Genomic DNA, 120,998 nt, shown 5'->3' with positions numbered 1-120,998 from the left:
GGAGACATGAACTGAAAATGTCTTCAGGAGGTAGAAAACACAGGAGAGTTGAACAACTAGAGGCTTTGTGTGAGGAACAGGTAAACATAGTCATGAATTTAAGGATTCTGGTTTGGAAAACAAGAAGGTTTATGTCACATGGTTTCATATGTTATTAAAGACTCAGTTTGATTCGCTCTTTTTCAGAATATGCAATTTATAGAGAATCAGATATAGGGTCAATATATGGCAATAATAGGCAAGGGTGTCTGTGAATAATGGTCTCAAATCTATAAATGATGTTAATAGACATCCAGGAGAGAATAGCAGTCACTAATGAGTCATGTGTATAATTGGAAGAGTCAAGGAATGAAAAACCTGAACATTTAAGGAATAAGTAGAAGAACCTAAAACCTACCTGATAGGGTGAGGAAGTCTCTCACTCATATACCCATTTATTATCACAACACATTCAATTATTGTCACAACACATTTATTGCTCCTTCTGCTTTAGCATCCTGATTAAGAAGTAGGAACATGGTTGAAGACAATAACACACAAATGTATGCTCTGAGGCTGTTATCCTGGGTATGTAATAATAATCAGTCTCCTTCTCAAGAAGCAGCCCAAGATACAGCAATTGTCACATTCATAGGACTACAGGATGGGAACTGTGGGTGCCAGACTCATCAAAACAGCTCAAATTCTTGAAGCTTCTGGAATTGCAGAAGGTGGTGACCTTCCGACCTAGTGACAAATACACTGAGACAGAGGGTTGTGAGTCTGGTATCACAGCATGCCCGCTCCTTGCAAACCAAACAAGAAAGGCAGATTTTGTGTGATCCCAGAGAATTGTTCTCCTAAATCCCTTTTAAATGCCCCCCTTTATAAAGGACCAAAGGAGAAAGTCTCCAGTATAGTATATACAGTATTTTTATTAGCTCATCTGTTTTAATTCCAACAATAAGGATTATTTTATTTGTCAGTTTTTCATAGAACCAGTGTGCACAGAATTTAATCACACTTATTTTCTTAGCATTTCCATCATCAGACACGGAAAGACCTTACTTTTGTTTTATTGTATCTTTCTTTTTTGCTTTTATAACGATTACAAATCATGTGCCCATCTGCTCTGGAGAGCACCATTGCAGTGTAAATAATGTAGTTCCAGACTGCTTTCCAAGTAGTCCCTTATATATTAATGAAGAATTCATAATGCTTTTCTTTTTAAGCTAAATAACCGCTTTTTTTCTTTAGGTTTCATTCTGCTTTATTTTCGTTTGGCTTTTAGGAGGTTTTTGTTTGTTTGCTTGCTTTACTTTTTAACTCACACATTTATTTTATCCATATTGCTATATACTATATGAAAGCATTACTTCCAACTGGTAGCACTACACCTACAGCGCTTAAGTTATAAATTCCCCTGTACTGGGCACCTAGGTTGCGGCCAATATTTTCCTACCAGGATGGACTTCCTCATACATATTTCCTTGTGCCTTTGTATAAGAGTGAACCTCCTGGGCAAACATAGTATTCTCTGAGTGCTGAGGGACTTCCTTTCAGACTGACTGAACTTATTTTTACGTGCCCAGCTGTGAGTAAGAATTTGTGATTCTTCACATCCTCACTGGCACTTCATTTTCATTTTTTCCATACAACATCACTCTTCTACTCTACTCCTCAATAGCTTTGTGCCTCCCTCATAAGTAAGTCCCTAATTCTCAAAGAGTCCACAAGAACCCACATTTTTCTACCACTTCTGCCTGTGCCAACTCTCGCACCCCATACCTCACCCTCTAAATGACCTGTGACCCTCTCAACACTCTCTCTTGGCTCCAGGCACATGGGCTTCCTGCTGTTCCTCAGCCCCTCACATCTTGCTTCCACCCCAAGCCCTTTTCTTTGCTGTCGGCTCTGCTGAAAGCTCCTTGCACACAGATGTGCTGGGCTCACTCCACAGCTTCCACTGGTCCCTCCTATTCCCTTTTCTTTGCCTCTAGTAAAATTGAGCCTATGTTCAAACAACTTTTATCCACTGATATTTTACCTTCAGTGAATGTCTTGTTTGTATTCTTTGCCCATTTTTAATGTGCTCCCTGGTTATTTGTCTTCTGTGTTTGAACATTTCGATTCTGACTTCCATATAGTAGTACTTTGTCCTTTAGCTGTGGAGAGAGAAGCTGAGGGAAGATTGGTGTAAAACAGGTTTTGCAGTTTGAATCCACAGCATTAGTAAGCAACCAGATGGGTGGTGACATAAAGGAAGAGTCCTGATTGCACAAAGCTTCTCTCTGCACAGAGGCAATGAAGCCACCGGTCTGTCTGGTTGGCACAGATGCTGCATCTTTGAGCCAGGAAGCAGGCAATGGGGTGGGGGTGAGCACTGCCTTCCTCCTTGTCTGACCAGCAGCCTTTCTTTCATAGCTGCTTGTTTGTCGGGGCTTTAATTTTCAGACATATATGTCTTTAAACAGTGATGTCTTGTGGTACCCAGATGTACATAAATTGTGAGCCTTCATTTTCAGAGTTAAATTCAGTTTGTACATTATTCTGTGTCTTGTGGATTTGAGCAATTCATTGAAAGAAGCTTCATGATAAAATGCTAGCGTGCTTCAAGATGAAACCCCCTAGGTCCACCTCAATGATAATAAGGATAGAGCTGCTTTTTAATAGAGCATCAATATGCCACAACCTGTAGACTTTGGTTTGGCTCCACTTCCCAACCTGCCTCAACCACACTGAGCCACACACTGAACCCCAGCTGGAGCTAAAAGCAGCCTCACAGAGACATTATCAAGGTGGCAGAATAGACAGTCCCCAACATCACTCTCCCCACAATAGACCAATTTACAACTATTCAAAAGCAAATACTGCCAACCTGGGACCGCTGAAGCTCAGGGAAGAAGAGGAGAGACCCGTGGAGTTTGTGAAGGCAGCAGAAGCTGCAGAGAGAGAAAGAAGAAACCGCTATCACCCTTCAAGCCCCTGATGCATCAGGGCCAACCCTCTGAGAGGCAGGAAGAAGCTGCAACACACACAGAGCGTGAGCCAGCAAAAGCCACAGCTGAGACCTTTGTGTGAAATTGCCTGGAGTCTGCAGGGAAGGAGTGGACCTTGGAGCACACCCTAACAGCCTCCAGACAAGCGAGACCACTGACAGGGTTCCCGTGGACCCACACAGGAGCAAGGGTCATAGCTGACCAAAGGAAACACCCAGAGGCCCAGAGACTCACCCCGAGGGACCCCCACAAGGCCCACTCCATGTGAAGCATTTGGAGTGTGGGAGAGAGGCTGGCCTGCTGAGAGAACACTGGAGTATGGAGTGGGAAGCTGATCTGCCTTCTGATCCACACAGGTCCGCTCAGTGGAGACTAGTCAGGATGACAGAACTGCAGGGGGCACAGTTTGCTGTCAAGACTCGGTGCCAGGCCAGTATTTCCACACAGCCCAGGTGTATCTGACCTCACAAGACCCAGAAGTATTAAAAAACCACCAATTAAAATCTGGTTCACACAAAAAGCCTTCCCCAGAGAATTAGCAGCAAAGCAGCAATTTAGCACAACCACAAAGCTCATGTGCTGATCTCCATGGGAAGTTTCCCTGATTTTAGAATAAAGCAAAACCACATACTAGAGACAAAGCTTTGATATTAACTGGTAAAGGTCTAACACCAAAGAACACCTATAAAGTCCAGAAGAGGTGCAAGTCTCCTCAAATGCCCAGGCATTGATGTAAAGACAGGAAGGTCAAGAAAGAACAGGAAAATATGGCACCAACAAATAAAGCACCAGCAGTGAACACAGAGGAACAGAGGATTTATAAAATGTCTGACAGAGAATTCAGAATAATCCTCATAAGGATGGTCAGGATGTCACAAGAAAATATAGGTAGATAATTAGGTGACATCTGGGAAACAATCCAAGAGCACAATGAGACACATGACAGAAAAATGAAATCAATAAAAAAAATAGAAATTCTAGAAGTAATACATTATCTGAACTGAAAAACTCAATAGAAAGATCCAACAGCAGACTTTAATCAAACAGAGGAAAATATCAGGGAGCTTGAAATAGAGCATATAAAATTATCCAATCAGAGGAGCAAAAAGAAAAAAGAACAGGAAAAAATGAAACAGAAATACAGCAAATATGGGACTCCCTCAAGCGAAATAACCTCCATGTAAAAGTCATATCTAAAGGAGAGAAAAAGGAAGAGATGTAGAAAGCACAGTCAAGAAAATAATGGCTGAAAATGTCCCAAGTATGGAGAAAGATAACAGCAACCAGGTACAGAAAGCTCAGAGATTTCCAATCAATTTCCATCCAAGGAGGAACATCCCCAAGGGACATCATCATCAAATTATCAAAAACCAAAGACAGAGAAAGAATTCTGAGAGCAGCAAGAGAAAAGAAACAGGTAATATTCAATGCAGCTCCAATACTTTCTCGGAGGATTTCTCAGTAGAAACCCTACAGGTCAGAAGACAATGGAATGATATATTCAGGGCGCTGAAGGGAAAAACCTGTCAGCCAAGAATTCTCTATCTAGTGGAACTAAACTTCAGTTATGAAGGAGAAATAAAATCTTCCCCAGACAAACAAAAGATAAGGGAATTCATCAACACTAGACCTGCACTACAATAAATGCTAAAGAGAGTTCTTCAATCTGAAAGAATATGCTAAGGAGCAGCAAGAAAACATTTAAAGGCACATAACTCATTAGAAAAGTGAGTTCACAGACAAACTTAGAATACTCCAGCATCATTAGGGTAATGAATAAACCACTTATATCCTTAGCATGGAGACTAAAGGACAACCCTAACAAGACACTAATATGCAATAACCATATAAGAGATAGGCGATATTAAAAGATACAATTGGAAAACAAACAAAAAAAAAATGTCAAAAAGAGGACCAGGATGCCAAAGCATAGAGTTGGCTTTGTTTTTTTTTTCTCTTTTCTTAGATATCAAAGTCAAGTTGTTATCATTCTAAAATAATCTGTTATAATTCTAACTTTTTTTTAAGCCTCATGGTTACCATAATACAAAAAAAAAAAACACAAAATCATGTGACACATATAAAAATGAATAGCAAGAAATGAAAATACACTGCTAGAAAAAAACACTCAATCATAAAGGAAGACAATAAGATTAGAAAAAAGAGAAAAAGGGAAAACAAAACAACCACACAAAAAGAATAAAATGGCAGTAACAAATCCCCATATATCAATAATAACTCTAAATGTAAATGGATAAATGCCCCAAATAAGTGGCTCAATCAATTATAAAACAAGAACCAACAATATGCTGCATATAATAAGCATATGAAGACGTACACCATCTAAGAGAGAAGGGATGGAAAAAGGTATTTCATGAAATGGAAACCGAAAAAGAACAGGAGTAGCTATAATTATATCAGATAAAATAGATATCAAGACAAGGAAGGTAAAAAAAGATAAGGAACATCATTATACATTGATAAAGGAATCAATTCAACAAGAAGATATGACAATTCTAAATATCTACACACCCAACTCTGGAGCACTTAGTTATAAAAGCAGTTACTATTAGTCCTAACCAGAGAAATAGATCCCAACACAAAAGTATTGGGATTTAACACCCCACTATCAGCAATAGACAGAAAATGTAAATAGAAAGTTAACCAGGAAACATCAGAATTAATCTTTACTCTAGACCAATTGGACCTAACAGACATATATAGAACATTTTATCCAACAGCTGCAGAATACACATTCTTCTCAGCATCCAATGGAACATTCTCTAGAACAGACCATAGGTTTGGTCACAAAACAAGTCTCAACAAATTTTTTAAAAGTGCATCATGTCAATAACCTTGTTCAACTACAATGGAATAAAACTAGAAATCAACAACAAAAGGGATGCTAGAAACCATACAAGTACTTGGATATTAAACAGCATGTTCCTAAACAACAAGTGTGTCAATGAAGAAATCAAAAAGGAAATTTAAAAATTCCTGGAGACAAATGAAAATTAAAGCACATCATACCAGAACCTATGGGATACAGGGAAAGCAGTTTTAAGAGGGAAGTTTATATTAATAAATGCCTACATCAAAAAAGAAGAGACATCAAATAAACAAACTAACATTATACCTCGAGAAGCTGGAAAACAAGAACAAACCAAACCAAAACTCAGTAGAAGGACAGAAATAACAAAAATCAGAGTAGAAATGAATGAATTACAGATTTAAAAAAACAACACAAAAAATCAATGAAACTAATAGTTGGTTTTTCAAAAAGATAAAATTGATAAACATTTAGCTAGAATAATGAAGAAAAGAAAGAAAGGACTCAATAAAATCAGAAATGAAAAAGGAGACATTACAAATGATACCACAGAAATACAAAGGATCATAAGAGACTACTCAAACAACTATATGTGAAAAAATTGGAAAACCTAGAAGAAATGGATAAATTCCTGGATACATACAACTTAACAAGGTTGAATCATGAAGAACTAGAAAACCTCAGCATACCAATAATGACTAATGAGATTGAAGCAGTAATAAAAATTCTCCAAACAAAGAAAACCCCAGCACCAGATGGCTTCACTTCTGAATTCTACCAAATATTTAAAGAACTAGTACCAATCTTCTCAAACTCTTCCGAAAAACTGAAGAGGAGGAAATACTTCCAAACTCGTTCTAGAAGTCTGGCATTAATCTCATACCAAAACTGGAAAAATACAACAGCAACAACACAAACCCCACAGACCAATATCCCTAATCAACACAGATGCAAATATCCTCAATAAAATACTAGCAAACAGAATCCAACAACACATTAAGAGGATCATTCACCACAATAAAGTAGGATTAATTCCAGGGATGCAAGGATGGTTCGACATACGCAAATCAATAAGCATGATACATTGCATTGACAGAATGAAGGGAAAAAAACTGTCATCATTTCAATAGATGCAGGAGAAGCAATTCATAAACTCCAACACCACTCATGATAAAAAAAATTCATCAAATTAGGTATAGAAAAAATGTGCCTCAATACAATAAAAGCCATAAGTGACAGACCCACAGCTAATATGATACCAAATGGACAAATGTTGGAGGCTTTCACTCTATGATCTGGAACATGACAAGGATGACCACTTTCCCCATTCTTGTTCAAAACAGTACTGGAAGTTCTAGTCAGAGCAATAAGGCAAGAAAAAGTAATAAAGGACATCCAAATTGGAAAGGAGGAAGTCAAACTATCCCTACTTGCAAATGACAGGATCCTATATGTAGAAAATCCTAAAGACTCCACCAAAAAATTACTAGAGGCAAGATACAAAATCAACACACTAAAGTCAATAGCCTTCCTATACACCAATATATTAGTCTCCTTCTGTTGCTTATAATAGAATATCTGGAACTGGATAACATATAAAGAAATAGACTTTATTTTGTGCAGTTTGGGGAAGTCCAAAATCCAGGGAACATATCTGGTGAGAGCCTTGTCAATGGATAGTGACTCTTCACAGCAAAGCATGGTATCACATGGCAAGAATAGCAGAGCAGAGAGAGAGAGAGACTCTCACATGTCTCCTTTTAAAGCCTTGAGAACCAAGCCCATGTCCATCATTGAACTACCAAATTAGTAATCCATTTACTAGGGCACAGTCCTCAAAATCTAATCACCTATTCAAGTCCCCACATCTCAATTACCATAACAGGATTTCCCAGCCTCAAACTGTTACAGTGGGGATTAAGTGTCAATGAGTTTGAGGGAACATTCAGTCTACAGCAGCCAGTAATGAAATAGCTGAAAAAGAAATCAAGAAAGTAATCCCATTCACAATCGCTACCAAAAAAAAAATGAAGTACCTAAAAGTAAGTTTAACCAAGTAGGTGAAAAACCTCTGCAATGAGAACTATAACACATTGGTGAAATAAATTGAGAATGACACAAATATATGGAAAGATATGCCATGTTCTTGGGCTGGAGGAATTAACATCATCAAAATGTCTGTATTACCCAAAACGATCTATGCATTCAATGCAGTCCCTTTCAAAATACCAATGACATCCTTCACAGAAATAGAAATAGAAAAAAAAAAAGATCATGACATTTGTAGGGAACCACAAATAACCCCGTATTGCTGAAGAAATCTTGAACAAAAAGAACAAAGTTGGTGGCCTCACACTTCCTGACTTCAAAACATACCATAAAGGTATAGTAATCAAAACAGCATGGTTCTGGTATGAAAATAGACAGACCAATGGAGCAGAATTGAATGCCCAGAAATAAACCCATGCACTTACAGCCAACTGATTTGCAACCAAGGTGCCAAGAATGACAGTCTCTTCAATAAATGGTGATGGGAAAACTAGATATCCACATGCAGAAGATTGAAACTAAAACCCTGTCTCTCACCAGACACAAAAATCAACTCAAAATGGATTAAAGATCAAAATTAAGACCTGAAACTATGAAACTGCTGCAAGATAAAATAGGGTAAATGCTACACAAAATGGCAGTGGCAGCACTTTTTTGAAAAAGACTACAAAGGTACAGGTAACTAAAGCAAAAATACATGAAATGGACTAGACCGAACTGAAAAGCTTCTGCACAGCAAGGTACACTATTAACAAAGTGAAGAGACATCCTACAGAAGAGGAGGAAGTGTTTGCAAACCACACATCAGATAAGGGGCTAATATCCAGAATATATAAGGAACTCCAACAATTCAACAGCAAAAAAAAAAAAAATTTTTAAATTGGCAAAGGATCTGAACAGACATTTCTCAAAAAAGACATACAAATGACCAGCAATCACATGAAACAGTGCTCAAAATCACTAATTATCAGAGAAATGCCAATTAAAACCACAATGAGATATCACCTCACCCCAGTTGCAATGGCTAATACCAATGTGACAGAAAATAACAAATGCTGACGAGGATGGGGAGAAAAGGGAACTCTCCTACATCGTTGGTGAAATGTAAATTAGCACTGCCATTGTGGAAAACGGTATGGAGGCTCCTCAGAGAATAAACGTAGATCTACCCTGTGACCCAGCTATCCCACTACTGGATATATACCCACAGGAAATGAAATCAATATACCAAAAAGATACCTGTACTCCCGTGTTCATCACAGCACTATTTACAATAGCCAAGAGATGAAATCAACCTAACTGTCCATCAATGGATGAATGGATTTTAAAAATCTGTGGTACATATGCACAATGGAATACTGTTAAGCTATACAAAGAAATGATATCCTATCATTTGCAGAAACATCTATGGAACTGGAAACCATCATGTTAAGTGAAGTAAGTCAGGCACAGAAAGACAAATGCCAAATCAAATAACCTCATTCATATGTGGAATCTTTAAAAAAAAAAAAAATTGGTTCCTATAGAAGTAGAGCATATAATAATGCTTACCAGAGGCCGGGAGGGGAGGGGAAGTGGTGGTAATCAGAAGTGTTGGATTAACAGGAACAATACTTTGCTGTCTACCCTAAGTGAATCACTGTACAATATGTGAATTATTGAAACGACACACTGTACCTCACAAATATGTGCAAGGAAATGTTAAAATAAAATTAAAAAACAAAATGAAAATAACAAAATTGGCCCCATTCTAAGTAAAATGATTAAACAGACCAATATCCTTCAGGAATAAAAAAAAAAAAAACCCAGAGAATGTCATAATGGAACCAATCCACACAAAGGCACGAGGTCAAGATAGATTCACAGGAACCTTCTAACAAACCTTCAGAGATCAGATGGTTCCAATTGATTTGCTTCTTAATTTTTCCCAAAGCATTAAAAAAGATGGAAGAAAGAAGAAAATAATTGGGCAAGAGGAGCAGAAGGGAAGTCCTAGCCCACTTCCCCTGGAGCCAGCAGCACAAAGTAAGCTCTGAGGCTGTTATTCAGGTCCATAATAATAACCATCTCCTGCTCAAGTTGCAGCCCATGATACAGCAATCATCACATTCACAGGACTTCAGGATGGGAACTGTGGGTGCCAGACTGCTTCAAAATTACCCACATCTCTGAAGCTTCCATTACACCAGGTGGTGACCTTCTGACCTAGTGACAAATACACTGAGACAGAGGGTTAGAAGACTAGTATCACAGCACACCTGCTCCTTGCAAACCAAAGAAGAACGGCTGTTCTTTTGTGATTTCAGGGGCTTCTTCCACCAAAGCCCTGACAAATCCCTGCTTTATAAAAGACCAAAGGAGGAAAGACTCCATGACATGGTAGAGATGCCTCAGAGCTGTCTCCAGAAACTCCACAATGGGGATTATTCCCACAAGCAGGGTCTCATTCCCTGGCCAGGCTCTTCTAGGAGAAGAATTGCTCCTTCCACATACATTCTGGGTCCTCACTGTCTATTAGCCTTTCCTGGTCCAGATTTGGGGAAATCTCTGTAGAGAAAAAGGAGGATATGACCTACATCTGAAGAAATGGGATGGGAGAGTCAGACCCAGGAGCTCATGGGATGATGTGGGGGTGGGCATCACAGATGGAGGAAAGTCACACATCAGTGAGGACACCATTTTTCCAACTCCCCTAGAGTCAGCTCAGTGGTTTACCAGCTGTCTGGCACATATCTGTTCTCTTAGGACATCACAGAGTGCCACCTGCTGGCAACAGAGCCCACCTCCTCCAATCACTGTGATGACTCTAGGCATATGGAGCAGAGTCCATTCTGTACAGTAGTATTTCCTGGTGTCACTCTCTAAGACAATAGAGTGACAAGTGTCCTTTATAGGTCCACCACTGGAATAGTGATGCTCCCACAGTTGGAGTTTTATCTCAATGGAAAACTATCATTTTTTTAAAATGTCAGCGTCTGTCAACTGTATCCCAGAAGCTCCGACTTTGCCTGCTGTTTCCAGACGCTGGATGTGGCATGTAAAAGGACAGATACAAGGTGCAAAAAAACACACAAATGGGGAAATTGTCCTGTCTGCACTTGGGGATTCACAGGGCAGTTGGGTAAAGGAAACCTCAACAAATATGATGTATAAATTTGGATCTATAGAATGAGTCATGTGATCTCTGTGAAAGAGAGGGGAAAAGGCTATTCTGATCAGAGGACAAGGCATGTGCCAGGGCCAAAATGAAGGGAGGTTGGTTTCTGGAGACCTTAGTAAATGGCCACTCAGGTCCAAGAAGTGGACCATCTGAGCATGTGAATCCAGTCTTTCCAAATGGAATAGAAAAGAAAAGTATGGAAAAATGTATACTCCCTTAGTTAAACCATGCATTCCTTTTAAGTAACATTAATGCATGTGTATGTACGTATCTAAGTTGCTGCGAATATATTCACAATGATTTGCCTATATACTCATACACTTGTTAAAATTGCACAGGTCCAGCCATTTTAACTTATTTTATTATTTTAATATTCCTAAAATGTACACGTGTCACTTGGAACTCAGCACTTGTCTTTTTGTGGGTCCAGTTTAAACAGGGGTCCATGAGGTCCCCATGTGCTGGGTGAGGCTGAGGAGCTCATGGGTTTCTGTCTCACTTCCCCACTGGCCTGAAGCACTGTGCAAGCATTTAGGCTGCTGTCCCATGCTACGCAGTAATAGTCAGCCTCGTCCTCAGGCTGCAGCCCAGAGATAGTCAGGGAGGCCGTGCTCTCTGACCTGGAGCCAGAGAATCTGAGATCCCAGAGGGCCAGTTGTTATTTCTGTGTATCAGGAGTTTGGAAACATTGCCCGGGTGCTGCTGAGGCCAAGCTGCTCCCTGGTAGCCAACATTGTTGCTGTTCCCAGTGCCAGTGAGTGTGACCTTCTGTCCCAAGGCCTTGGACACTGAGGGCAGTTGAGTCAGCCCTGCCTGGGCCACAGACACTGTGAGGGGGCAGAGAGGACTGTGAGTGCAGGACCAGAACACACTGGACTGAAGTGGGGGGGACATAGAACAGAGCTGGGTATGGGTCTCCCAACCCACAGGTAAATTCCACACTCACCTGTGTAGTGAGCAGGAAGGGTGAGGAGGAGAGGAGCACAGGTCATGGTGCAGACTCTGACTCCCCTTTCTAAAGCTGTGATTTGACAGTGCATTGTTCTCAAAAGGTCCACAATAACCTACATTTTTCTGCCTCTTCCCCTGCCTGTGCCAGCTCCTTGATCCGTATCTCACCCTCTAAATGCTCTCTGACCTTCTCAACACTCTCTCATTGTTCCAGCCATGGGGCCTGTTGCTGCCCCTCACCTCCTCCCATCAGCAGGACAAGTAACAGAGAGAAGGCCATTCTAGCTGTAGTAGAGAGATAGGGACACAAGAGGTGGATGAATCTGTCCACCACAGACCCATATATATGTGAAAACAGTTTTAAAACTGACTCTTCTATGCGGGTCTCCCAGAGAAGGTAGGAGAGCTTTTTCTTCTTTTGGAGGGCACAAAAGTTACTACATCGCTTTGTCCCAGACTGGTCAGTGTCCAGGAACTGTCAGGTCTCTGGGGCCTCCTCATGCCCAGATTCCCTCCTCCTTCCCCTTCTCTCTGTCCCTGGGCCTGGGATGAGAGTCTCTGGGTGAACAACTGCAGGAGCTAGAGAGGCTTTGGCACCAGAACCCAGAGGACCAAAGGCTTCAGGAGGTAGAGATGCTGGGCCTTGAACCTCCACCCTACCCACATATGAGGTGGAAGCTCAGAGTATCAAAATTCCAGGCCTAGAGGTGGAAGACAATGTGATGCCCAACAGTAACTTCTTTTTTTAATTATTTTTATTTTTATAGCAGTTTTAGTTTTACAGAGAAATTGGGCAGAAAGTACAGATATTCCCATACCCTCCCCCTATCTATAGTTTCTCCCATTATTGACATGTTATATTATTGTGCCACATTTGTTACAATTATGAATCAATATTGATATATTATTATTAACTTAGTTTTACACTAGGTTTCCCTCTTTGTGTTGTATAGTTCTGTGGGTTTTGTCAAATGCATAAAGAGATCATCCATCAGGACATGAAAGGAGAAATTCATATTTTGGGGAGAAAATAGAGGGACTATTGAACAGAAAATTCCAATTCTTGCATTTAAGCAGGAGGCAGAAAAGAGCAACCATTCCTGCTAGGGACAGGTTGAGGACAAACCCAGCACAGAGACTCTCTGAGGAGTTTTTATCTCACTTCCCCATGAGTCTGGAGCATTGTGTGATCAATGCTGCTATCATAAGACTGACAGGAGTGGTCGGCCTTGTCCTCGGGCTGCAGCCTAGAGATGTTCAGGGAGGTGGCATTGGAGGAGCTGTGGATGGAGCCAGAAAAATGAATGGAAACCTCAGAGGACATTGGGTTATCCTCATAGATACTGTGGGGGGGCAGTGCCCAGATGCTGCTGGTACCAGTGCATATATTTGCTCCCAATAGACCCTGACACAGAGCCAGCTGTTTCTCAAGCACTGGGAGAAACATATTTTTAAAGTGTTTCGGGCGGGACCGAGTGAGAAGCCCGAGGCGATGGTGGCCGAGGATGGGGACGGCGACAATGCAGAGGCGGAGAGGTAGCCACCCGGCCTGGCCCAGCCCTGTGAGTGACCCCCAGCACGGCCCTGCTCACGGGGCAGACACCCACCCAGCTTCCGCCTGCCCCACCAGGCCAGTCACCGGCCCCGGGGCTGCCTCCATTTTCTCGGGTGGTGGCGGCTCCGGCCTGGCTCAGCCGGGCCTGTCCTCCTCGCCCGGCTCAGCTCCTCATTGAGCCTTCCCACTTGCTTGCCCCAGTGCAGGGCTTCCCGGGGCCTGCGGGCTGGCCTCCCCTCCCACTCCCTCCACGGTTCTCCGGCAGGGCTGGTGGCATGGGGCATCCCCGGCCAGCGTCGGGAGGGCAGGGAAGTGTGGGCCGGGCTGACGGTCACTCCACCACACCCAGGGCTCCCGCCCCCGATAAACTTCCTGTTACAGGGAAGCAGATACCATCTCTGCGGCCACCAGTTCCGAAAATCTCCTAACCGATTTCTGGTTAGGAATAGTGTGGTTGGAGAGTTCCCTAGTTCACTTGAACCTGCTGGAGAGCTGACTGCGGGTGGGCGCCAGAGTCAGTCTGTGCCGGGGAGATTCAAAGGTGAACTGTGTGCTATGGGCTCCTCCCCCGAGGAGCTCACACTCTGGTGTGGGTGATAAGACAAGTACACAAATAACCGCAATACCAGGAGGAAGGTGATAAGTCCCGAGAAAGATCTACACAGTGCTACAAAGGCACCCAGAGCAACCAGTCGTTTGCACCTAGCAGAAACCTGGAAGACTTCCTGGGTGAGGCGGTGCCGGGCAGGGTCTTGAAGGTCCAGCTGATAGACGAGGGTTGCAGAAGACACATCCCAGCCCAGCCCAGTGCACACAGAGTGGGGAGACGACCGGCTAGGGAGGCGGAGACTCGGCAGAAAACACACACCCTGTGGGACCGCCACTGCGAGATCCAGCAGCCCAGCCTAGTGTGCACATAGTGGGGAGTGGTCCGGCTAGAGAGGCAGAGACTTGGCAGAAACCACACACCTTGTGGGGCTGCCACTGCGTAATCCTGCAGCCCGGGCCAGTGCACACGGAACGGGGAGAAGTCCTGCACGGGAAGTGGAAGCTCAGAAGAGACCACACACCCTGCGGTACCGCCCCGTGATCCAGCAGCCCAGCAGAGTCCAAGCTGACCAGAGAGGTGGCTCCCCGGAGAGGCCTAAGACCCGAGGCAACCACACACACAAGACACTAGAGGCCAACTGAGCAGTCATGGAGGTAGCCATACCAAATTGGCAAACACAGCAACACCTTAGTTAGTCAATAGGGTCAAACCTATGGACTGTGAAACCCCCTGCCAGAATGAATAAACATCAAAAAAAACATACCAGACACACAAAAAATCAAGAAAGTACACCACAAAAACTTAATAAATCTGAAACTCTAGATCCTATAGAACAAGAAGCCCTTGAAATGACTGACAAGGAATTTCGAGTGATAATTCTAAGGAAACTGAATGAGATACAAGAAAACTCAGCTAGACATCATGATGAAATGAGGAAAAGTATACAGGACCTGAAAGAGGAAATGTACAAGGAAATCGATGTCCTGAAAAAAAATGTAGCAGAGCTTGCTGAACTGAAGAAGTTATTCAGAGAAATAAAAAACACAACAGAGAGTTTAACCAGCAGGCTTGTGGAAGTTGAACAGAGAACCTCTGAACTTGAAGATGGGCTGTTTGAAATAGCACAAGCAGGCAAAAGAAAAAGAAAAAAGAATCAAAAGCATTGATGAAAATCTGAGAGAGATATCAGACAACCTTAAGCACTCAAATATCCGAGTCATGGGTATTCCAGAATGGAGGAAAAAGGAGATTGCATTGGAAACATATTCGACAAAATAGTGGCAGAAACTTCCCAGGTATAGGAAAAATCACAGACCTTCAGATTCAGAAAGCTCAACAATCTGCAAACGTGTTCAACCCAAAAAGGTCTTCTCCAAGACATGTTATAGTCAATTGGCAAAACTCAAAAACAAAGAAAGAATCTTAAAAGCTGCAAGAGAGAAGCGTCAAATCACCGATAAGGGAGCCCCAAACAGGCTAACATCAGACTTTTCATCACAAACCCTAAAAGATAGAAAGGAATGGGATGATATATTCAAAATACTAAAAGACAAAGATTGCCAGCCAAGAATACTCTACCCTGCAAGGCTATCCTTCTGAAATGAAGGGCAAATAGTATATTTCTCAGACAAACAAAAACTCCAGGAGTTCACCACCACACAACCACCCTTACAAGAAATTCTCAAGGGAGGACTAGGTTTGGTTCCTGAAAAGTAACTATCACTGCCATAAAAACCCAAGAAAAATCAAAACCCACTAGTATAATAAAAATGGCAATTATGCAGAGAAAACAAACAAACAAAAACACTATCTACAACCTAAGGAACCAACAAACACAGAAAACAAACAGCAAATCAGAAAGCAAGGAACAAAAGACACCTAAGACAACCAAAAACCCAATAAAATGCTAGGAATAAATCAACACCTTTTAATAACAACTCTTAATGTAAAAGGCTTAAATTCCGCAATCAAAAGACACAGACTGGATGACTGGATTAAAAGGGAGGACCCAACTATATGCTGCCTACAAGGGACCCACCTCACCCATAAAGATTCACATAGACTAAGAGTGAAAGGATGGAAAAGATTTACCATGCAAACAGAAAAGAAAAACGAGCTGGAGTAGCTATTCTTATATCTGACAAAGTAGACTTTAAACTAAAAACCATAAAAAGAGACAATGAGGGACACTACTTAATGGTAAAATGACTGATGCATCAAGAAGACATAACAATCATAAATATGTACACACCCAGTGTTGGAGCAGCCAGATTTATAAAACAAACTCTATTAGACCTAAAGAAGGAAATAGACACTAATACCATAATAGCAGGGGACCTGAACACCCCACTGTCAATATTAGACAGATCATCTAGGCAAAGAATCAGTAGAGAAACACAAGATCTAAACAATACTCTAGACCAATTGGAATTGGCAGATATCTACAGAACATTCCACCCAACAACCTCAGAATATTCATTCTTCTCATCAGCACATGGATCATTCTCCAGGATAGATCACATATTAGGTCACAAATCAAGTCTCAATAAATACAAAAAAATTGGAATTATCCCATGTATTTTCTCAGACCACAATGGATTAAAACTAGAAATTAATAACAAACGAAACTCTGGAAACTATACAAACACATGGAAATTAAACAGCATTCTACTTAATGACATATGGGTCCAAGAAGATATCAAGCAGGAAATCAAAAAATTTCTTGAAACTAATGAAAATAATGATACATCATACCAAAACATGTGGAATACTGCAAAAGCAGTATTAAGGGGAAAATTTATTGCATTAAATGCTCACCTCAGAAGAATGGAAAGATGGAAAGTGAACAACCTAACACTTCACCTTAAAGAACTAGAAAAACAAGAACAATCCAAACCTAAAGTTAGCAGACAGAAAGAAATCATTAAGATCAGAGCAGAACTTAATGAAATTGAAACCCAAAAAAGAATACAAAAGATCAATGAATCAAAAAGTTGGTTTTTAGAAAGATAAATAAAATTGACAAACCATTAGCATGGCTAACAAAAAAAAGAAGAGAGAAGATTCAAATAACAAAAATTAGAAATGAAGAAGGCGATATTACAAGTGATTCATCTGAAATACAAGGAATCATTCGAGACTACTATAAACAACGCTACGCCAACAAATTTGCAAATCTGGAGGAAATGGATAAATTCCTGGACACACACAAGCTCCCAAAACTGAACCATGAAGACGTAGAAAATTTGAACAGACCAATAACAATAAAGGAGAATGAAGCTTTTATCAGAAGGCTCCCAACAAAGAAAAGCCCAGGACCAGATGGATTCACAGCAGAATTTTACCAAACGTTCAAAGAGGAATTGACAGCAATGCTTTACAAACTATTCCAAAAGATTGAAACGGACGCAAATCTCCCAAACTCATTCTATGAAGCAAACATCACGCTGATACCAAAACCAGGTAAAGATATAACCAAAAAAAGAAAACTACAGGCCAATATCCTTGACGAATATAGATGCAAAAGTCCTCAATAAAATACTAGCAAACAGAATACAGCAACACATACAAAAAATTACTCACCACGATCAAGTGGAATTCATCCCAGGGATGCAAGGTTGGTTCAACATACACAAATCAATAAATGTGATACACCATATTAATAAAGTCAAACACAAGGACCATATGATCATCTCTATAGATGCCGAAAAAGCATTTGATAAAGTTCAGCACTCATTCATGACAAAGACCCTCTATAAGTTAGGTATAGAGGGAAAGTATCTCAACATAATTAAAGCCATATATGCCAAACCCACTGCCAATATCATCCTAAATGGGCAAAAGCTGGAAGCTTTTCCTTTAAGAACAGGAACTAGACAAGGATGCCCACTCTCACCACTCCTATTCAACATAGTGTTGGAAGTACTAGCCAGAGCAATCAGAGAGAGAAGGAAATAAAGAGCATCCAGATTGGAAATGATGAAGTCAAGCTGTCCCTGTTTGCAGATGACATGATCCTATATATCGAACAGCCTAAAGCCTCTACAAAAAAACTCTTGCAGTTGATAAATGATTTCAGTACAGTAGCAGTATACAAAATCAACACAGAAAAATCAGTAGCATTTCTTTTCTCCAATAGTGAACATGCAGAACGAGAAATCAAGAAAGCCTGCCCATTTACAATAGCCACCAAAAAAATAAAAGACTTAGGAATTGAGTTAACCAAGGATGTAAAAAATCTCTATAATGAGAACTACAAACCACTGCTGAGAGAAATTAGAGAGGATACAAGAAGATGGAAAGATATCCCATGCTCTTAGATTGGAAGAATCAACATAGTGAAAATGTCCATACTACCCAAAGTGATATACAAATTCAATGCAATCCCCATCAAAATTTCAAAGACATTTTTCTCAGAAATGGAAAGAACTATCCAGACATTTATATGGAATAATAAAAGACCACGCATAGCCAAAGCAATACTGAGCAAAAAAATAAAGCTGGAGGCATAACACTACCTGACTGTAAGCTATACTACAAAGCTATAATAACCAAAACAGTGTGGTACTGGCAAAAAAACAGACACACTGATGAGTGGAATAGAATAGAGAATCCAGAAATCAACCCACACACCTACTGCCATCTGATCTTTGACAAAGGCACCAAGCCTATTCACTGGGGAAGAGACTTCCTCTTTAGCAAATGGTGCTGGGATAACTGGATATCCATATGCAGGAGAATGAAACTAGACCCATACCACTCACCATATACTAAAATCAACTCAAAATGGATTAAGGATTTAAATATACACCCTGAAACAATAAAACTTCTTAAAGAAAACATAGGAGAAACACTTCAGGAAATAGGACTGGACACAGACTTCATGAATACGACCCCAAAAGCATGGGCAACAAAGGAAAAATAAACAAATTGGATTATATCAAACTAAAAAGCTTCTGCACAGCAAAAGAAACAATTAACAGAGTTAAAAGACAACCAACAGAGTGGGAGAAAATATTTGCAAAATATACATCTGACAAAGGATTAATATCCAGAATATACAAGGAACTCAAACAACTTTACCAGAAAAAAACAAGCAACCCAATTAAAAAATGGGCAAATGAGCTAAGTAGGCATTTCTCTAATGAAGATATGCAAATGGCCAACAGACATATGAAAAAATGCTCAACATCACTCAGCATCCGGGAAATGCAAATCAAAACCACACTGAGATACCATCTAACCCCAGTTAGGATGGCTAAAATCCAAAAGACTCTGAGCGATAAATGCTGGCGAGGTTGCGGAGAAAAAGGAACTCTCTCATCCATTGTTGGTGGGACTGCAAAATGGTGCAGCCTCTATGGAAAACGGTATGGAGGTTCCTCAAACAATTGCAGATAGATCTACCATATGACCCAGCTATCCCACTGCTGGGAATATACCCAAAGGAATGGAAATCATCAAGTTGAAGGTATACCTGTTCCCCAATGTTCATCGCAGCACTCTTTACAATAGCCAAGAGTTGGAACCAGCCCAAATGTCCATCATCAGATGAGTGGATACGGAAAATGTGGTATATCTACACAATGGAATACTACTCAGCTATAAAAACGAATGAAATACTGCCATTTGCAACAACATGGATGGACCTTGAGAGAATTAGATTAAGTGAAACGAGTCAGGCACAGGAAGAGAAATACCACATGTTCTCACTTATTGGTGGGAGCTAAAAATAAATAAATAAATTCACACAGATACACACCAAAAAAAACCGGCGGGGGTGGAGAATATATAACAACTACATTTCCTTGAAGTTGATACGACAAGCAAACAGAAAGGACATTGTTGGGTGGGAGGGAGGAGAGGGAGGAGGAAGGGAGGTTTTGGTAATGGGCCACAATAATCAACCACATTGTACATCGGCCAAATATAAATTAAATTAAAAAAAAAAAAAACCCTGACACAGATCAGAACTCAGTGAACACAGCCACAGCCTAAGACCCTGCAAGGAGGGAGAGACACAGAGATCAGTGAAAACAAGCCAGACCTCATTCCCAGGGAGGTTGGAGTGGTCATCATCTCAGGTAACGTCCAGGTACCCTCCCCGTCCCTGCAGCAGCCACCTGTACAGAGAGTAAGGATGGTGAGGAGCAACAGAGCCCAGGCCACGGTGAAGGCACCCCAGACTCTGCTTCCTGACCCCTGAGCCAGGCTGGAGCCCATAAATCCTTCTTATCCTTAGGGTGGGAGGTCTCCCATGCAAAACTTTATTTTTTTTAGAGGCTGTACAAGCCTCTCGTTCATCCTTAGCCTGGGCTCCACCTGAGAAAAAGAGCATGGGGAGGTTGTGTTTTTTACTCCTATGAGGGCATAGCAACACCTGCCGGAGATGTGGAAACAGCGAAATTGGGCAGCACCAAGCATGTGCTTAGGCCACAGCGCCCTCTGGTGGATAGACGAGACATGTCGCTCGCGGGCAAGTACTGCTGTTCAGGACTCCTGCCCTCCCCAACACTCATCCCCTCACAATTCCAGCCATATGTCGCGGGGGGTGGGGGGGTCTCTGCTCAGCATTCTATGCTCACTGTACATTTAAACTGCCATATATATCCAAATGGGCCACGTGCTACTACTCTGGTCTAGACATTTTAATTCACTTTGTGTTTGGAGGTGATGAATATCAGGGCGAGAATAGGCTCTGTTTAAAGCAAAGGGAGGTGAGAGCTCTGTCTTCTCCAGGAGGAACCGCATGTGGTGAATTTTTGATCCTTCCCTGAAAGGAGGTCCAGCCCTTCCGGCAGGAATAGGGAAGAACCCAGGGATCAGGACAGATTTTACCATCAAATTACACCTGGAGAGAAGAAAGACTCTGTGGAGGCAGGAAGGGGTGGGCCTGGGTGTGAATCAGGGGAAATTTAATCAGAACCCATAATCAGTAAGTGCCATAAAGGTTTGAAATAAGACAACAAAGTGGAAAGTCAATAGGGCCAAATGAATTTGAAAGATGTTTGGAGAGAGAATCTACATGGCTGGTAACCAATTAGATCTTTGGGTATGGTAAAGTCAGCATAAATTTGAGGTTTCTCATTTTACAGACCAGTTGGGTTTTAAATACTTTTATTTTTATGTTGAATAGTCTTAAGCCAAATTTGCACTTTTTTATTCGTGCAATAGAGCTACAGTTAGTGATTCAGAAGAAGGAAAAGAATAAATGGTATTTGGAGATTCTGTGACCACCATGATAGACACTGTGACTTCCACTGATGGCACAGTCACAGCCACTGCCAGTGGTGCCACTACCGCTATGGCTGTAGTTTGTGGCCAACATTCCAAGGGGATGAACATGCTACTGTTCAGCAGGAGATGAGAGAAAATGCGGATGGTATTTTCTCCTACTCGCTTTCATACACCCAGACTGTCATCTATGCACCTCATGTTGAGAGCCTATGCTTCACTAGCTCCCATCATATCCAGCATACCTTCTTTTATAAAAAATTTTAGTAAACAATGCATAACATAAAATTTGCCATCTTAACCATTTTAAGTGTACTCTTCAGTGGTGTTAAGTATATTCACATCAATGGGCACTACATCCCCAAAAATTCTTTTTCTTGCAACTCTGATACTCCATGCCCATTAAATAACAACTTTCCATTTCCCTCTCTCCCCAGCCACTGACAACCATCATTCTATTTTATGTTTCTATGAACTTCATGATTTTAGATAACTCATATACAAGTAAATGGAATTATACAGATTTGTCTATCTGTAACTAGCCTACTTCACTTAGCTTAATGTTTCCAAGATTCATCCATATAGCAGGATGTGATAGGATTGCCTTCTTTTGTAAGACTGAATAATGTTCCATTGTATGTACATACCACATTTTGTTTATCCATTCATCTGTGAATGAACATTAAGTTTGATTCCGAGCCGAGTGCACACTGACCACAGAGGCGCCCCGCCAGAGAGGCCCATGTGCCCCACGGCACCAGCATGTGAACTAGCAGGTAGGCCTTACTGCCACCAGACTCCATCCCCACCCCGATCGAGTGTGCACCAACCAGAGAGGCACCCCGCTGGAGAGGCCTGAGTCCTGCGGAGACCATGCACCCTGTAGCGCCAATGCGCAACCAACCAGGTATGCCTCAGCACCGTCAGACCCCATCCCCAGCTCAGCCGAGTGTGTGCTGACCAGAGAGGTACCTTCTCAGAGAGGCCGAAGACCTGATGAGACCATGCACCTGAGGTGCCAGGGGACAACCAAGCAGACGGTGAGGTAGCCATGCCAAATTGGCAGCACCAGCAGGATCCTAGCCGGACAATAGTGTCAAACTAGTGGACTGTGAAACCCACTGCCACAATGACTAAACACCAAAGGAAAGATACCAGGAATATGAAAAATCAAGAAAGTACACCACCAAAGGGTAATAACTTTCAAGCTCTAGATCCTATAGAACAAGAAGCCCTTGAAATGTCTGACAAGGAATTTTGAGCAATAATTCCAGGGAAACTAAATGAGATACAAGAAAACTCACCTAGACAACATGATGAAACGAGGAAAAGTATACAGGACCTGTAAGAAGAAATGTACAAGGAAATCAATGCCCTGAAAAAGAATGTAGCAGAGCTTGCTGAGCTGAAGAATTCATTCGATGAAATAAGAAACACAACAGAGAGTTTAACCAGCAGGCTTGCAGAAGTAGAAGAGAAAACTTCTAACCTTGAAGATGGGTTGTTTGAAATAACACAGGCAGACAAAAAGAAAAAGAAAAAAGAATTAAAAACATTGAAGAAAATCTAAGAGAGATATCAGACAACCTTAAGCGCTCAAATATCTGAGTCATGGGTATTCAAGAAAGAGAGGAAAAAGGACATTGATTGAAAACATATTGAACAAAATAGTGTCAGGAAACTTCCCAGTTATTAGAAAATACACAGATCTTCAGATTCAGGAAGCTCAAAGATCCCCAAATGTATTCAACCCAAAAATGTCTTCTCCAAGACATGTTATATTCAAATTGGCAAAACTCAAAGAGAAAGAGAGAATCTTAAAAGCTGCAAGAGGGAAGCGTCAAATCACCTATAAAGGAGCCCCAATCAGGCTAACATCACAGTTTTCATCACAAACCCTAAAAGTCAGAAAGGAATGGGATGATATATTCAAAATACTAAAACACAGAGATGGCCAGCCGACAATACTCTACCCTGCAAAGCTATCCTTCCGAAATGAAGGGCAAATACAGTATTTCTCAGACAAACAAAAACTGTGGGAGTTCACTACCACACAACCACCATTACAAGAAATTCTCAAGGGAGTACTGGGTTTGGTTCCTGAAAAATAGCTACCACTGCCATAAAAACCCAAGAAAAATCAAAACCCATGAGTATAATAAAAATGGCATCCATGAAGAGAAAATAAACAAACAAAAAGGCTATCTACAACCCAAGGAACCAACAAATAGTGAAAACAAACAGTAAATCAGAAAGAAAGGAACAAAAGACACTTAAGACATCCAAACAAAAATCAATAAAATGCTAGGAGTAAATCAACACTTTTCAATAACAATTCTTAATGTAAAAGGCTTAAATTCCCCAATCAAAAGACACAGACTGGCTGACTGGATTAAAAAGGAGAACCCAACTATATACTGCCTTCAAGAGACCCGCCTCACCCATAAAGACTCACATAGACTAAGAGTGAAAGGATGGAAAATGATTTACCATGCAAACAGAAATGAAAAACCAGCTGGAGTAGCTATTCTTATATCTGACAAAATAGACTTTAAACTAAAAGCCATAAAAAGAGATAATGAGGGACACTACATAATGATAAAAGGATTGATCCATCAAGAAGACATAACAATCATAAATATATGCACACACAATGTCGGAGCAGCCAGATTTGTAAAACAAACTCTGTGAGACCTAAAGAAGGAAATAGACACTAATACCATAATAGCAGGGGACCTTAACACCCACTATCAATATTGGACAGATCATCTAGGCAAAGAATCAATAGAGAAACACAAGAGCTAAATAACATACTAGACCAGTTGGACTTGACAGATACCTACAGAACATTCCATCCAACAACCTCAGAATATTCATTCTTCTCATCAGCACATAGAACATTCTCCAGGATAGACCACAGTTAGGTAACAGAGTAAGTCTCAAGAAATTCAGAACAATTGGAATAATTCCATGTATTTTTTCGGACCACAGTGGATTAAAATTAGAAATCAATAACAAATGAAATTCTGGAAACTATACAAACACATGGAAATTAAACAGCATTCTACTTAATGACATATGGGTCCAAGAAGAAATCAAGCAGGAAATCAAAAAATTTATTGAAACTAATGAAAATAATGATACATCATACCAAAACCTGTGGGATACTGCAAAAGCAGTACTAAGGAGATAATTTATCACATTAAATGCTCACTTCAGAAGAATGGGAAGATGGCAAGTGAACAACCTAACACTTCACTTTAAAGAACTAGAAAAGCAAGAACAATCCAAACCCAAAGTTAGCAGATGGAAAGAAATCATTAAGATCAGAACAGAACTTAATGAAATTGAAACCCAAAAAATGATACAAAAGATCAATCAATCAAAAAGTTGGTTCTTTGAAAAGATAAACAAAATTGACAAACCATTAGCATGGCTAACTAAAAAAATAAGAGAGAAGATTCAAATAACAAAAATTAGAAATGAAAAAGGTGATATTACAACTGATATGTCTGAAATACAACAAATCATCCAAGACTACGATAAACAACTATATGCCAAAAAGTTTGAAAATCTGGAGGAAATGGATGAATTTCTGGACACACTCAAGCTACCAAAACTAAGCCAAGAAGATGTAGAAAATCTGAACAGACCAATAACAATAAAGGAGATTGAAGCTGTTATCAGAAGGCTCCCAACAAAGAAAAGCCCAGGACCAGATGGATTCACACCAGAATTTTACCAAACATTCAAAGAGGAATTGACACAAATTCTTTACAAACTATTCCAAAAGATTGAAACAGCAGCAATTCTCCCAAACTCATTCTATGAAGCAAACGTCACCCTGATACCAAAAAATTAAAATACTTAGGAATTGAGTTAACCAAGGAGGTGAAAAATCTCTATAATGAGAACTACAAACCACTGCTGAGAGAAATTAGAGAGGATACAAGAAGATGGAAAGATATCCCATGCTCTTGGATTGGAAGAATCAACATAGTGAAAATGTCCATACTACGCAAAGTGATATACAAATTCAATGCAATCCCCATCAAAATTCCAATGACATTTTTCTCAGAAATGAAAAAAACTATCCAGACATTTATATGGAATAACAAAAGACCACATACAGCCAAAGCAATGCTGAGCAAAAAAAATAAAGCTGGAGGCATAACACTACCTGACTTTAAACTATGCTACAAAGCTATAATAACCAAAACAGTATGGTACTGGCATAAAAACAGACACACTGATCAATGGAATAGAATAGAGAATCCAGAAATCAACCCACACAACTACAGCCATCTGATCTTTGACAAAGGCACCAAGCCTATTCACTGGGTAAGAGACTGCCTCTTTAGCAAATGGTGCTGGGATAACTGGATATCCATATGCAGGAGAATGAAACTAGACCCATACCCCTCACCATATACTAAAATCAACTCAAAATGGATTAAGGATTTAAATATACACCCTGAAACAATAAAACTTCTTAAAGAAAACATAGGAGAAACACTTCAGGAAGTAGGTCTGGACACAGACTTCATGAATACAACCTCAAAAGTATGGGCAACCAAAGGAAAAATAAACAAATTGGATTATATCAAACTAAAAAGCTTTTGCACGCAAAAGAAACAATTAACAGAGTTAAAAGACAACCAACAGAGTGGGAGAAAATATTTGCAAAATATACATCTGACAAAGGATTAATATCCAGAATATACAAAGAACTGAAACAACTTTACAACAAAAAAACAAGTAACCCAATTAAAAAATGGGCAAAAGAGCTAAATTGACATTTCTCAAAGGAAGATATACAAATGGTCAACAGACACATGTAAAAATGCTCAACATCAATCAGCATCCGGGAAATGCAAATCAAAGCCACACTGAGATACCATCTCACCCCAGTTAGGATGGCTAATATCCAAAAGACTGCAAATGATAAATGCTGATGAGGTTGTGGAAAAAAAGGAACTCTCATACATTGTTGGTGGGACTGCAAAATGGTGCAGCCTCTATGGAAGATGGTATGGAGGTTCCTCAAACAATTGCAGATAGATCTACCATATGACCCAGCTATCCCACTGCTGGGAATATACCCAGAGGAATGGAAATCATCAAGTCGAAGGTATACCTGTTCCCCAATGTTCATTGCAGCACTATTTACAATAGCTAAGAGTTGGAACCAGCCCAAATGTCCATCATCAGATGAGTGGATAAGGAAACTGTGGTATATGTACACAATGGAATACTACTCCACTATAAAAAAGAATGAAATACTGCCATTTGCAACAATGTGGATGGACGTACAGAGAATTATGTTAAGTGAAACAAGTCAGGCAGAGAAAGAGAAACATCACATGTTCTCACTTATTTGTGGGAGCTAAAAATAAATAAATAAATACACCAAAAACCTGGGGGGTAGGAGGAGGGAAGAAGACAGAGCAACTACAATTCCTTGAAGTTGATACAACAAGCAAACAGAAAGGAGGTTGTTGGGAGGGAGGGGGGAGAGGGTGGAGGGAGGGAGGTTTTGGTAATGGGCCACAATAATCAACCACATTGTATATTGACAAAATAAAATACTATTTGGAAGGAAAAAAAACATACTGTAGGATCATGTCTTTTTACCCATTCTGCTGATCTCTGCCTTTTAATTAGAAAGTTTAATTCATTTACATTCAAAATAACCACTGATAAGAAAGGACTTATTTCTGCCATTTTGCTATTTGTTTTATGTATATCTTGTACATTTTTTGCCTCTTATTTCCTCCATTACTGACTTCTTTTGTGTTTAGTAGTAGAATTTTTGTAGTAACTATTTTGATTCTCTTCTCATTTCTTTTTGTGTATATTTTCTACATATACTCTTTGTGATTACCATGGGGACCACATTTAATATCCTAATGTTACCATAATCTATTTTGAATGGATGCCAACTTCAAAAGCATACAAAACTTCTCTTTTTAAAAATGTAGGCTTTATTATTATTCAGGTATGATGAGGTAAGCAAATCAGGAGACATTGCCACTGAAAAGATAATTTGTTACTCACAGTTCCCAGTAGAAGGGGGCATGCCACACCACACAGGGCCACAGAAGAAGCACTTGGGTTGCTCAGAAGGCAGAGGGACTGGAAGGAAATGTAGGCAAGAGCATTTATTGTTGGTTTTATGGGGAGTAATGGGCAGGGCAAGGTAAGCAGACTAAGCAGGATTGGCTAGTCTAAACAATTTCAGTGGGCTCCAGGGTGTAGGGGATACCCCTAGTTGTCTGATACCTGGCCCTGGAGTAACTAGGACAGAATAATAGTGGCCCAGAGTGTATGAGCCTGATCAAGGAGGTTGCTGATGTGTGTGGGCTCTGAGTTGGTTAGTTTGCATATAAAAGGTATGTTCAAATGTGAGTCATTTACTATCCCTAGGTATTGGCCTACCCTAGGAGAGTCAGTCTGTCCAAGGACAGCAAGACACTAGACAGTAAAACTATCAGAAACGTGATTAATACAAGAGTACTTCAGAAAGTTCATGGAAACGCAGAATTAAAAGATAATGTGAATCCTTCCATTAACTTTTTGAAGTACCCTCATGCACTACTGTACAGTCCCATCCTCCCCAATTTATGTGGTTGTTGTCACAAATTATATCTCTATACATGTTACAATTATACAAATTGTAATTATTTTATTGTTAACAATTATACAATTGATCATTTTACAATTATACAAATTACACAAAGTATAACATATAAGTATAATGCAAACTCTGTGCATTGTGTAATATAAATCTACATACATAGATTGAAATTTTTTCCATTTTATCTTTAAATCTTATAGGAAATAAAAACTGGAGTTACAAACCAAAAATACAATAATACAGGCTTTTATATTTGCCCATATACTGTCTTTACTGGTGCTATGGTCTGAATGTTTGTGTTCCCAAAAAAATCGTGTTAAAATTCTAACCCACAAAGTAGAGATATTAGGAGGTGATTAGGTCATGAGAGGAGAGGCTTCATAAATAGGATTAGTGCCTTATAAAATTTGGCCCTTCCACCATGTAAGGACACAGTGAAAATGTGCCATCTATTGAGAAAGGAAGCCCTCATCAGATACTGAGTCTGCCAGCTCCTTGGTTTTGAACTTCTCACACTCTACAACTATGAGAAACAAACTTATAAGCTACCCAGTTTGTGGTATTTTGTTACAGCAGCCCAAACAGACTAAGATAACCAGAGATCTTTATTTCTTCACATGGCTTTGAGTTACTGCCTAGGGTTCTTTCATTTCAACCTGAAGGACTCCCTTAAGCATTGCTTGCAGGGTAAGTCTAGTTAAGCTTTGTTCATTCTGCTACTTAGCCCATTATCCAAGTGTCCTATTTCAACAAGTTAGATTTCCCTTTGAATAACTTTGAGTAGAAAGTATAATACAATATTAAGAAATAAAACTCAGATACCTACGAGTCAGATACCTAGGTTAGAATTTCAGCTCTACTCCTTAATAACTGAGTAACTTTGAAAAAATGAGTTAACCCCCTGAGCTTCAACTCTACCTCATAGGAATGTTGTAATGATGAAATAAGATAATATATGTCAAACTCTTAGAACATTGTCTAGCATATAAGTAAACTCTCAAATGTGAATTGATGCTATTAATATTTTTATTTTTATCATCATCATCTTGTTTTCTGACTGTCTTTACTGTCTTTTTTTTCTAACTGCTTGTTCAAACTATAGTATCTCTTCTCTCTTTCATTGGCTAGAGCCTCACAAGGTCTCATTTAAACCCTGGAGAGGGGCTGGACGGTGGCTCTCTTAGGAGAGTGTAGTGCTGATAACACCAAGGTCAAGGGTCCAGATCCCCATACCAGCCAGCCAGGAAAAAATAAATCAATACATAAACTTCCTGGTCGTTCTATTACAAGTAGATCCCTCACTTGAGTCTATTTTTCTCTCAGCCAACAGAACAGGGCTTCCTAATCTTTGAATCTAAAATTGTCATTTGTGGCCTATAGGCCTCCCAGCTTCCAGTTTCTAAGCAGATAAAGGACAAATATTCTAGGCTTGGGATAAAACATAAGATTTTCACAGTCTGGCACCAACCTGTACATTAGCTGCAGCTTAGATTCATTTCCCACCACTCTTCCCCTCGTGAATCCTCTATTTTAACTATATTTGTTTGCTAAAACACATGAAGCCGGGTTTGTTTGTTTTTTTCCTGACTTTATATACCATTTCCTCTGCCTAACTATGACCCAATTCTGTATCCAGATAAGTGTCACTTATCCTTCAAGACTCAAGTCAGACGTTCCCTCTGTGAAGGTTTTCTGGAAGTTCAGAAGCAGCTTCAAATTCCTGCCACAGTTTGACCTCCCTCTATCTTGATGCTCATCACACAGGGACACAGAATCATTACTCATCTGCTCACCTGGGTAAAGCCACATCCTCCACTGTGAACCACTCAAGGAAAGGAATGGGATCTCACGCATCTATATATGTCAGAACCAGGCCAGGTAATGACTGTATATGGGTGTTACTATTGAGCCACATGTATGGAGTATACCTGACAGATGGGCACAGAGCACCCAACTTTAGATATTTATTCCCACCTTGATGTCATAGGAACAAACAGCCACCCTAGAACCAACCATAGAAAAAAGAGCAAAAAAAAAATATGAAAAGAATATTAAGTTAAAGAGGATTTGTTAGAGGGTCTTACCATTTCATTGCCCCTGATTTGAGGGGGTGGGAGGTAGGGATCCTGACTGAAATCCTACCACACATGACCCATTTATATCTCTCAGACTACCCCAGGCTCTCTTTCTGCTGGGTACCATAAACCAGAGCCTACCTCGTGCTGAGGTTTAATATATGACCTGCAATGCGTAGTAAGAAGAGACAGAAGCTAAGGGGTCCAAGCCCAACATTGCTTCTGAAAGACAACATAATCCCTATGAAAAGGAACTATTAATGAATGGTGGGTGCTGTGTCCCCCATATTTTCATATACTGGAAATTTAGTTCCCACTATGACAGTGTTAAGAAGGTAGAGAATCTTATTATGGTAATTGAAAGGTGGAGCCTTGAAGAGATGATTAGATTTTGAATACTGCACCCTCTTGAATAGATTGATCCACTCATGGAGTAATGGTCATGGTTCTGATGGCTTTAAAAGGAGAGTAAGTGAGGAGGTTACTCTCTCTTGCTCAGCCATTTTGCCAGGTGATACCCTCCATTGCTATAGAGTCATTACTGGGAAAAAGCTCTCACCAGATGTGTTCCCTAAACTTCAGACTTCCCAGACTCTGGAACTATAATAAATAAATTCTATTTCCTTATGAACTACCCAGTTTCAAGTATTTCTGTTATAAGCAACAGAAATGTACTAATACAGTGGGAATTATAGGCAAGATGTCAAAGCAATGAGAGAAATATTCGGGGACAGAAGAATATTCTCAGTGGCCCTCAAGTCTTGCCATATAATTATGGTAATGATAATAATAAAATCTTGCATTAATATGTTATGTTTACAAAGAGCTTTCGCATATGTTACTCATGTTGCTTTCACAACAACCAGATGAAGCAAATACAATTAGCATATTTATTCCTGTCTTTTGGATAGGGAACCCAAGGCTTACAGAGACTGAAGAAACCCAACGTCACACAGCTGTAAGAGGAGCTACTGGGCTCTTTGCAGCCTGATAATATCACTTGCTCAAGTCAGAGGGCATGTCTGTCTATGCATCTGGAGGTTGGCTGCATTCCTGAGAACCCAGAGTCTGTGAAGGCAATTCTAGTGGCATAGTCCTCAACCAAGGAGGGGCTGAGGCATTTTCAATGACTTAAAGTCATGTCTTGAGTCTGTTTTGGACTGGCATGATTATCATTACCCAACTTTATCATTACCCAACTTTTTCTACTCTTTACAGAAGTACATAAGTGCATATACACACAGTAGAAAAAGTTAAGGTGCAGGAGAATACTCAGTTCACTCAAGAAATATTTATGTGTCTCACATTGTGCTCAGTGATGGGGGGACTGTCAAAAAAGAAGACATGGTGTCTGCACTTATGGAACTTTTAATCCATTTAAGAGACAAAAATTCTGCTAAAGAAATAATTTGAAGAAAACTAGAACTACAAGGACTTATAGATTCTACTTAAAATCTCCTAAATCATCTAGTTATTAACGGCCTGTTGATGACCTGTTCAGACCCCCTCTGATTTTTTTGCACTCATTCCTAGGTATCATCTAGATATTATTCCTGGGAGGCTCTCCTGAAACTCTCTCTTCATCCCCAGTCTGTATCAGATGTCCTCCTAGAGAGCCATCATCGTTCTTGCCACAATACCTAGAATTCACATCTGTCTCCCCCACTAGAATGGACCTTGCCAAAGCACTAGACTCTGCGTTTTGCATCTTTGTGTTTCTAGGGCCTATTAGAGTTACTGCACACATAGGAGGAATGTCACATGTTGACAGGAATTCAACGTGTAATAATTCAAGCAAAAGAGATATGAGAACTACAATGGTCAAGATTTTCCAGACTAAAGTTCATTACAGACTAAAGATGAGGCTTGAATAGGACAAAAGGGATATTCATGATGAGAGTAACTAGTTGATCAAATGCTTGGACAAGGGTAATAAAAAAAGGGTGGGAATGGCCCAGGGACACTGATGGCACATGGGGATGGTCTTGAATGTCAGGCTAGTTTGGTCCCTGTGGGATGAACCATAAGAAGTCAAAAATCGAAACCAAAAGCAAAGAAGGTACATCCTCAGACCAATATGTTTGGATATAAAACTGATTTAAAAGTGGAAGTCTGTGGTGTCACTTACACTCCATTCAAGTGTTGCACAAGTAATGCCTTGAAGCCACTCCCATTCCAGCCAGCCCCACAAAGTCTGTTAATGATGTCACTGGCAAAAAGAGATATGCCCTTCTGGAATCCAAGAGAAGAGACCCGAGATACACTTCTTAAAAACTTTTGCAACCTAATACCAATCCCCTATGCCTTAGTGCAGATTAAGTCAGATTGTTACCCCTCCTGGAACTATTTGCCTCTTTGAGTTTCAGACACTTCAAAGAAAAATATAACCTCATCTTAGTTACAATCTTGGTCATTTGGCCAGCTGAAAGGTTACAGAACCTAGAGCTCACATCGCATAAGTATGAACTTAAAATCATGTCCTGAATGTCCTGAACCTCCATCCAATTGTATGACCTTAGACTTATTACTTAATCACTCAGAACCTCAGTTTTTTCATCTATAAATTGGAGATAAATCTTCCTGCAGAATTTGTATACTGAGAGAGAATATGGGCACATTGGCTTAGACTTAGCTTCCCATCAGTAATCAATGTCATTGTATAATATATGCATGTATTGAAACAACACTTTATACCCCACAAATATGTACAATTAGATTTATAAATAAAAAAATTTTTTAATAATCAATGTTAGTCCCATGCTTAAAGTGTGTCTTGGTCTCTCTAGACTTGTTTTCTCTTCTGGAAAAGGTCTGCTTTTACAGGCTCAAGGTGACAGTTAAATGCAATATGCAAAAGCACTTCGCATAATATATGTGAGGCTAAGTTATTATTTTATTCATTATTCCTAAAAGTCACATTAAATAGCTTTCTACTATCGTTACACACAAGGGACTTGCTCTCCTAGTCTCTGATTCATAATATAGCAGCTGATGTTAGATGAGAAAATGGTGAATAGTTATTTTAAAAAGAGATAATCATCATTTGGGAAATATAATGTGTCAAGCCCTATGCAAAGCACTGTCACACTAACGCCTCAAAATAATTCTGTGGGGCAGGTCCTGTTATTCACATTCTCCAGATAAGAAAACTTCCGTTAAAAAAACATAGGTACACTGCCCAAGGCCACACAGCCAATAAGACAAGGAGCCAAGATTTCAACCTGTTTTGTCAGGTTGAAAATTCCATGCTCTTAACCATTACACAGGCCATTTATAACCTTATGATCTTAATAACAGTGGAAAAGGGTAGAGGGAAGGATTGATATTGGGCAAAGACATAAGGCGCAATGAGTTGAAACACACCAACATTCTACCATTCAACCAGAGAATCTCAATGGAATTTTTCATAAGCAACAGGCAGATGGAGAATTGTTTCTGGGCTGATAGACTTTCTTCTCTCAACTTGAACCATGTGGGATAGGCAGCCTCCTACTTTCTTGGTGTGGCCTTAGCCCAAAAGATAGCTTTGAAGGAGACCCAGCCCTAAACAGGGCTTTTTATTCAGGGAGAGAGAGAGAAAAACCCTCACTCACAGGCAATCAGCTCATTTCTCAATCTTCTAGGAAGAAGCTCTGACTCCGGGGGCCTCATCATGGGGCCGGGGCTTCAAGTGCTGGCCATGGTTGAAGGCTGTGCTTCTCTGTCCCAGTGTGATATTGTGAAATATATATTTGGTCTTCGTTCCATTTCCTGGCACACAACTCTTGAAAGCTTGGAATCTCCAAAGTAATAAATGTCTTTTTGTATGCTAATTAGTTGACTAATGGCTGGCAGCCCCTAGGTAGCTCCAGGATTGGAGCTGGTCACCAGAAAGACCAAGGCAGGATTAGAAGGTTGGAACATTTATTCCAACCCCCAACCTCCAGGAAAGAGAGGGGCTGAAGTTTAAGTTGACTACCAATGGCCAATGATTTAATCACTCATGCCTATGTAACAAAGCCTTCATAAAAACCCAAAAGGACAGGGTTGGAAGAGCTTCCGGATAGCCGAACACCTGGCGGTTTCTGGAGGGTGGCATGCCCAGAGAGGGTGTGGAAGTTCCATCCACCTTTCCCCATACCTTGCCCTATACATCTCTTCATCTTATCCTTTGTAATATTCTTTATAATAAACCAATAAACACAAGTAAGTATTTCCCTGAGTTCTGTGAGCCACTCTAGCAAATTAATTGAACCCAAGAAGGGGTTTGTGGGAACCCCAATTTATAGCCAGGCAGTCAGAAGCACTATTGAAACAAAATGGAGCTTGCAATTGGCATCTGAAGGGGAAGGGACAGTCTTGTGGAACTGTGGGATCTGATATATCTCTGGGCAGATAGTGTCAGAACTGAATTGAATCTGGAGAACTGATTGGTTGTTGGTGGGGAGAAATCTCCACATACTCCTCTGTAACCAGAGGTCATAGAGGTCTCCTGTGTTGATTGTTGTCGTATAAGAGCAGAGGAAAAACATTTGGTTTTACTTACACCCAGACATGACCCCTTCTTTACATAAATTCTGAGTAATTTATAAGTTCAGGGAGGGGGAGCTTGATATCAAAGCTGGAGCCTGAGCATAAAATTAACCAAGGCTGGGCCTCTTTTCCAGCACCAGGCTCTGGAAACCTGGCCCTAAAGGGTCCAGAATTGAGTTGTGAGAATGAGAAGCAAGAAGTGTGAACCTGTAAGAACAGCTTGTGTTGATTAACATCAAGGATGTGGTGCTGAAAACATGTTCTCTGAAAGCATAAACTGAAACTCTTTGCTATTTGAAATTATATAAGTGAGAATGAAATATCTCACTGGTGCCTGAAGGTTCCAAATCATGTGCATCACTGAAAAAGAAGCAGCCTCAATTTCCAACCATAGTGCACAGCTTCAGATAAGGGGTTTTCAATATAACATTCTCATATTTATCTCAACTTTGAATTTCCAAAATAAACAGGAACACTGAGTTTTCTTCTCAGACCAAGTTTCATGTTAACCCCTTAGTCATACTCTCTGCTTTATTTTGAGCCTAACAAAACATGGCTTCATGTAAATTCTTCCTAAACTCTACCCTTCTTCAAAGTCCCATAACTCCATCTCTTCTGTTTTGTGAGAAGCTAAAGTTCTGTTTTAATTTCTCCCTTGCTGCAGCAAGTTGAATCAGCATAGCTTTGGGCGACATAGGTGTGCCCTTGTGGGCTCCAGTTGATGGTGAGTTTCAAGAGACTGGTGATGTAGGTTCACTGAGGTCCATAATGTAGTGGGACCAAGGAAATGAGTACTGAGGAGAGAAGAATGGGGAAAAAGATAGAAGAAGAAGAGAGGGTAAAGGGGCCAGAAGAAAGGATAAGAAAGAGACAGAGAGCCTTTTAAAGAAATGATAGTGCAGTTACTGATCAACAGGCTATCGGAAGATGTCCTGCAGATGTTTGAGCTAGCTATTAAAAGTGGAAGGGATTTGTGAAGTTTATTATCTCAGGTCCCCAAGAGGGGGGTCACTGCAAGTCACACAGGGTAATGGGGGAAGCATCAGGGTCAGTGAAGAGAGAGAAGTGAGGGAAAGGAATAGGCCACAACCTTTATTTGAGTTTCCGTGGAAAAAGCAAGGTAGGACAGAGTAAATAGCTTAGGATTGGCTAGTTTGAACAATTCCAGCAGGCTTTGGGCCATCAGAGCGGTCTGTAGTTGTCTGGTACCTGGCCCTGGGATGATTTAGGGCAGGGGAAATATTGGCTTGGTGTGTGGAAGTTAGATAAGAAGGAGACTGTGGATATAGACGTGGGATTGGTTGGTTTATATATGCAACACATGCTTCCAGCCAAGCCTTTTCCTGTCTCTAAGAAAGGGCTAGCCCTGAGAGAGGCAGTCTTTCCCCAAGTCTGTAAGTCCCTCCAAATACCAGAGCATCAAGAATACAGGAAATAAGAAATAAATAGATAATATAATTGGCCTGTTATAAATGGATGCCAAGTAGACAAATACAGAATCTAAGAAAACGCAGAGCAGGATCTTACTTCCTTACAGATAGTATCCATTTGCTAGGTCTGCCATAACAAAGTCCCATAGACTGGGTGGCTTAAATATTAGAATTTATTTTCTTATAGTTCTGGAGTCTAGAAGTTCAAGATCACGCTGTCCACGGGGTTGGTTTCTTCTGAGGCCTCTTTCCTTGGCTTGTAGGTAGTTGTCTCTCTTTGTGTTTTCACATGGTCTTCCTTCTGTCTGTGTCCTGAATCTCCTCTTTTTATGAGACCAGTCATATTGGATTAAGGGCCACCCTAAAGACCTCATTTTAACTTAATCACCTCATTAAAGACCCTGTCTCCCAATGTAGTAACATTCTGAGAAACTGAGGATTAGGAATTCAACGTAAGAGGTTTGGTTTGGTTTTGCTTTGTTGTTTTTTTTGTTTGTTTGTTTGTTTGTTTGTTTAACAAACGAAATGTCAGTTTATTCAAAAACGTACACATTATCATAAAAATCATTATGCAAAAGTTAAGCTCTATTTCAAATTAGTAAGATGATATAAAAAGGCATTATTCTGAGATAGCACATCAATTAATGATGAAAAAGTATGTCCACATACATTTTCATATTGATGACTACAACCATTGAAAGTGTCTTTTCCTTTAGTCACTTAGAGAATTAAATATATTTAGAATAATAAGCAACTTTGTCTGTTTATCAGTTTTGTAGAGGGAGGCCCAGGTCCACAACACATTTCAGACTACATTGTATAGAAGTATAGGGTTTTATTAAACTTCCTGTTTCTGCTGGCTGCTTGCTTGAGTAATTGTTTGGAGGCAACATGATTAAGCCCACAACACAGATAGAATTAAGTACGCATCTTTTGGATTTCCAAGTCAGAGTTTCCCATGGAACACATAATTTGAAGTAGATGTTATGCAGCAAAAGGAGATAGAATTACAAGCTGAACATACCCATATAGAGCCTGTGGGTGAGGCAAGGCATGGGTGGACAGGGCCTTTGGGTGAAAAATCATGATTTTTCAGTTCTATAAACTGAGCATTAATAAGCAGTCACTGCCCCCTGTATAACACCATCTTCTATTTGAGGGAAAGTATAGCTCTTCCGTGTACCCCTGAGATTATTCTAGTATAATTTATCTTTTACTGGTCCCTGGTTACCCAGTGGTCCAGTCTATTCTAACAGTAAGGTAGAGTTACTCACCTCATGTTTACTAGAGGTTTTGTAGAGAAAATCATCTCCAAACTTAGCTATATATTTTTGAATTGTTCAAGTAGCTAGATTCTATTCTCAATTTTCTTGGCCTCCTGCTTCCTAATTCATATCTTGTGCTAACTAATGCTCACCACAGATACATTTAATATTTGTCTAGAATCTCTAGAGAACAGGGAATCAAGATGTCAGGGGTTCTTAATGTTTTTATTTGTATCAAAGTAATATATTTTAATTTATGGGCTTAATATAACATCTGTATGGTATCTTTCATGTCCATATCTCCCATCTCCTTTTGAAAGTGTCCTCACCACAACCACAGGAGGTAGGTAGATGCTATAAGCACCAAGGTCCCATTTTTCAAAGAGAAAAATACACAGTTGAGACAAAATCATTTCTGACAATATACACAGTAGATCATTGGTAAAGCCAGAAACTGAATTCAGGACAATTTAGATATTTTACACTGTCCACTCCATTCACCAGTTTTTGATCCTCTCCCTTTATCCTCTCAAAGCTCAAAACACACCACAAACTCCACAGAAAACTGAGTGCTCTGAGCAATACTATTCATGAGAAGTTCTCCACTTTTCCCTCTTCTCTAGCTTAATGGGAATGAGAAGGCACTTCAAATAGTGCTCTCTGTGTTTTCTTCTTTCCATAAGAAAAAGCCATGCCTTTACCTGTTGAATCATTGTTATACCCAGGAACTTCCCCCAGCTCTTTTCTAAACTAGCCTAAAATCAGTTAATACTAACATCATGACTTTTTCTTAACTTCAATGGGATTATGTTACAATATGATTGAGATTTCACAGGTGGAATTTTAAAATTGACTTAATTCATTAAATGTAAATTAAATTAAAATAATTTCCCCCTAGGAAACCAGTTCAACAAGAGATATACTCCTTTCAGTGAGAAATGTTGAGCACTAGCACCTGGAATTGAGACCACCTGCCCTTACCCTTGTCAACTGATGACCACCAGATGATCACCGATCGAAACTCCTGAAAAAAGAAGTGCTGTAGTCACCCGAACTCACAGGGAGGGAGAGCTCTGGCTAATTATTTCAATGTTTTGGGAGGACACAGCTGCTTTGAGATGGCAGATGCCCCCAGCAGGGGCATTTGCTCTAACATATGACACAGTGTCAACTTCTAAGCCCATATGTCAACATCAGCACTGTAAGACAAAGTGGCCTCTGGCAAACGCATTCCAATTCATTATAGTCACCAGAGGGTCTACTTTGTGCGGCCACAGGAAAAGATTAACTAAGGGCCAGCCTTACATAGAAAATAAAGCAATAATTTATAAATAAACGTCCATATGATTCACTGAGTTAACAAACATTGCCGAGTGGCTCAAATATTCTAGTCACAGTAAATGCCCAAATGAGTGAAATCCCGAACACGGGGAACTCACAATGGACATTTTTAAGAAGGTCAGAAAATCCCCGGGACTCAAGATTATCTGCTTCCCCAGATAATGAGGTTGGTGCCTGGGTCCCTCCCTTTTGGGTAAGTCCTGCCATCCTTAGGATCCCACTTCAAAGAGCAAATGCCCAGGACAAGGACCCCGTCAATCTCCCATCCTTAGCTTTCATGTGTGCATCAGTTTATCAGATTGATTTTTCTTGTGCCAGGAAAAACTTGACAAGGATATGATGAGGGAAAGTTTTCTTTTTCAAAAATATGAGGAAGAAGTCAGGCAGGGAAAGTAGCAGGAACCAGGGAGGCCAAAATTCTTAAAATTGTATTCAAGGATGACAAACAACCTTGACATGCTGAATCTGTCTGAGACAGACTTGCATCAGACATCACGGGGCTTCTGTTTCCTGGTCCGCCTTTGAGTGTGACTGAGCGGACTTTCCTTCCACAGCTCTGCTACGTACAGATGACTATGTCATGGTGGCTTCAAATACATAAGTTAAGAGCAAAGTAATGAGTTTTCCTCCAGCTAGCCTACAATTACACATGTACACATTTATCCGACCGGGCAAAATTTACAACTGACTGGTTTTCCCTCAACACCACAGAATGGGATTAAAGGAAGTAAAGATTCCAGCCTCAGCGAGTCTGCAGCAGGAGGCAGGACTCAGGCAAAATATGCATGGCAGAAGACAGCCACAGCCAGCAGGATGATGCCATTAATGTTTACTACTGTCCTCCACAGAGGCTTCTCAGAGGTGTCCGTCAGCTTCAGCTTCATGGCTGCCTCCTCTTCCTTAGTCATCTTGGGTCCCTTCTGCTGGTCCAGCCCACAAAATAGGTCACAGGCCCTCCTGAAGCACCCTTTTTCCTCCTCGGGAACTTCTGTGTCAGGGGAAAGGCATAAAAGGATTATTGGATACAGAAGTAGGATGGCATAGAAAAAGTTTCTCCAGGGGAGATTCCATACAATGCAGCATCCGCCATTCTGCAGAAATTTCCCAACTTTCTTGTTTTCAGGAATAGAAATGGTACAGATGTTCAAATGAACTTAATTAATTACAAGCCAACGTTACTAGATGGATTCTACATCCTTATGATCAGCTAGCCTAAGTTTTATCTCTCTTAGTCCCAATACAAATGCATTTTGATTTAGAACAGTCAGATCAAATATTGTTTTATGAGAGAGAAATGTTAACAGTGGGCTGGGGAATATTGTGACATATGAAGAACATGGAAAACCCACCTCTGAAACACATATACTCATATCTGTTTGCTACATCACTGGAAAGCAATGAGGCTGGCATGACTTAGGAGTGCATTGACTACATCTGTCAATTCTAAGGCTTCACCACAGACCCAGAAAGGTGGTAGGGACTGGTCTGAAAAGCTCCTGATGAAGGGCAGCGGTGATCAACATTTCCAGGGCTTAAGATCTGATTTTGCATACAAACACTGCTGAATCAAATCATCCAACTGGTCCTGACACTCAAAGCGGATGCTTTTCAAGGAAACTGATTCCCTCCTCTGAGCCCAGGTGTGGCACTGGAGGTAGACAGACCTAGTTTCAAATTCCAGCTCTGCCACTCACGAGACGTGAGCCCACTGTGTTTTCAACACCATGGAACCATGGCCAGAGACCACTGCTCTGCACTTTCTCATTTTTGTGAGTCACAGAATTTTTTCTTTAAAAAGACACAGAATTTTAGAACTGGAATGAACCTTAGTGATCAAGTTGCATACATGAGTCAGAACTAAGACCAAGACCTAGCTTTATGGCCTTGTTAATTCACCCCTCTGATCTTCAGGCATCTGTAAAATTGGATAAATAATACCTTCTTCATTTTATTAATGAAGATTTAATGAGAGATTAATGATTCATTGAGAGAGTACTTAGCACATAGCAGATATCAGGAAGTGCTAGTCTCCTTCCATTCTCTCTCTTTTTTCTCTCACACACATAATAGAGACCCCCCCCTTCTGATTCACTCCACCAAAAGAGTAGAATGGATAAAAAGGAGCAAGGAGTTGGGCTCACTGACCAGCTCAAGAGAGAAATGCATGATTATCGGGGTCAATAAAAAATTGATTAGCCTTGTGGAACTCTCTATGTCTCATTTTCCTTGTCTGTAAAGTTGGAAGAATTATATTTGCATTATCTTCCTTAAAAGGATGATGTAGTGCTAAAATAAAACACCAAACTAGAATAACGTATTTATAATTAAAACATATTATTATCATATCATTATCAATCATGATGGTGCTGATGATGGTGATGGTTATGATGCAGCTACAAGGCTTGCTTGTGCTGCTGTTTCTCAGGGAATAGTGTGACACCCATGGTCTGTAGAAGCCCTCAAGAGAGCTTAGTTTATTTAATAAGTTTTAACAAAATAGGGTGTTCAGTCTGATTTTACTATGAGTTCATCAAGAAACAACAGAATACTAGTGCTGCCATGAACCTCGGTGGTCACCAAGCCAATTCTCTAGCCAGTGTGGGAGTCCTCTCTGTAGCATCCCTGATAGATGCACACTTGCTGCCCATCCCTTTCCAGAACAACTCAGCTAGAAAACTCTTCCTTCAAAGCAATCATAATGGTGATAATTATAGCCAATTCTGATAGTGGAACATTATCTCATTCTATGTTTCCAACTGTGCCATGAGGTGTGGGCTATCATTTAGAATACTTTTACACGAGAAACCTGAACTTTAGAAAATTGGAATTATTTGCCCAGGGTACTAAGTAGAGAAGTCAGGATTCAATGCCAGATTTTTCTGATTCCAAATCCCACAATCTATCTCTGCACTGTCCTGACTTCTTACTCTGAGTTAAAATTGCATGACTTCTTCCCACCCATCAGTCTTGTCTGCCCTCTGGTGCAAAAATAATCTCTTCTTCCACATTAAAACCACTCAACTCAATACTTCTCACCCATGTTCCTTTAAAGTTTATGATATTCTCACTCAACGTGGAGACATTTTGGGAGGTAGTAGAAGTACGGGGTATGTTCATGCCTATCTGCTCCGGGGAAGCAAGAAAACATGCCTGTTTTCAGCACCATGGTCAGCTGCCTGTGGCTCCATGCTCCCTCTGACACGGTACTTGCAAAAAGTCACAGGTTTCAGGACTGAAAGGTCCTTAGAGATCAAGAGCAGATTATACCAGAGCTGGGATCACAGGCAATGCTTCTCAACGCTTCTCCCTCTCGTGTCTGTAAAATCACGTGATAATACCAAATAATCTCTAGGGCCCTTTCCAGAGCTAGGATTCTATGATGTTCCTGATGGCCAGATTCCAGATTTGTTCTGCTGCATCTGTGCTCTCCTTTATTTTTTTTTTTTTAATTTATTTATTTTTTTTTAACTTCCTTTTTTTTTTTTTTTAATTTTATTTTGTCGATATACATTGTAGCTGATTAATGCTCCCCATCACCAAAACCTCCCTCCCTTCTCCCTCCCCCCTCCCCCCAACCATGTCCTTTCTGTTTGTTTGTTGTATCAAGTGTGCTCTCCTTTAGATGGAGTGATGAGACCTCAGCCCAGAGCCAAGTAAAACACACATGACCTTGAGTTCCCCACCTCTGCATGCCGCACACCTCCACAATCATCCTACATGTATGTGCCTCTCCCATGTAGGAAGGAAAAGTTGCAAAATTGAAACTGAAGAAAGCATTGACTTAAAGGATAAGTCTCTGGGTACTCAGTAAGAATCATCTCACCAGGATTCCAGAGAAATTTGATTTTCTAAATTTGAAATAGTAAGCCAGTAAGACATAGGACCCCACAACCCTGTATCCCATCCTCCCTGATGTCCCTAGAACTGACCATAGCCTTATTTCCATCTGCTCCCAGTTCACAGGCTGTGTCATAAGAGCTCTGACTCTTCTCTTGTCCCTGACCATGCCTCAAATCAAGGCAGAGTGGCAAATTTCTCACTGAGATTTACTCACTGAGCACAGTAAAATCTGAGGGATGAAGGAGCTGGGATGATTCTGCACCTCCCTCCTCTCCTTGAGCAGGCCTCAGAGTGAACTTCTCAAAACCCATTCATCCATCTCATCTCCACTCCTCTGTAGAGGAGAGAGCTGAGCTTTGACAAAGGCATTTAGTAAAGGCTTCAGGAGAGTTGTCTTGCTGTTGTAGGAGTAATTTTTATGGTTTGGGAATAGGTTCTGAGTTATACATCACCTATTTCAATGGTTTCCTTTGGCGCTTCTTGGATATACTCCTGTTCTGCATCCAGGTCAATACGCTCCTCTTTGCTGTTACGCAGGCTCCAGCACAGACGGTAGAGCTGTGGAGGAAGCAGACAGGTGATCAGAAAGATCCAAATAGAGTCTTAGGCCAAGAAGTTGGGAGAACAAAGAACTATGCATCAAGAAATGTGTCCTCTCAGTACCAACAAAAACATAGCATTTTCTTTAAGTACGTTGGGAACTTAGATGTAAATCGTACACACTTATACACTAGCCCTTATGATGTATGTACAGTCGTGCTCCCCAACATTGGGTAACAATGTTTCAATTGGGTAAAAATGTTTCAGTCAATGACAGACCACGTATACACTGGTGGTCCCATAAGATTATAATAGAATTGGAGGTATGTAGTAGGCTATACCATCTAGGTTTGTGTAAGTACAATCTATGATGTTCACACAACAATGAAATTGCCTAACAACGAATTTCTCAGAATGTATTCCTGTCATTAAGTGATGCATGACTGTACATTCAGATGCTAAGAGACTCCTCAAATATAGAAACATTTGTTGAATGAATAAACTCTTTTTACATGTGCCAAATGAATTTGTTGCCTTTAGCACTGGTACTAACAAGACTAGACAGCCATTTGCCCAGAAGAGCAATGCAAGATCAGATTTCTGTACTATGTCATATTACAGGGACAAGAATCCATAAACTTAATAGACTAGGATAGAGTTGGAAACAGAGTTTCTATTGACATAGTCTAGAATGTGAAACAGAAACTTGAAGTCTGAAAATCAATGCAATGTGCTCATCCCAACCATAACCTTTGGTGACTATCTTGCTTTCTCTACTTCAAGAGGAAGCACAGAGCTAAATGTGTCTGGGGCTGCAAAACTTTCATAGACTGAGACATGAGGAAGAAATTGATACAACACAAAGAAAGCCTGTGACAGACCTAACCAATACACACGATGGTGGTGATGTTGGTTCTGCTGCTACCAAAGCAGTCTTTGTTTGACATTAAAGTTTGTCACAGCTCTCGAAAATTTGGCAATGAGGTTGAAGGTCTCAGAGATTCCATAGGCCCTTGTATTTGTGTATGCGTGAGCAAAGTATTAACAAAATCCTTCCCCTTTCTCTATGGATAAATATGACAGTGGGTTAACTTTCTAGCTCTGTTCCCTTGGAAACCTGGAAAAGGCGGACTGTCATCTGTGTTGGGTTACCAGACTACATTGCTTATGGTAAATATAGCCCATAACTGGTAATCTTTATCTGCATTGGGAGGGCTATGAATGAACTCTAAATCAATGGGGGGAATTTAGAGCTAAAGAAGAGTAATGGCAATTTTTGAAGTTTTGAATCAATTGGACTTTGATATTGTCTGAAATGTCTTGAATTCTATAAGCAACTGTTTGGTGGCCTAACTGGAAAAAAATCAAGAGGTAAACTATACTTTAGGTTTCCCTGAGTATAGTGATTTTTGTAACTAGGCATATCCCTTGCTGGGACCCCTGGGAGTTTTGGCCAAGGGACTATTACAAAAAATAACAGTTCCTATTTGGGACATGGGCTTCTAAGCTACCCATGCCATCTTATTCTCTTGCACCGGAGCTGTCACTTCGGGAGCAAGGTCCAGAGAATAGCCCCTGGACTGAAGTGTGGACTTCTGTGAGGACTCCTGCTGAAGACAATTGCTCAATACTGCCACGAAGGCACAATGTGTTTTCTGTCCTGTATTCTTCTACACAAAATCAATGCAAGTATAGACTATTTTGGTCATGTGAGTGTGAGATGTGTAACTGAACTGAGGCCAACCAAGAGTGTTGCATCATGAACATGAAGTAAGGGCAAGACAGGTCTCCCAAAAGGATACTCACATGCACATCTGGAATGGGCTTGGTGAAGAGGGAGACAACCACAATGGTGATGACAGAAATGACAAAGAGGATGATGGCAAAGTACAAGTAATGCACTCCACAAATAATCGTGGGACATTTACTAGGCTCCACACAGCTGCCAGTTCCATAAGCAAATTCAGTAATCATACGGGAAATTCCAATCAGAAATCCTAGGATCAGTCCCCAAAAAGCTCCCTGTGAAAGAAAATCCTGGGTTAACTAATGCAGAGCCCACAAAACGGTTGGACATTCTACCTTTCCTGGGACAGAAGCAAAGGAATAAAGGTGAGAGAGATAGTAGCTCCAGGCCATCTGAAGCCAGAGCACTGGCTAGGGATGTGATGTCAGGCGTTCAGTGGGTCTATCTATCATGTTACAGTGACATGATTTCACCTGGATTCTAAAACAAGGATTCATAATATAATGGGGTAAAGTATCTAATAACTAGTATAGAACATCAACTTGAAGCCTAATTCCAAAAATTCCCTTTTACTTGAAAAATAATGTGAACCTCCCTGCTCACAGCTATTGTCACCACCAGTCTCCAGATTCAGGTACATTCAGATGTAAAGTAATTACTTTTGAAGTAATTTGCATTCCTTGAAGACATGGAAAAAGAAATTGGGTCTTTGAGGGATAGAAGAGAAAGAAATTTTTCCATCAAAATATAAATAATACTTCCTTCTTCAGCCCCCTTTATAGATCCAAAGCCACTACTTTTAGTTTGAGAACATAAACTTATACTATGTATTTTTACATTAACTTTTGGGTTTGCATGTTAGAAATATGGAAGCCTTTAAGAGATTAGAAACATTATGGAACAATTTTTCAAAGTTTTTTTTTCCCTTTGGTCAGTTCTCACCTAGAGGACCAGGTCTGAGCCTGGAGGCCACAGTTTAAGAGGGCCAGTGACAAAGCAGAGTACACTCTCAGAAGGGTAGCCCAAAGGAGCCTTCCTGATTTTGTCAAGTATTGACCAATGCCTTTGCTAGCCATTGGCACCCCTGTACTTTATATTTCAACTGTGCCAAACTACCAGCCATTTTTTAAACATGTTACATGTATTCATGTCCCTGGGTTTTTGTACAGGTCATTCTCTCTGTCTTAGAGAGTACAAACTCTCCTTTCCTGGTAACCTTGTTCTAACTTAAACAGAACAAGCTAGACAGCAATGGGTGCACACCCTCCTTGCTGTGGTCAAAGCACCAACCCCACTGCTATGTAATCACTCATTCATTTCTCGGTCTCCTCATCTGAACTGGGAGCTTGCCCCTGGTAGGAACCAGGTTTCATCCACTTTTTGTTGCTAATGCCTCACCCTATGTCTGTCATCTGGAAGTGTCTGCTAGATGAATAAATGAATAAGGAAAAAGAAAAAATACATTCCCCATTTATCCTATACACTAGTTCACTCCAAAAAAATTTTGTTGGTTTCAGTTTGTGTAAGTAGTATTGATAAAACTTGCTAAGGCTTTCCCTATCTTTTGACAATTAACCTCTTTCTGTTCTTTTAGGCTTTATTCTCAAGAGGCTCTTGAGAATTCTGGTAGCCTTTGTCATTTTCCTCAAAACTTGGAGTCACCACCCTTCAGCAAACACAGTACCTGACCAGTCCTGAGGATCACCTTACAATCTTTATCAGCTATTGCCTGGAAACTCTAGCCAAGGCTTTCTCAACCTCAGCACTATGACATTTGGATAATTCTTTGGGGGTGCTGTCTTATGCACTGTAGGGTGTTGACAAGCATTCATGGCCTCTACCCACTAGATAATAGTAGATAATAGATAATAGTAGACAATAATCAAAGATGTTTCCATACATTCCCAACTCTCCCCTCAGAGGGGGGGTGGGCAAAATCACCCCTAGTTGAGAACCTCTACAGTCTATCTCAATTCTAAGGCTTATCTTTTGAAAGCCCTGTTCCATTGCTGAACTGAATCTGCCTGTGGCCTGCTGCAATACCCAGATGAGCTTTGGATACACTTTCTTAACTTATATTTTAGAAATCTCCCAATAAGCCAGCTTTCTGCTAATCCCTACTGAGATTTATCCCACGATATGTGTCTATTTCTCTAGCCTATCAAGATGACTTGCAGATTTAATTCTGATCTCTCAAAGGTGTTTATATGCACACCTGGTATTGTGTCACCAGAAAATGTGGACTATCTTCCTAAAGGAAGAGAGGCACATATGGTAATTTATGCACTTCAAAATGGGGTTACTCAAGTGAGGTATTTCCCTGATGTACATCCGTTTCTGTCCCATTGGGAGAAAGGGAGTGTCTCCAATCAAAAATGTGTCATTGTCTATACTGTTACAGACAATTAGCCACATGGTCAGCACCTCCTTACCTCCCCAACCCTCCCAGGCAGGTAGATGGTTGGATACAGAGACAGCAAAGCAACACCTCAGTTTTATAGCATATCTGAAGTCATCGTTTTCATTGTACTTTAAAATCTGCAATAGTGTACCACTGTTGATCTAAATTCTTTACCCTGGCTTTCAAAGGGGCCATTCTCAATCTAACCTTGACCTGCCTTTCCATTATTCACATTCATAAACTCCCTCTCGTGCCAGGTGGGATTCCTTATAAGTCCTTCACCCTCACCCCTATCCTTCTACTTTTGGCTAAAAGTACTGTTCTCTCTGCCTTGAATGCCATCTCTTGCCTCTCCAGCTTCAAATCCTTCCAGCTCCACCTCCTCCCCAGAGCCTTCCCTGACTGTTTTAGCCCATGCTGATATAGCTTTTCTTGAATCCCTTCCTACTTATATTACATGTTTCATTTTATCCCTCATTTGTTATGTGCTTTACATTGTTCTACGTATAAACTGCTTGAGCACCAGGAATTTGTCCTTCACTGGGCCCTGAAAACTGCTGGCTGGAAAGCCAAGTGCATGGCAGAGCCACTGCTGAAATTTATGTTAGAATTTCCCCTGCAGCTACTCAGCCAGAGGCCACAAACTTCCCAGGGGATGCCATACAGTCAGGTCAAAATCACCAAGATTCAATAGAAAATGTACAACATTTTGTGGGAGCCTGTAGCAAGGAGGACAGGGGAGTTGGAGGGAATGTGGACCTAGTACCAACTCCCAAGGAGTTCATTTCAGCTCTCAGAGAGCTCCGTGGTCCTTCTGCCTCTTGAAGCTTTCCCATATAAACCTTTAGCAGCACATCTATTTCTGATTAAGATCTCTAGGAAAGAGAATCCTTTCCACAGAGAATATACAAACCCAGGTAGGAACTTCTGTGCCAGATTGGCTTTTCTGGACATGCCAGAATGATACCTACTTGCTCATTGACTCTTTTGCAGAAAATAGCAAGCAGGAAGACAGCTGCAATGGGTGGTCCCAAGTAACTGGTGATGGACTGGATGTAATCAAAGAGCTGACCACTTTGTGCTGACTGCACAACAGGCACCCAGGCGATACTGATGCCAATCAGCACCAGGATGAACAACCTGAAATCAAAGCCCCACAACAGAGTGTCAATAAATAACGCTATATGAATAAAGATATATCACCAGGTATCATATTTATAAACACCACCAGCAAATATGAACACCGCTAGGAAAAAGAATTAGCAAATTTATTCTTGAGGCTTTTGTCTTCCATATTCTGCCTATAGAAAAGTTATCTGTGCCTATGAGTAAGTGAAATGCACTTGACTTTCAATAGTGACCTAGGCCCAGTCACCACCATAAGAGAATCCCACTTGAAGAGGCAATAGAGTATAGGAATAAGGGTATGGATTTTGGAGCCAGGCAGTCCTGGATTCAAATTCTTATTCTCTCTCTGTGACATACAACACATTGCTTAACCTGAGTTTCAAGTTCTCCATCTGTATACTGCGACTATGACCAACCTTGCAAGGCTGGAATAAGGGATAGTGATATTAAAACACCTTGCAAACAACAGGCACTCAGTAAACAGTAATTATTATTATTATTTTCTTCTCCTCCTTCTCCTCCTCTTTTTCCTCTTCTTTATAACAAAGTTAAAAACACTAGCCAAGTAGAGTTCATAAAGGAATAGCCTGAATAAGAAGGGCCACTACTAGGTATTTCCAGCTCTCCTTCCTCCTCTTGAGCTTCATTTCAAGTCCTGAAAAGATTGGAGATTCCCTTACAAACTCTTCTTACTTGTGCTCTTGATTTAATTAGAAAGAAAACCATTATTTCCTTACCTGCATTTAAGGCAAAAAGAGTCTTAAACAGACCTTCACAAAGCGATGTTTTCACTCAGTATTTCTACCTCTGGAATGCCTTTCCCACTGGCCCCCACTTACCCAAATCCTACCCCCATTTTGGAATCAGGTCAGGTTCTCCCTACCCCAGCAGCCTCCCCCAGATACATCACGCCATGTTCATCTCTCCCTTATCTGAGCCCCTGATTGCTCTTACAGTCTCCATAGCAGAGTCTGGAATTTTTTCATGTCACTATGAGTTTGTCCAGGGCTGGGACAAGCCTTAGGGTAGTAGTTAAGGAATGCACAAAAAATGTAAGCCGCAACATAGTCTTAGGACCATGGGATCTAGACCTGAGCAAAGCCACAAAATGGTTTGCTTTCCCATTTTGCATATGAGCCATATGAACAACAGGAAACATCAGTGCCTTTCTAAGGAAAAATCAGCCAAGATAACAGGTGGCTTCCTATGGCACAGAGTAGTATAGACTCTTGCCTGGTCAGATCTCCCTTAGGTGCCAGGTCTCTTGACACCTGAAAGTTGCCAGCCACTTTTCCTTCTCTTCCTTTACCCTGATCTTGCTGATGAGACTTATGAGGTAGCAGCCCAGACCCCTCCTGCATTTACTGGGAAACTTTCCCTTGACTGACATCTCAGGGACTTGTTCCACCTGCCCTGAGGAGGTGTGACCTGCCTTAGCCCCATGGATAGACATAGCAGAGCTTCTGTTATCCTCTATCCAGAGCATCTGCTCCATGGATGAGCATGAGAACAAGCACAACTGATCCATGTATCAATGCTTTGATGCTTTCCGTATCCTGTTGTGTCTTTTAGACCATTGGCAATAAGAAATATGCACATAGCTTGATGTTTTACACTTTATGGAGCATGTTCACAAATACAACCTCATTTGACCTTTTACAGTGGTTCTGAAAAATGTTGTATTACAGGTTGAGGCATCAGAGGCATTTGGGCCTCAAAGATGGTGAGTGTGAAGGGCTGAGAAGGACAACATGGAGAGTATAAAGGGACTCAGACAAGGACTTAGTGAGCTGAAGATTCCAGTCCTGGCTCTGTCATTGTCCAAACTATCTGGGTTTACGTAGGATGAGCCTCATTTTGCTTGTTGATAGCCTGAGAGATTAGATGATCTCTTATGTCCCTTTTAACTCCAGAGGGCCATTGTTTGATGATCTCTAATTTAAAGTTAAATGCCACTGAAGGGCAAATATAACTAGCTACAAAAGTTATTCCCATTCTACTAAGGCATCTGCCAATTCTTCTAAGCTTGAGGGGTAGCACAAATGGAACCTCTCTGATCATTCAAGAAAGCTTGGTACATGGCAGGAGGAAGCTATATTTACCTTCCTACAATCATGAGCTCTTTCTCAGATGCCCTTTTCCGGATCTTGGTGTAGATGTCCATGGTAAAGAGGGTGCTGGCACTGTTGAAGATGGAGGTCAAGGAGCTCATGAGAGAGGCCATCATGACCGACAGCATCAGGCCCCGCAGTCCTGGAAGAGAAGAAGGTTCTGAATAGCACACACCGCACCTCAGCTCTTTCGTGCTTGGAAATAATGAGGACTCAAGGTTTGTTTGCCTCCTGAAACCAAGCCATGTTATCCAATTTATCTCTCCAGAAAGACTAGACATTTTAAGAAATGGGCTGTGGCTTTAAATTATACTATAAGCCTATAGCAGCCAGCAAAGAGCTAAAGACATTATATATAAGAGATAAATACTCTGCAATTGGGTGGTGATGGTGGTGTGTTTCCATCTGAGGGGACTTTTATAAGGTCTCTCACCCAAAAGATCCATGATGTAACAGAAAGAGATTTAAACTAAGATTCAAAAGATGAGGTTCTCAGAACTGTGGTTACTAGAGATGGGAAAGGGGAAAGAGGGGGTAATGAGAAGTGGGTAAAGGGTCACAAAGAATGATTACATTTTGCAATGCCTAATATACTAATTATCCTGATTTGAGCTTACATGTTGTATCCAGGTATTAATATTCAACTCTGTACCCCACAAATATTTATAATCAATTATGTTTCAATAAAAAAGTTTTAAAGAAAAAGATGAGGTTCTCAAGAAAATGAAAAGACAAGCACAAAATGAGAGAAAATAGTGGGCAAATAATATATCTGAGAAGGGTCTTGTATACAGAACATATAAAGAACTCCTACAGCTCAATAGTAAAACTGAAAAAATTAAAAATTAAAAACGACAAAGGATCTGAATGGACACCTCTCCAAAGATATACAAATGGCCAATAATGACATGAAAAAATGCTTGACATTGGAGAAATTCCAATCAACACCACATGAGATACTACTTTGCACCCACAGGAAGACTATAATAAAAATAATAAGAGACAGAAAATAACAAGTGTGAGTGGAGATGTGGGGAAATAGGAACTCTCATCCATTGTTGGCAGGAATGTAAAATGGTACAGCCACTGTGGAAAATGGTCTGGCAGATCTTCAAATATAATTAAACATAGAGTTACGATATGGCCCATCAATTCCACATATGTTTTCACAAAAACTCATACATGAAAGTTCATAGCAACATTATTTATAAAGCCAAAACATACAACCAACATATATGTTCATCAACTGATTAATAATAAGCAAAACAGATAAACAATTGATAGAGCCACAGACAGTCATGCCAACAGACAGCAAGAGCATATAGGACCTAAGAAGCTGCTGCCACAGATACCAGTTCCACACAGGTGGTCTCCTGAAACCACTGCCACAGCCACTATCACTGAAAGTGTGGCTTAATACCATAGAAGCAGCTACGGCTGCCATGCAGGCAGCCCACCAACTACTTGACTGCACTGACACAAGGAGAGTCACCAGTGGAGCTGGGGAAAGAGGTGAGCAAGTGCAGACCCATGACCAGTGGCCAACCCACAGGGTGAATTATGCTGCCACACTTGGTAGCACACCTAGGGGTGAGAGGTACATGTGCAACCCACGAGACTGCCTTGATCCAGGGAGAGACACACGTGGAACCCCCTGAGAATACAGAAATCCAAGGTACCCAAAAAGAGTAAGAAATAAAATTCCCAATCACCACCAACCCATCGCCCAACCAGGGGAAGCAAGGACCAAGGAGTAACCTTTTCCTGTAGGAAAAAGCAAAGAGAAACCCCACCATGGTTACCCATTCAACCTGAGGAGCTCCAGTACACCCCTGTGCACCCATCAGGGTCATGGGATGCTAGCTGGATGCCAACAAGCCTGCCCAAGGTCACCCACCCCAGCCAAAGAGTAACAGGGAACTCAGGCGTTTTTCTCAAGAACTCAAGAGCTTACCCTCATCTTCAGTAACCTAACACAGGTTAGAACCTCAGCAAGGAATCAATAGAACACAGAGGCACTCAGATGAAACTCCAACACTGAATATGGCCAAAGTATTCACACAGGGACGAGACTACTGCATGTATCCAGAGCCAATACTAAAACATCCTACTCAACGGTCAATGTAAAACACATCTACAGGATGTAGTCTCTCTTCCCAAAGTCCACTCCAGAGTAATTAAAGAAGAAACTGCTCTACCAGATAAGCAGACATCAATGTAGAGATACTAGAAATATGAGAAAACAGGAAAATATGACACCACCAAAGAATACAATAATTCTCAAGTACCAGACTCCATAGAGAAGGAAACCCTCAAAATGACTGAAAAGGAATTCCGAATAACAGTATTAAGGAAACTCAATGAGATACAAGAAGAATAAGTTAGACAAAACAATGAAATGAGAAAAACTACCCAGGATATGAAGGAGGAAATTTAGAAAGAGATTGATACCTTAAAAAAGAATGTAACAGAACTCCTGGAACTGAAGGATTCATTCAACAATATTAAAGATTGAGAGAGAGAGTTTAAGCACCAGGTTAGAGCAAACAGAAGAAAGAATTTCTGATCATGAAGATGGTCTTTTCAAAATAACCCAGACAGACAAAAAAGAAAGAAACAAGGATCTAAAAAAGTAAAGAAAATCTAAGAGAGCTAGCAGACAACCTTAAGCACACAAACATCTGATTCATGGGTGTTTGGGAAGGAGAGGAGAAAGGAAAAGGCACTGAAACATTCAACAAAATAATAGCAGAAAACTTCCCAGGTATAGGAAGACACACAGACCTTCAGATCAAGGAGGTTCAAAGATTCCCAAAGAGATTGAATCCAAAAAGGTCCTCTTGGAGATATATTATAGTCATACTGACGAAACTCAAAGGCAAAGAGACAATCTTAAAAACAGCAAGAGAAAAGAATCAAGTCACATATAAGGGAGTCCCCATCAGAATAGCAGCAAACTTTTCAACAGAAACTCTATAGCTAGAAGAGAATGGGATAACATATTCAAAATCCTAAAGGAAAAATCTGACAACCAAGACTACTATTCCCAGCAAGGCTACCCTTCAGAAATGAAGGATAAATAGTGTATTTCCCAGACAAACAAAAATTGTAGGAGTTCATCCCACACAACCAACCGTACAAGAATATTCTCAAGGGAGTCCTGCATCTGGAATCAAAAAAAATGATAAACACTACTATGAATAAACAAGAAGGAACAAAACCTACTGGTAAAACATATATATGCAAATGAGAGAGGAAGAAACTGTTCCTTACCACCTCCAAAAACCAAAGAACACCAAAGAAAAACAATAAAAGGGAAACAAAGAAAAAAGATATTTAAAACATCCAAATGAAAATTGATAAAATGCCAGGAGTGAGACAATACTTTTCAATAACAGCCCTAAATGTAAATGGATTAAACTCCCCACTCAAAAGACACAGACTGGCTGATTGGATTAAAAAGCTAGACCCAACTATATCCTGCCTACAAGTAACCCACCTCACCTGTAAAGACTCACACAAACTAATAATGAAAGGATGGAAAAAGACATACCACAAAAATGAAAACCCAAAACAAGCAGGAGTAGCTATTCTTATAATGGATAAAATACATTTTAAACCAAAAACCATGAAAAGAGACAAAGAAGGCCACTATATAATTATAAAAGAATCTACCTAGCAAAAAGATGTAACAATCATAAATATATGTGCATACAATGCCAGAACACACAGACACATAAAGCAAACACTATTAGACCTAAAGAAAGAGATAGACCCTAATATGACAATAATGGGAGATCTGAACATACCTCTCTCAGCAATGGACAGATCATCTAGGCAAAAAATCAACAGAGAAACACAGGATTTAAGATACACTTTAGACCAATTGGACCTGGCAGATATCTACAGAACTTTTCAACCAACAACTACAGAATATACATTCTTCTCATCAGCACATGGAACATTCCCCAGCATAGACCACATGTTAGGTCATAAATAAGTCTCAACAAATTTTAAAAGACCAAAATCATTTCAAGTATCTTTTCAGATCACAATGGATTAAAACTAGAAACCAATGACAAGCAAAACTCTGGCCACTGTACAAATGCATGGAAATTAAACAACATGCTCCTAAATGACCTATGGGTCCACGAAGAAATTAAACAAGAAATCAAAAAATTTCTAGAAACTAATGAAAATAAAGACACATTATACCAAAACCTGTGAGATACTGCAAAAGCAGTAATAAAAAGGAAGTTTATTGCAATAAATGCTTATATCAAAAGAATAGGTTTCAAATAAACACCCTACTTGAAACCTCAAAGAACTAGAAAAACAAGAACAATCCAATCCCAAAATTAGTACACAGAAAGAAATAACTAAGATCAGAGCTCAGTTAAATGATATAGAGACAAAATAATAATAAAAAAATTAATGAAACAAAAAGTTGGTTTTTGAGAAGATAAACAAACCATTAGCTAGTCTAACTAAAAAAAAGAAAAGAGAAGACCCAAATAACAATAATCAGAAATGAAAAAGGAGACATCATAACCAATACCACAAAAATACAAAGAATCATCAGAGACTATTACAAACAACTATATGCCAAAAAATTTGAAAACCTGGAGAAAATGGATAAATTTCTGGACACATACAAACTACCAAGACTGAATCAAGAAGAAATAGAAAACCTGAACGGACCAATAACAAGTCATGCAATTGAAGCAGTAATCAGCAGTCTCCCAATGAAGAAAGCCCAGGACCAGATGGCTTTATGGCAGAATTCCACCAAACCTTTAATGGGGAATTAATACCAATTCTCTTCAAACTATTCCAAAATATTGAAACAGAAACCATTCTCCTAAACTCATTCTATGAAGCCAGCATCATTGTGATACCAAAACCAGATAAACAGAAACATAGAACTACAGGCCAATATTTCTGATGAACATAGATGTAAAAATCCTCAACAAAATATTAGCAAACATAATGTGGCAACACATAAAAAAAATCATACCCCATGATCAAGTGGGATTCATCTCAGGCATGCAAGGATGGTTCAACGTATGCTAATCAATAAATGTGATACATCAACAAAATCAAGGACAAAAACCACATGATTATCTCAATGGATGCAGAAAAAGCATTTGAAAAAAATCAGCATCCCTTATGATAAAGACTTGCAGCAAATTAGGTATAGAAGAGAAGTATCTCAACACAGTAAATGCCATATACGACAAAACTACCACCAATAAAGTATTGGAACAGGAACAATACAAGGATGCCCAATCTCACCACTCCTATTTAACATAGTATTAGAAATCTAGCCATAGCAATCAGACAAAAGAAATAAATTAAGGGCATCCAGAATGGAAAAAATGAAATCAAGCTGTCCCTGTTTGCAGAGCACAGGATCTTATATATAGAATAGCCTAAACACTTCACAAAAAAGCTCTTAGAGCTGATGAACTATTTTGGTAACATTGCAGGATACAAAATCAACACACAAAAATCAGAAGTGTTTTTATACTTCAATAACAACATAGCAGAAAAACAAATCAAGAAAGCAAGCCCATTTATAATGTCCCTCAAAAAATAAGATACCTAGGAATCAATTAAACCAAAGAGGTGAAAGATCTCTACAACAAGAACTGCAAACAAGTGCTGAAAGAAATTAAAGAGGACACAAAAATATGAAAAGACACTACATGCTCTTGGACTGGAAGAACAAACATTGTGAAAATGTCCATATTACCCAAAGTGATCTACAGATTTAATGCAATCCCCATCAAAATGACTTTCTTCACAGAAATGGAAAAAACTATCCTCGCATTCATATGGAACAACAAAAGACCTCGAATATCCAAATCAATCCCAAGCAAAAAAAAATAAAGCCGGAGTGTGCATGGAACAGAGATGCCCAGCTGGAGAAGCGGAAGTTTCACGGAGACCACACGCCCTGCGGTGCCAGCATGCGACCCAGCAGGTAGGCCTCACTGCCACCTCCAGACTCCATCCCCAGCACAGCCAAGTGCATGCTGACCAGAGAGGTGCCTCTCCAGAGAGGCCCAAGACCCAAGACAACCACACACCCAAGGCACTAGTGGCCAACTGAGCAGACACTGAGGCAGCCATGCCGAATTGACAGCCCCAGCAGCATCTTAGCCAGACAATAGTGTCAAACCAGTGGACCGTGAAATCCCCTGCCACAATGACTAAAAATAAAAGGAAAGATACCAGAAATATGAAAAATCAAGAAAGTACACCACCAAAGGGTAATAACTCTCAAGTTCTAGATCCTATAGAATAAGAAGTCCTTGAAATGTCTGAAAAGGAATTATGAGTGATAATTCTAAGGAAACTGAAGGAGATACAAAAAAATTCAGCTAGACAACACGATGAAATGAGGAAAAGTATATAGGACCTGGAAGAAGAAATGTACAAGGAAATCAATGCCCTGAAAAAGAATGTAGCAGAGCTTGCTGAGCTGAAGAATTCATTCAACAAAATAAAAAACACAACAGAGAGTTTAACCAGCAGGATTGCAGAAGTAGAAGAAAGAACTTATGACCTTGAAGATGGGCTGTTTGAAATAACACAAGCAAACAAAAAAAAAAGAAAAAAGAATTAAAAACATTGAAGAAAATCTAAGAGAGATATCAGAAAACCTTAAGCGCTCAAATATCCAAGTCATGGGTACTCCAGAAGGAGAGGAAAAAGGAGATCGCATTGAAAACATACTCAACAAAATAGTGGCAGAAAACTTCCCAGGTATAGGAAAATACACAGATTTTCAGATTCAGGAAGCTCAAAGGTCCCTAACTGTATTCAACCCAAAAAGGTCTTCTCCAAGACATGTTATAGTCAAATTGGCAAAACTCAAAGACAAAGAGAAAATCTTAAAAGCTGCAAGAGAGAAGTGTGAAATCACCTATAAGGGAGCCACAATCAGACTAACATCAGACTTTTCATCACAAACTCTAAAAGCCAGAAAGGAATGGGATGATATATTCAAAATACTAAAACACAGAGATTGCCAGCCAAGAATAATCTACCCCAAAAAGCTATCCTTCCAAAATGAAGGGCCAATAGTATATTTCTCAGACAAACAAAAGCTGTGGGAGTTCGATACCACACAACCACCCTTACAAGAAATTCTCAAGGGAGTACTGGGTTTGGTACCTGAAAAAAAACTACCACTGCCATAAAAACCCAAGAAAAATCAAAACCCACGAGTATAATAAAAATGCCAACAATGAAGAGAAAACAAACAAAAAAAGCTATCTACAACCCAAGAACCAACAAATACAGAAAACAAACAGTAAATCAGAAAGAAAGGAACAAAAGACACTTAAGACATCTAAACAAAAATCAAGAAAATGCTAGGAGTAAATCAAAACCTTTGAATAACAACTCTTAATGTAAAAGGATTAAATTCCCCACTCAAAAGACACAGACTGGCTGACTGGATTAAAAAGGAGGACCCAACTATATGCAGCCTTCAGGAGACCCACCTCACCTATAAAGACTCCCATAGACTAAGAGTGAAAGGATAGAAAAAGATTTACCATGCAAACAGAAATGAAAACACGAGCTGGAGTAGGTATTCTTATATCTGATAAAATAGACTTTAAACTAAAAACCATAAAAAGAGATACTGAGGGCCACTATATAATGATAAAAGGATTGATCCATCAAGAAGACATAACAATCATAAATATATACGCACCCAATGTCGGAGCAGCCAGATTTATAAAACAAACTCTATTAGACCTAAAGAAGGAAATAGACACTAATACCATAATAGCAGGGGACCTGAACACCCCACTATCAAAATTGGACAGATCATCGAGGCAAAGAATCAGTAGAGAAACACAAGACCTAAACAAGACTCTAGACCAATTGGAATTGGCAGATATCTACAGAACATTCCACCCAACAACCTCAGAATATTCATTCTTCTCATCAGCACATGGATCATTCTCCAGGATAGATCACATATTAGGTCACAAATCAAGTCTCAATGAATTCAAAAAATTGGAATTATCCCATGTATCTTGTCAGACCACAATGGATTAAAACTAGAAATTAATAACAAACGAAACTCTGGAAACTATACAAACACATGGAAATTAAACAGCATACCACTTAATGACATATGGGTCCAAGAAGAAATCAAACAGGAAATCAAAAAATTTCTTGAAACTAATGAAAACAATGATACATCATACCAAAACCTGTGGGATGCTGCAAAAGCAGTATTAAGGGGGAAATTTATTGCATTAAACGCTCACCTCAGAAGAATGGAAAGATGGCAAGTGAACAACCTAACCCTTCACCTTACAGAACTAGAAAAACAAGAACAATCCAAACCTAAAGTTAGCAGACGGAAAGAAATCATTAAGATCAGAGCAGAACTGAATGAAAATGAAACCCAAAAAACAATACAAAAGATCAATGAATCAAACAGTTGGTTTTTTGAAAAGATAAATAAAATTGACAAACCATTAGCATAGCTAACTAAAAAAAGAAGAGAGAAGACTCAAATAACAAAAATTAGAAATGAAAAAGGCGATATTACAACTGATTCATCTGAAATACAAGGAACCATTCGAGACTACTATAAACAACTATACACCAACAAGTTTGAAAATCTGGAGGAAATGGATAAATTTATGGACACACACAAGCTCCCAAAACTGAACCCTGAAGACGTAGAAAATTTGAACAGACCAATAACAATAAAGGAGATTGAAGCTGTTATCAGAAGGCTCCCAACAAAGAAAAGCCCAGGACTAGATGGATTCACAGCAGAATTTTACCAAACATTCAAAGAGGAATTGACACCAATTCCTTAAAAACTATTCCAAAAGATTGAAACAGATGCAAATCTCCCAAACTCATTCTATGATGCAAACATCATCCTGATACCAAAACCAGGTAAAGATATAACCAAAAAAGAAAACTACAGGCCGATATCCTTGACGAAAATAGATGCAAAAATCCTCACTAAAATACTAGCAAACAGAATACAGCAACACATACGTAAAATTATTCTCCACGATCAAGTAGGATTCATCCCAGGGATGCAAGGTGGGTTCAACATACACAAATCAATAAATGTGATACACCATATTAATAAAGTCAAACACAAGGACCATATGATCATCTCTATAGATGCTGAAAAAGCATTTGATAAAATTCAGCACTCATTCTTGAGAAAGACCCTCTATACGTTAGGTATAGAGGGAAAGTATCTCAACATAATTAAAGCCATATATGAGAAACCCACTGTCAATATCATCCTGAATGGGGAAAAGCTGAAAGCTTTTCCTTTAAGAACAGGAACTAGACAAGGATGCCCACTCTCACCACTCCTATTCAACATAGTGTTGGAAGTACTAGCCAGAGCAATCAGAGAAGAGAAGGAAATAAAGGGCATCCAGATTGGAAAAGATGAAGTCAAACTGTCCCTGTTTGCAGATGACATGATCCTATATATCGAACAGCCGAAAACCTCTACAAAAAAACTCTTGGAATTGATAAATGATTTCAGCACAGTAGCAGGATACAAAATCAACACACAAAAATCAGTAGCATTTCTTTTCTGCAATAGTGAACATGCAGAACGAGAAATCAAGAAAGCCTGCCCATTTACAATAGCCACAAAAAAATAAAATACTTGGGAATTGAGTTAACCAAGGATGTGAAAAATCTCTATAATGAGAACTACAAACCACTGCTGAGAGAAATTAGAGAGGATACAAGAAGATGGAAAGATATCCCATGCTCTTGGATTGGAAGAATCAACATAGTGAAAATGTCCATACTACCCAAAGTGATATACAAATTCAATGTAATCCCCATCAAAATTCCAAAGACATTTTTCTCAGAAATGGAAAGAACTATCCAGACATTTATATGGAATAATAAAAGACCACGCACAGCCAAAGCAATGCTGAGCAAAAAGATAAAGCTAGAGGCATAACACTACCTGACTTTAAGCTATACTACAAAGCTATAATAACCAAAACAGTATGGTACTGGCATAAAAACAGACACACTGATCAATGGAATAGAATAGAGAATCCAGAAATCAACCGAGAATCCAGAAATCAACCCACACCCTTACTGCCATCTGTTCTTTGACAAAGGCACCAAGCCTATTCACTGGGGAAGGAACTGCCTCTTCAGCAAATTGTGCTGGGATAACTGGATATCCATATGCAGGAGAATGAAAGTAGACCCATACCTCTTACCATATACTAAAATCAACTCAAAATGGATTAAGGATTTAAATATACACCCTGAAACAATAAAACTTCTTAAAGAAAACATAGGAGAAACACTTCAGGAAATAGGACTGGACACAGACTTCATGAATACGACCCCAAAAGCACGGGCAACCAAAGGAAAAATAAACAAATGGGATTATATCAAATTAAAGAGCTTCTGCACAGCAAAAGAAACAATTAACAGAGTTAAAAGACAACCAACAGAGTGGGAGAAAATATTTGCAAAAATAACATCTGACAAAGGATTAATATCCGGAATATATAAGGAACTCAAACAACTTTACAAGAAGAAAACAAGCAACCCAATTAAAAAATGGACAAAAGAGCTAAGTAGGCATTTCTCTAAGGAAGATATACAAATGGCCAACAGACATATGAAAAAATGCTCAACATCACTCAGCATCTGGGAAATGCAAATCAAAACCACATTGAGATACCATCTAACCCCAGTTAGGATGGCTAAAATCCAAAAGACTCTGAACAATAAATGCTGGCGAGGTTGCGGAGAAAAAGGAACTCTCATACATTGTTGGTGGGGCTACAAAATGGTGCAGCCTCTATGGAAAATGGTATGGAGGTTCCTCAAACAATTGCAGATAGATCTACCATACGACCCAGCTATCCCACTGTTGGGAATATACCCAGAGGAATGGAAATCATCAAGTCGAAGGTATACCTGTTCCCCAATGTTCATCACAGCACTCTTTCCAATAGCCAAGCATTGGAACCAGCGCAAATGTCCATCATCAGATGAGTGGATATGGAAAACGTGGTACATCTACACAATGGAATACTTCTCAGCTATAAAAACGAATGAAATACTGCAATTTGCAACAACATGGATGGACCTTGAGAGAATTATATTAAGTGAAACAGTCAGGCACAGAAAGAGAAATACCACATGTTCTCACTTATTGGTGGGAGATAAAAATTAATATATAAATTCACACACACACACACACAAAAAAAAAAAACGGTGGGGGGGGTGGAGAAGATATAACAACCACAATTACTTGAAGTTGATACGACAAGCAAACAGAGGGGACATTGGTGGTGGGGAGGGGGGTAGGGAGGAGGGAGGGAGGTTTTGGTGATGGGCAACAATAATCAGCCACAATGTATATCGACAAAATAAAATATAAAAATAAATAAATAAATAAATAAAAGATTTTATGAATAAGACCCCAAAAGCACAGGCAACAAAAGGGAAAATAAGCAAATGGGACTATATCAAACTAAAAAGTTTCTACACAAAGAAACGCTTAACAGAGCGAAAAGACAATCTACAGAATGGATGAAAATACTTGCAAAGTATACATCTGACAAAGGATCAACATCCAGAATATATAAGGAACTTAATCAACTTACAGTAAAAAAAAAAAAAAAAAAGTAACCCAATTTGAAAATGGGCAAAAGAGCTGAAGAGATATTTCTCAAAGGAAGATATACAAATGGCGAACAGACACATGAAAAAATGCTCAACATCACTCAGCATCAGGGAAATCCAAATCAAAACCACACTGAGATACCATCTCACCCCAGTTAAACTGCCATTATCAAAAAGGTAGAGAATAACAAATGTTGGTGAGGATGCAGAAAAAGGGAAACCCTCCTACAATGTCGGTGGGATTGTAAATTAGTGAAGCCATTATGGAAAACAGTATAAAGGTTCCTCAAACTACACATAGAACTGCCATACAATCCAGCAATCCCACTGCTGGGTATATATATCCAAATGAAAGGAAATTATCATGTCAAAGGGATACCTACACTCCCCATGTTTATCACAGCTCTACTTACAATAGCCAAAATATGGAACCAACCTAAATGTCCATTGACAAATGACTAGGTAAGGAAAATGTGGTATATATACACAATGGAGTACTACTACTGTGCCATTAAAAATAATAAAAGCCTGCCATTCATAGCAACATGGATAAACTTAGAGAAAATTATGGTAAGTGAAATAAGCCAGACACAGAAACAGAAATACCACATGTCCTCATTCATAAATGGGAGCTAAGAAAATAAATAAACTTTTAAAAAGGAAGAAAGATACAACAATCACAATAATTCATTGAACTTTCAAAAAGAGAGAACAGAACTGAGGCCACAGAGGTGGAAAAGGGAGAGGAGGAGATTAGCGAGAAATTGGCAAAGGGTCACAAAAAATGATTACATTGTATAATGACAAATATACTAATTATCATGATTTGAGAATCACATATTGTACATAGGTATTGATATTCAATTCTGTACCCCACAGACATGTACTGTAAGAATAAAATATAACTTTAACATGCACAATTTGCTTCTGACGATAAAACATAACTAATGCCATTTTAAGTAAGGCAGCTTCTAAGGGGATATGCAGAGGCCAGGCAAGTCAAGGCAAGCCCGAGCACACTAAATTCCAGGAAGGGAGTAATCACCCCCCGGTTCCAGGAACTGACCAGTTCCTTATCTAGAGGCCACCTGGCCACAAGAAAGATAAATGATTGGGAAATACACTATTCCTTATTGGTGTGCCAGCCCGCTAAAGCCCACCAATAAATCCAAAGGCCACCTCTGATAACCTGTAAACAATAAACAACTCATCCTGTTGCCAAAGTCTGTCTAAAAAACTGTATAAGAAGTTCTTGTGTTAAGAGCTCAGGGTTGCTCTTGTCCAGCAGACTGAGTGACCCCAGCATGCTGGAATAAACTCCTCTTGCTTGATTGCAGCAGTCTCTGTCTCGTGGACTCTGTGAGGTGAGCCATCCCAACGTGTGGGATTTGTGCATGGTGCACAAGTCTTACAGTAAAATCAATTATATTTCAATAAACTTTAAAAACTGATAAATGAATAAACATGCAGTGGAATATTATTCATCAATAAAAAAGAATGAAGTACAAATGCACATTACAACACGGATGACCTTGAAAACATTATGCTAGGTGAAAGAAGCCAGTCACAAAGAACCATATATTATATGATTCTATTTATATGAAATGTCCAGAAAAGGCAAACCCATAGAGACAGGAATTACATTAGTGGTTGCCTAGTGCTGGGGATTTGGGGTAAAATAGGAACTGACTGCTAATTTCTTTAGCAGGTACAGGATTTCTTTACGGGGTAAAAAAAAAATTCTAAAACCGATTGTGGTGATGGTTGCACAACTCTGTAAATATACCAAAAACCACTGAATTGTGTACCTTAAATGGGTGAGTTGTGTGGTATGTCAAAATTATAGCTCAATAAAGTTATATGGTATACAATTTTATTTGGTATACAATGTTTATTGAGCAAGTTATGCCAACCTCTAGGCCTCATTTCTTGTTGTGTTAAATAAGGAGACTACTACATCTACCCAAATCAGAATGAGGAATTTTTCTTAACGTTTTCCCAGTTGTAGAAAGCATAGTTGGCTATAATCTCTATTATTCTTTCCATACCAAGGAGGCCACAGGGCTGTACCTGCTGAGGCTGGAAGGCTGAGGGTCCACCAACAAGAGTACAGATTAACAGTCTCAGTAGTAAAAGTAACCTTAGGAACACCTAGGCCTATCATCCATCTGACTCATGAATCCCTTCCACAACACTTCCTCTGTCAAACCCTCCAGCAACAAGAAATCCACTACCCTACAGTGCCTGCTTCCTCTTGGCAAAATTTGCTTCTATAGAGCTTCAGATATAGTCCTTATGCTACTCAACAGAACAGGTCTTATCCTTCATGTACTTTACCATCTTTCATATATTCAAAGACAACTCATGTCCCCTTGAACTTTGTCTTTTCTAAGCTAATTATCCTCAGCTTCTTCCAATATTCCTATATAATTAGGATTGGGGGACCCAAATACATAGAATTTAACTTACATCTCTATAAACTTCAGTTTGTTAGATTTGAGTCAACATTCAGGCCTCCTGAGATCTTTCTGGAACATGATTCTGTCATTCCTCCAGATTTTGTATCTGTAAATAATTTTATGGCTTCATCTATAGCCTTGTAAAATGAATTATAAAGGCTGCCTATTCCAATTATTTTGTCATTTGCTGGGAGGTCTTTCAAACGGTTCCTCCTGAGTTTGTGTAAGGTAGATCACAGACTATCAGAGCTATAAAGAGTTATAAGAGTTATAAAGATCTTTATAAGGAGTTATAAAGATCTAGTCCAACTCTCTCATTTTTCAGGTGATAAAACAAAGGTCCATTTCAAGGGGTCTGTAGGTAGAGCTTCCAGCTCTGCCACTTGCTCCAGGTTACTTCATCCTGAAATTGCTAAGCTGGAATAGAACTCTCCCCTCTGTTCCACACTCTTATTATCAAACCCTCACTCATTTATTCACTCAGCAAATATTTGTTGAACATAATTTTACAAGAGACCAGGCAAGAAATAATGGTATATCACACTAGGGTAACAGATATAAAAAGAGAGAGGTAGATGAATATAACAGACATTTAAGAGACAAAATCGACACAATTTGATGGGGATTGGTGGGGAAACGTTTACTGGCCATGCAGAGGAGGATGAACCTGCAAATAAGGCAAAAAGGAGCAGCCAAAGAGGATGGAGAAAAGAGACAAACAGGAGAGTATAGTATTATGAAATCCAAGAGGAGAGAATAACTCAGGAACGACGAGTAATCAATAATGCTGAGTGCTACTGAAAAGTCAAGTCAGGCGAGGAATGGACAATATCTATTTGATCTAGCACAGGGTGGTCATAGGGGAGGGAACGGCAATGGCACACGTGAACACAGCATTTTGTTGTTCTGCATGACGCATAGCTTTCTGTTGTGCACGGTCCACTCTAACATAATGTTCACAGCTACAGTCCTCAATAAGGATCTGCCAGTCTAAGGAAATAACATAAACACTCCCGGTGTAATCAGTCCCAGTGTAAGAGGCCAGTGTAATCCCAGCCAGAACTCTAAAAGAGCCATCATGACTTTTGCTAGATGCAACCTTAATTAATAAGCACACTGTGTTACTCCTATTTTCATATAATTTGAATGCAAATGTTTGCCCAAGGTCACGTATGAAGCCAATGGTTAAAAAGAAAATCCTCCCAAATTCTTCAATTCCAGCCTTGAGCAGAGTTAAGCAAGCCAGATGGCAGACACCAAGTTGCAGGGTGGCCTTAGAAAAGTCACTTCCCCTATGCAGGCCTCAGTTTCACCAACTGCAAAATAAAGGGGTTTGACTAGATGGCTTCTAAGTTCCTTTCAGTAGAAAGTATATTCTAATTTTATCTGGTTTATACCTTTGAATTGTTTGTCTGCTGAGACCCCGTAACCTAACCAGATGCAAATCCCATGAGTCAGAATAAGAAGATTTTTCTTCAATAGAAAACATGAACTGCAACCCCACATGTCAATCCCAAAACTCTAGTGGCTATTGGAGACTCAGAGTTAAGTACTCAATCTACTAGGACAACATATTCTTGATGGTGAGAAGCCCCCTTGAATCCCATCCATCTACTGCTTCAAACTTTCTCGTTCTAGAGCTAAAACCTTGCCTTTTTCTCCATATATTTCCTTGAAATAGCCTAGAAGTCAACCTAATCTCCAAGTAATCTCCTCTGGACTTAGTTCAAGGCACCACATTAATATCTGTTGAGGAGCTTTCTTTCTATTTATTTTTAATTGACAAAAATTATATATATTTATAGTGTTAAATACGATGTTTCAAAATATGTGTACATTGTGGAATGGCTAAATTGAACTAATTAACATACCCATCACTTCGCATACTTGTTTTTTGTGGTGAGAACACTTAAAATCTACTCACTTAGCAATTTTCAAGTATGCAATGCATTGTTCTTAACTATAATTCCATGTTGGACGATAGATCTCTTGAATTTATTTCTCCCGTCTAAGGAAACTTTGTATCCTTTGACCAACGTCTCCCTAATCCACCTCCCTACCTACACGGCAGCCCCTGGTAACCACCATTCTACTCCCTGCTTCTGTGAGTTCAACTGTTTTAGATTCTACATTTAGGTGAGAACATGCAGTATTTATCTTTCTGTATCTGGCTTATTTCACTTAATATAATGTTCTCCAGGTTCATCCATGCTGTCGCAAATGACAGGATTTCCTTCTTTTTAAAAGCTAAATAGTATTCCATTGTGTATATATACCACATTACCTTTATCTATTTAACCATTGATGGGCACTTGGGTTGATTCTATATCTTGACTACTGTGAATAATTCTGCAACAAACATGGGAGTGCAGATATTGCCTTGATATACTGATTTCATTTGCTTTAGATATATAGCCAGTAGTGGGATTGCTGGATCATATGGCAGTTCTACTTTTAAATTTTTGAGGAACCTCCATACTGATTTCCATAATGGCATTCCCTCTGTTGGAGAGCTTTGAAAGACCTTCTAGATGAGCATGGAAAAATCACATTTTTCCCTAATGAGTTTTCAGATCATCTCCTTTCCAAGCATGGCTGATGAACAAGTACCAGGACTCACAGAGCCCAACCAAGCCATATGTCTCCTTCCCACTAAGAGAAGACACGTTCAAAAACTGAGGGCACCCAGAGTGAAGCTTTCCCTATTGATAATCCAGGTTCAGAGATGGCTTTGCCCCAGGAGGCCCACAGAAATCTAAGTGGAGCCTAAACTCCATCAGCTTCCCAAGGAAGACCCCACCAGCCTCCCAAGAAAGACTCTCACCGTTAGGCATGAGCTCCACCACTAAGGTTGGGTAGGCAATGTTGGTACAGCCGACCTTGGTGCCGCAATATTTCTCACATTCCGAGGGGAGGACACAGGCAATTTTTTCTGGGGAGAGATGAAGAGCCATGTCAGCAAGCAGACATCAGGGAAATATTTCCAAAGTTCAACTTCTTAAAACAAGGCTTCAAACAGGACTGCCCAAGGCCCTGAAAGCATTCCTCAAAAAGTGCAGCTCCCAGCTGAGCCCCTCTGTGCCATGCCCCTGCTGAATAGAGAGGAATGACCATTCCTAGGCAGAGGCGAAAAGGAAATAAAGAAATGTTCAGGGTATGAAGGGAGGAGGCACAGTCCTTAGACTTTAGCTAACTACCCTGCAGCTAGTTTTTCCTGAAAATCACAGTGACTTATGGCTCCTAATGTTGAGGTTTAATTTAAGCACCTCTTGCAAGTAGTGTTGAATGCTCAGACAACTGAGGGAATTCTCCAGTGGCAGGACTGTTGGGTACTGCTTCCAAGATGTGGGAAATCTGGGATAGAGATGAAAGAAAAGAAAAGAAAGAAATGAAGGAAGGAAGGAAGGAAGGAAGGAAGGAAGGAAGGAAGGAAGGAAGGAAGGAAGGAAGGAAGGAAGGAAGGAAGGAAGAAAGAAAGAAAGAAAGAAAGAAAGAAAGAAAGAAAGAAAGAAAGAAAGAAAGAAAGAAAGAAAGAAAGAAAGAAAGAAAGAAAGAAAGAAAGAAAGAAAGAAAGAAAAGAAACAGTCTGGGAGGAGAAGGAGACATGATCTAGAGACTTGGAGAAAATTTTAGAAACTTGTATAGACTTCAGACCAACAAACACTTATTAGGTACCTACTATATATACGTGTACTTCATTTAGTGCTGCCCAATATAGCCCTGATTCATTACGACACTATTTCAAATATTTTTATGAATAAATTTGTGTAATATCCATTATAATATGAACTATTCAGTCAGTATAGGACTGTGAGAGCACTTTAGGAGCACACAGCCAGTGACAGCAAGTTCTCCCAGACTGTCTTGTCTTCATTTCGGAGGGTGCTCACCAAACTATCACTCTGTGGTTATTTTGCCATTATTTCATATTCCAGGAAACAGTTTTGACCCGTGATAGCTGATCAAAAAAAAAAAATTATAAATGGCAATGCTGGAGAGGACACAAAAAGGCCAAGGAAGAATCTATCACCCTAGATTGTAAAGTGCAAGGCTTGGGGCACCTTCAAGGAAATGGTCCAGGAACCAGGGCTTAGAGCAGTGAGCAGTTAGAGACTGTCTGTGTCCTTTGACATTACAATTAGAAAGGAAATCATACACACCACTACAAGCCTGGGGGAGGGGCTGGGGAGAGTGAGCAACAATTGAGCAAATATTATTAGCTGGAAGAAGCAACCTGGAGGCACGTCATGACTTTAGAAGATTTGAAAAAAGGGGGAAAGCAACTGCCAATGTAAGAAACCAAGGAAGGCATCTCCAAAAGTTCTGTGCTCTCAGGTTGCTCACTGTCTAGCAGGGGAACGATAACGTCAGTGATCACGGCAAGAAAAGGAGAAGATGGAAAAGAGAAAGCAAGGAGCTATAGGACTTTAGAATTGACTTTGAGCCAGGAAAATGGAAGAGTAGCCAGTAAGTCCAGCAGAAGGCATCACCTGTGTACAGAATGCGGCTGACCATCCCCGTCATCACCATGAGGAACATGGGCAGCAGCTTCAGGTACCCACACAGGATGCAGCCAGCCTTCACGTGTGACATGTTTTTGGCCGAGAGGCAGCGCTGCACAATGACCTGCCAGGGAAAGCCCAATATGAGAGGGGTACAGGTCAGAGACCCCATGATACCCTCCTGCTACCCCATCCTGGATCCCTGGCCTGGCACTCCCATGTCACCAGGGCTCAGTGACCTACCTACCACATGAGCCTCCCCTGGCTTTCCCAACCACACAAGCCACAGACAGACAGAAGTTCTTGCAGTGCCCTGGGGAAGATCCCGTCAACCCTGCCCATCCAGCCTGGGTACCTGATCTGTGCACCAGTACCACAGGGCGAGGATGGTCAGCCCAAAGATGAGCCCAGGCCATGGGATGTCTCCCGTGATGGGATCTCGGAAAATGTGGAAGGAGTCGGCCCTCGGAGTGTAGCATTTTTCCTCAACAGTGAGGTTTCCATCAGAAATCAAGGTTGGAATGGCTTTCATATACTTCTCCATGAAGGCCTCATACCCTCCCACTTTGTGAAAAGCTGCAAAACATTGGTACAAAAATGAACACTCTGAAACATTCAACTCTTTATAGCAGTTTTCTTCTGTGGATGCCTGAGAAACTGAGAGGACCCAACCAAAAGAGCCCTCACTGTATGGTCTTGGTCATTCAGCTTCCCACTCTGGGCCTCAGCTTTCTCATCCATAGAATGAGTTTATTAACCCTGCAAAGTCCCCTTGGGAGCTACTATGAGGATCCAAAGTAGTTACTTGTGAACGTGTTCCAACCATAAACTTCTTTACATAAGGAAAGGTATTTTAATTATTGAAAGGAAGACCTCAGTCCTCCAATGGTGAGGAAGCTGCCCCTACACACCCACAATGATGGCCAATCCAGGCTGGACCACTCCCCTTGGGAGCGCAGAGTACGCACATGCTCACTGCCCGGGCTGGCAGCAGGGGAGAAGGCCAGATTTGCTTTTCTCTTCCTGGGCTGCATGCCTCTACTTCCACCCCCACTTCTCCAGCCTGCCCTTGTCCCACTTACCAAACCCAGTCAGGATAATAGATCCCACCAACATGATCACTGTCTGCAAGGTGTCCGTGTAAATCACAGCTGCCAGGCCCCCTAAGCAGGCAGGAAGACAACACATCTTACCTCATGTGGAGGGGGACCTGTCCACTTGTTTCCTTTCCCCACCCTCTTCCCTCTATCTCTTGCACACCTTCTGAGAACCAACCCCCCTCAGTCACCCACCTGCCTTTCCTTCCTTCCCTCTCTTGTCCTGTTACAGTGTTCTGCAACTCAGAATGTTCCCATACATCTCCTTTTCTGAGAAATGCTTGTGAGGCCTTGGGGAGAGGAGGATGTTCCTCCCTGCTTGAGAGGGAAGAACTTGATGTGACCCTTTTAAGCCACAAGAAGGATCAAAGCAGATGGCTCTTCTATGGTAAGAAGAAGCATCTTCCACAAATGAAGGCAGAGAAGAGCAAAGAGCTGACTGTAGCAATGTCTGGGGACACTGGCTCATTTGAAAAGATGAGTTCTATGTCCACTCTCTCTTTTCTCACACCATCTAAGTATCTTCCTGCCCCCAAAGCTGTAGGGCTCCTTTTGAGCAGCAAGTTCCATTGCTGATCCTGCCCTCCATCCCCACCAACTAGGCAGAGTAGCACCTCTGCAAAGGAGCCCCCAATTGTTATTCATGTACTAGCTTCTCTGGTCACCCTCCTCCAGCCAAAACCACCCTTGCCCAGCCAAGAACATCTGCCTGCTCCCCCTGCCTCCACCTCAGTCCATGCCCATTCCTGCTTCCATTCCCTGCTCTCACTTATTCCTGCATCTGGCACTCCCCTGATTGTCCCAACTTAGCCAAGTCATCTCCATGACCTTCAGAACCAAGCTTTGCCCCACCTCCTCTAAGAAGTTGTTCTGACTATTCCAGTACACTGGAGCTTTCTGAGACCAATCCTATAACTTGTTGGGTCTTTGAGTGGGGACCAACCAAATACTCCATTCTCAAACTGTTTCCTGGGTGTTCCTCTCCTCCTCAACAGCAGAAATCATGTCTCCTACCTCCTTTTATCTTTCATGAACTAGCTGGGCTTGAGCTAGTTCGTTTGAATGAACTCACCTGTGATTGTATAAAGGGCAGTGATAGCCAATAAAAGAACAATGGCCAGGTATAGATTCAGGCCCACAGCCAGATTGATGAATATGGCCCCAGAGAAGATATCTGCCTGGAAGGAGAGGAGAGGTGGAGTTAGGAGTGGAAGAGGCCACAGGGTCCAAGCTCTATTCCTAAGTTTCCAAGTAGGCTTTCTTCAAGATGATAATAGGTACTTCATAAGAAAAAGGATTCCATGGTCAAAAATGTCTGTGAAATGCTAGGTCAAACAAAGGTAAGGCTATTTCTTAAAAACAGAACTAACATATGATCCAGCAATATCACTACTGGGTATTTATCCAAAGGAAAGGAAATTAGTACACTGGAGATATATCTGCACCCCCATATTTATTGCAGCACTATTCACAATAGCCAAGATATGGAGTCAAATGAAGTGTCCATTGACAAATAAATGGGTAAAGAAAATGTGGTATATATACACAAAGGAATACAACTCAGACATAAAAAGAATAAAGTCCTGTCATTCGTGGCAACGAGGATAAACCTGGAAGACATTATGTTAAGTGAAATGTCAAGCACTGCATGTTCTCAGGTGGGAGCTAAAAAAGTTAAGCTCATAGAAGTAGAGAAGAATTGAGGTTACTAGAGGCTGGTAAGGCGGGCAGGGTAGGGAGAAGTTGGTTGCCTGATACAAACTTACAACTAGATAGCAAGAATAAGTTCTGGTATTCTACAATACCATTAGGTGACTATAATTAATAACTTATCATACATTTTCAAATAGCTAGAAAAGAGGATTTTGAATGTACTCAACACAAAGAAATGATAAATGTTTGAGGTGATGGGTATGCTAATTACCCTGATTTGATCATCAGACCTTGTATATATGTATCAAAATATCACTCTGTACCCCATAAATGTGTACAATTATTATGTGTCAATCAGAAATAATAAAAATAAATAAAAAGTTAAGGCAGTGTCTTTGCCACACAACTTCTCTGAGCCTATAATGTACACTCTGTACTGGAATTCCCAGGACGGGAGCACGGTACACAACACTTCACAAACTCATTTAACTATGAAACTCTTTTTGCCAAGGAACACCTTGATGTTCCTTCCAACCCATCCGTAGACTGTTGCTCTAAGCTATTATCCATCATTTACACCTCGGTGTGCACAGGTTTATCAGATCTATTCCCAAAAATACGTCTGAGTGCTCAAGAGGCCATGAATAGGAAACCCCATTCCTACTCCACAGTGGAAAGAAACTTCAGCAAGATCATCATTTTATTTCCTGAACCCAGATGGAGTCCATCCTCACTCAAACACAACCAGAACATCACCAAGCACCTCTTGCATAGCAAGTTGGTACCAGGTGGTTTTATCTAGATTATTGCATGCAATTTTCAGGAGAATTGTTCCCTCTTCAATCCTGAATTCGTTAGTTATGTTCTTGCTGCAGTTCTTCCACTGCCCCCCTCTCTCCTCTTCCTGTCTCATTTAGGTGCTTCATAAAGAACCTTCTACCTGGCTGGATGGTGCAGCTGCTAATATAAACCAGCAGAGAGCGCTGGGGTCACCCAAAATAAATTTTCAGATCATCTCCAAAATACTACCAGGAAAGGTAGTATAAGGGATGAACATGGTGAATCTTTTGTTTCCAAACTTTCAGGTGCAGGAGAAATTAGACTTCCCCTAGATGGAATGCACATGCTGTTTTATTGCACAAAACCTAATACATTTCAGGGCATGCTAAGGGTGCCCGGTCAGAGTCCTGGGGAATGGGCCAGCAAGGTTGGACTCTTGCATCTCCTCTCTCTTCTCATCTCCCCCCATCCCATCTCACTGCAGCTCCTGAGGACCCTCCAGTGGTTCAGGTCCCCCACCACCACCACACCATCCTGCTCCTCCCAGTGGAATCTCCTATTCCTCACTTCTGTTAGTTGGCAGAGAGTTTGTCTAAAATCAACTCCGTGTTTATGTGCTAATATGTGAGCCCTGGAGAGAAACAACCTCTTCCCCCAAAATGGGCCTTGTGAGGACCCGGTGCCTTAGTTCCTGTCCTCTCAGACCTCCCCTGCAGAGTTTCTTGCCCCAAGGAACTTAATGTCATCATCTTTCCTAGTGATGGCAGAGAGGTAGGGGAAAGACTTGACTTAGAAAGAGACATCCCCCTCCACCTGGGACTGGTGGTCAGAAGACCTGTGCTTTATCCCTCGTGTTGCCACTCTAGGCCTGAGTGACCTTGTACAAGACATTTCACCTCTCCACTTTTGAGAACAGGAAGTCCTGACTCCAGTGGCTTGTGATTCTCAATGGCTGGAAGTGGAAAAGTCCTACAGTCGAGGAAAGCATTCCCCTCCCAAATCCTGGACCAGTTTCATCCTGCCCTCTGCAGCAGCCCAAGAGGAGGAAAGAGCCCCTGCTGTACATTAGACTTGCTAAAGGTAAAATGGCCAGTCCTTCCTGACTATGCACACTGTGCCACTTGAAACTGTGATGGATTTTCATAATGCTGGTCCCTCCCCTCCAGTGACTTCTGTATAGTCACATAAAGTTATCTAAATTAAAAGAACCCTATTCATTGATCACAGTGGAATGTTGTTAAATGTACACACTTTGTTTTGGTAGATTAGCTAACAAGCATAAATAAGCTAAGAAAAGATTCCAAGCCTGCTATGGTATGTACTGCCTTAAAAATGCCCTTGATTGGTTTATTTTCCAGAGTAGTTCATTTTTAATGCTTCATGATGACATGCCATAGTATACTGTGATATGCTTATTAATATTTCCCTTTGACATTAGTCACAAATAAGTAACACACAACTCCTAAGATAATTCTATAAATGAAGTCTATAAAGACGTCTGTGAAGTGTTTTTTAATATTCTATTTCCATCTAATAGTACAGATAAAGAATTCTAAGAAAATCTCCCTGGTAAATTGAAAAAAACTAGGACAGATTCTTCCCCCATGAGTCACTCCTAACTTCAGAAATAAATTCTGCCCTGGGAACCCCAAAAGCCAGCCTGAGGATACCTTAGCTAAACTCACATAGGTGACTCCAGCTGAGCGAACCCAGGTGCTTTGACATTAGTCTTTAGTTCTCTCCAGCTGCTCAAACTTTCTCCTGCTTCACTAGGGGTTTTTTCCTTCATATCCAGGGAATTTTACAATTTACCAAGAGCTTTCAGATGCATGTATTATTGCGATCCTCACAACAACATTGAAAAGTAAGGGACGTCCTTTCTGGTATATTTTCTGCAGAGAGTAATATCTTTCTTAACCAAAAAAAAAATTTTTTTTACTTTTAAAATAAAATGATTTAATAATATAAAATAATTCATGTGTGTAGTTTAAAAACAAACAGCACAGAAAGTTATATGTTGAAAAGTAATAGCTCCACTTCCATCACTCTGACCAAAAGTGACCACTGTCAAAAGCTTTAATCCGTGCTGACCCCATGGCGCACTCGGGAGAGTGCGGCGCTGGGAGCGCAGCAGCGCTCCCGCCACGGGTTTGGATCCTATGTAGGGTGGCCGGTGCGCTCACTGGCTGAGCGCGGTGCGACCGGTCACATAAAAAGACAAAAAAAAATTTTAAAGCCTTAATCCACCAGAGAATGTTTAAATGGCTTGATGAAAATGACATATCAACAGTTATGTTCAACAACCCCTAAAAATAATAAAGATTCAAACCTGAAAAATGTTTACAATTTCGTGGTAAGAGGGGAAGTGTGTTTGCCACCCATTCTGTTCCTAACCAAAATGTATCTGAACACACAATAAATTCTGCCTGGCAATTAGGTTTCAGATGCAGAAGCCCCATTACTCAAATTTCTCTTTCCATTTGTTAAAGCGAATGGCCCAGGTAATGAGCATTAAATCCCTTAGCAAAAGCCAAATCTCCTATTTTGACCCAAGGATCCAAAATGGACAGTGGAGGTGCTGTAAAAGCTTACTGCAGTTGTGATCTGTAATAACCCCAGGAAATACAAATGGGGACATTTGGACATCACACGTAATCATAAAATCTGAGGCTTTATCTCAAGTGATTGTGCACATTTTAATAAGATACACAATGTCAGGAAATTTTACAGAACAGAATGCTTCCCAGAACTTGATAAGGTAGGGTGCTCGAGGGAGTCAATAAAATTCAGGAGTTAGAAGAGGGACAATCAATAAGATGGCAGCCACAGCCAAGGCTCCACACCATGGCTGCCCAGTGTCCTGCACCTGCAATGCCCTTTTGCTTCCTCTCTCTCATCAGTCGCACACCCCCTGGATCACTACGTCCTCCCTGGGCCTTCCTGGCAGGTCCCTGGTTGTTCCCTGTCTGGACATGGATCTCACAAGGCCATCCCTCCTCTCTTCTCACCCAACACAAACCGTCTGTGCTTCCCCACACACCCAACAAAATCGATGAACCTTTGTGTGCAATATAAATACCTTTCTACTGTATTTTGTTAAATAACTGTTCTTTTCTTCTGTCTGTGAGCCTTGCACTCCTGTGTATCTTGATATGAGCTCCTAGTGCGGACAGTTGACATCAGTGTAATTCTTTAAAATTTTCATTCTCTATGACTCATGGGGAGCCAGCCAGCCAAACTTACGAAAGCAAAGCCTTGCCTGCTGCATCCCTCTCTACCTTCCCTCTACATAGGTGTCCCTCCTTCAGATCCTTCACACACCTATTGTGTCGCTGATGTTCTCTCCTCACAGTTCTCTCAAACCCTACTCTCAGAAATTCATTTATATTGTGAGGCTCATTCAACTGGCTCTCTTAACTTTTCCCCAGGTCTTAAATTTGAACTCTGTACTGGAGGAATGAGAGCGTTAGAAGGCAGGGAGGACATAACGCCAAAGAGCTTGAATTTAGAGTCAGGAAACCTGCTTCTCATCCTGTTTCTGCTCCTGTTTAACCCCACAAAGTCCCTTTCCCTCTCTGGACCTCAGTTTCCCCATCTGTAAAATGAGAGCATAGAACATAGGACTAGATGATCTACCCCATTTTCTTATTCATACCTTCATCCCATGCAAACACAGTGCAGAACTGTGAAGAGAACACAGACTTAGGGATAGAAAAACCCTGGTTACAATCCTGGCTTTGCCATATACTAGCTGTGTGATCTGGGGCAAATTACTTAAATTCTCTAAGACTCAGTTTTCTCGTCCATGAAGTGGAAAATAAAATAGAAATCCTAACCCGTGTAGTACTCTTATGAGAACTGGAAATGGAGTAAGTGAAGCCTTTAGTGGAGACTAAATGAGAGACTGGCACTAAACAAAAGGCAGCTACCATCCTTCGTATGCATTTGTCAAGGGATCGCTGGCCTTAGGCAATGGGTGGAACAAGTACAACCTTGGTCAGGGCCTCCAGTAGAGAGCCCCAGAAATCTCACAGAGTGGGAGCAGTCTATACTGTGTACAATTCAAAAGCAACATTTAGAAAAAGCTGACTGCTGGGGGATGTGCCCCTTCAGGATCTGAGTTGAAGGAGGTTGCCCCTCAGCTACCTGTAGGGGCTCCCAAGTCCAAGGAGGCTTAATCAGTAACCTGAAAAATAGATGAGGCCACAGAAAAGGCAGGGAGAGAGGTTGGGCGCTTAGTCTATTTATATGACTACCCCTACAACAGCTCTGAGGGCAGAGTGCCCTTTCCATGGCAACTGCAGTCAACAGACTTTCACCCGCTTGAACTGTGGACTTTGAGAATGCTTGTTTCCAAGAAGGGGAAACCCCGTGCCCTCCTCTACATGCTCATTACACAGATGCCACCTCACAAGCTGAACCAAGGGAGAGTTATCTCACCAACCTCCCACTCCTTCCAGTGTGACCTCCCAACCCTCCCACTTACATCTCTTCTCTCTTAGATCAATGTCTTTCCCTCCCTCGGGAAACCAAGGCCTGACTTCTCCAGCCCTCCCAGCCCTTCCCAGTCTAGGCTCTGCACACCGATTATCTAATGAAATAAGAATGGAAAGCCCAGGGTCTTCATCTTGTAACTAAAAACTAACCTGAAGGAGAGGAGGAGAAAATGAAGAAGCAGAATCATCACGTGAATGGATAAAACACAAAGGCACAGGTCAAGGGCAGTAGCAGTGGAAGTCAGGAAGCTGCTCAAGGAGGGAACACTATTGGGGTGTCAGTCCCAACTCCAAGACAAAACCCTATTGGCCTTATCAATGTGAGCATGTTTTCACTGAGTTGTGTAAAAGCTTATGTATGAGACCATTCAATGAGGAGACAATCGTCTTTTCAACAAATGGTAATGGGAGAACTGGAAATCCACATGCAAAAGAATAAAGTGAGACCCCTACCTCACACCATACACAAAAATTATCTCAAAACGGATCAAAGCCCTAAACATAAGAGCTAAAACTCCTAAGAGAAAACATGAGGGTAAATCTTCAAAACATTGGATTTGCCAATGGATTCTTAGAAATGACACCAAAAGCATGAGCAACAAAAGACAAAATAGAAAAATTAAACTTCACCTAGATTTCAAACCTTTGTACATCAAAGGATACTATAAAGAAAGTGAAAAGACAACCTACAAAATGGGAGAAAATATTTGTAACTCATATATCTGATATTCACAATATATAAGGAACTTTTAAACTGAACAATAAAAAGACAAACTACCCAATCAAAAAAAAAAGTTTGTGCATGCAGGCCAGGACAGAAAGGTAATACATAAAAGGGAAAAATAACTGTGGTAGGCTGAAGGCTTGTACATATATAATTCCTTTAAAGAAAGAACAACCAAGTGCAATGTATGGACTTTGGATCCCGATTTAAATAAACTATCTGTAAGTAAAAGAACATTTTTGAGATAATTAGGGAAATGTGGATATGAACCAGGTATCAAATTATCGAAGTTGAGAAATTACTGTAAATTTTGTTAGATGTGATCAAAGCACAAAGTTTATGTTTTTAAAAAGTCAAAGGTGCATTCTGAAGAATTTATAGTGAAATGATAATAGTGAAATGATCTGGGATTTAATTTAACATATTGCTGGAAAAAAAGTGAAAGGGGATAGAGGAGTCAAGAATGGCATAATATTGATAATTGTTAAAGCGAAGTGATCAGTATTAGGTCCATGAGTGCACATTATACTATCCTGTCTCTGTGTAGGTATGTTTGAAATTTTCCATTAAAAAATGCAGATGTTACTTAATATTGCTGTTGTCTCAGCCTTAAGTAATCAGGAAAATAAAAGTACTAGCAACTGTCCTTTCAGCACCCTACCTAGCTAGAGGAAAATGCTCAGTTCAGTTCCAATCCAACTCAGATCTCAGCCAGGACAGATCTTTTGCAAGATACTGAAATTGGTCCAATCTCACCTTTGGTGCTGGATAAGGGAGGACAAGAAAAGGGAAGAAAACTGAACATAGCTAATGAGATAACCCTTTTGACAGAGCTATGAGCACTTTATAACTACTGGCTAAGGGAGAAAGTTGGAGCCACTCCCTGAGTGATATCAGAAAATGTCACTTCTCTCTGTCCTACTGCAGCTCAAGGAGCTTCTCATAGAGTGTTGAAGGTTCTTGACTGGCCATGTTCCTCATCATAATATCTAACATCTCAATAACACTTTATGTTTTCAAATAAATTCACTTGATCCTCACCACCACCCAGTGAGTTCGGCTAGGTAGGAATTATTATCCTTCCCTTACTCAGGAGGAAGCTAAGTTCTGGAAAGCTTATGCCATCTTCCCCAGGTCACCTGCTAGTGAGCAGTAGAACAGACCAGGAACCCAGCTTCTTCCAATTGTTTTCCTAGGTAGTTTTCTTACCAAGATCCTTTTTTCTTTCTTATTCTTTATCATTCACATTTTCTTTCTTTCTCTCTTTTTTTTTTCCCCCACTGTTGTTTTAATCTTTATCAGACTGACATTCATCTTAGGGAAAGAAAAATGCCGACCAAAACTTACATGAAAACTTTTCTCCTCCTACCATCTTTTGGAACCATGAAGGGTGTCAACGAGAAGGAAAAGAAGGCTCCTGCTGTGACAGAAACCCTTAAGAAAAAGTGAAGGAACTTCACAGAGCTGAAGATCAAGCGCCAGAGGAAGAAGTTTGCCCTAAAGATGCTTCAAAAGACAAGGAAGAAGCTTATCTATGAAAAAGCTAAGCACTATCACAGGAATATAGGCAGATGTACAGAACTGAGATTCATATGGCTAGGATGGAAGAAAAACTGTTAACTTCTATGCACCTGCAGAACCCAAATTGGTAATTGTCATCAAGATTAGAGGTATCAAGTGTGAGCCCAAAGGTCTGAAAAGTGTTGCAGCTTCTTTTCCTTTGCCAGATCTTCAATGGCACCTTTGTTAAGCTCAACAAGGCTTCAATTAACATGCTGAGGATTGTGAAACCATATATTGCTTGTGGGTACCCAAACCTGAAGTCAGTAAATAAACTAATCTACAAAGCATGGTTATGGCAAAATCAATAAGAAGCAAATTGCCTTGATAGATAACACTTTGATTGCCCAATCTCTTAGTAAATATGGCATCATCTGCATGGAGGATCTGATTCATGAGATCTATACTGTTGGAAAGCACTTCAAAGAAGCGAGTAACTTCCTGTGGCCCTTCAAATTATCTTCTCCATGGGGTGGGATGAAGAAGACGACCACTCATTTTGTGGAAGGTGGAGATGCTAGCAACAGGGAAGATCAAATCAACGGGCTTATTAGAAAGATGAACTAAGGTGTCTGCCGTGATTGTTTTTGCAATCTGCTTAGTTAGATAAAGAGCGACTGCTTTCGAAAAAGAAAAGAATTTTGATGGTTTCCTGAGGGGGGGGGGTTCCCGCTTTGTTTTGTCTTGCCATCATGAGGAATTGACTTGAACACTTTCAAGGAAGAAAAAATGAAGGAAAGAAGGAATACAAGGCTTGCTCCAGTAGGTCAGCCAAGAGCTCTGCTCAGCTTTCAAAGGCACCCCAGTGGCCAGCCAGTTTCTGAGAAATCTCAGCTCTGCAAAATGGGGACTGCTGCTCCAGATTGGCAAGGAGAATAGGTTGGTAGGAGAGCAACCCCGTGGTTGGGTTCAGAGACAGTAAAAATCCCCTAAAGGGTTAGCAACTAGCAGCCCAGGGAGCTGATCTCAAGTGAACACAGGGAGCCTCATGCAGGGAAAAGGACAGTGAAGTAAGAGTCAGAAGCCTGGGTTCTACTCCTGATTCAGGATCCTGAGTACTTTCCATCCCCAGGGTTTTCATTTCCCTGTCCATAAAAGAAGACAGAATGTCAGTAGTCCCTTACAGAGTTGGCACTGATGTCCATGTTTAAGTGCATCAGAAATGTCAGATGGAGTCAAATTTTGACCCTGACAGGGCACCAAGTCCCATGGCTGCCTCTAAGGTTGGAGCCAGTCCTTAGATATTTCTAATTCCCCCTTTTTTTTAAATTGAGAAATAAAAATTGTATATACATATCATGTTCAACATGATGTTTTTAAATATGTGTACATTGTGAGATGGCTCAGTCAAGCTAATTAACATAAGCATTACTTCACATATCATTTTTTTATGGTGAAAACACAAAATCTTTCCTAGAGATTTTCAAATACAATACATTGTTATTAACTGTAGTCACCATGATATACAATAGATCTCTTGAACTTATTCTTATCTAACTGAAATTTTGTATCCTTTGACCAACATCTCCCCAGTCCCTGGTGACCACCATTCTACTCTCTGCTACTATGAGTTCAACTTTTTCAGATTTCACAAGTAAGTGAGGTCATGCTGTATTTGTCTTTCCATGTCTGGCTTTTTCCACTTAACATAACATCCTCCAGGTTCATCCATATTGTGGCAAATGACAGGATTTAATTCTTTTAATGACTGAATAGTATTCCATTGTGTATATATACCACATTTTCTTTATCCATTCATCCATTGACGGGCACTTGGGTTGATTCCACATTTTGGCTATTATGAATAATGTTGCAACTAAAATGGGTGTGCAGATATCTCTTCAACATACTGATTTTGTTTCCTTTGGATACGCACCCAGTAGTGGGATTGCTGGATCATATGGTGGTTCTATCCCTAACTCCCTTCTAATCTTCTTTCAAAAACAGCTTTCCCTGAGCCTTCTTAAACCTGTTTATGTTTTCAACCTGCACCACAGTGGAGGACAAGGAGTTCCATTGAACTCCCGTGGTTCCTTGATGCGTGAAATAGGACTTTACCCCAAGAAGCAAGAAGGCTTAAGGGACTGAGTTAATAGAAACATATAGAGCTGCATCTTGGTGCGGCAGCATGTGCTGGGAAGTGAGAGTGAGCAGCTACTGAGACAGCCAGTGCCCAGCCCCCAGAGCAGTGGACTCACCGAAATCTTGGTAAAAATGTAGAGCAACAGGGACAAAAGGGAAAGGTAGATCTGGATCCGCTTGCCTCCGAACCGCTTCTGCAGGTACTCTGGCATTGTCACCACCTGCATGGGATGCAAGAGAGGTCACTGCCAGCGAGAGAGACCAGAGGGCCCAGAACAGGCAGAGAAATGAGATCCACCCTGATGTTAGAGCCACGGAAGTATGCTCAAGGATTTATAACCATCATTGGCCACAGAAGTCTGCAAGGTGGAAAGATGGCCCCTGACTGCCAGCCATTTCCTTGTTGTAATCCCACCTGCCCCACTGCTATAGGAGTAGCTAGGTGTTATCCCAGCACATAGAAGATGATCAATAAACACCTGTTTTTGAATGGACACATGACTAGGCATAACTAAGGAGGCAGATCCTTGCCCTAGAGTAGGAGGGAATATATATTTTTTTTTCATTACTATACAGAGCACCTACTGCAAACAAGACATTGTAACAATGGTGGCATCTTTGCAGGGCACCAAACAAGCTGGCCAGGCTTCATGATGCTCTTCACACAGGCAGGGTTAATGATTGCAGCTGGAGGCCTGCCCAACTGTTCTCCCAGTTCCTTTCTGCAAATTCCAACCACGCTTCTTTTCTTGCTCCCTCAACCATGAGCCCATTGTCTCCTGGGACCAGACATGTGTCACCAGTAAACTGTGAGCCTTGAAAAGATGCAGAATCTGCCCTGTGTTTCTCCTATATTGCTTTTATCTCCTACAGTATAGACTTACACATAATAGGTGTTCATTATATCTCACTGAACAGATGATACCAAAGCTGCCCTATGCAAAATGACAGAGAGACATAGTCAGGAAACCAAGCATGCATTTGATAGTTGAGTACAAGCTGCATGCTCAGCAAACAAGAGCTGCTGATGTATGTAAATGAAGGCAAAATAAAGTTCTTTTTCTCAAGCTGCTTCTTTTCCAGGGGCAGAGGCTAGAGTCAGTTCTATGTTAAGAGCAGTGCATGGCAGTGCAGTGCAAGTACACACCAAGAGTGAGGAAACATGATGCTTCAGAGAGTTGAATTGAGTGAGGTTGCTTAGGGGAGCTTCCTAGAGGGAAAGTCATGAGCATGGACTGACAAAAGCCATCAGATCCAACCTAGTGGATCTGTTTAATGCCCCTGCTGGCAGTCAGAAACTTTATGACCTGGGAGCAAAAGCCAACCCACAGGTCTTCTCTGACATTTGTACCATAAAGTCTCCTCTGTTCTCCAGGAGCACCAAGCTCACATATATGTTTGCCAGCAAGAAATGGAATAACAGAACAGATACTTACCCCAGCCTTAATGTAAATGGGGACAAACACCCAGCCCAATACAACCACCAAAACCAGGGCCTGAAATCAAAACAAGAGGTGGATTCAAACTAGAAGAAAGCTTAGCCCACGCCTGCCGCCTGAAGGGCCTCTTAGCTGTTGCAGAAAAATCACCCAGTATTTGCTCTTTTTAGCTCTGAGGACAACTACCTTGGTGGCCATTAGAGACTGGAGGCGGCCTTTGCTGCCCAATAGGCCCAGGGAAACAGTAGTTGGGCAATAGCAGAGGGGATCCCAGGAGGTAACCCACTAATATCACAGCCCTAGGCCCTAGCCAGGGCGCTGAGTTCTCCCTTGCCCCTTCCCTGGTTACAAGGAATAAAATACCATTCAGAGAGATTTTATAATAATAATAATTATTATTATTATTATGGAAATCTGGTGATTAGCAGTCCAAATCTGCAATGTGACTAGAAGGATACTGGGGGGCTTGGCTTTCTAACACTAAGGGGAAAGAGAACGACTGTCATATCAGTGGTTTTCTCATGCTGCTCTGGTGGATGCTGGGGCTCCTGAAGCCATGCCCCTCCTCCACCTACACCTGGGCAGCTCTGAGGAGTTTCCTAACACCCAGAGCTCCTCTGAGCATAGATTGACCTGGCTGACTGCTAATGCTCCCTCCAGTCCCAGGACACAGTGGCTCTGTCGTTACTCACGTTCCATTCAAAGCCTCCCATGGCAATGCCTGAAGCTGCTCCTGTCCCAGCCAGTCCCACAAAGTGGCCACTTCCAATGTTACTGGCGAAGAGGGAGGCACCAATCTGGAAACACAAAAATAAATTCAGGTGCAGACTGTAGACTCAACCAGGACACTCGGAGTAGGACAAAGAGAGAAGGGACATGTCAGCCAAGAGAAGGACAGGAATGAGTAGAGGTGGTGCAGGAACTCTACTGTGCTGGAGTCTGTCCGAATAGCTGGTTCAGAAGGCAGATGTGGGGACTTGGGAAATGGGGATGATGAAAAGGAGATGATTAGGGAAGAAGCAGTGGGAGGTATTCCCAAAGCAGATGATCCATGAGTCTTTTGTGAGACCAACGCGCAATAGTGAAGAAGACACGGGAAGCTCCACAGCCTGCTGGGCCTCTACTGAAAGTCTCCTGCGAGGCTGTCTACTCAGGGGCAGGCCTGGGCCATTCAGCTCCATATCCTCCAGCATGCCTGGTGGCTTACGGCCTGGCCCAATACAGGCTCTCAGTAAATACAGGCAACTTTCTAGAAAAGAATCATTTAAAAGAAAGAAGCCTCTGGGCCTCAGTCATCTTGTCAAACTGGGAGGGGCACAGAGCCAGTGATTTCCCAGTGATTCTTAGCTATTAAATTATATGATTCTATATACTCCTAAGTAACAAGAGATGAAACTAATAATAATAATTCTCTAAATCCATATAGTATTTTTATTTTTTTTAATTTTTTTACAAAGAGACTACATAGACACATGCACAAAATACTGAATTTTTCAAGGAGACACATATGTCTAAGTATACAGATTAGAAAACAGATTGGAAAGACATATATTAAATACCCAAGAGAGGAAGACTGGAAAAGGAAAGGATAATGGGACTGTGAATGGAGACAAAGAAAAAAATAGCAGTAAAAACAAGAAAGGGATCTTGCACTGACCAATATGCTATGCCATCAGGTCAACTGCATCTGTGAGCCAAAAGAACTCCAGAAAGTTCTAGAGTCCTTCTATACTCCAGAGAAGAAGGTACAGCAGCATTTGATAAGTACCAAACAAGTATAATTATTCCCATTCTTGCTTAGCACATGGTGGAGGCTGACAGCTATTTGTCTAATGTCCCTAAGATAGTCCAATTCTGGACCAAAACACCTATCTCCCAAAAGACAGATTACTCCAAGAAACTGTCCTAAAAATACCAGCCCTGTCCCAATATAAGGCAGCTGGTGCTTCTGCCAAATACTAAATCAGAGAAGAGGGAGATTGCTGAAGGCCTGGGTGGAAGGAGTTCTCAGAATGATGAGGAGGAGACAGCGGTGTAAGTGCACTCATTCATTCTCTCAACAAATATTAACTGAGCATCTTCTAAATGTGCCAAACATATTCTAGACTCTGGGGAATCAGCTGTTTATATTCAAACACAGTAAACATAAATAAACAATAAAAAGAAAGATCAGAGAATGGTAAGTGCTGTGAAGAGAATAAAGTGTGATAGAGTGGTTAGATTCTTCTCTAATTTTAGAGAATTATTATTATAACTCAAACCTTCAAGCCAAGATCTGAGTGAAAAAAGGAGCCAATCATGCAGAGATCAGAGGGAAAGCATGCCAACAAAACAAAGACCCTCTGAGCAGGAAAGACATGCATGTGGTGAAGCAGAAAGAAAGCCAGAGTGGCTGGAAAGTGCTGGAAGGCAGGAGAATGGCCTGAGAGGAGGCTGGAAAGTCGGGAGGGTGGAGTCACATAGATTCTAGGAAGCCAGGATAGGAAGAGTGGGTTTTACTCTTAGCGTGATGGGAAGTCACTAGAATGTTTTAAGCAGGGAGGAAGCAGGATCTCATTTCTTTTAAAGATTGCTCTAAATTATGTGGAGGGTGTAGTATTGGGGGCAAGGGAGAGAACAGAAACCAGGTGGGAGGTTATCACTGCCTCTAGGTGAGAGGATGGCAGCTTGGACTAAGGTGGTAGCAGTAGAGACAAAGACAAGTTAGTGATTGGGAGTAAGTTTTAGAAACAAAGTCAACAGGCTTTATGAATGGATTAGACATTGGAAATGAGGAAAAGAGTAATCAAGGGCAACCCCTAGATTTGGGACTTGAGTAACTGTGTGAATACCGTCCATTTAAAACAGAAAACTAGGGGAAATGAGATGTCCACCTGTTTCTGCTCAAAGCTTGCTGGGGATAAGAGTCCACTTTTAATCAAAATTTCCCTTCAGCAAGTGGCCCACCTGTCCTGACCCATTTTCATTTATCACCTCTCACTTGGTAAATTATTAAGCCTAATAGTGTACTATTAAGGACATAATTACCAGAAATTATTAACTGCATTAGATTAATCTTAAATTCCAGAAGTCCTCTCCAATATCCCCTCCAAAGGAAGACATCGGACTTTAAGCAATCTCAGGCTGTCCTGAGGTCCATCACCCCTCACCAGCTGAGAAGAGTATGGAAGGGGGCCAGGAGCGATTTGGGGGTACCAGAATGTCCTGGGCCAGGTTCGGTTCATTTCTGTTAGGGGCACCACCTTAGCCTCATTCTGAACTCCCTCTCTCGACCCCATGACCTGCCCCTCAATCATTTACCAAAACCCTGACTCTGACTTCACAATGTTGTGGACATCTGTATTGCCTTTGTGCTGCCTGTCATCATATACAACAGGACTATACAACAAGCTTCTAGATGATGTCTAGTCTCTCCCTCCTATCAGTCACCCCCACCCACTCCCATGGCCAGTTACCTCCCCACAGCACAACTGTGGTCATATCACTGCCCTATTCGGAGACCCTCCTGAACACCCTAAAGGGCCTGCCAAGCGCCCACAGCTTGGCTTGAACACATAGTCCCAGGAATTCAGCAAGATTTCTTGGTAAATTTCCCTCCAGTGTGAAGACAGCATGAGCTTAAAAATTTGAGTTTGAATGCTTTCTTGACCTCTTGCTATCTGGGTGATCACACATCTGTGAGCTTCCACCTTCTCTCATGACAGTGTTGTGCAAAAGTTCAGTGACATAATGAATCAGTAATGGCTGGCCACTCAGAATGACCCTCAATTGGTAACCATTCTCTCCCATTTCCTCCCAAGAGGACAATTATTTCACTCTCAAAGACAATTCACAAGAGCCACAATGGACACTGTTACAGACTAAATTGTGTCCTCCCTGCAAAATTCATGTGTTGAGCCCATAATCTTCATTTTTGGTCCTGTTTGCTAAGAAGAGCTATTGAAAAGGTCATAATACTGCAATTCAGAAGAAAGGAACAGAGCTAAGTAATCTAGAAAATGCCTCCTCTTGAAATGGATGTAGCACAGGAAATAGAAACTATAGAAAGGTTTAGGAATTGTATAACAAGGGAGTTTGACAAACTATCCATAGTGTTAGAGAAGGGATGGGCAGAGAGCTTGCAATGTATCACGGAGTTGAGAGAGTTAATAGAGTGAGGTTACAAGGTGGATTCTCCACAAAATCAAATCACTGAAGTAAATGCAAAACAAGAGAAAATCTCACAGAATGCAGAGAAAAGGGAAAAGAAATCAAGATGAGAAAAAAAGAGACCAAGAGGGTCGGTCCAGGAGACACAATGTACACATAATAGGAATACCTGAAACAGAGGACAAAGCAAATGGAGCTGAAACAGTAATTAAGGGGCTAATTGAAGAAAATTTCCATAGTTGAAGAACACATTAGATCTACAAATGGAAAAAGTACACAGGGTACCTTTAAAATTCAATGAAAAGAAAGCAACACCTACATATATTCTGGTGACATTTTTAAATTTCAAGGATAAAGAAAAAATTCTACAAGTAGCCAGACAGAGAAAGCAAGTTACCTATAACAGGGCATAACTCAGACTGACCTCAGATTTTTCTCTTGCAACTCTAAATGCCATAAGACAATGGAACAATATCTACAGAGTTTTAAGGGAAAATAGTTTTGAGCCAAGAATTATATACCCTGCCAAGTTATCATTTCTATACAAAGGAAACTAGAAGACATTCTCAAATATGCAGAAGTTAAGAGAGTATGTCAACCAAGAACCTTCCCTGAAAAGTTTTCTGAATGATTTACTGCAGAAAACAGAGAACATGAACTGAAGTAACTCAAGAGTAGGGAGGCAATTGTATGAAAGACTTAATGTTAGCCTGGAATTGCAAACTTGCCACGAGACACATACTATCCAGATCCCAGGAAACCAAAGAAGATATCAATAAAGCTATACCGATTCCACCCCAAAGCTCATCAAAATCCAGCAGGACCCTAAGAAAACATCAAGGATGGGAACAGAAACCAGATGGAGCCTTGGCAAGAACTTGGATCTGGCTCCTTGCTCGGAGCCTTCACAGATCATGTCCCCTCCCTCCTTTTCATTTCCCACGCTCCATTCCCTCAACCCCCTCTTTAAAAACTCCTCAGTAAATCTGAGTCTTTGAGATGGTTTTAGTCTGGCCATTGTCCTTCAGGTTTACTGGAAAAATGGATTTGCCTGACATCTCTCCTCAGGTCATTGGTATTCCTGAGTAAAAGCTGACTTCTTATTCCACCACCAACAACAACAAAAAAATTCATATGTTGAAGCCCTAACCTCCAATGTGATTGTATTTGGAGACAGGGCCTTTAGGGAGATAAAAAGGTTAAATGAGGTCATAAGGGTGGGGCCCCAATCTGATAGGACTGGTGTCCTTATTAAACTGATAAAAACAGATACTACACTTGATCTTAGCAAAAAGGCCGAGAAGCAATGGACTGGTGTCCTTATAAGAAGAGGAAGAGATACCAGAGATCTCTCATTATCTTACCCCCCACACACACACACACACAATGAAGAGGCCATATGAGGACACAGAGAAAAGACAACTGTCTAGAAACCAGGAAAAGAGGCTTCACCAGGAACCAACCCCAACAGCACCTTGATCTGGGACTTCTAGCCTGCAGAACTTTGAAAAAGTAAATTTCCATTGTTTAAGCTACCCGGTCTGTGGTATTTTGCTATGGCAGCTTGAGCAGACTAAGACAGACAGCACCGCTTTATCACCTACACTCCTCTGCCCCTCCTCTCGCTGGAGCTCATGAACAACACTTTCGTCACACTGATTTCCCAAACACTCTCTCTGTCCACTTCTCACCCACACTCATGCCCATTTGGGAATCAGAACCCATCCGGGGAGTGACCCAGTGACATGAATCATCACCATGTCCTTCTCTGTAATTTCTTCCCACACTCCCTCTGAATTCTGGATTTTAGACTTTATCTAAAATTTCTCCAGCTTGACCATATTTCTGACTAACTTCTTTCCAAGCCCTCCTCATCCCCTGGCGGGGCTAAAAAAGTCATCACAAGTAGATATTTTGCTGTCACTGTGCAAGATGAGCTGGGCCTGACCAAACCCAACAGGATTGAGAGCATAGTACTTGGGAAAATAACATAATGTCACATAATAAAAGGCAAAAAGACTGGGGGGGGTGCCTTTAGGACATTCACGATCACATTTTACTGCCTAAATTTCCTATCTTAGAAGGTTGGCAGGAGGGGAGATTTATATGGAGAAATTATAGAATCATAGAGTCTTCCAGAGTTGGATGGGTCCACAGATGTCTCAGCTTGAGTCCTCTGTGCAACACCTCGAAGTGACAGCTTCTGACTGTACACCTCCAGTGACAGAGAACTCCCCACCTTACAAGGCAGCTGAATCCGTGGTTGGACAACTCTAATTGTTAAAAAGTCCTTCTTTACTTTGAGCTGAAATCTACCCATTAATGCTACTTCCATCCTCTAGAGTCATACAGAACAAGTCAAATCTCTCTTCTGTAAGCTAGTTCTTCCAATATCTGAGGACAGGGGTGGTACCCCCCTTAAATCTTCTCCAGGCTGTTTCTTCTTCTCCTATGTCTGTTCCTTACCGGACATGGGCTGGAATATCATCACCCTTGTTGCTGTCTGCAGCTCTGAGCCCCCTCTCTGTCCCCAAGTGGGCCTCAGATCCGAATAGACTATTCCAGACATGAGCTGTCCAGAGTGGAGCAGGCCACCCTTCTTGACTTCCCGTCTGGTTTTAACATCATCTGGCTTCAAATCCTCTTTTAAACCTGTCACTTGGCTAGGGGTCCTTAGCAGTAGTAAGGACCTGGGCCAGTCTCTCTAATTCCTGTCACTATTAGAGAATCTGCCTCTACATTATTTGGAACACTTAACAAGAACAGATTTCCTCTCATTGCAATTGAGATTCCTGATAAGACCAATTTGGTTTGCCTTAACAAGACAGGGGCTCCATCACCTAAATTTTTTTTCTCTTCAACTCCTCCTAGGTTTGGCAGAAATTTGTTGTTTTCCCATGAGTCTTCTCTAAAGGGAAAACTACTTAAGCCATAAAGGAAAAAATCAGATCAAATCATTCCTCTTCTATTAGTGTTAGAAGTCAGAAGCTAGCAAGGATTGCATCTATCTCTTGAACTGAAGATAGACATTACCCTAATGATCATTCCTTCAGTGCTTAAGTCAGCCCTTGAAATGAGGTCCCAGAACCAATCCTACTCACAGAGCATTCTGCAGGCCAGTAATATCAGCTTTATCTGGGAGCTTGTGAGAAATGCAAATCCTCAGTCGGCACCCAGACCTACTAAATCAGAGTAATAGGCTCTCCAGGTAATTCTCATGCACAATAAAGTTTGAAAAGGCTGCCCTAGACTGTGTTGAAAGTCCTTATTTCCTCCTTAAACTTGTTTTGACCTCTCTTCAGAAGCAGGAGCACAGTCACTAACTATACAATTACAATGCTAAGCTCTGGAGAACAAAAAATTCGGGATGAAAGAGGCTCTCTCCAAAATCCCCTGCTTAGTCTCCAGAGTTTTAAAGGTCTGTTACCATGGCATTCATACTGCCCAGTGGGAGATGCTGTTGCTTCAATCACATGCCAACATATGGCACATAAGCTGGAAGAAGCTTTGACCCATCTCACCAATGAGACCACAAAACTGGTGGCTCAGTAGAATAAAGATTTCCAGAATATCCTCAGGCCACAGCAAAGTTATTGAGACATTTCAAATGGAAATTCTCTGAAGCCACTTAAAGGCTTTGTGGGAAATTCTTCCACACACAATTTATCCCCCCAAGAGATGGAATGATAAGAGTTCCCAGAAGGTGATCCCAACCACCAGAGACAACAGAGATTGTCAACCAGATAACTCCTCTGTCCCTCTGCTGTGGCATGAAATTTCAAGGCTCTCTGTAATCCAGCCAATCCTACCTTTTCCAACCCCAGCAGCCTTGCCATGCTCTGTCATGTACCCTACACACTGGCAAAATCACAGACTCAGTCTTCTAGACATGCTCTGTGCTCTCCTGCCTCCTGCTTTTGTTTATGCCATTTTTCTCTTCCTGGAATTCCCTCTCCATGGAGCTCTGCCTACCAAAACACTGCTCCAGTCTTCAAGATAAAGCCAGGTCCATCTCTCGGCTGACACCATGCACAGCTGATCTCTCCCTCCTCTAATCTCTCACCCCACATGTTACCTGTTCCACTCTCCTGGTCACATCCATGTTGGTAACTTCTTCTGAACAAATGTGGTACCCCAAATATCTTCTAGCCTTCAAAGAGCATTTCTGCTTCCAGTTAGCACAGTATCTTCCTTATACATGGCAAGGACTCTGCTAAGTGAGTGGGTGATATCAAATCCCTGAATGCTTCTTTTGGGGAAACAACAAAAATCATGGTGACAAAATGCCTTAGAGTTATATTTGTTACTACTGGCTACATGGATGCTTCATAGGCCCATGCCAAGGACCACTCTATCCTGAGCAAGAGGCAACAAACCTGGCCTTCCAGACCTACATAAAGCCCATGAGGACAGCAGGGCACATGTACTAGAGACTATGAAAAGTCTCTGTGAGATATCAATCAGGTGACCTGTATGCTCAGTATAAGTAAGAACAAGACCAAAAGGGAGATCTGACTTTGTGGGTTAGTCCTTCAAACAAGCAAAAATTTTAAAGATGATACTTGGTGTTGGCAATCAAATAGGCTTTCCCACATATTTCTGGTAGAAATGTAAATTTCTAAATTGATCTAAATTGATACAATCTTTCTGGAAAACAGTTTGCTGGTACACGTCAAAATCATTTAAAAGTTCATCTCCTTCCACTACATGATCCTATTTTTAGAATTCTATCTTAAGCACATTATCAGAGATTCAGACAAAGACATACATAAGGATTTCATTAGTAGGTTCATTGCCACATTATTTACAACAGAGGAAAGTTGGAAACAAGATAACTGCCCAACAATAGGAAAACAATTGGATAAATTAAGGTTCATACTTATTATGGAATATTATACAGCGATTAAAATTACAGCTTTGAAGAATTTGTTATGACATGGAGAGATACTCACGATAAAATGTCAAAAAAAAAATCATGTGCAAACATATACACCATATGATCTCCAAAATGTTCAAATATATGCCTGTGTGTGTATGCATATGTTGATGGAAATATATCCAAATCGAACAGTGGTTATCTTTGGAAGAGAAAACAATAAGTGCTTTTTTTTTTTACTTTTTTTATACTTCTCCAATTTTTTCACAATGAGTTTGTGTAATTTTATCATCAGAAAGCAATTCTTAAACATAAAGGACAATAATTCCAGAGATATGTCAGATTCACTGGCAGAGCCCAAGAACTGAGAAGGAAGCAGGCAGGTAAGTTATATGTTTAGGGGGATGTAAAAAGAGACATGAAAACGTCATTGAATGCTAACTACAATTATGTTTTGTGTGACAGGAAATAGAAAATACACATCTTAACCCAGCTCATCTGAAGTTAGAGCTAGAATTACCTTGGAAATAATTAAAGTCAACCTTGTTATTTTCAAATGAAAATGAAAGTATAGCCCACAGGAAGAAAATGGCTCAAGTTTACACATTAATTTTATCTTTACTCCACACTCTGTGCAAAGTAAGAGCACTGCACTCTCAGAACCGCTAACCCAGGAGTCAAGACCTGCCCAAGGCAATGGACAATGGGTGTATGCATTTCTTTCCAGCTTCACAATCACAGGCAGCCAATGGACTTTTTCAAAAAGTGCCCTGTATGAATAATTGTGTCTGAAAGGACAATTAAATGGCATGGACATGTTTTTCTTCCTTCCCCTCCTTCTAAGCACCCTGGGAGCCTTCTGACCTGGTTCTAATCTTGGCTCTGCTATAGCAAACTATGGGACTTTAAGCCAGTCACTTTACTGCTTTGAGCCTCAGTTTCCTCCACTATAACCCAAAGATAAGAATCCCTCTAAGCCTACCCCACAAGGGTGTGATTGGGCTTTTATGAGGTAATAAATGTGAGAAACCTTTTAAAAGGTTTTGCCCCACAAAGGCATGCTATTCTGAAGAAATATTTTATAGAATGCTCTGAATTTCCTGAAAGTGACAAAGTGGTCATGTTCTCTGTGAGGGAGCAGGATCATCATAGCTCAAGTGGAAAATGCACTCAGCTAATCGCTTTCTTTGTTAATGGACCATGTAATACCCAGAATGTGCAGAATTCTGGTGGTGGCTTCCTGATCCCTACTTCTGTCCTCACCTTTAAGGGATATCAGGAGATCCCAGGGCCTCCTCTCTATCCCTTCTTTGGGCTGTGCTAGACACCTCTGTTGGTATGTCTTCCCACAGTTGTTCTCAAACTTTGGCATACATCAGAATACAAGACACCCAGTTAAAGCTGCATTTCAGACAAATAATGAATACTATTTGTAGTATAAGTATGTCCCAAATATTGCATGGGACATACTTATACTAAAAAAAGTATTCATTATTTGTCTGAAATTCAGATGTAACTAGGTATCCTGTATTTTTATTTGCTAAATCTGGCAACCCTTAAGAGCCTCGTCCTGGGAGAATGAGAAAGGGAGAGAGGAACACTAACTTTTACAGTGCTTCCTTTGGACCAAGTGTTGAACCATTCACTTTATCTTATTTAATACCCACAGCAGTCCTGTGAGGTTGATATTATTCTCATCTTCACTTTATAGATGAGAAGATTAAGGATCAGAGGAAGGAAGTAACTTGCCCAAGGTCCCACAGCCAAAGGTGACTGAAGTCCAGGGGGCACAGGGAGAGACTACAGCACCACGCTCTTCCTCCTTCTTCCTCAGACATTCTCTTCTGAACGTCCCCGAAGAGGCACAGTGGTGTGAGACCCTCCTGCCCATCTCACTGTAAACTCGGGAACAGCATGTGCTCGTCTGTGTGGTGTTCCATTTCAGATTCCTCCCTCACCCTCTCAGGAACTGGTCTTTCATCTTGATCAGCATCTCCCTTAGCAAGCTCTCTTTGCAGGGGAAGTTTGGAAAGGTTTAACCTTTGACCCTTGTCATCTCTCTGGTATTACACTTCCTGGATTGGGACAGAAAAGAAGGTGGGGCTTGTACATTCAAAATATTTTATTTCTGAGACTCTGGCAAATATGTAGACACAGGCCTTGCTCCAAAGTCATAATCTCTGTTTACTCTGTCAGCTCATGTGCCCACAGACAATGGTCGTCTTTTACTCATAATCTTCATGAATAGCTCTCCTTGACCAAAGAACCAAAGGGGCAGAAAATCAGGAAACTATTGCCAAAGCTGACATTTTCCCACTAGTTTTTGGCACAAAAGGCAGGTGACGTCTTCCGTTGGCATTCAGAGGTCAAGGAGGCTGGAGGCCAACCCACCCACCTATCCAGATAGGCCCATCTTTGGAATCATCAACCACTCGGGGTCCCTCACGCAAAAGGCCTGATCTAAATGCACTCTCTCCCCACCATGCTGGCCCCTTCTCAGTTCCTCAGATACTCCAGCTCTTTCCTACTTCAGGGCCTTTGACCACTCTGTTCCTTCTGCTTGGATTGCTCATCCCCCAATCTTCATATGGCTGGCTCCTTCTGACCGTTCAGGTCTCAGCCTAAATGCCCAATCTTCAGAAAGGCCCCCCCCCGATCCTCCTACAGAAATTAAGGAAGACCCTCTCCTTTCCAACCACCCTCTTTGACTCAAATACATTTCTTTCTTAACACTTAACTGCTGTTTGTAATTTTACATGTATATTGTAAGAATGTGAGTGACATGCACATATACACACGGACATATACCAGCAGCTAACATAGAATCTTGCACATAATAGGTAAGCAACACTTGGTTGTAGGATAAAAGAATAATAATGTATAAATGGATGAATGATTGAATATACAGTTTAAGGAGGAGAATCTGGAGATGAGATACAATAATAATGATGATAATAACAATAGCCAACCCTGGGTAGTACTAACTATAAACTGCCCTGAGAGATTTACATGTATTAACTAATTTAATCCTCAAAAAGACTCTACAAGGTAGGTGCTGTGATCTCTATATTGTGGTTGAGGAAACTGAGGCACAAAGAGGATAACTTGCCCAAGACCACACAGCTAGGTATGCAAGGAGCTGGGGTTCAAACCAAGGCAGACTGGCTCCATAGTCCATCCTCCTAACTCCAACCCTCAATCATCTCCTTAATATAACATTTACCCCAAAAGATATATATTGCTGCAGCTGGCTTGTTTTGCCATGCCAATGGTAGACAAGAAAAGCACAGATATATTTCTAATATGAATAACCCAAAGACTTCACGTCAGCCAATAGTTTTAGCAGTCTTCTGACTTTAACCAACTAGAAATATTGATTACAATTTGCTTTTTCCTTTCTCTGTGTACAGAAGGGCTAATCTGTTAGAAAATGCTGGGAAGACTGCCAGTGAGAAAGAAGCTAAGAGCATAGGTACTAACTCAGTGACAGGAACTTAGCTACTTGCAGTCAACTGATGCCTAGAAACACAAAGAATACATGGGGTGGTAAGTGGCTGTGCATTAATCAGAGAAGCTCCTTGGAGGAGACACCGAGCCATGAAAAGTGGGAGGGAAAAGTCTCCACCAAAAAGAGACAGAGAGAAAAAAAGACAGAGGAAAGAGGTGAAGCTCTCTCTCTCTCAATCTGCTGGAGCTGGATACACTCTTCTCTCCTGTCTGTGGACATCAGAGCTCGAGACTCCTCAGCTTTCGGGTTCCAGAAATTAACACCAAGGACACCATCAGCTTCCCTGGTTTGGAGGCCTTGGGACTTGGACAGAGTCATGCTAGCGGCATCCAGTTTATAGACGGCCTATCGTGGGACATTTCTTCATAGTCACGATCCTAAGATGGCGGTGGCTGCAGTGGTTGGCGCAGAGTAGCTGAGGTGGAAAAGGCGGCCACTGGGCCTTAGGCAGCCGGGAAACTTGTGGACCTTCCTCTTGCCGTCTCTTAAGGGAGGACCGCTGTTGGTGGCCGGTCATGGGGGCTGACCGCCACTTTGCCCTTGGCAGGAGAGGCTGCCTCATTTACAGGCAACAGCTTTGAAGTATGGAGCAGGAAAAGAACTGTTTCTTAGCTGCAAAAGCGAGTCTCTAAACAGGGAACACGGCGCCAGGGCTGCTGTTGACGCTGCCAGGATCCCAGAGGCTGGGGCCGCACTGAAGGCGGCCAGCTGCCCTATTCAGGATTCGAGGTTTCAGGCTGGCATTAAAGAAGATTCCTGGGAGCGCTCGAGCCGCGCCGCGACTGAACAGCCCAAGGCAGCAGCGGCCGAGAACGGGGAAGGCGGCAAACCAGAGGCAGAGAGTGAGCGCACGACCTGGCACGACCCTGTGAGTGACCCCTGGACCAGCCCTGTGGGGGGGCTGATGCCCACCTGGCTCCCACCTGCATCACTGGTTCACTCGCCACCCTGGGGCTGCCTCCATTTTCCCAGGTGCTGGCAGCTCCGCCCGGCTCGGCCGTCACTGAGGCGTCCCACTTGCTTGGCCTGGCGCGGGGCTTTCTGGAGCCTGCGGGCCGGCCTCCCCTCCCACTCCCTCCGTGGGTCTCTGGCAGGTTGGTGGTGTGGGGTGTCCCCAGCCAGTGTCGGGAGGGCAAGGAAGTCCGGCCGGCCAACTGTCACTCCACCACACACTGGACTCTGGCCCCGGTAAACTTCCTGTTACTGGGAAGCAGTTACCATCTCTGTGGCCACCAGTTCGGAAAAATCCTAACCAATTTCTAGTTGGGAATAGTGTGGTAGGAGAGTTCCCAGGTCCGCTTGAACCTGCCAGAGAGCTGGCTGCAGGCGGGCGCTAGACTCGGTTTATACCGGGGGGGATACAAAGGTGAACAAGTCCCGAGAAAGATCTACAGAGTGCTACAAAGGCACCCAGAACGACCGGTCGTCTGTGCCTAGCAGAAACCTGGTAGACTTCCTGGGCGAGGCGGTGCCGAGCAGGGTCTTGAAGGCCCAGCTGATAGACAAGAGTTGCAGAAGACACGCCCCAGCCCAGCGCAGTGCACACAGAGCGGGGAGACGTGCGGCCAGGGAGGCGGAGACTCGACAGAAACCACACACCCTGTGGGGTCACCACTGCATGACCCAACAGCCTGGGCCAGAGCACACGGAACAGGGAGAAGTCCTGCACAGGAAGTGAAAGCTCAACAGCGATCACACACCCTGTGGTATGTGATCCACCAGCCCAGCAGAGTCTAAGCTGACCAGAAAGGTGGCTCCCCGGAGAAGCCCAAGACCCGAGGCAACCACACACACAAGGCACTAGAGGCCAACTGGGCAGCCACGGAGGTAGCCATACGAAATTGGCAACCACAGCAACATCCTAGTTATTCATTAGTCTCAAACCGGTGGACTGTGAAACCCCCTGCCACAATGAATAAACATAAAAAAAAAGATACCAGAAATACAAAAAATCAAGAAAGTACACCACCAAAAGTTAATAAATCTCAAACTCTAGATCCTATAGAACAAGAAGCCCTTGAAATGACTGACAAGGAATTTCGAGTGATAATTCTAAGGAAACTGAATGAGATACAAGAAAACACAGCTAGACATCATGATGAAATGAGGAAAAGTATACAGGATCTGAAAGAGGAAATGTACAAGGAAATCAATGTCCTGAAAAAAAATGTAGCAGAACTTGCTGAACTGAAGAAGTTATTCAGCGAAATAAAAAACACAACGGAGAGTTTAACCAGCAGGCTTGTGGAAGTTGAAGAGAGAACCTCTGAACTTGAAGATGGGCTGTTTGAAATAACACAAGCAGACAAAAAGAAAGAAAAAAGAATCAAGGACATTGAAGAAAATCTGAGAGAGATATCAGACAACCTTAAGCGCTCAAATATCTGAGTCATGGGTATTCCAGAAGGGGAGGAAAATGGAGATTCCATTGAAAACATATTCAACAAAATAGTGGCAGAAAACTTCCCAGGTATAGGAAAAGTCACAGATCTTCAGATCCAGGAAGCTCAACGATCTCCAAACGTATTTAACCCAAAAAGGCCTTCTTCAAGACATGTCATAGTCAAATTGGCAAAACTCAGAGACAAAGACAGAATCTTAAAAGCTGCAAGAGAGAAGCGTCAAATCACCTATAAGGGAGCCCCAATCAGGCTAACATCAGACTTTTCATCACAAACCCTAAAAGCTAGAAAGGAATGGGATGATATTTTCAAAATATTAAAAGACAAAGATTGCCAGCCAAGAATGCTCTACCCTGCAAGGCTATACTTCCGAAATGAAGGGCAAATAGTATATTTCTCAGACAAACAAAAACTGCGGGAGTTCACTACCACACGACCATCCTTACAAGAAATCCTCAAGGGAGTACTGGGTTTGGTTCCTGAAAAATAACTACCACTGCCATAAAAACCCAAGAAAAATCAATACCCACTAGTATAATAAAAATGGCATTCATGAAGAGAAAACAAGCTAACAAAAACTCTATCTACAACCTAAGGAACCAACAAACACAGAAACCAAACAGTAAATCAGAAAGCAAGGAACAAAAGACACCTAAGAAAACCAAACAACCAATAAAATGCTAGGAATAAATCAACACCTTTCAATAACAACTCTTAATGTAAAAGGCTTAAATTCCCCAGTTAAAAGACACAGACTGGTCGACTGGATCAAAAAGCAGGACCCAACTATATGCTGCCTACAAGAGACCCACCTCACCCATAAAGATTCACATAGACTAAGAGTGAAAGGATGGAAAAAGATTTACCAAGCAAACAGAAAAGAAAAACGAGCTGGAGTAGCTATTCTTATATCTGACAAAATAGACTTTAAACTAAAAACCATAAAAAGAGACAATGAGGGACACTACTTAATGATAAAAGGACTGATCCATCAAGAAGACATAACAATCATAAATATGTATGCACCCAATGTTGGAGCAGCCAGATTTATAAAACAAACTCTATTAGACCTAAAGAAGGAAATAGACACTAATACCATAATAGCAGGGGACCTGAACACCCCACTGTCAATATTAGACAGATCATCTAGGCAAAGAATCAGTAGAGAAACACAAGATCTAAACAATACTCTAGACCAATTGGAATTGGCAGATATCTACAGAACATTCCACCCAACAACCTCAGAATATTCATTCTTCTCAGCAGCACATGGATCATTCTCCAGGATAGATCACATATTAGGTCACAAATCAAGTCTCAATAAATTCAAAAAAATTGGAATTATCCCATGTATCTTCTCAGACCACAATGGATTAAAACTAGAAATTAATAACAAACGAAACTCTGGAAACTATACAAGCACATGGAAATTAAACAGCATTCTACTTAATGACATATGGGTCCAAGAAGAAATGAAGCAGGAAATCAAAAAATTTCTTGAAACTAATGAAAACAATGATACATCATACCAAAACCTGTGGGATACTGCAAAAGCAGTATTGAGGGGAAAATTTATTGCATTAAACGCTCACTTCAGAAGAATAGAAAGATGGCAAGTGAACAACCTAACACTTCACCTTAAAGAACTAGAAAAACAAGAACAATCCAAACCTAAAGTTAGCAGACGGAAAGAAATCATTAAGATCAGAGCAGAACTGAATGAAATTGAAAACCAAAAAACAATTCAAAAGATCAACGAATCAAAAAGTTGGTTTTTTGAAAAGATAAATAAAATTGACAAACCATTATCATGGCTAACAAAAAAAAGAAGAGAGAAGACTCAAATAACAAAAATGAGAAATGAAAAAGGCGATATTACAACTGATTCATCTGAAATACAAGGAATCATTCGAGACTACTATAAACAACGCTATGCCAACAAATTTGAAAATCTGGAGGAAATGGATAAATTTCTGGACACACACAAGCTCCCAAAACTGAACCCTGAAGACGTAGAAAATTTGAACAGACCAATAACAATAAAGGAGATTGAAGCTGTTATCAGAAGGCTCCCAACAAAGAAAAGCCCAGGACCAGATGGATTCACAGCAGAATTTTACCAAACATTCAAAGAGGAATTGACACCGATTCTTTACAAACTATTCCAAAAGATTGAAACGGACGCAAATCTCCCAAACTCATTTTATGAAGCAAATATCGTCCTGATACCAAAACCAGGTAAAGATATAACCAAAAAAGAAAACTACAGGCCGATATCCTTGATGAATATAGATGCAAAAATCCTCACTAAATTACTAGCAAACAGAATACAGCAACACATACGTAAAATTATTCATCACGATCAAGTGGGATTCATCCCAGGGATGCAAGGTTGGTTCAACATACGCAAATCAATAAATGTGATACACCATATTAATAAACTCAAACACAAGGACCATATGATCATCTCTATAGATGCTGAAAAAGCATTTGATAAAGTTCAGCACTCATTCATGACAAAGACCCTCTATAAGTTAGGTATAGAGGGAAAGTATCTCAACATAATTAAAGCCATATATGCCAAACCCACTGCCAATATCATCCTGAATGGGGAAAAGCTGAAAGCTTTTCCTTTAAGAACAGGAACTAGACAAGGATGCCCACTCTCACTACTCCTATTCAACATAGTGTTGGAAGTACTAGCCAGAGCAATCAGAGAAGAGAAGGAAAAAAAGGGCATTCAGATTGGAAAAGATGAAGTCAAACTGTCCCTGTTTGCAGATGACATGATCCTATATATCGAACAGCCTAAAACCTCTACAAAAAAACTGCTGGAATTGATAAATGATTTCAGCACAGTAGCAGGATACAAAATCAACACACAAAAATCAGTAGCATTTCTTTTCTCCAATAGTGAACATGCAGAAAGAGAAGTCAAGAAAGCCTGCCCATTTACAATAGCCACCAAAAAAATAAAATACTTAGGAATTGAGTTAACCAAGGAGGTGAAAAATCTCTATAATGAGAACCACAAACCACTGCTGAGAGAAATTAGAGAGGATACAAGAAGATGGAAAGATATCCCATGCTCTTGGATTGGAAGAATCAACATAGTGAAAATGTCCATACTACCCAAAGTGATATACAAATTCAATGCAATCCCCATCAAAATTCCAAAGACATTTTTCTCAGAAATGGAAAAAACTATCCAGACATTTATATGGAACAATAAAAGACCACGCATAGCCAAAGCAATGCTGAGCAAAAAAAATAAAGCTGGAGGCATAACACTACCTGACTTTAAGCTATACTACAAAGCTATAATAACCAAAACAGTATGGTACTGGCATAAAAACAGACACACTGACCAATGGAATAGAATAGAGAATCCAGAAATCAACCCACACACTTACTGTCAGCTGATCTTTGACAAAGGCACCAAGCCTATTCAGTGGCGAAGGGACTGCCTCTTCAGCAAATGGTGCTGGGATAACTGGATATCCATATGCAGGAGAATGAAACTAGATCCATACCTCTCGCCGTATACTAAAATCAACTCAAAATGGATTAAGGATTTAAATATACACCCTGAAACAATAAAACTTCTTAAAGAAAACATAGGAGAAACACTTCAGGAAATAGGACTGGGCACAGACTTCATGAATACGACCCCAAAAGCACGGGCAACCAAAGGAAAAATAAACAAATGGGATTATATCAAACTAAAAAGCTTCTGCACAGCAAAAGAAACAATTAAAAGAGTTAAAAGACAACCAACAGAGTGGGAGAAAATATTTGCAAAATATACATCTGACAAAGGATTAATATCCAGAATATATAAGGAACTCAAACAACTGTACAAGAAGAAAACAAGCAACCCAATTAAAAAATGGGCAAAAGAGCTAAGTAGGCATTTCTCTAAGGAAGATATACAAATGGCTAACAGACATATGAAAAAGTACTCAACATCACTCAGCATCCGGGAAATGCAAATCAAAACCACATTGAGATACCATCTAACCCCAGTTAGGATGGCTAAAATCCAAAAGACTATGAACGATAACTGCTGGCGAGGCTGTGGAGAAAAAGGAACTCTCATACATTGTTGGTGGGACTGCAAAATGGTGCAGCCTCTATGGAAAATGGTATGGAGGTTCCTCAAACAATTGCAGATAGATCTACCATACGACCCAGCTACCCCACTGTTGGGAATATACCCAGAGGAATGGAAATCATCAAGTCGAAGGTATACCTGTTCCCCAATGTTCATTGCAGCACTCTTTACAATAGCCAAGAGTTGGAACCAGCCCAAATGTCCATCATTGGATGAGTGGATACAGAAAATGTGGTACATCTGCACAATGGAATACTACTCAGCTATAAAAACGAATGAAATACTGCCATTTGCAACAACATGGATGAACCTTGAGAGAATTATATTAAGTGAAACGAGTCAGGCACAGAAAGAGAAATACCACATGTTCTCACTGTTTGGTGAGGGCTAAAAATTAATATATAAATTCACACACACAGAGACAAAAAAAAAAACGGGAGGGTGGAAGAAGATATAACAACCACAATTCCTTGAAGTTGATACGACAAGCAAACAGAAAGGACATTGTTGGGGGGGAGGGAGGAGAGGGAGGAGGGAGGGAGATTTTGATAAGGGGCAACAAAAATCAACCACAATGTATATCGACAAAATAAAAGTTTTTTAAAAAAAAAAAAGAGACAGAGAGAGAGAAGGAGAAGGGGGAGAGGGAGAAGGGAGTAGAACAGGGAAGGAGAAGAAGAAATGGGAGGAGGAGGAATAGGAGGAAAAGGAGGAAGAGGAGGAAGAGGAGATATAGGGGAAGAAGAGAAGAAACAGTTTGTTCAAGAGCAAGGCAGGAACTGCCATGAAAACAAACACTCCCACCAAAAAGCAGATATATATCTATGGGAACTGCTAAGTTTTGCAAAAACTTAACTCAAACTGAGAAAAAACAAATGGCCTGAGATAGCGAGAAAGCATGACCACAACAAGCATTACCAAGGGATCCAGTGTGGGCTGAACTGAGGTACTCTGGTTAGGGCCAGGCTGGCTTTTCTCATTTACTACCATGAGCCTAGAAAAACAATTTTTCTCTGTACATAGGAACAAAAATGTGGAGCACTGCTGGACGCAGGCTTTGACTTAGACCCAGTACCCTCCTAACCTCCTAAATTCTTTTTTTTTATTATTTAACTTCTCAAAATACATTGCAGTTTATTTTCATGCCCCTTTATCCATTCCTCTCCTCCCTCTACCCCCACATTGTATCTGTTCACTTGACTTAAATAGTTCAAGGAATTGTGATTGTTGTGTCTTCTTCCCTGCCCCCCATTTGTTTGTGTATTTATTTATTTATTTTTAGCTCCCACAAATAAGTGAGAATATGTGTTATTTCTCTTTCTGTGCCTGACTTGTTTCACTTAATATAATTTTCTCTAAGTCCATCCATGTTGTTGTGAATGGCAGTATTTCGTTCTTTTTTATAGCAGGGTAGTATTCCACTGTGTAGATATACCACAGTTTCCTTATCCACTCATCTGATGATGGACATTTGGGCTGGTTCCAGCTCTTGGCTATTGTAAATAGAGCTGCAATAAACATGAGAGTGCAGGTATCCCTTCGGCATGATGATTTCCATTCTTCTGGGTATATTCCCAGCAGTGGAATTGCTGGGTCGTATGCTAACCTCCTAAATTCTTATCCCTGCCTACCTGTGTGGCCCATGCAGCAGAGAGCAGAATGTAGACTCAGGTCTCAGGTAACACCACAAAAGGGAGCCAAAGGGTCTGGGGACATGTCCCTCTCCTCCTGCCTTTTTCTTTAATTTGTCAAGTGCCTACTTGCAGTGCAAGACCTTGGACTAGGTGTTGTGAGGGAAAAGTGTAGGCTTGGCCCTCATCACAGGACACTGGGATGAATAAGGGCACAGACAGCTACATGCAGGTTGAAAGCAATCAGAGCAGGGAGAAGGCTGCAGGGACCTGGGGGTCAGAGGAGGCAGTAATCACTTTCCCCAGGTTAACGAAGGGCCAAGTACGTGTCTTTCCTTCTCACTTCGTCCTGGGCCTTCCACCCTTGGTGGGCTCTCTGCCTCTGCTGTGTGCATTTGCCTGGTTCCTTCTCTTCCTCTCTGATTCATGAGCTCCAACCTATGTCTTAGGCCTACCAGGTGTTTCCAAGACACTCTTTGGCCACTCTGGTGGCATCATAAGTGGCTGAACTTTGATATGATCATTAGATTTTAGGGACTTACAGATAAAATCAGATATGTTTTTCTCAAGAGGGTTTTAAAAGTTTGAAAAGCTATCTTCTTTCTTCAGGGAAAATTTCCATCATGATCTCTGGTCAGCCCTAAATGAAAGAATTTCTTGGTTTTCAGATTAATTTCTAGATCACACCCATTGGCCTTATAAATTTCCACCTCAAAGGACGAGGAGAAAAAGACCTGAATAACCAGAAGAACAGAAGGAGTCCTAGCTCTGTCGTTATGTTGTGTGCACTTGGGCAACCCTTCGGGTTAATCATCATTCTGGCTGTACTGACCTGCTAGATCACTAAGGATTCAATTAGATAAGTGATGTGACAGTCCTTTAAAAGGTTCCAGTTGAAAAAAGAATAGCTAAACCTGAGAGTTTGCTGTGTGTCAGGCAATATTCTGAGACTGTGAATGTGTCCTCACAACAGCAAATTTGACCCTCTGCCTGTTTTTGTAAATAAAGTTTTATTGGAACACAGCCATACCTGTTCATTCATGTTTTTCCATGGAGGCTTTTGTGCTACAACAGCAGAATTGAGTAGTCGTGACAGCGATCACATAGCTGCAAAGCCAAAAATATTTACTATCTGACCCTTTACAGAATAAGTTTGTCAGCCCTTGCCTTAAAGCCATGATATGCTGTGTTCTGATGATTTTCTAGTAATAAAGGAAGGAAAGAAACTCTGGCTGTTGAGAGAAACAGCCATACCATCTTCAAGTCCCTCACTGGTGATGGACTGGTTAGCATGCCCACACCCATCTGCTGTACTTGTTCCCCCCGAATAGTATAGAATCTTAGAATTTTAGTCCTGGAAGAGGCTTTGAGATCCCTGATTGACTGTCTCATATAGGAGACTCTCTCAGATTCATGAATTGCCCAATGTCACAAAGCTGGGAGAAGCCAAATGTTTTGGCTCCTTGTGCATTTCGCACTCCCTGCCCTTTGGAATGCTAACTTCTGAGTCAAAGTGGGTTGCCAAAGCATTGGCTCAGCCCTGTCATACCTCACTGCTCCCATGGAGCCTGCTCTGCCAATGGTCCTAGTAGGTGGTGTGACCAAACTCTCCTCCCATACAAGAGTCCTCCACTGAGCTGTGTACCTGGGGCCCCACTTCCCTGAGTAATTTCTGCTGCCATTAGCCAAAGAGTGGGGAATTCCCCTTGACAGCCTTTCTACCCTTACATCTCCCACATCCCCAAATAATCATCACAACAAGCACATAGGCAGCTATTAGTTAAAGGTGCCAAACCATGGTGCCACAGAAAAAGGGAATCCTGGCCTATCAATTAGCCCACAATTACGTAAGGTATACCTTCTCGGTTTCGTGTTACTCATTCGGGTTGGCTAGGCTTGCCTCACCTGTGACTCAGTTTTCTGGGGCCCCCCCACCTGGCTCCCATGAAAGCTGACTCTTCTTGTAATTTCAGCCCTGGAATCCTCCTCCCCTCGGCTTGTGCCGGTCTTCTATCCTCAGGCCAAGGCACAAACTATTTCTCTCTCTGGGCCTCATTAACTTTTTAAGAATGGGGTCTTTTTCCAGAGCTCCTGGACCTTCACCTGTTACGGGTCATAACCGGCTCCTTTCAAAGCCCCCTAAGTCCCAGGAATGCCCCAAACCAGACTCTCCTCTGTCAAATCTCCTTTTAAACTTTATAAGCTCTGATTTCCTCCTGCTGTTCTCGTGGGTATTCCCTCCCTGCCTCGGGTATATCAAATTAGGGTTGACGCAAGTCCTCCCTTCCAAAAATCCCCTATCTTCCTGAAGGTTCTCTGGCTGCCCACTCCTCCTACAGCACACAGCAACTGGGCTAAAGGCAGATGGAGGGGGCAAGGGCCCCACTGGAGAGTTTCTGCTGTGGCCAACAGACCAAGAGAAATGTCAGCTCCGGAGAGCCACTGGCCCTTGGGATGTGCTTCTTCGGTTAGCACGTTTGAGAATTGATATTCTGGTCATGGACATACCAACTGATGACGGGCTTGAACTGACTTCATATTTCATTACAAAGGGAAATTTAGAAGTATAGTTTTGATGCAGTTGTTTTGGAGAGAAACTACTTAGATATGCATTTCCTTTGCATGCCATGTTTTCCTTTAACTCCTTTTTCAGGTGTGTGATGCTAAGGTATATTAAAACTGTTTTAAATTTTAGAATGGAAATCACCATGCTTATTTTCCTTCTACATTAGCAGTTTTTAAACTTTGTAAGATAACAAGATCTTGTTCTCAAACAAAATCTTAGAAGATTCCCCTTATATAAATTAATAAAATATATAAAAGTTGGGTTGGAGGGGGTGGGGGAGAGGAGGGTAGTCCCTGAAGCATTTCTGCAGAGCCCAAGGGTTGTAGTGAGTATAGTTTAAAAACTACTACTTTCGAATATAATCATATCTTATTGAATCTGAGACACCAACTATTGTAAGACATACCATGTAGCGCAAAGAATGAAAAAATATTACTACTGATTGATTAGAACATACAACCCAGTTTCAGAGATGTTAAAAGGCAGTCTTTGTGTAGCTAGAATTAATGATTTACAGTAGTATAAGTAAATATAAGTTATAGTTATAAATATATATATATATATTTATAATTATAAATATAAATCATGTTAACTTATCCACACCATCGACCTGAAAGTGAAATTCAAGAGACTGAGCAGCAATAGCTTTAGGTAAACGTTAGTCTCCCTTTACTGGGCACTACTAAGTTCTGTGCACAAGACAGATGCCACCTGGGTGTTCGTCTCAGCACTCCTGACCTTTCTTCCATTTCTTGATGTTCCTATTTATTGACCACTCTCCAGGTACAGTGCTGAGTGCTGTACATGCATTATCTCATATGATTCTGATACACGGGCAGGTTTAGAAACCATTAAAGTAATCTCATAAAGCCTTAGATGAAAAGATGAAAACTATGCCTGAAGGAAAAAGTTGAATGTCAGCCTCATCAAGGAAGCAGTGACTTCTGCACAAAAACAGAATGGTGCCGTGTTTCTCTCTTGGTTAGAAAAATCCACTACTAAGACATTCATGCATAAGGGAAACAATACTCTCAGGAAACCCCATGTAAACCACTGAAACCTACTGCTTTGGGTGGGGCTAATCCCTCTCATCAACCAACCTTCAGCCCAGATCCAGACCCGGGCACGATCAGGAAGGAAAACATCATCTCTGGTTAAGACGTGATATGTTCCCAGGTCTAACCCAAAATACATATGTCCTAAGGGTAGTTCTGCCCCGTGATTCCACCTCTTATTGGCTTTTTTCAAGACTCAGAGATTGAAAGCTGAGGTCTTGGCCCCAATAAATCAGCTCTAAAAAATTTCACCTTGATTATAGTCAATAGAATGAAAGATCGCTGTCTGAAAATGTAATGGTTTGTGTTGAAAATAGTGAGTTTCCTGTCTTGGGGGTTAGAGAGGAGAAAGTGAGGATGGGCACAAACAGGCTGGACGAGCATCTGGCAGACTTGCTACAGGGGGCCCTGAAGCATTCGATGGGGTGAGTGATGCACTGTTTTCAAAATAATGAAGTAACCTTCAAGGTCATGTTCAACTCTCTAATTCAGCAAATCTCAAGTCCGCTAAGATTTCATGCCAACCTTGGATCTGAAGTCCATAGAGTGGCATTGTCCAATTAAACTTTTTATACAATGATGGAAATGTTCTAATGTGCACTGTCCAATATGGTAGTCACATATGGCTACTGAGCATTTGCAATATGGCTATGTGATTGAGGAAAGAAATTTTTAATAACAGTCAACTCTGTACTCCACAAACATGTACACTCAACTGTGTTTCAATTAAAAAATGAAAATAATAATAATAATAATTTTAGTTTAAATAGCCAATGTGAATAGTGACTACCATATTGGACAGCACAGCTCCAGAGGGACTACCCCATCCTTGTCTTGAACTTTAGGATCACAGCTGCCTCTTTAACACCAGCTTTTAGGAAAGCACGAGTGTCCAAGACATGAGAAGACAAAAAGCCCTGACACAGAACTGAAAGGAGGTGCCCAAATGTATGTGCCTCTTCTCACAAAAGCATCAGGTGAGACCACCATGAGGGGCCCATCACAGAAACCAGCATCTGTCCAGTATTCTTGGGCACCTTAAGTATAAAATAGAAATGACTTCATGGTCCCACTTATATGTGGCATCTCGAAAAATTAAAATAATAGAAACAGAGAGTAGAATGGTGGTAAACAGGGTCTGGTTGGGAAGAGAGAGGGTATGGATGGGGAGATGTTGGGTAAAGGGCACAAAGTTTCAGTTAGGTTGAATAAGTTCTGGAGATCTACTGTACAGCATGGTGACCATAGTTAATAATAATGTGTAGAATACTTTAAAATTGCTAAGAAATTAGATCTTAAATGTTCTCACCACAAAAAATAATAAGTAGAGTATGAGGTGACAGATGTGTTAATTAGTTTGATTTAATCATTTTACAATATATACACATATCGAAGCATCATGCCATACACTGTAAATACAGTCATGCATCACTTAACAATTTATCCTGAGAAATGCATCATTAGGCGATTTCCTCATTGTGTGAAGCTCACAGAGTGCACTTACACAAACCTAGATGTTGTGGCCTACTACACACCTAGGCTCTATGATATAGCCTATTGCTCCCAGGCTGCAACCCTGTTCAGCATGTTACGGTACTGACAACTACAGGCAATTGTAGCACAATAGCAAGTCTTTGTGAATCTAAACATATCTAAACACAGAAAAGGTACAGGAAAAATACGGCTTTATAAATATTATGGGACCGTCATCATATATGAGGTCCATCATTGACCAAAACCATGACACGTAACTGTATATGCAATTTTTATTTATCAAAAATTTTTAAATTTTGAAAAATAGAAATGACTTCAGGGATAACCCAAGCAACTGTGAAGATGCCAGTTATTAAAATCCATCCCAAAATAGCTGATCAAAGGCCAACTGCAGGATGTGGCACGATTTCCTGGTAAGTTCTCTCTGTGCTGTACATATCGCAACAGTGACAGTCTTTACTTTCTTGCTTCTCTTCCTCCAGTCAACTCACAGCTCTCACTCCCTTCTCATTTTATGTAGGTACATTACTCCCCTCTTTCAGCAGCTAGTCTTGCTTGTATCTTAAGCCCAAGGAACTACACGATTTGGCCATTTTTTTCAACCAGTCACTTTGGTGAGAACTCTGGATCAACATGGTCATTGAGCTGAACTGATAAACCAGCCAGAGTCCTGCGCTGATATGATGAAAGGAACCTCCAAGTTTCTCTTCCACTCATGCACATGTCCTTGGATTAAGATAGTTCTGCCCATGTGCAAGTGTCAGGGGAAATGTCTCTTCAATATACAAAACATAAAATCTACCAAGAGATGAGGAAACCTCATCCAAATGAAAGCTGGAATTAGAAACAGTAGGGGGTTCCTTCTCCATCCATTCAGTAAGTATTTACTGAAGGCCTCCTATGTATCAGGCACTGCATTAGGCTCCAGAGGTAGGACAGGTAAAATCTCTCTGCCATGGGGCTTACAGCAGGAAAAAGGGAGCAAAAGACCTACTGTTTATTGAGTTTCCACCCCATAAGAGTTCTCCACGTCTCTTAACACTTCTAGAAGGTAAATATTATCATCCCTATTTTGTAGATATAGAAATAGAAGCTCAGATTTAACCGAGATTACCTTGGTCTGGGTGCTCTTTTTGTTTCTCCACACCGCTCACCTTTTGCAGTCTTTTCCTCTATATATCCCTTGAAGGATTCCAAACATTACTTATTTATAGGCGATTCCCTTACCACAAGAGATTAAGGGTGCCCAAGAGACCTGGTGAGCATGAGACCCGTTATCGGGATCAAGAAGGAAAGGAAGAATCACCACCACCCAAAGCCAAGAAGAAAATGGGTTCCTAAAGGGAATATCATAGTTAAGCAAATAGTATTTCAGAGAAAACTTACCGGCCACCACACCATACTTCGGCCTGCCAAGAAGAAACCTCCAACAGTCCCACGATTAGTGGAAAACATAGCCTGAGGAGGAAAGGGTCAAAAATGTAACAGAAAACTACAGGAGTGACCTTGCCAGCCAAAAGGGTATGCCTCCCCCACACTGGCACTTTCTTCTACTCACTCCACTTTCTGAAAACTTTCACATTCTTTATTCCCCTGGAGCCTCAATACACTCAGATGGAGGAGGCAGGGACCTACATTTGACAGACAAGGAAACTGAGGTTCAGGCAGTTTAAACAGTTTGTCCTCATACTAGCTCTGTAATTAGCTTACAGCATGGCTTCGAGCCAGTGACTTCACCCAGATCTGTTTGCTTTTCTGTTAAACAGGAGGAAATGGAACTTTTTATGCCTTATTTACAAGCACATCAAGGTACCTAATGAAGCAGCACACAGTCAGCCCTCCATATCTACAGGTACCACATCCACAGATTCAACCAACCACAGATCAGAAATATTCAGAAAAAAATAAAAAGCAACAATATAACAATAAAAATAATATAGCTAAACAAACAATACAGTATAATAGCTATTTGCACAGCATTTACATTGTATTGGGTATTATAAGTAATCTAGAGATGATTTAAAGTATACAGAAGGATGTGTGTAGATGATATGCAAATACTATGTCATTTTATATCAGGGACTTGAGATCTAAAATCTATATCCATGGATTTTGGTATGGGGGGGCAGGAGGGTCCTGGAACCAATTCCGCACAGATACCAAGGGACAACTGTACTTTTTTAAAGTACCATATGGTATGTGAATTATATCTCAACAAAGCTGTTATCAAAAAATGAAAAATTCTATAAGGCATTTGTAATTATAAGACAACATGTTCAAACTCAATTCAAATCTTTCCTCTCTGAGGATGTAGGTAGGAGCTTGCTAGAATCACTACTTTTTAATATATCATGACTACTGCGATAAATACAGAAGAACAAGGGGATTCCTTCTGACTATGGCATCAGGCAAGGCTTCACAGGCAGGAGCATTTCAGCAAGTCTTGAAGAAAGGGTGAGGTTTTATTAGTCTGAGAGAAAAGGGAGGTACTTCTGACTGCAGGAACAGCAGATCAATGAGGTGGAACCACACCCAGTATGGGGAAGGAGAGAATGGTAAAAGTGTTATCTGGCGAAGCTGGCTGAGGCATAAGAATGGGGAATGTGGTGAGAAGTAGAGCAGAATGCAGGCTCTCAAATGCCAGGCTAAAAAGTGTCGACTTTATCCCACAGGCAGTAGGGAGCCATTGAAGGTTCATGAGGAGAAAAATGACATGGATTTTCAGTACATGATAACCAGCTCCTCTCACAGCTCCCTTGCAATGTTGCCTCTGAGCCTTCAGCTTATTCCTGGTCCAGCTCAGACCCAGACCCAGTCGTCCAGCACTAAATGGTGACAATGCCTCTGCCCTGGCCCCTGGCCCTCTTTCCCCATCCTCTCTCTGTGTCATTGGCCTTTTCTCAGCTGACTCTTGCTAATCCCCCTGAAAATGTAAATGGCTAACAGTGACTTGGCCCTGTCAGAGGTATTTGTGTTTTCAAAGGTGACTATTGGGGCTAAAGAGCAGCACTGGTCCAAAAGAATTAATCTCTGATGGTGACATTGCAGGCACATAGAAACTTGCCATTCGTTTAGCAAACATGTCTGTGACAGCACATTGCTACGTGCTCAGACTGCAGAGATGTATTGGACTTAGCTCTTTAAGAAGCAGGGCCATTCATGCATCCAGTCAATTCACATAGATTTATTGAGCACCCCCGTGTGCTAGGTGGTGCCAGGGAGAGCACGGCTCAGGTCTTTCTGGACTCCTAGCAGTGTCCTCCCTCCTACTCTGAAGGCCTCTGTAGTGGTTTTCCTAGAAATATCAAGAGGACCAGTAGACCTAAGGAACAGAGAAAGTATCCAGGAGTGAAACAGAAATAAATCCCAAGGACTCAGGCTCTGGAGGTTGGCCAGAGAAAGGCCATTCTAAGATCACTCTGAAGTTGAAGAAGGTTGATACCCCCCCACCACCAGGCACAGTTGGAGGAACAGGAAAAGTGGATTTGGGGCCCAGACACCCAGACACAAACATTTCCCCATTGGTCTCAGAAATGAAGAGCTCAAAAGAATATGAGGACAGAGACATGAGTGGGGAGCTGGAATAATTCAGGACAGATGTTGGGATGGACAAAAGGTGAGGAGAGATGTGCCTACAGCAACCATCTCCTCTCCGGAATGTTCATTCCCTCACCTCTGCAACTTCAGACCCTACCTACCCATCCTTCAAGACCTCTCAAATGCTACCTTCCCTGTGAAACCTTACCTGACACTCCCCCATGGAAACCTCCTCCTGCCCTGCAAACAAAAGTAATCTCTCCCTCCTCTAAACACCTAGAAGACTCCATCTATACCTTGTTCACAGCCCTTACAATTGTTTTTTACTTTGTATTATCATATTACAAAATTTAATCCCCCCGTAATGCTTAGTATGATGCTTTGTGCATGGAAAGGCACTGTCCTGTGAGCAAGAGATGCTCAAAGGAAAACTCCAAGGTTCCAGACCCCACTTCATACACCATGGCATTAAGTTCTCCAGCCCACCCTGCAACTAGAAGAGAATGAAGTCAGAATTGCAAGCTGCAGTGACCAAAGAAGCACAATTACTGACCCATACATAACATTTTGGTTTGGGGTTTTATTTTGTTTTGTTTTGTTTTTCTCAATGGAATAAAAATATCGTTGAACAAAAGGAAGGAACTTCTGGCATCTGTTTAGGTGAGGAACAGCTTAAGACACTGGGGATGTGGGCCTGGAGAAGATTCAGGTGTGGCCTATTGTCTTCTGATATGTAAAGTGGGACAGACACACTCAGCCTGGCCTGCGTAGGGGACAACCAGATGAAATGGTGGAATCTCCAGGCTTTTAGGTCTGAACTCAGCACTAGAAAGAATTTTCTCTCTTCAGAGCTGTTCAGAGATGGAAATGATGCCACTGGGGAGATTCTGCTGGAAGTATTCAAGTGAAGGCTGTTGACAACTTGTCAAGATGATTTTGTCAAATGATTTAAAGAAGAGATGTGAGCATAGGATAAAGAGAGTTGAAATCAACAAAATTTAGGTCCTCTATTCATAAAAATATGTTAGAGAAGAAGGAACTCAGCACCACCAGGACACTGTCACAGCAATGCATTGATGGTAAGGACCATGGGGAGGATATTCACAGAGAGGATATTGCCTTGGGAACGGGAAAAGGTAGAATAGTGGAAAGAGCATTGGCTTTGGCATCATCAGACCTGAGTTTTAACTCCAGCTCTGCCACTGATTCATCTTAGTGACTTTTGGTCACCCTCTCTGATCCTCATCTGTAAAATGGAAAGGTTGGGCTCCCCTAGGGGTCATCCCAAATCAGATATTCAATGATGATATTGGTTCAAATGATGGCATAAGACCGGTCAGCAAAATTTTCCTGTAAAGAAAAAGGGCCTGACAGTAAATACTTTAGGCTTTGTGAGATACATAGGGTCTCTGCCACAAACTCTTTATTTTGTTTTGTTCTATTTTGTTTTCACAACTCTTTAAATGTGGAAAAAACATTCTTAGCTTGTGGGCCATACAAAAACAGTCTGTGAGTCAGATTTGGCCCATGGGCCATAGTTTAACAGCCCCGGGCTTGAGGGGGTTTCAGAATAGCTTAATTAAATCTTCCAGCAAAAATAAGGTCAGAGATACAGCTTAAAAGGATATAAAATCCCTCGAGAAACAGTCTGAGAGGTGGTGAAAAACAAAATTCAAATAAACACTGAAGATGTAATAAGCCAAAGCCCAAAATATGTTGGATAAGGCAGAGTTGGAAGAGGATGAAAAAGAACCAAATAATGTTGGAAGAGGGGGGGGGTGACAGGGATATTGGCTGTGAGGTCCTTTCTACGTTGAGGAAGCACAATGGGCCTGGACCATTCCATCTGTGCAGTCCAGAGATCATGTGGGAGTCAAAATGCCCATCCCTGAATCAAGCCACTACTGACGCTTCAAGAGCAAAAAAAGGAGTGTCAACTGGAAGAAATCCAGCATGTTAAATGATCAGGGTCCAAAGGCACTGACTAATGGGGGGAAGATAAAACATAAACAAATACTAGCGGGCTCATTTAGTAGCATTTAACAGGACAAGTGACACTGATTCACAAACACTTGAAAAGCGTAAACACCATTTTTAAAAAGTGTGAACACCTTCAGAACTGGCAGGACTAAAATGAGATCAGTTAAGGGAATGGAGATTATTGGTGATGGGGAAACAAGCAATATAGCACAGCTAGCAAACGATGGATTCCCCTCTTGGCTCTAGCTCTTATCAGCTGGAGTGGGTGGGGAAAGGAAGGTAGGTGCTGTGGCAATGCTCCTGGCACCGTGGAAAACCAGAAGTCGAGAGACCTGAGTTCCAGGAACAGTTCCGTCTATTGCAACCTTAGACAAATCACAACCACGTGGGGCTTCAATTTCCTCTTCTCTAAAATGGGGATTAGCATTCCTGCTCTCCCTGTCTTACAGCTTTTTGTGAAAATGTACAACCCAGCTGACTATTTTTGCCCATTTTACTTAAAAGTACAAAACTTATTCAGGGCCTGGATCATACCCTGGAGAGCAAATAACGATAGTATTTTTTAAAATTCCTGCAGGTCATAAAGATTCATTTCTGCAGATCCTCACAACAACCATGGGGTGTAATATGGATAGGTAAGATTGTATCTATTTTACAGTGAGTAAACTGAGGCTGAGGGAAGTTACCCAATGTGGCATGGCTCAAACCATAGGAAAGCCAGTATTAAACCTGAGTATCCTGGTTCCTAGTTGGACACTTTCCACTATGTCTGGGAAGTTGAGAGTATTGAGGAAGAGTCAGCCACACTGACTCCATGTGACACTTGAGGAGGCTTTCTGTCACATCTGGTTTCTACAATTCCTTTTTTAAAAAAAATCAACACTTCCTTTTACCCCTGAAAAAGCTCCGTGTCCATGGAAGGGTTGATGCCCACCCTCTGCTCCCCTAAGTCAAAATAGTTCTGCACAATCACCTGGGGCACCTCAGCCTCCCTGGCTCCTCACACACACCCCATGACAATGCTTGACAGTAACTGGAATATTTGCACACATTTAAAACGCCTCCTTTCCTAGTCATTGGGTGTGCCAACTAGAGTCTGTCACAAGTGAAATTTCCAAGTTCCACACTGCTGAGAACAAGTTTCTCTGGTTCAGTGTGTCTCCAGAGTCCCAAAGAGGAGACACACACACTTCCCTCTCCCCAGTGCCAGGCCACCCACAGGTCTTCCTCCTCCTCCTCCTCCACCCATCTTCCCCATCTCTAACTCGCTGCTGCAACCCCGGGAGGTCACAAGACCTCCGAGTTAGTTGGCCTTTCCCAGGAGGGGGACGGAGATGGGCCGCCCCACAGCACCTGCAGCTGGCAGAGGCTGTGGCTTCCCTCGAAACGGGATGACTAAGAGATAGGACAGCAGTCCCCTTCTCGAGGCTCCTCTCCCAAGCCTGGCATCCTCGTTGGGCGTTCCTGGCAAGCTCCCCTGCCACCCTGTCGCTTCTGCTCACACTCGCTTGCCCGCTGGCCCCACACTGTGCCCCTGAACTCCTCTCAAGAGCTTCCAAGTCATTTCCACCCCACTCCAAGGACTCCTAAGCCTGCCGCCCTCGTGCAGCTCGGCGGGGCCGTCGCTCTGGGCGCGCTCCCCTCATCCCTCCCGGCGGCCTTCGCCCCCTCGGCCCGCATCTCGGGCCCCACATACCCACAGCCCGACGGCCATCACCACCAGGAAGTAGATGACAATGACGGAGATGTCGGCCGCATTGCGGATGCGCTCATGGGACGCTAAGGGCGCGGCGGTGGCGGTGGCCGCGGTGCTACTGTCCATGGTGGCGGCGACGCGTCCCTCCCGCCCGCCCGGGGCCGCTCCGCTCCTTATGCGGCCCGCGGGTTAATGATCAGCCCCGGGGGAGGGGAGCGCGCCGTCGGGGCCCCCGTGCAGCGCCGTCGGGAGCAGCTCCGGGCGTACAGCGCAAAGTGAGGAGCCGGCCGAGCCGCTGGCGGGGCGGCGGCGGGCGGCCAGGTAAGGGCTGTCCCGCGAGCGGGGAGTGGCCGGCCAGGGGGTGGTGCCCGCCTGGTACAAAGGCCCGCTGTCGCTGTCGCAGAGGGTACCTGGCAGGGCTGCCACGCCTGGCCGGCCGTGGGGCCGCGCCTGGGGCAGACTGGGAGTGGCTCTACTGAGGGACCAGGCCACCTGAGGTTAGGGTCTCAGAGGCTGCGGGTCGCCTGTCACCTGCCCTTGGACCAGTCCCAGGCTCTCTGTGGAATGGGCTTCTCCATGTGTAAAACAGGTGCAGGGCTTTTCTGAATAATCAGCCAAGCTCTCGTCGTCGCTGTGGAGAACATTCTTGGGAGTATGGGAAGTTGCTGGAAAAAATTCAGCACAATCGTTATCTCTTGGCCACAGGGATGGCCACCCACCCACCCACATTCCTGACTCCCCCTCCACAGCCTGCAGCCATCAGGGGCTCTGTCACTCCCACTGTAAGGAGGAAGAAACAGACTGGGAGAAGGGATCCCACTAGGAGCCGTTTCCTCACCCTGTGCCTCCCCCGGTAATGTGACTTGGGGCCTTCCGAGGCAGGCAGAAAGGAAGATACTAGAAAATCCCTCCCAAGGAATTCATCAAACCCTGGCCCTTCCTGGAGACTCAGCCTGCCCATCTGGAAACACACATCTAAGTCACAAGCGGAAGCTCAGAACAGAGATGGATGAGAGAGCAGGCATGACTTGCCCAAGGTCACGCAGTGAGCCAGTGCAGAACTGTCCCTGCAGCCCAGGCCAGGGCAGGCCTGGTTTAGAGGGAGGGTTGGGGGGATGCTCTCAGGGGCTGGCTGTGGAGGCCCCAGAGCAGCCAAAAGTGGCTGCTCCCAGAGAGGGGAGTCTTGCTCTGATGAGGAGTCAGAGGAAGGGAAGGACCACACAAACCCTGCCAGGACTCTGCTCCACCTCAGGCCCTCCCTGCCCCCACTAACATCCACCAACTGCCCTAATATGAGTATCCTGTTCCTTTGCACCTCACTGCCTCAGAGGTCTGCTTCCCCACCTCCCTCATGAGCGCTTACTGTTCCCACTGAAGATGCAGTCTGGGAATCATTATTTGCACAGCATCTGTGTATAGGTCTTCCCCATTTCCCCAACCAACCCCCAGGAATGTAAACTGTATAAAGCTATGTCCAGGCTCAGCATAATGTCTGCCCAGAGGAAACAGGAATTCCTCTTCTGAGGAACCTCAAAGCAGGGGCTCTTCCCTGCGGATGCCTCCCAAGACTCAGAGCTCAGCCATCACCTGCAGCTTGGAGCAACTCGCCTTTCATGCATGTTCACTCATTCATTTATTCCTGCATTCAGCAAAGCTTTTTCACATGGCTTTGTGCCTGGCAGAGACCCTGCCCTCAGGGAGATTCTGGTCTGGTCTGGAAGTGAACCTACCCACAGAAAGAGGCCAGCCCTGAACCTGTGGCTACAGGCAGGCAGCCCACGAGAAGTTCGAAAACTACAAAGCATAGAAAGTGAAGTCTGTGAAAATGAGCAAATTCAAAAAGTGAGCAGGAGAGAAGAACAAAGCACTTCAAAGGAGAGACAGAGCTATTCTTCTATCTTTCTAGGACAGCAGAATAGATGGGCAGAGAAGCCAGACAATGCATTCATTCATTCATTCATTCATTCATTCTTGCAAAAAGGAGCAGCTTCTATGTGCCAAGTCATGCATGACCACCCTGGGGATTCAGCTGTGAACAGACTCACACACCTCTTGCCCTCACAGGGAAGACAGACTATCATCAAAGATGAGACAACTACCTATAAAATGACCATTGTAATACGTGCTTTGAAGAACAAGTACTAATGCTCCAAGTGTCTACCAAGGAATTTGACCTGGAGATGAGGTGAAGTTGTAGGAAGGCCTGGGAAAGCTCTGTTTTGAGCAGAATGCAGAAAGAAAAGGAAGAGTGAGCCAGGTAAGGTGGGAGTGAGGGACTTCCCAGGAGAGGGAAAGCATGGGGGGTAAGGGGTGAGGGGGGTTTATAATATTTAGGGAGGGACCAGCTGGGGCTACAAATAAAAATAAATGAAAAGCATGTAATCAGTAAGTAACATCCCACCAGAGTTTGCCAGAGGCCCTTTTGTAATCTCTCTTCCTCATTCTAAAGGGTCTCTTCTAAAGGGACACTTTAAGCCCAATTTCCTCTAAACAGATGCTTTTAAAACACAGGTGATGCACCACCTGTTCCCATACAGCTGGCCAGAGTTGTAGGGTCACTGCTCATTGATAGGATCCTATTGGTCTCTCTCTCTTGCCTTCACTGGTGACAACCAAAACCAGGGTCTGGTTACTAAAAGGGACCTTGTTATCAAAACTCCATAGAAAGAAAAAAACTGGCCAGACACCCTGGTCATGGGGAAGATGAGGCTGATGAGGAAAGATGGGCCTGAGACCACAAAGCAGACACCCCCCATCCCTGAGTACACACAGGTTTAGAATCAGTGGTCAGATTAGGGTCCTAAATTTAAAAAGCCAGATGCCCACAGAGGTACAGCCCTATCTGACTATTGGAAGAAGAACAAATATTCAAATGACCCTGAGGTCGCTAAGCTGATGTCTATAGATGACAAGGAGGATCTGGCATTTTGGAGGGTAATGACTCATCACTAAGTGGAAATCATCCTGTCTCCTCTTCTCTGCCTCCCTCCATACTCCTCATCTGTCCTAGTCCCATAAAAGTTCTACCTCTCCTGCTAGCCCAGGAGCTCCTCCCCTGAGGCCCAAAATGTACAGCATCCACCTCTCGCTGGCTAAACTGTGCTTCTTGGCAAGGGACCACATGGTGGAATGGCCAGCTCCTAAATTCCTGTCACACAGTGAAATCAACAGCCTAGGTGCAGAGGCCATGAGTTTGGGGAAGTGGGAGCTTAACAGGGGACCTACATGGCTAGTTTGAATCTTAGCTTAGCCACCAAGCAGCAGACCATGGACAGCTCATTTGACATATGTAACCCTCCCTTTGAACATCCTTAATAAGGCAGAGACAGCAATGATTGTCTCAAATGACAGGTGTGAAGAGGCCTCATTGACAGTAACACAGCAGCTAAGCTGAGGGACCGAGAGGGCTGCTATGATTTTTCTCTCCCTTCCCTTTTCCTCATTGTGAGTTCAGGTGTGGAAAGCCCAGGAGGCAGACTACTGATCAATGTATTTGTTTCCTGTGGGTGCTGTAACACATTACCACAAACTCAATGGCTTAAAACAACATAAGTTTATTCTCTCATAGTTCTGGAAGCCAAAAATGTGAAATCAGTCTCACTAGGCTGAAATCAAGGTGCCAGCAGGGCCACACTACTGAGGTTCTAGGGGGAAATTCTTCCTTGCCTCTTCCAGTTTCTAATGGTTGCCAGCATTCCTTGGCTTGTTCCACATCACTCCAGTCTCTGCCTCTGTCTTTCTGTGCGTACAAGTGTGGTAAGATATACATAACATGAAAACTGCCATCACAATCATCTTTAAGTGTGCGGTTCAGTGGCATTAAGTACACTCACAAGGTTGTACCACCATCCATTTCCAGAACTCTTTCATCATCCAAACTGAAACTCTATACACATGTATATCCATCAAACAGTACCTTCCCATTCCCCCTCCTCCAAGCCCCTGGTAACTACTATTCTACCCTGTCTCTATGAATTGACTGCTCCAGGTACCTCATATGAGCAGAATCACACAGTCTGCCTCTGTTTTCACATCACCTTCTTCTCTGTGTCTGTCTCCCTCTGCCTCTCCCTTATAAGGCCAATTGTGGTGACATTTAGGACCCACCTGGATAATCCAGGATGATCTATCATCATCTCAAGATTCTTAATTTAATCACACCTGCAGGGACTGTAAATTAGCACAGCCATTATGGAAAACAGTATGGAGGTTTCTCAAACAACTACAGATAGAACTGCCATATGACTCAGCAATCCCACTGCTGGGTATATATCCAAAGGAATGGAAATCATCGTGTCAAAGGGATACCTGCACTCCCACATTCATTGCAGCTTTATTTACAATAGCCAAAATAAGAAACCAACCTAAGTGTCCATCGACAGATGACTGGATAAAGAAAATGTGGTATAATACACAATGGAATACTATGCAGCCATAAAAAAAAAAATGAAATTCTGCCATTTGCAGCAACATGGATGAATCTGGAGAAAATTATGTTAATAAGCCAGACATAGAAACAGAAATATTTCATGTTCTCACTGATAACTGACTGGTAGTAAGGAAGGAAAGGAGGGAGGGAGGGAAGAAGGAAGGATTGAAGGAAAGAAAGAAAGAAAAGACCACAACAATACATTGAACTTTCAGAAGGAGAGAACAAACCTAAGGATACTAGAGATGGGTGGAGGGAGGGAGGGGGTTTGGGAAGTGATAGGTCAGGCAAAGAGCATAAAGAAATATCATGATTTGTAAGAATGAATATGCAAATAATAAATTTTTAAAAATCGCAGCTGCAAAGACCTTTTTTCCAAATAAGGTAGCATTTACAGGTTCCAAGGATTAGGACCTAATATCTTTGAGTGGCCATTATCCTGGCTGCTAGAATCAGTGACGATGAAGGAGTCTGAATGTGGAAGAAGTTGCTGGAGAAAGCAGGACTGGAGATGCTTTGTGAGGGTAGGCTGGGGTGAAGGCACTGCTGGAGAGAGTGACTCCAGGCCCAGGAATAAAAGCCAAAAGTTCGCCGGGCAAATAGGAGGTGAGGATGAGTTAGAAGGGCCAGAAAAGGGAACGACTGAGCTGACCTCAGGCTACTCCTGGGAGCTGGAGTCTGGGCTTAGGGGAGTGAAGAGAGGAAGATGAAAATCTAAGAAGGACAAAGTGCTCCTGACCCTCCCTCTAAAGCT

The 120,998-nt window shown here is 41.5% G+C and overlaps 1 protein-coding gene and 2 pseudogenes across 3 annotated transcripts; 1 reads left to right on the top strand and 2 right to left on the bottom strand.

Moving 5' to 3' along the window:
- Window positions 1-39,336: 39,336 nt before the first annotated feature.
- On the bottom strand, window positions 39,337-115,941 carry LOC134369306 (sodium/glucose cotransporter 1). Of its 3 annotated transcripts, XM_063085670.1 has the most exons (16): window positions 115,816-115,941; window positions 109,989-110,060; window positions 83,500-83,604; window positions 82,805-82,864; window positions 81,485-81,589; window positions 71,146-71,251; window positions 70,059-70,139; window positions 69,332-69,552; window positions 68,965-69,100; window positions 67,299-67,406; window positions 50,325-50,475; window positions 48,066-48,234; window positions 44,753-44,968; window positions 42,859-42,964; window positions 40,774-40,782; window positions 39,337-39,551 (listed from the first exon to the last, which is right to left on the bottom strand). In XM_063085670.1, exons 1-16 carry the CDS (start codon window positions 115,939-115,941, stop codon window positions 39,337-39,339), a joined length of 1,986 nt encoding a protein of 661 aa, XP_062941740.1. The 3 variants fall into 3 exon arrangements, with proteins under 3 accessions (XP_062941740.1, XP_062941738.1, XP_062941739.1); XM_063085668.1 differs by lacking the exon at window positions 40,774-40,782 and having other exon boundaries at window positions 39,337-39,554; XM_063085669.1 differs by lacking the exon at window positions 40,774-40,782 and having other exon boundaries at window positions 39,337-39,562; window positions 42,861-42,964.
- LOC134370860 (large ribosomal subunit protein uL30-like) lies at window positions 79,110-79,853 on the top strand (annotated as a pseudogene).
- LOC134371246 (U2 spliceosomal RNA) lies at window positions 88,092-88,264 on the bottom strand (annotated as a pseudogene).
- Window positions 115,942-120,998: the final 5,057 nt, after the last annotated feature.

The sequence above is a fragment of the Cynocephalus volans genome, chromosome 2, assembly GCF_027409185.1.
Source record: "Cynocephalus volans isolate mCynVol1 chromosome 2, mCynVol1.pri, whole genome shotgun sequence".
NCBI lineage: Eukaryota > Metazoa > Chordata > Mammalia > Dermoptera > Cynocephalidae > Cynocephalus > Cynocephalus volans.
This window is presented reverse-complemented; position numbering and strand designations above follow the sequence as displayed.

What these genes read in the sequence shown, in the direction of transcription:
- LOC134369306 (XM_063085670.1), bottom strand. Translation starts at nt 115,941, where the DNA reads ATGGACAGTAGCACCGCGGCCACCGCCACCGCCGCGCCCTTAGCGTCC. An exon ending in CCATTTACATTAAGGCTGGG is followed by an intron (nt 81,590 to 82,804) that starts GTAAGTATCTGT and finishes CATCCCATGCAG; the next exon opens with GTGGTGACAATGCCAGAGTA. An exon ending in GGTGGAGCTCATGCCTAACG is followed by an intron (nt 50,476 to 67,298) that starts GTGAGAGTCTTT and finishes CTTCTCTTCCAG; the next exon opens with GACTGCGGGGCCTGATGCTG.